This window comes from Muscardinus avellanarius (genome assembly GCF_963383645.1).
Source record: "Muscardinus avellanarius genome assembly, chromosome: 4".
NCBI lineage: Eukaryota > Metazoa > Chordata > Mammalia > Rodentia > Gliridae > Muscardinus > Muscardinus avellanarius.
The window spans coordinates 121441521-121585699 of NC_137789.1; the positions used below are offsets into that span (position 1 = coordinate 121441521).

Consider the following 144179-nt stretch of genomic DNA (forward strand, 5'->3'; position numbering starts at 1 on the left):
TTTATTATTATTATTATTATTATTATTATTATTATTATTAATTTTTTTTTGGTGGTACTGGGGTTCCTGGAAGCCCTTCTACCTCCAGGCTACACTCCCAGACCTATTTTATATTTTTTTTATTTGGAAACAGGGTCTCTTAAGCCAGCGAGGCTGGCTCCAAACCAGCGCGGTCCTCCTGTCTCCGCCTCCCAAGCGCGGGGATTACAAGCGTGCGTCATCATACCCGGCGAATGTTAAGGTTTAGATGTAATAATTTCACAACTCTTGATACAAGTACCTGCATGTTCAATTTATTGGCACTTTTATTTTCAGTTTTGCTCAAACTTGGCTGACATTTTTTCTTTCTTATTCATGTATGTGTTTGTTGATTGTGGTACTGAGGTTTGAAACCGGGGTTGTCACTGAGCTATACCCCCAGTGCTTGTTTTATTTTGAAACAGGTTCCCACTAAGTTATTGCCTGCTATTCTCAAACCTTCAACATTCCTGTCTCAGCCTCTTAAGTACTTGAATTACATGCTGGCGTTTTAGTATGGACAAAAATTTCACGTACTGACATGAACAGAGGAGTGGTTAGCGAGCATGGGTGGAAAGCGCTTAATAAGTGACTTGAGAGGAACACCAGAGCCTCGTCTCGCTGAGTCTCTCTTTGCATTTAATAATTCATTAAATCCTTCAGGAGAGGACAGTTCTTAGAAGGGCTCACACTCTCCTTAGGCTCAGCCTGTCCTCAGTCCTCGCAAGGACTATGGGGTGAGGCGGTTGTTTATGCTGCAGATTTGAAATGATGCCATTCTTTTCAACTCTTTAAAAGTATGGGATTGCCGGGCGCGGTGGCGCACGCTTGTAATCCCCACGCTTGGGAGGCTGAGACAGGAGGATTGCACAGGTTTGAAGTCAGCTTCAGCTACTTAGTGAGGCTCTCAGCAACTTAAGTGAGACCCTGTTTCCAAATAAAGTATAAAATAGGTTTGGGAGTATAGTCCGGAGGTAAGAAAGACCCTGGGTTCCACCCCCAGTACCACACACACACACACACACACACACACACACAAAGTATGGGATTAATTGCAGTTCAGAATATGTGAGTGTGGTGAATTTCTTCTAGAAAGAAAAAAAAAATGCTTTCCTATATTCTCTTTCCAAACGTTGAAAACCTGGCTGTCTCTCTGAAAGGAGCAAGCAAATAAAACTGCAAGGGATGCAAGTGTATGAGGCCTGAGATGACCACCTGCCCAGGAGGCGAAGAGGAGGCACTGGCTGCGCCCGCCGCTTACTGGACTGGAAGCAGTCCTTGATCTGAAGAAGTCCAGGACCTACGCAATCTGACGCAGTCTGATGGGATGCTCACAGGATGCCCTGAGGGGAGTCCAAGGGGCCAGGGTCCCTCCCTGAAACTGAAGTACATTACCATATTAGGCCACTCAGAACTGAGAGCACAGACCTGATTGAATCCCAGCGCAGCCCCTTTAAACACAGGGCAAGGCCAGCCTGGGAAGCTAAGCACTCAGCTATTTGCTTCCATTGTATAAAGTGGAGAGGGTGCCATTCTACTTCATTTGCAGTAGTGCATATCATTTACTCCTAGCTGACACACAGAAAGTGGTCTCCAGCCAGGAACACTGACCGTCTCACAGTGACTCTAGGTCAGGATTCCAGGCATGCCTGCTGGGCTGCTGCCTCAAGGTCTCTCACAGGCTACAGTCGGGGTGTCGGCCAGGCTCAGGGAGCAGATGTCCTGGTGACTTGGTCATGAGTCATTTCTCATCTTGAGCTCTGACGGAGGGAGGACCTGCTTCCAGGCTCGCTCATGTGGCTGTCAACAGGCCTCAGGTCAGCCTGGCTATTGGCCGGAGACATCAGTTCCTTCCCTGGTGGACCTCTTCCTTGGGCAACCCAGAACATGACAGTGACGGCCCACTGTCCTCAGAGGGAGCCAGAGACGGCTGGGGAGAGTGAGGATGATGGACGCTAGCCTGGGCAACTTAGTGAGACGTGAATCAAAAAACCAAAAACCACTGGGGATGTAGATCAGTGGGAAAGCTCCGCAGGAATCGGGTTCAATCTCTAGTACTAGCGGAAAAATAAAAAAGCAGCAGCAAGTCATTAGCCTTGCTTGCACTCAAGGAAGCACAGCAGGAGGTGGGGACAACATGCACCCCCTCAGGGGCTGCCTACCACATATATAAGTATGTGTCTTTTCTGACCTCTGGCACTGATCCCAGAAAGGAGTTCTCAAGATTAAATGGTTTCTGGAAGCAATCACCTCTGCCCAAAAATTAAGAGACAGCCGAATTTGGCATGACCTTGAATTCTTCCTGTATTCACTAAACTAAGTCAGATCAATGACTCCTTGCTAGATAGAGTTTTGCTCTGTCAGGATAGGTGTTGTGGGATAGTGCAGATTAACTTAAAGATGGATCGTATTTGCAAATGTTGCTTTGTGAATGGCACAAGAAGCGGAAGAACTCTTCTTCCATTCTCCAGAAGCTACTGCTCAGCAAAGAAGTGGCTGACGTCATTGACAAGTGAAGTTCCAGCCAAGCGAAAGACGGCTCACCTTAATGAATATGGTTTGCACGAGAGTGAGAAATAGTTGAGCAGTAGATCACATATCAGATTTGGGGACAATGAATTGATTGGGGAAAGAGTGAGTGGATTAGGGTGCTACTCCATCTGTCAAACCATGCTTGAATTATACCCCCCGGTTGGCTATGAATTTGAGAATTCAGCAAGAAACCAAAGAGAACATTCTGTGAGAATCAGCTGGCTGTATGAGATTTAGAGATGAATACAGAGAGGATGAGTATTGGACACTATTTGAACTGTGACCTCCTGACTGGAGGTATCAGTGTGTCCCCAGCCCTTCCCGCGTCTGTGTGTGTCAAAAGCTAGAGGCAACCATAATTGGTGGAAACTCCTGAGTTTCCATGGTGAGGACAGTACTGACATTTTGGTGGTCTGAGAGATGTGGGCAGGGAGCGTCCAGATGCAAGAAAGGAAGAATTATCTTTCCTCTCCCTTCTTAGGGTTAGTTGCTGGAGCCTGTGAGGTAAACTAACAAGAGACAGATTTATTCAAGAAAAGGTTTATTTCACATGCACATGGGGACAGAGGGACTTCACAGAAAAGAAGTGAAAATCCCACAAGGCAGTTAGGCTGACAGCTTCTAGGTCATTTTTAACAACGGGCGATACATTGTGGAGAGGCAAAACCGCAAAGGGAAAAAGGTTATAGCTTCCAGGGGTGGTAGATTGTGGGAAGGTAAATATGTGGGGAAAGTAATGGAAGAAATGGTTACTGTAGGGAGGCTTGTTTGTGCAGACTCCACGGGGTACCGACTTCGCAGTTTCCATGCCTTGGTCGCCTGCCTCCCCTGCTGTGGGAGAGAGAGGGGCCACCTCCATAGACAGAGCCTTGTTACCTTTACAGAAGGAAATGTGAGCCCCATTTTAGGAAGAAAAGGAGGGCAGAGAGTACCTCTGAAGCTAGCAAGAAAGTACTTGCATAATAACCTAAAAATTTACCAAATTTATGTACTTTGAAAGGTTTTCAGATTTGGGGAAGAATCCAAGTCATTTCTATTTTATGGTGGCACACACCTGTAATCGCAGTATTTGGGAGACTGAAGCAGAAGGATCGTGGGTTCAAGGCCAGCTTCAGCAACTTAGCGAGACCCTCCTGTTTCAAAGTAAAAAAAAAAAAAGGGCTTGGGGGATAGCTCAGAGATAGAATGCCTCTGGGTTGTATATCTAGTACCAGAAGCCAAAACCAACAAGACCAAAATAATTAATTAGTGAAATGTGAAACAAGCCTAGAGTCTCCCAATCAACCTCGAAACCCTGAATTATCTATCACACATGTCAAGGCAATTCCGATTATCACTGTATTCAACTCAGTCATGTAGATTTATTGAGTATTGTTCAGCACCATGCTGAGAGCTTTGTACCTATTCCTTCATGCAATTACACAGTGGTCCAAAAACGTAATGATTCTGTGTCATCCCTAAGGTTGACCACCCAACTCAAATGACCCCGGTTAAAATAAGAGTTATGTTTCCCAGATGGCTATTGGATGCCTGACGGGATCCTAGGACTCAATAAAGTCTCCAGCCTCAGTCTCATCCTCCTGAGTGGCTGAGATTACAGGTGTGGGTCACCACGGCTGGCCAGGGATCAGGAATTTGACTCCAAATCTTCCTCCAAGGCTTTGTCTTTCTCTAAGACTTGGCCACATGGGACTGAGCCCTGGCATCTCTGGATATTTCTTGACTGAGAAGGGAAAGGGCTCCTTTCACAGCTCTGATAGAGAATTTCTGGAAAAGGACAGAACCTGGGCTGTGCTTAGCCCGAGTCCTGCCCACCCTAAGGAACAGAGGCAGGGACAAAAAGATATGAATGTAGGTCTTCTGCCTCCCCAGAGGTTTTCTGGGTATGTCCTTATACAACTCTAACGGCACTGGCCCACTCTCGTCATCACTCAGAGCTGGCGGAAGACCATTCGTAGGTGAGAGCCCTGTCCAGGCTGACCACTCTTGGGGCCACCCACTCCTTCCAAGATACCCGCCTCTGATTCCATTCTTTAGCTCAAATTGTGGTGTAAATTCTGTTTGTAGGGAATATAGTTATATTATTTTGCTAACTAATAAAGGTTGTTTGTTTGTTTTGGTACTGGTGATTGAACTAGGGGCATTCTACTTCTGAAATACATCCCCAGTCCTTTAAAAATATCTATTTTTTGAAACAGGGTCTCACTAAGTTGTTGAGGCTCTTATTCTATCTCAGCCTCCCAAGTACTGGGATTACAGGTGTGCACCACCATGCCCAGCTTCCCAACTAATACATTTTAACAAGTAATGGAATATAAGATAAATATCTCAAAATCCATAGCATTCCTTTGAAACTAGAATGATGTGAATAGCAGAGGAAGTCCATTTATAATTCCTAGGAATTACTTTAATATAAGCATGAGATCTAAGAAACTTGAACGGACAGAACCATATGGCAGAGGGGAAACTTGATCTTTGTATCAATCATTCCCAAATTAGCATATAATTTATTTGTTAATGCTTTCAACCAGAAACCCTATACAATTTCAGGGGAGCAAAAAGGGAGGGTTAACAAAATAAGGGCAAATGGGCAAAAGAGGTTGGTTTTAAAACTGAGCTGCTTCTCACATGGGCTTCATGGTGAAGAGCGACAAGGATTTGGTTATAACTCAGCAATTGCTGGAGGTGGCCCCAGCCAGCTAACAGTATGCATCTAACATCTATGCATCTATGCTAACTAACATCTATGCATCATAGAGGAAACCTCGCCGACTAATAAAAGAATGAACTGATATTCAATAAATAATGTTAGAAGAAAACTGGCATGGTACAGCAATATTTTGTAAATGTTAATTTTTATACCTAACATTCTGATATCCCATCTTTTCCATCATTTCAAGCAAGACTATTGTGACCCAGAGTAGAAAATAGAAACTGTAACTAGCACCTCCTGGTTAGGTTGGTCCTAAAACTGAAAGCCCTTAGAGGAAAGAACTCAGACTAAACAAAACATTTGGAGAAAATAATAATAATAAAAAAACACCCCAGCCTAATTTTGAAAATCCTTTTACTAAAATCGGGGCTAATTGACCTTGCAGAGGAATTCCAGTATGTGATTCAGGAATACGTGCTTTTACAAGCACTCTGGGCAATTTCCCTGCACGCTGAAGTTGGAGAGCAGGCGGCTAGCCTGGTGCTTTGCCACCTGGCTGCAGAGCGGCCTCACCAGAGGGTGTAACAGACTCCGCTGTGGCCCCCACGCTGCCATCTCCAGGGGGAGGGCAGAGTGAAGCCCGGCAGCAGGTTCCTATTTTAAAACGTCCCTGGCAGTTGCAATGAGGAGTCAAAGCCTCGACTAGCGCTCCTGTGAGTTCATTCGCTTTCCTATCACTCTGTTAGATGTTTTATCACTGTACAATGTGATCGGCGAATTTTCAGAATATATCCCAGGCTGTTTCCCTAACACACACACACACACACACACACACACACACACACACACACACACACACCTTCTTCTTTCTACTTTACTTTTTTTCTAAATTTACTGCAAAAGTTAGAAATTGTGGGTGAGTTGGAGGACCTGTATCTAGGACAGTGGTCTGCAGAGAGTTGTCCCTGGCCCAGTAGAATGGGTTTCACTCAGGTGTTTGTTAGACATGGGGATCGCACAGCCCACACTCCACCTGTTAAACGAGGAGCTCAGATGGCCAGCGACCAGCAGCTTTGTCCAGCAAGCTCTCTAGGTCAGTGGATCCACCCAAACCTCTGAGAACCAGTGATTCTCTGAGAGAGAAATTTTAAATGGCTGATGCCTGGGACCATCCTCTCTGTACTTTGACTTAGTTGGGTACCTGATTCCTCAGATGAGTATAACATACAACAAAATCTGAGAACCTCTGGGTTCAAACAGAGGGAAGAACTCCCTCCTGTTCAGAGTAAGACTGCCTTTTCAAACTTGAAGTGAATAAAGGGGGGGGGGAGGCAATGTGCTTTTTAAATGAAAACTAAATGGGTTTTTAAGAATAGGAGGAATTCACGGGGTGAGATGACACAGGCCTGGAACTCAGTACTTGGGAAGCTGAGACAGGAGGATTATAGCCAATCACAGTTATCAACGCCCTGTTTCAAAATTATAATAAAAAAAAATAGGGCTGATGGTGTAAGTAGGGCTCAGAGATAGAATGTTTCTAGGTTCAATTCCCAGTAACACACATGCATGCAAGAATAGGGGAAGTTCAAGGTTCAAACATAAGTTAGTTTTAATAGTACTTATAGCAAATTTAGCCAATATTCATGTTTCTATTATAATAGGCAAAAGAACATAATATCCCTATGATTATAGTTGTATTTTTAGCATTTGATGACTAAAAATATTATATGAAGACCAATAAATAAATCTGGTAATATTCTAAGTGAATATAAAATTTATTTTTCACTGTACCACCTACATACACTCAAAAAGTTATATATGTAACATTATTATTTCAGAAAATGTATAGAATTCATATAAACTCTCTTATGATACTTTCAGGAGGCCAAAGACCCATTGGCTTTGGACCACCAAGGGTTTTAATATTTTTACTTGAGAGAAAGAGAGAGAGAGAGAGAGAGAGGGAGAGAATATATTATATAATCAGAGATATTATATTATCACTGCATATTGATCATGTGACTATCCAAATTTATAAAGTAAAATGTTTGGAACCCACTGATAAATTGTGTTCAATATAGTATATTCTAATGTTTTGCAACATAACCATCCACTTATAATTTTTAAAACAGTCCATACTGATAATTAGATTTATATTTCTCAGTTTTGCAAGAAAATAAAGTACTTACTATATACTCCATTTAATTAATTGTTAACATATTTATTTATATTTTGTAGTGTTAGGGATGGAACCCAGAAGCATTCTACCTCTGAGCCACATCCCGAGCTCACTAGGGCCTCACTAAGTTGCTGAGGCTGGCTGTGAACCTGTGATCCTACTATCTCAGCCTCCCTAGTACTGGGCTTACAAAGGAGCACCATCTCACCTGGCTCCATTTATCTTTAAATGGAATATTTGCATCTCCCCATAATTAAAGATTCATTTTTAAAACTATAAATCTAATTCCTCTGAATGTCTTGTTTTGTAATATTTGTTCAGTTTTAGGCCAAATAGTCCAATTGCTGCTTCTCTTTTCCCTTTCCCCCCATCTTTTCTTCCTTCTGTCCTTCATTCCTTTCTTTAAAATAAAAATTTTAAACTCTAGTTAAGCTTAGACTTAAAACTTAAGTTGGATATTTTTCTATTAAGTAAATAAAAGAAACCAATAGTTAAATAATTTAAGTTTAGTTGGATTTTTTTTTTTTTTTTTTTTGGTGGTACTGGGGTTCCTGGAAGCCCTTCTACCTCCGGTCTACACTTCCAGATCTATTTTTTATATATTTTTTTGAAACAGGGTCTCTTACACCAGCGCGGCTGGCTTCGAACCTGCGCAATCCTCCTGTCTCCGCCTCCCAAGTGCGGGGATTACAAGCGTGCGCCACCACGCCCGGCTGGTTGGATATTTTTCTAATGACTTAAACTCCTAAATGACATGGATTGAGTACTTTTAAAAGAATATGTTTAAGGTTGAAACATTCAATTACTTAACTGGAGTAATTGGTGTATCTGACATTAAACAAATGTAACTTGTTTTCGATGAAGTAATTTCTTGAAATTAAGAGTGAATTTCCATAAACTGCCTAATTATTTCTACTTTGTATAATGTGTGAGTATACCAATAAATATACTTTTTTTAACCTAATACAAAGACTCGTTATTAATTTTGGTTGGCATTCCACCCAAGAAATGGCATAAGCATGTTACTTTTGCCTGGGAGTGTTGACCTGTCCCTCTGGGCAGCCTGCGTGGCGGGTCAGTGCAGCTGGATTAATGTCTGTCTGTCACTAGGGTTCTCTGTAGACTGTACTCAAGTCTTCAGTGACAGGCTAGGGTACTTCAGAAAGCAGACACGGGGTACACTCTAGTACAAAGAGAATGTTTCATGCAGCCAGAGAGACCCACCCAGGCAGCCTTAGCCATCAATAAACAGGGTGCCAGCATACCCTTCTATCTAACCTATTTTATCTTGAAAACTCAGGCTAAATATCACCATCTATAGGAAAATCTTCATAGTCTAGCAGTTGCTGTCCTTTTTTGTTCTTGCTGTGGTTGTTTGTACTTTCTTTAATACTCTGAATACCTATTTATTTCAACAATTAAGACATTTCCTTGGGTTGTGTATGTGTCTCTCTCCCTCACTGGATGATGAACACCCCAGGATGGCGACTTCTCATCCTTGGACCTGAGATATGTCCTGCAATTACAATGAAGACCAGCCCCGTGGCCAACACACTCCAATGGGTATGAGGATAACACACAGAATTGTGTTGCTGCTTGACTGCCTGTGGCCTTTCCTCTATTCTTCTGTTGTCTCTTAAAATCAGCAATGCAGATACTTATATTTTTTGGGCATACCATATCATTCCATGCATCTCTTTGCCTTTAAATTTAAATTTGCAAACCATCCACTTTGGAGAGAGGAAGGCTGGCAAAAATAAATAAATAAAATAAAAGTCTGACCAGTTTCAAAGTTTCAGTTCATGTATCACCTTCCCGAAGAAAATCTTGACATCTTTCTCCACTCCCCCCTCCATCCAAAGTGTAACTGAGGTCCTTCCCTTGGCTCCCACAATATCCTTTCTTGTAACCGACTGACCAGTTTAATCCATCATCTCCATTTCTTCTAGGAAAAAAAAAATAATTGATGCCCACAGCAGACTGAACCTTCTCCCAATAGCCGAGCGGTGCACAGGAAGTCCACACACTCGTGCACCTAAGCTGGTGCTTGTTGAGATCCACTGTGTTCATTCTCCAGCTTATTTATGCCAGTTACTCATTAATGTAATAAGTAATTTAATTAGATGTGACTTGAGTGAATAACACATGAGCATAAAAAGAACTGTGTCTTCTATGAAAACAGACGGATGCCTTGGAAAGATAAGGTGCTCAGAACTGTCCTGTCAGATGAGCTGTAAGCAAGACAATAGACAAAGATGGGGTAAGAGTATGTAGCGCTCTTGAAGGAATCGGGATTGTTGTTTCTCAGACTTTTTCAAGTGTTCTTAATTTTCAACTCTACTTTATAAATTGTTTCAGCTATCTAATGAAAGTAGGTTGTGAAATCACAAATATAAGCCATATCAAAAGGTCAGTGAAGCCAGGCATGATTGCACACACTTGTAATCCCAGCACTTAGGAGACTGAGATAGAAGGATAAGCTACTTAGTGAGGCCTTTTGCAACTCAGTGAGACCCTGTTTCAAAATAAAGAACAACAACAAAAAAAGGCCAGTGAAGTGTGTTTTAAGTTAAAGTAAACTGTCATAAGCATGCATTTATAATTTTTACCTGTCCCAATTATGTATCATATTAAAAAGATGGGGGAAAAGAGAATCTATTTCCTTCCAGAAATTGTAACTCTCCTTCAGGGACCATGTCTTGGTAGAGCCTGTGCCTGGAAAGACTAGATTCTAGAGGGCTTTGTTTTCTTACCCAATGGATTGCTACAAATTTTTCTACAGGGAGTTTCAACAATAAAGTATCTTTTAGCATTTATGCACTGCATACACTAAGGGGCATGTAGCTGCATTCCTTTGTAATGACTATCCAGGTGTGGTACCTCTTTGCTAGATCCACTAAACCACATGAGCTTCCCTAGAATGGGTCCAGGAGCCGAGGATGTAAACATCTCACTAAACACTGGCATTCTTTATATATGTTTACCCTGTTTACTTGAATGAATTGACTGATTACAACTCCTCTAAACAATCAAAGGATCAACTAGTAAGCACCACCTTATTAAGTTATTCAAGCCCAACCAGTTTCTGGAAGAAAAAAATAGGGGGGAAAACCAACCCTTATGTGAATGTTGTGAGTAATGTTAAGGATTATAAATCGGTACACTGTAGTACGTGCTGTTTTACAGGGGAGTCTTGGAGGAAACGTCAGTGAAGACATTGTGTAGAATGTGTCCATTTGAATGGACATGCCTCAACCCTTCCCCGAATGAGTCGTCTCCAGTTCCCATGTGCCAGTGTCATGGGCTCCATCAGTTAGTCTTCTAATTGCTCATATCTCTCAGTAGGAATGCTCTCTCCTAGGAGAAAGAGGATAATGAGATGGAAAAGAATTTGAAACAACATCTTTAAGAAGAAAAACCCAAGATCAGCCATAGTGACACATGCCTGGAATCCTAGTACTTGGATTGGGAGGCTGAGACAGGAAGATGGCAGTCTCAGCAAGTAGTGAGACTCATCAACCTAGCAAGAGCCTGTTTCCAAATAAAAATAAAATAAGGCTGGGGAGGCTGGGGGTGTAGCCTGGATGTAGAATGAATGCCCTTGGGTTTAATTCCCAGGCTCGCTCGCGCTTGCGCTCCCTCTCCCTCTCCCTCTCTCTCTCTCTCTCTCTCTCTCTCTCTCTCTCTCTCTCTCTCTCTCTCTCTCTCTCTCACACACACACACACACACACACACACACGTGATGAAGAAAAGAAAATGAAGATGAAGATGAAGATGAAGAAGAAGAAGAAGAAGAAGAAGAAGAAGAAGAAGAAGAAGAAGAAGACAAGTACATTGGCACACACCTGTAATCCCAGTACTTGGGAGGCTGAGACTGGAGGACCACAGGTTCAAGGTTAACCTCAGCAACTTAGCAAGAGACTCAGAAACTCAGTGAGATCCTGATTCAAAATAAAAACTAAACAGTTCTGGGGGCAAAGCTCATAGGTCAAGCACTCTTGAATCCTATTTCTAGTACAAGAAAGAAAGAAAGAAAGAAAGAGAGAAAGAAAGAAAGAAAGAAAGAAAGAAAGACCGACCAGGGGGAAGTAGAAAAAATATTTTTAAACTTTTACTAAATTTCCATGCTGAATTATGACTGATGATGTATGACATGAAAGGGTCATAAACAACCCAACTTAGAGATGTAAAATTTCATAAGGATTTGGAATAGTAACACACACACACACCCCAAAGTGCTATTTGAAAATTAATGAAATCTAAACCAAGATAAGCCCTTTAGTTTCTAGTTATCCTGGGGTGAGCACTTGGGGAGTCATGGGCCTGGGTTTGAGTCTAACTCTGCTCTTAAGTAGTGATCATGGTCAGATCCCCTCTCTTCCCTTAGCACCAGTTTAATGTTGCTAATCGGTAAGATAGAGGGATAAGAAAATTGGGCAAATGATGTTGAGGGAGGATAGAAGAAATAGATAGGAAATATAACTTTAATGTAAAATCCTGGTGCTAAAGTCCCTTATGTGTTTACTCCTCCAACCCAGTCTCTCTCCCAAGCCGATCTCTCCCACATTCCTGGGAAATCTGTAAATCTTTAAGTTAATCGAAAAGCCATAATTACCCTGTGAACTGTTAACAAGACAAACGCACTATTTTGAGATATCTATAATTTAAGGTATGTTTCAGCTCACCTACTGATCAGACGATGGAGATCCTGATCAGCCTGAGGGTCTTGAGAAGGATCAGACCGCCAAAAACCGTCTTGTGGTCACTAGACGGATGTCATGCTCACATATCTCCCCAGACCCACGCTTCACCCAGTGTTCTCTAAAGCAGAACTATGGGTCCCCAAAGTGCATCTGTCACTCTGGAGATGGCCCACATTCTCACTTGAGTATGTATGTCTTGCTTTCCTAAATATGTCTCTGCCTTTCCCGTGCTAAAATTCTCTTCCATCACGTAAGCCAAGGACACCACTGGTCCTGAGTTATGTTCCCTTCTCTCCCCAGTGGAGAGTGCCTCAGACCCTTCACAGAACCGACCCTTCTCCCTTGACATTTCTTGGTCTGAGACATCAACTTTGATAAGTCTACTAGAATTTTCCCCCCATTTTTGAAATTTAAAAAAATGTGTGTGCATGTGTTTAACTCTTTTTCTTGATTTTCACAGACCGAAAGAGCATAATCTTGGTCTTCTCTATTTTCCATGGCTCTCCATTCCTGGGCGGCAGGGGGACCTCCCCAAGCCATGTGGATTCCAAGCCCTGGAGGACTGGCCAGGGTCTTTGAACTCTAAAGTTGCTCGGGAGCTCAGTGGTCTCTTTCCCCTCTTCTCCCGCACTCTGCAGCTATAGGACTTCACATGGGCTTCTCGGCTGTCTGTGGGTATTTTATTGTCTAAATGATGCATGACAGGTAAGAGTGAGTTACCTTCCAGATCCTTTTGCGTCTAAGGGTAAAAACAAAAGCGTCCTTTAAAATCCAAGACACTAGCTAAGGGACCTGAAGGGGGCTTTTCCTTCTGCTTTCTCTTTTTCTTGGCCAAAGCCTGCTCCCCCTTAAAAGATGAGTGCTTGTTATAATGATTCCAAAAATAAGACTTAAAAGGTAGGTGTTTCTTTATGATAGCACCATAAATGGAGTACACCCTTTTGGCCAACATACCCCATTCCTGGGTCACAGGGGACACCAGCTGCTCATCTGAAAGATGCATGTGAGGAACTGGTCTCCATGCATCTGGAGCAGCCGCTCATTTCATCAAATGTGGGGGCCTTCCGAGTTACCTTGTTAGAGAGAACCGGCCCCGATGTAAAAGGTCAGGGAAGCCACTGTTACTAAGCACCACATATGCAGACCCGATGTACCTAACCAGCCAATCTTTCAACTTTCTGTTGTTATAAATATAAGTTGTGGCCAGGTGTGGTGGTACACATTTGTAATCCCAGTACTTGGGAGCCTGAGGCAGGAGGAGCTCACAGGTTCAAAGCTGGCCTCAGCTACTTAGTGAGGCTCTCAGCAACTTAGTGAGACCCAATTTCCAAATAAAAATAAACAATAGGTCTGGGGGTATATCCCCGAAGTAGAAGCCCCTGGGTTCCATCCCCAGTACCACACAAAAATATATATACATAAAAGTTCTGAACTATCTGTGTGTAATCTCAGTTTTTATGCTCTAGAAAAAAGTCTATCCTGTACAGGTACTGTTGGTTAGGAGAATTCTCAGACATTTGCCTTAACTCAAATTTGTTTTTTCCCCTATTATTTGTACTCGACATTTGTAGAAATAAGTGAGTCCAATCTTGTCTCTTTAAATAGGCATTTCTAGGAAGAAAAATGCCCTCCTATTTGTCTCACCTTTTATCTTAATCAAGTTAAATATCTATCCTTTTAATACTGCCTATCTGAAATAAAAAGGCCCTGCCTTTGGAGAACAGCAATTGCTGTACTTAAGATGTGTTTTGTTATCTGCTTCATTTTTTTCTATTCAGGAATGCCCTCAGATCCTCCGAAAACTCTCTACAAGGTCTCTGTCATCATTATCATAGTATTTTCAGTTAAACACACCTAAATTACTTGAGACCTTAGGAATATTCTTTTTTCATAAGGAATTTTTTCTCCCTCTGAGGACCATGAGAAGATTCAAAGGATCTAGTAAGGGGCTAATAGAGCACCCTAAGAACTGTATATTAAGGCCAAGGGTGCTTTGATTTCCAGTAGTTTTCAGACAGAATGAGCCAGTGATGTTCATTTAGAGTGTACTGTGGCTCTGTAGAAGGAACACCTGGCCACAGGTGCACTGGTAGCAAGAACAGACAAGAATTCCTATCTCTGTAGAGACGCCAAAATGCTATCCTTTTTCTCTTTTCTGTTTCATATAAAATAAGAAACTACTTAAAGTGTACAAGTTACAAGATCATAAGTAATTCTATATCCATCCCTAAGAGCTTATCCTTGGGTGCTTATTGAATTTCTCTTTTTTTTTTTTTTTGGTGGTGGTGGTGGGGGGGTTGGGTATTAAAGCCAGGAGCATTCTACCTCTGAGCTCTTTTCATTATTACTTATTTATTCATTTATTTCTGTGGTACTAGGGATTGAACCCAGGAGCATTCTACCTCCAAGCTACATCCCTAGCCCTATTTTAAAATTCTTTATTTTGAAACAGGGTCTCACTAAGAAGTAGCTGAGGCTGGCCGCAAACCTGCGAACCTCCTGTCTCAGCCTCCCAAGTCCTGGGATTATAAGCATGCACCACCATGTCTGTCTATTTTTATTTATTTTTTTAAATTTGGAGACCGGGTCTCACTAGGTTACTGAGGGCCTCACTAAGTTGCTGAGGCTGACCTCGAACCTTCAAACTTCCTATCTCAACTTCCCAAGTACTGAATTACAGGCAAAGAAAAAGGAAATTGATTTTTGCTACATGGTTTGGCCTCATTACAAATTGGAGAATGGAGGCTTGGTCTGCAAAATGGACAGGAAAATGAGCAGAGATCTGACTATTTGGTTCTCCCCCTTCTAAAGGTTAAACAGTGGTGATGCTGGATGCAGACTGCTTCATGGTGACAAGTGGCCGCCTGAATCAACTGATTGATTGTCAGCCATGATTGGAAGACCCTGAGCCAGCCATCACCTGCTGTACAGGCTTTCATGTTTGTGTTCTCTACTCTCTAATCAATTGTTCACGGTGTCACAGAACAGACATCTGTGACAGGTTGTGTTTTGGTTTCTGGAACTGTACATCTGGCACTATGTTTAGTAAACATCTATAACTCTTGTTCAGCGGCAGTATAACACCTGGCAAAGAAAAACTATAAAATATTTGTTTCCTGTCAATTTTTATGTATGCTTGTATATATAAGTATATTGTCTATGTGTTTATTGTCTGCATGATACCAAAATTGGTTTATAGATAAATAAATGCCCATAAATTATAATTGATCTGAATATCTTTTAGTTCATGTAACTAAAAGAAAAACTTTAACAACTAAGTTAATTTAAATTCATTGGTAAAATAAAAACAAAAGATATCGTTACAATTATTAACATATTTTCCTTCAGGTTATTAGCCAGTCAGGATTGTATCTATTTATGAATATTCAATGCTGAAAATACAATGTCCATCATTTATAGGTTTTTCCTTTGATAAAAATAACTTAAAATGCTAACTATGCTTGTTTAATATCTTGGTTTAATGGGTAATCTAAAATAGCTATTAAAAATAGGTAAGTTAGGCAAATACAAATCGGATAAACATTTTTAAATGCATGTTTTAAAATCTGAGTTGCTTATAAGTAAAGTATTAAAACATTGATTGCTAAATATAAGTTCAAGTATTCTTGGCTTCTTAAATTAGTAAAAAGACAATATATTTGGATCTATCAAATGTGGTTTTATAGATGTAAGAAACAGCTTAAGATTTCTTTCTGTTTTGGATCTTAGCTAAGCATACAATTACTCAGAGTTAAATTTTCATTCTAATTAACATATATTATTCTATATACAAAAGGAAAAATTTAAGCTGTATTTTGATGAGAAAACATAAAGAAAATAAAGTATTTTCTATTACTGTAAAGGAGTAACTTGTCTCAATTGAAATTTTTTAAGAAGAGTGCTTCAAGGCCAGGTATGGTGGTGCATGCTTGTAATCCCCGCATTGGGGAGATGGAGACCGGAGAATCGTGGTTTGTGGACAGCCTCAGCCACCTAACAAGGCCCTTTGTAACTCAGTGAGACCCTGTTTCAAAATAAAGAATAAAAAATAGGGCTAGGGGTGGAGCATGGAGGTAGAATGCCCCTGGGTTCCACCCATAGTACTGGGGGAAAAAAGTAAATTTAAAAATGTTAAAGCAAAATAAAACCAAAAAGTAAGAGATTTTCTTTAAGCTATAGGTATGGGAAGGTATTTTGGTAAAGAAGCTAAAAATGAAGGAGGAGGAGATGCTTTTAGAAGAGAAATAACTTTGTACGATAAGATTCTTGTTCTAAAATAAAATGACTAAATTGTTCCAAGATGGGAAAAGAGAGATAAGACAGAAACTAAGGATGTTAAGTAAGTTGTAGACTGTTTAAGTAAGTCACAGAGGTTTTGTGCATGTGTGATTGAGTTGGCAATAACCTAAAAGATTAAAGGGTTTCCAACATCAAAATTTAATGCAGTGATGTAAAACAAGAATCCAATCCTCTATATTTAAGACAATAATGTTTTCTACTCTAGGTAACATTTATAAAGAACTGGCTCGAAGGACAAAGATTTTGTGTTTTATCAAGATAAATCTCTTCAGATTACTATCTTTGTTAGGCCTTTGACTACCTAGAACACTGATTCTTAGCAGAGTCATTTATTTAAATGTGTGTCTGTTCTACAGCTTTTAAAATGACTACTCTATAAGCCGGGCATGGTGGTGCATGCTTGTAATCCCCGCGCTTGGGAGGCGGAGACAGGAGGATCGCGCAGGTTCGAAACCAGCCGCGCTGGCTTAAGAGACCCTGTTTCCAAATAAAAAATATAAAAAATAGGTCTGGGAGTGTAGCCCAGAGTAGAAGGATTTCCAGGAACCTCAGTACTCCCCCCCCCAAAAAAGACTACTTTATAACTAATGCTAAATGAACAGCTGTTATTTTGTGTTAGGATAATCTGACATCCCATACATCTGTGACTAGAAATGTGTATCCATCCAAAGGCCAAATACATTGTATTGTCTGAGCTTTGCCCAAATATTATGCAAAAACTTATAAAGTTCTATAGGTTTAATTCATGCAAAGTAAACAATAAGTGTTCCCATTTAATGCTATGCATTGTACCTAAACCTTAACCATATAAAATGATTAATAAAAGTTTTGGAATTTATTCCATGTATATTTAGCACCATTCAGATAAAAAAAAATCCTTGCCACTTGAAACCTGGTTTACATCTGTTTGCTTTGAATAAATAATTGTTTTATTATTGTATTAGTGAGATATAATTGTATATCAGATGATAAGTCTATAAATACTGTTACCTAAACTCATAAAAGGTCTAAAGCTATTCTTTGATTTGGCCAATGCTGCTAACCTATACAGACCTGTAGTTATAGTTATCTCACTTAGTCATGAATTCTAAATTTTACACCCAAAGTAAAAGTTAACATATATTAATTAGTTACTACTAACATGTGTAATATATAATGACTAATATATATCAACTTCTATGTAACTGTGATGGTAATTATTACTGGCTTGTTTGTTAAATATATTTGTTTTCCAAGTATCTTCTAAGATGCAACGCTTAAGATAACGCATTACCAAGCTGACATCCTCTAAACAAAAAATGTTAATAGGGATAACCTTTTTAAGGCTAATATTTGTATGCTCCAAGTTGTATTATGATTATCTCCTTTAAGAAAAGATAATTAAATATGTCCAATTACTTAGCAGTTCAAAACATGCCACTCTGATGACTAAAAGATTGAGCATTAAAAGTACACACACACACACACACACACACACACACACACACACACTCTATTGGACATTAATAACCTAAAAATTGTGTAAGCAAGTCAAAATTAAATGGAGATTTATTTATATCATCTAATACTTTCAGAACCATTATACAAACTGAATTGGTGTTGTTCCTAATCATTTTGTATTTTCCTTAAAAAACTTCGTAAATCTTGTCTGTTAACATTTTATGGATGTACAAGTTCTAACAGACAATGCAAACAGTGTTTTGAGATAATAGCCATCATTTGTGAGATAAACAGGCTGTAATAATGACTCCTGTTCATTAAAAAGGATTGGTGGAACTGATCTTCTGAGTGTTCAACAACCGAGATTGAAGAGCAATCAGGAAATCAAGGGCTAAGAAAAACAACAACAACAACAACAACAAGCCAATATTTTGGGCTTTGCCTTCCGAGGTCAGTTAGGACTCAGGAAATGATGGGATTCTTCTAAGGGTCCTACAACTCTGGGAAGTCACCGGATCTCCTGATCAGGGAGATTGCAGAGACCACAAAAGACTAGAAGACACCAATGCATATTCTGCAAAAAGAAGGGCCATTGGAGAGTGAAATATCCTCAATGTTTCAAGGAAAGTCACATGGTCAGCAAAACCATGACTCGTCCTGGCAGGTGGGTCAACTGCCAGGATTTGGCACAACTGGTAGAAGAAAAGACTAGAAAAACCAAGAGATTCCCTATGAAGTCCCTAAGAGTGACCCCTGAGAAGCCTTGACAGATCTTGACAGTAAACAAATTTTAAAAAATTGTTTGCCCATCATAAGACTATCTTCATGGTCTTGAATGCCCAACAGAGAAGTATAACTAGAATCAAGTGTGCTATTATAGAGGTGAAAAGAAAGTCATATTCATTGAGCCATTCAAAAGGCCCCCCACATCCATTAACTAGATATCTACTGACCTTGGCTCCTTCTTATAGTCTATAATTTATAATAGTTTTTTTTTATTTTTAGGCTCACAAAACAAATAGAATATGGTACTGATGCCCCGACTTAAACCAAGTCCTTAGAAGATGCTCTGAAATTAAACCTATACCTCTTGAGGTTTTACAAGTCTGGTCTGGGACCACCTGACACCACAAAAAGAAAAAAAAAATCCTATTCTTGCAAGCTACTAGAGAATCCTTTTCTCCTGTTCTCTTGCCTTTTTAATCTTGTGATAAAATTTATGTCTTCCAGATTTATTTCTTTCATGCATGTTGAGAGGATGACAAGGCAAAGATTCCAATGCATTGTTAACAATGGAGGCCGGTTTTTCTGTTGCCTTTATATCAGTCAGGACAAGACTTTTCAGTCCCTGGCTAGGCAGAGTCAATACCCCTTGGCATTTGAAGCTATAGAAGATGGGTCTTTGCCCCTCACCAGCCCTAAAGATTAAGGGATAGAAGTCTATGGCGCTGAGACTGGAGGATCGGAGGATTGCGGGTTCACAGATGGCCTCAGCAACTTATCAAGGTACTCGGCAACTTAAAGAGACCCTGTTTCCAAACAGAAGATGAATTTTAAAAATAGGATTGGGGTATAGATCAGAGGTAGAATATCTTTGGGTTCAATCCCCAGTCTTAAAAAAAAAGAAGTCTTGGGGGTGGGGGTGAGATGGAATAAAAGCAATAGATAGAAAATATAGCTTTAATAAAAAAGCTTGGTGCTACAGTTCCTCATATGTTTACTTCCAGGTCTCTCTCCTAGGTCTGTCTCCATCTTATCTATTGATCATATGATGGAGACCCTATCAGCTGAGGGTCCTGAGAAGGAACAGACCATCATAAACTGTCTTGTGATCACAAGAATGTGAGGTATCATCCTCACATTCTTTCCCATAATCAACCTTTATCAAGTGTCCTTTAAAAGAACCCCCAAAGTGCATCTCCCGCTCTGAAGATGGCCCGCATTCTCACGTGAATGTGTATTTCTTGCTTTCCTAAATAAGCCTCTGTCTCTGTGTGGGACTTGCCTGTACTAAAGTTCCCTTCCATCACATAAGCCAAGGACCCCACTGGTCCTGAGTTATGTTCCTCTCTCTCCCCAACTGGGAACTACTCCAGACCCTTCATGGATTCAAACCTTCTCCCACAAAAAAAAACTCAGAACTCTCCCAGCTCTAAATAACCATATATTTTTCTCCAAGAAGTAGCCCTTAGGGATTTGCCCTTAATGTCTTTCTCTTTCAAGAACAAAGTTGGTTTTTTTTTTTTTGAAAGATGCACTATGAAAAAACACATCCGTCATTTTTTGCATAATTTCTCAATCCACACTTAATTTACTTTCTTTTGGGGCAGAATTTGGTGAGGTTTCAGATATGATTGGAACTAATATAAAAGAAATTTCCAGTGAAATAAGAATGGGATGTTGCTGTTTAAACCTCCCATAAATTCAAGACATTCTAATTTGTGTGCAGAACAGAAACTCACACCCAGTATTTGCCCTGTAGCTGCTTGCATTTGAAGAGGGTGGCTGTAATTTACTCAAAACAAGTAAGAAAATAAGTAGCCTGTCAGCTCCAGGCAGGCTGCCTTTCAAGGTGGTGACTTCCCATTTATTTTTCTTTCCCACCTTCCCATGGAGAAGGGAAGTCAGTGAAGACTCAGATGTTCACATGTCTGTCTGGAAAACTGGCAGTGTTCCAGAAATATAATTAGATATGAAAGAAAAGTTCTAGCTCTTTCACAGAAGGAAGATCTGAGTCGGAATAAACGTGGCCGTTCAGTTTCTTCTCGGCTCTTTTGAAGTTATTGACCTATTTGTGGCATCTCGTAGTTAAGGTGCATGGCTGCGGCACCTAGCGTCTGCCCAGCGGTTCTCCCCACAGCTTCTCTTCTCCTCACCTCTGCTGCCCCCTGACTTTGGACGTCTCTTTCGAGTGTGGCTTCATATTGACCTCTGATAAAACCGTGGAGCCCTGAGCTTCCTCTCCTGGGCCTTTTCGTTCTGGATCTCCGCAGGGGCCTATTCATAGGGAAACCTTTTGAGCTGCATTGAAGCCTGGCCAGGCGCTGGCCTTGCTACTGGACTGCGAGGAGCCACAGATCCTCCTGGGGCCATCCGTGCTGCGGGATAAGTGAGTTCAGGAGGAGTGCGTACCTACCTGTAGAGCCCTTAGCTGGAAACCTGGTTAATAAGGATCCATCAGGTACCAGTGCTTTAAGTACCGCGGATGACAAGCTGCACCTGGGTGCCTCTGAAGACCCCCCCCCCCCCCGGCGGCTTCCAGCATCCTTATCCTTAACCAAATACGTTCTGGGGTCCCAGCAGGCTTCTCCCAGGAGCTGCGAGGAGGCGGTGGGGTGGGGGGAGGGTGCGCTGGGACCCCGGAGCTGCGCCCCGAGCCAGGCGAACTTGACCCGGGCTGCGACCCCGCCCGGGCGGCCGCCGGGTCCGGGGCTGCGCGCTGCGGGCGGAGGCGGCGGGGCGGGAGGCGGCGGCGGGAGGAGGAGTGGAAGGGGGCTGGTCAAGGGAAGTGCGACGTGTCTGCGGAGCCTTTTTATACCTCCTTCCCGCGAGCCGGGCAGCAGCGCCGCCGCCGCCTCCCGCGCGCCCTCGGTCTCTGGCCCCCGGACCCCGCTCCAGCCCAGCCGCCAGCATGTCGGGGGTCAAGAAGCAGAAGACGGTAGGTGCCCGGCGCCGGAGGCCCACCCTGCGGCGCGGCGGCGGGGTGCTGGGGGGGGGCGAGGGTCGGCTGGCCCCGCTGCGCCCCGAGAGCCTGCGCGCCCGCCGCCCGAGCTGGCCCAGCGGGCCGGGACCGAGGCATCTCCGGACCGGAGCCCTCGCTCCCCCAGCGCCGCCCTTTCCCGTGGGGTCTCCGCGCAGGAGAGTGGGTGGTGGGCAGAGCTCACCCGGGCCCTGCCGGGCCTGATCGCGGGGCTTTGGCTCTGGCACCTTCTTGGGGTGGGCGCCAGTGGCACACTTTCCTGGAAGAATCGGCGACTGTCTGGGCGAACCGGGGGTAAACGGCATTTTTGCAATGGCAGGACTTCACCCTCCAGCGTGAAGTGATTCCCTGTGGGCGTTGGGGGGCGCCTCGACTTCAGTATTGCGGGGAGGGGTTTCCGTGGTTTGGTGGAGTCTGATGAAGGGACTGTTTTCAGGGGCCGCCTTTTGCTCCAGAAGTGATCTGAGCTTTTTTTTAATTTTTTTAAATGAGCAAATATGGAGGCGTGTCGAAGAGAAAAGTTTCTTTTTTGTGTAGCAACCCTGGCTCTTAGAAATTTTGCATCTTTACAAATGCCAGCAGTTGTCTTTGTCAATTATATTCCAATAAAGGAGAAGCAGCGATGATAGACCCTAAGGAGTTGGGAGAACAGCATTGGGTCTCCCCAGATGCGGTCTACAGGACTGGGTTAAAATCCCACCCAGCAGGCCTCTAAACAGCACACTGCAAGCCGCAGGTGACCGGCAGGCTACTAAGTGGGCAGGCAGTCTTTTCTCAAGTAGTTAGATGTGTGCCTGGCACAGAGGAGATGGTCAATAAATGTTTATTACCCTTTTGGTACACCGAATGTTACTGAAAGGTACTTTGAGGTAGCCAGTGTTTGTGGTAAGTTGGGGAAGATGTAAAAACAAACAAACAAACAAACAAGAAGGAAGCGGGGTGTGGTGGCGCACCCTTGTAATCCCAGTACTTAGGAGGCTGAGACAAGAGGATTCTGGTTGGCGGCCAGCCTCGGCTACTTAGTGAGGCCCTCTACAGCTTAGTGAAATTCTGTTTCAAAATAAAGAATAAAAAATTGGGCTGGGGGTGTAGCTTGGAGGTAGAATGCCCCTGGGTTCAGACCCCCACCCCCGCACCACAAAACAAAAAAAAAAAAAAGAAGGGTGGAATGGGGGTGGACTGGCCACACAGCAGCGAGGCTCATGCTGGACCAGCAGGAGGGTCCAGGAAGAAGGTAGCATCTGTTTGGGGCTGGGACAACAATTGGGGTGTGGCTGTCTCTTATGGGGGTGATATTTATTTGTGTGTTACTGCGAATTGAACCCAGGTGCTTTCTGACTCTGGCCTCCATCCGCAGCCCTATTTTTCATTTTGAAACAAGGCTTCACTGAATTGCAGAGGAACTCACTAATTTGAGAAGGCTGGCTACAAACCTGGTATCCTCCTTTCTCAGCCTCCAAAGTGCTAGGATTACAGGTGTGCGCCACCATGCCTGGCTTCTATGGGTGATTTTAAGGGGGAAACTCTCAACATTGTAATGTACTTTAAAAATATTAAGTAAAGATCACCCATATTCCTATTTTATTTGGTTAATTTTCTGTAAGGCCCTCAATGGTGCCTTCTAAATGACAGGCAGCTGTAGCCGTCACTTTTTGTGTCATGAGGTTTTACTCTCTCTGGCCCTGTTCACATCAAGTCTTCCTTCCAGTTCTGGTGGGACTTGGTCAAGCACTCATCCAAAGGGATCAGGGCTCTCTCCTCCTTCTGCTTCCAGTTAGCAAAAGCGTGTGGAACAGGGCTTTCCAGATCGGTCCTGGAGACGTTGCATGGTCACCAATGAGAAATTTGAGAGCCGAGTTTGGTTTTTATATTTACACATTTTAAACCTTCTACTCATTGTGTGTGTGTGTGTGTGTGTGTGTGTGTGTGTGTGTGTGTGTGTGACTGAGGATTGAAACCAGGGTCATTCTACCTCCAAGCTACACCCTCAGCCCTATTTCATTTTTATTAGGAAACAGGGTCTCATTAAGTTGCTGAGACTGGGCTTGTACTGGCCATCTTCCTGTCTCAGCCTCTCAAGTACTGGGATTACAAGAGCATATCACCACACCGGCTTGGACTTTTTTTTTTTTTTATTGTGGTACTGGGGATGGAACCCAGGGGCATTGTACCTTCGAGCTACACCCCCAGCCCTATTTTTAGTCTTTTTATTTTTGAAACAGGGTCTCATTGATTTGCAAAGGGCTGCTAAGTAGCTGAGGCTGTTCGTGAACCTCCATCCTCCAGTCTCAGCCTCCCGAACGCTGGGATTATAAGCATGCACCACCATGCCCAGCCCTGGACTTTTTTATTTTTGTTGGTATTAAACTAATACCTGAAACTGATAACTGAAACAGGACTTCTGAATTTTTACTTAGCCTAATACATTTATAAATCAGCCGCCAAGCCAAGCTCCCACAAAGGGCCAGAGAGGTACGGTTGGTATTGTTTACAGCAAGACAGCTATAACGTGCATGTGAAGCTTGTCAAGCTCTAAGCGTTCATTGAAAATGTGTTTTGAAACCTTTGAGGCCCAAACTCATCCACACGTGTGGCCTCTGATCTAACCAATTATTTGTGAAGCCAGTCTTGCCTAGGAGTGAGGCTGGGCTGACCTTTTAAGGGACTTGCAGTGATTATTATAGTTATTATCTGCGCTGTCAGTAGAGGACAGTCAATTTACCCTTGGCCACTGCGCTAAGTTCAAATGTTGAGCTGCTGCGGTGTGCCAGATGGTGGTCATTTGAATCCTTACTCTGAAAACCTGAGATAACACAAGTTGACAATTAGCACAGAACACCAAAGTAACCCAAAACTCTACTAGCAAGCTTTCGCCACCAACAAAACATCTTTCCCATCTTTTTTTTCTTTCTTCTTTTGTCTCTTTTGCCTATTCTCTGGATGAATATAGCCTTTCAGGTTAGATTACTCTGGGAAGAGTAACTGTTTGGGGTTAAATAAGAGTGTAGGATGGTTTTTTCATAAGCTTGTGAAAAATGATGGTTTTATTAAGGAAGGTGGCACATTCCTTCTGTGCTAGCGATCCTTACCATGGAAACCAAAGAAACAGCTACCAGTCACGTCCCTCCCTTCTATCCTTGACTTACCTCCAGTCTGGGCCTCCCTCCAAGCCTCCCTCCTGCACACACACAGGTACCCAGGAGCAGGAGTGAGGCAGGCTGCCTCCAGAGGACTGGGAAGAAGGGAAAGTGGAGACCTGATCCTTTCTTCTTGCATTATTTTCTGCATTTGGATTTTTAAGACCCACGATAAGGTTCTAGAAACACTCAAACCAAAACAAAAAAAAAAAAAGTTGATTGGGATATTATATTATTTGCTAAAGGATAAAACAAGTCCAGATTGGGAAGGAATGAAGAGGTATTAAAAGTCATGAGGCCCGGGACATGGTGACACGTTCTTGTAATCTCAGTATGTGGGAGGATGAGACAGGAGGATCAAAGGTTCAAGCTCAGCCTCAGCAATTTAGTGAGACCCTGTTTCAAAATAAAAGATAATGTTAAGGGTATATGTTGGAATTAGAAGACCCCTGGGCTCAGTCCTGTGTATCCAAAATAAGTAAATAAAGCTGTGAGGGTGCCAGGTGTGGTGGTGCAGGCCTGTAACGCTGGCTACTCAGGAGGCTGAAGCAGGAGGATTGTGAGTTCAAGGCCAGCCTGGGCAACCTTAGTAAAGCCTTATCAAATTAAGAAAGGTTAGGGGTGTAACTTAGAGATAGAATGCTTCTGGGTTCAACGAGTCGTGGTGCTACACACCTGTAATCCCAGTACTTGGGAGATTGAGATAGGAGTATTGCAGGTTCCAGGACAACCTCAGCAAGTACTGAGATTCTCATCAACCTAGAGAGACCCTATTTCCAAATAAAAATAAAACATAGCTGAGGGTTGTAGCTCAAAGGTAGAATGCCACTGAGTTCAATCCCTAGTGCCATACACATAAATAAAGAATGCTTCTGAGTCCAATCATCAGTAGCCCCCCTAAAACTCCAAAAACTAAAAGTCAAAATAAGAAAGACTTGGAGATATAGCTCAGTGGCAAAACGTTTCAGAGTTCAATCTCCAGTACCGTATGAGGCAAACAAAAGTCATAAAGCTCTCTCTAGTTGGAAGGGATTGTCTCAATTTTTATTATTTTAAAAATCTTACAATGCCATTTCATTTTCCGGGAAGGAGCTACTTTTTTTTTTTTTTTGTACTGGAACCCAGAGGCTTTCTACCTCTGGGTTATACTCCCAGACCTATTTTATACTTTAATTTGGAAATAGGGTCTCACTAAGTTGCTAAGAGCCTCACTAAGTAGCTTGGGCTGGCTTCGAGCCTATGCAATCCTCCTGTCTCAGCCTCCCAAGCGCGGGGATTACAAGCGTGTGCCACCACGCCCGGCTTTAGGAGCTACTTTTAAAACAATTTGATGGCACTACCTAAGGTAAAACACGAATTTCTAGATGAGGAACCACTGAAAGGAGCGAGAAACAAGCATGGAAGGCTTGGGAGCTAGAGCCATGCATGTAAATACTGAATATCACCTCGGCCCCTACTGCAGCCCTCCTCTCAGAAAATGGAGCCTCATCTCTAGGGGAGGAGAAATACCAGCGGCAAGGCTGGATTGAGATTCAGGTCTATCCAACATTAAAATGCACGCTCCTGCTCCTTCTACACCTCTGTTACAGGCTGTCCCCTCTCTGGTCTGCGGTTTCCTCACCTGTAAAATGGGACAATAATTACTTCTACTGTTATTATCACACTCCACCGTTGTGGTTTGGCACGCTTCAAAAGAAAGCTCAGGTCACCGTGTTCTGATGGCTCAGTAAATGACAACCGCCAGGATATTTAACAAGGGCAAACAGATGCAGAGGTATGAAGATGACACTTTGAATCCTTGTTGTAAAAGGCTGGGTAGAACACACCTAAGTAACCCAAACACTGAATTAGCAAATTTTGCCAACAGCTTCGATCAAGAAAGGCAGGCCTGCTGTGTGTGTAAGTAGCTATTGTTTTAATTTCTCCACCCTTCCTGTCAGCTGTTTCCAGTTGTACTTTAAAATCAGTCTTTCCCCAATCCTACTGTCATCTTCAGTAATAGATCATCTGTTTGGACTTCAGTACAGTTAAAGATAAATGTAGTCAGTGTTGAACTGTATGTCTCTTTGAGCTGTCTTTCATCACTCTTCTGTTTTTTTTTTAATTTATTTTTTATTGGTGCAAATCACTCTTCTGTTAATGCACGTGGCTCTGTGGTGTGCTTAGCACATAATTAGGCTTAGCTCAGCCTTGGAACCTTTAGGGAATGAGAATCCAAGAAAGGAATTAACGATGCCAATCTCAGTCCTGAGAGATTTTTGTTTATTTCAAAATCTATCCCTAAATGCAATGGGCACTCATTAGTCTTAGTGTTTGGAAGTTTTAGGGAAACTCAAAAAGTAAAGGTAAATAAACTTTAAATTTAATGTTAAGCCGGGCATGGCGGCACATGCTAGTAATCCCAGTATTTGGGAGGCTGAGACAGGAGGATCGCACAGGTTCACAGACAGCCTCAGCTACTTAGTGATGCCTTCTGCAACTTAGACCTTGTTTCAAAATAAAGAATAAAAAATAGGGCTGGGGGTGTAGCTCAGAGGTAGAAAGCCCCTGGGTTTCAGCCTCAGTACCGAAAAAAAAAAAAAAAAAAAAAAGGTAACTGACCTTTAAGTCTCTGAGTGATCTGTTTGAATGACAGCTAAAACATCGTATATGACTAGCACCTGCTGTCCAACCTGGCACAACAGGTACTCAAGAAACCTTTGTTGATAATGAGTGAATAAAGGACTATAGAATTTGTTAGAGCATGAATTTGTTTTTAGGTCCTATATATTTATTTGATGTGTCATTCCCCCTTATCTCTGTTCTGGTATGCATGGTTATTTTTTATTAGGTATTTGTCATCACTGCTGGCAAATTACTTGCAGGGATTCTCTGCAGCTGAGGATGAGTGGCTTTTATTTTTTTTCAGAGGATTTGATTTTGTTTCTGTTAGTGCCTGGCACCACTCCTAGTCTGGGACCACTTAAACTAAAAGTCACCACTTTTTAGACCACCCACGTGATGTGAATTTTGTTCAGAATTTTGCACAAGACCTAGCTTGTGGATATGGCTTCTCAGGGAGCCCCATCCACCTTTAGTTATGCTTTATGTGCCAAAGTAACTGTCCTTTTGGGGGGTCTTCAAGTGGGAAGTGAGTTTGTTCTGGGCCACTCTTCTAAGGTGTAGCCTTAGGAGTCCAGATTAATGTGAGACACTCTTTATTTTTGCCACTGTGTGGGTCCTGGGCTTTCATTTCCTTTCTGCCTTCACCAGGGAGGCTGTTGAAATCAGCTCAAACAATCTCTTATCAGCAAATAGGCCCCACAAGGATAACAGCATCTCCCTTCATCTCTTTGGGTTCCTGCTCGCCCCCAAGTTTTGGTTTGGCGCTTTCTTTCTATTTTTTCAGATTGTCTATTTTTATATTGTAATTAGCATTTTTAGTTATTTTCAGTAGAAGGAAGAGTCTGAATAACCCACGCTATCATTACTAGAAACATAAACCTGTGCCTCTTCTGAATTCGTTTGAAAAACATTAATTTATTAATGTTTCATATCGTATCTTTACCGTACGTATGTTGTTCACTGTGTGTGTGTGTGTGTGTGTGTGTGTGTGTGTGTGTGTGTGTGTGTGTAGATTGAACCCAGGGCAATCTACCTCTGATCTATACTCCCAGCCCTACTTTATTTTTTATTTGGAAACAGTCTTGCTAAATTGCTAAGTGTTTCACTAAGTTGTTGAGGCTGTCCTTGAATTTGTGAGAGTCCTGTCTCAGTCTCTTAAGTGCTGGGATCACAGGCATGCACTACCAAGCCCGGTGCCTGTGTAATTCTTTAGAAAAGGAGTGCTTCATAAACAAATGAACTTGGATTAGATAGCTAATCAGCAATATATGACTCAGTTCCTTTCCCCTACAGAGTGCTCCAGCATGTGTATGTTGCGGGGGAGAGTTGGGGTTGTGCTCACTTCATCTTGGTGGCCACTGCCTATTTCAGTATCCTTAAAGACAGATGTACACTGCCCTGTCTGATGCTCAGTACTGGTCTAGTTCAAGTGCATTCCTGTCTGAAAGGCCCTGTCAGTTTCAACAGGCTGCTCACTTTTTTCCTGCTCTCCTGGGTACCTGAGATCATCATGTTGCTCTAGCAAGACTCTGGAGTTCCAGGGAAACTCAGGGAGGCTGGTTAACGTCCTTGATGTTTCCATGCTATCCCCAGCAGTGTGGGAACCATCTGCTGCTTAAGACTTTGAGAAACCCTGGAGACTGCCAGTGTCCCCTTCTCTCTGAGATCAGAAATACACTGGATTCCCTCTGTTTTCAGAGTCCCCTATGCTACCTGGGCTTTTTCCCTTGCCAAGTCAGCGCAGAGCTGAGAGCTCACGCTCTTTCTGAGACTCGTGCTTCTCTTCCAAAAAAGATTAAACAAAGATTTCCTGGAAGACCAAATGGTTTATCGTAAGCTTTGGGTTTGTTATAAATCTGGTCTTCTTTCTTTCTTCTGCTTTGATCATCAGAAAATTGTATTCAGTTTAGAATAAGTTGGTGCGTAATCATTCTTTCTCTCTCTCCCTGCAAAAGTGCAACTGAATTAGAACTTGAGACATAATTAGTTTCTGATTTTACCTGTTGTATAATATAGCTTCCATTAGCTGGCTGGCATGGCTTCACTTAAAATCTTATCGGCAACTTTCTGCATTTTGAATTTACTCTAGGAGTTGATTTGGCTATCATTGGTATTGTAGGAGCATGACTACAGTACATGGCAAACTCAGTCTGTCTAGCACCAAATATTAACTTTTGGCAATAAAATTATATAGCCTGTGACCTGTTATAAGCTTTCCTAAAACAGTAACATAAATATATCAAATATTGCATTGTTAATGATTAAATATTAATCTACAGTAGATTGATATTTTTAAATATCTAACATCTGTTTTTACATGCTTCATTATAAAAGTACTGGTTTTTTCTTAATTTGCTAAGTACTTATATCCAGCCAAATAATATATAATGATGTTTTCTTTAATTTATGCCTTGTAGGTCCTTTGAAAATCATTTGCGGACTTTACTTTTCAGTTCAAACCACCTACATTAAAATCCGAGATCTATTCTCGAATGTCTTTTTCATCTACAAATGTTCCCAGTTGTTAATGATTTATGGGTGGTTTGTGCCTTTCCAATTTCCAACAAAACTGGCAACACAAGACATTGGTGATTGTTTTACTTTTCATATTTTATATCATGTTAGAGGTCCTCTGCTGGTGGTTCCATGATTAATATTTACTATTATGGGGGCAATATATAACATGTCTTTTGCTTCTCCCTCCACCCCCAAACATCTCCAAGATCCTTTTACTTTTTAATTCCTATCAAAATCCTCATTTGAGCCTCAGTACCACCAAAAAAAAAAATCCTCATTTGTGTATTTATTAACTCAGCACATGTGTACTGAATGACCAAGAACTCAACTTGTCATAATAGACTTTAGCTACTGAAGCTTTATATTATTTACCTAAAAATTTCAGTCAACTTAAGCTGCCCAAGCCCATTGAAAACACATTTACTTTTTGAAATAAAGCACCATCCACAACCTTTATAATCTATGAATCTTCTGTCCAGTCCTTGAGCCCAAAGCAATAAAATTCCCAAGTGACTTTTATTATATATTTAGGTCCTTTTGCTACTAAGTCAATATTTTAAAAATTATCTACATTTTACTCTCAGGCTGTCCCTACTCTAAAAATGTGCATATTTTAAAAGAATCCTAGCATTTCACTTTTGGAAGAGAAATTAAGAACCTCCCTCTCCAAGCCCTTGGTATTACAGTTGACATATAGACCTTACAATCTCTATGGGGGCCTGGAGGTATAGTTCAGTGGTAGAGCTTCTACCTCGTGTGCAAGGCCCTAGATTTAACTGCAGATAACGGGAAAAAGTATTTTAGGTTCTGTAGTCACCTTCCTAGCTGACTGGTTGCTGACACTGCCTCTAACCTGGAACTTTTATCACCTGAGCATATTTTATCACTTTTCTCTTTATTACGTGCCCTTTGAAAATAGCCCTACCCATTTTCCACAACTCTGTTTCTTCTTTCTATTTACTAAGAAATATTTTCTGGAAGTATGATGAACACTCCTCAGTCCGTTTATCAGTACGTGAGTCACCCTATACCTGGCCTTAGACTTTGTCCGGACATTCTGGAAACAGAAATGCAGGCCAAAGAGCAGTATTTGAAAGACGTAACTATAACTCTAAAGTATTTTTAATTAGCTGGCCTGTTTCTCTTTAGGAAATTTAACCCACTTTGCTCGTACTCACTCTTCCTTAAAACTCCTGGAAACTGTTTAATCATTTTGTAAAAAAAAAAGAGCTGGCACTGCTGGGCGTGGTGGCGCACGCTTGTAATCCCAACGCTCGGGAGGCGGAGATAGGAGGATCGTGTACATTCGCAGCCTGCCTTGCTGGCTTAAGAGACCCTGTTTCCAAATAAAAATATAAAAATGGGTCTGGGAGTGTAGCCCAGAGGTAGAAAGGTTTCCAGGAACCCCAGTACCAACAAAAAAAAAAAAAAAAAAGGAAAGATGGCAGGTGATTACATCGTGGGCCATGCAGATAAAAGTCATTTTGCACAAAAGCTGGACTAAGTTCTGCTACATGCTAAAGCTTTGGTTCAGTTTTATCTCTAAAGCCATTCATTTCTGTTGTTTCCTAAGTGCACGAATCATCAACAAGTCAATTGCAATAGTTGTGTGGTCCCACCAGGTAAATCTGCCTAATTTTCTGAATCCTAGAGGATCTTTTCCTCAATTATATGAATAATTATATCTCTTGGGCCATTGTGTCATTATTATGGCAAATGGGTAGTTACTAAAAAGTGAGAGGAGAAAATTTTCACTCATCCCTCAGTTTTAAATTAGCCCTTTGGAACTGGGTGCAGTAATCCCAGTACTTGGAGGCTGAGACAAGAGGATTGCAGACTCCAGGCCAGCCTCAGCAACCTAGAAAGGTCCTCAGAGATCTTCAGCCACTTGTGAGACTGTTTCAAGACAAAACAAAGCAAAAAATAAATAAAAATAGAGCTGGGAGTGTAGCTCAGAAGTAGAATGCCTTGGGTTCAATCCTCAGTACCAAAAACAAAACAAAACAACAACAACAAAAAAAACACCCTATGGCTAAGAAAGGTTAAATAAAACCTTTATATTAAAGTTCCACCTGCAGAATTTGCATATTTACCTAGAGTTTTGCTTCTTAGAGCATGTTTTGTTAGAAATGGCCCGCTTGGCTGTGATCTGCTTATTGTCAGCACTTACTGAGTACTTACACAGCTGGTACCAGTCCAGGGGTGTCCTGTGGATTAAGTCATTTAGTCCTCACTATCTCATGAAACAAGTTTACAACAGTCAGAAGGGAACTCAATTAACTGAAATGAGCCTTTAGAGAAAGGAGCTAAAATCCTACCCGCTTCTCTGCAATTAAGAAGCTGTTTATTTCACAGAGGGAATGAGAGATAATGCCAAGTAGCAAATACAAATGGATCAGGTAATTCATAATGTATGGCTACTTCATTTGCGCCATATTTTGGCAGCTATCCACCACTAACATCTCAAGACAATAATAATGAAATCAATTCGGAGACATTCCTAAGCACTGTTTAAAAAAGAGTATATGGCATAAATTAGCAAATACTTGTTACCCCGGACATAAGGTGAGTAACTGGAAAATAAATTTTATTGGTTCTCAGGCTCAGCAAATATGAGTAATCAGTTTATTGCTTAGCCTTACTGCTATGCCAATGTTTAGTAGATGTCAAATGCTACGAGCACTTGAGCCATGATTACTATGATTTGTAAAGGATAAAAGGAAACTAGGCCACCAATGAATTTTTCACACAATAGAAAATTGACTCAACTGTAATTTAAGACTAAAAGATGTTGGCGACCAGGTACTCCAGAATTTTATTGGAAATCAACCGGGAGTGCCTAGAAATTGTAAGATTGTAAAGAAGATCTGGGGGAATTGTTTCATTCTATTATGAGTCAAGGAAGTCCAAGATTTTCAGCAATGCTGGACCAGCCTCTCGGAGATAGGTAGGAAGAAGGTCTGGATTTTCATTCCTAGGAGACGGATGTTCATGTTGAAGAAGGCAGTCGTGGCTGGGTATAAAACTCGAGAGGAGCTACATTATTTAAATGAAAAGAGTAGTGTTTATTGCATACAAATTGGTTCACATGATCTGTGTCTTTAGAGTATGATATGAAATGCTGTTAAAAGCATGTATTGAACTGGGCATGGTGGCCCACACTTGTAATCCCAGCATTCGGGAGGCTGAGACTGCAGGATTGCAGTTCGTGGACAGCCTCAGCTACTTAGTGAGGCCCTCTGCAACTTAGTGAGACGCTGTTTCAAAAAATATTAGGGCTAGGGGTATAGTTCAGAGGTCGAATGCCCCTGGGTTCCATCCCCAGACCCACAAAACCAAACCAAACCTAAACAAAAAAGCGTGTGTTGTCTTGTCACAGCTGCATTTTGTGAATGGAAAAATTCGGGCCACCATAAATACCTGGTTTTATCTATTTTCTTCTCAGTGTTGAGGGTATGATTTAAAAAGCATCACAAACATCCTTCTTTATTATTAATTCTTAACTCCCTCAGGATTCAGGAAGGTACCTTGTATATCCAAATGGGTTCTCCCAATAGGGGAAGAGAACAAGTTTTCATCCAGAGATTTTCCATACAGTGCCCCATTCGTTCTCACAATAATCTGCAGTGGAGCTGGTATATGTAGCCCTATTTATTCACTGCAGGGTGCAGAAACGTAAGCGGCCCTGCTGAAACACAAATGCTGTGTTTTCAGTCACCGCCCCCTCCAGTTAATATAACAGCTAGGATGGACCCCATGCCTGTGAGAAAGTAGAAAAATCTTTTGATTATTTTTAATTTTGCCTTTGTGGATGTAGATTAATGCAGTGAAGAAACTGAAAATGCGTTGGGAGTTGCTTTAGCAGTGATTTTCCTGGGGACCTTTTTTGAAATGTCGTGTGACTTTAGAAGATGTGGATTTTAGCAAATGCCGTAAAGAGGCAATAAATGTTAGTTTGGCTGAGGCTCTGCAGCCAGTTTTAGGAACAGTAGTTCCTTGGAATCAAACCCAACACTTCACCTTCATAGTACAAGGCTTCAGTGTTCTAGTGGGTGAATGCCGCACTCAAGAATAAGTGTTCTTAGAAATAATCCTAGCAACTTACATGTAACTCTAGACCTGGCCTTGTCCTTTATGTGAGCACCGCACAGGCAAGCATTCATGAAGTCCAAGTTCCCAAAGCCCCACAAGCGATGGGCCTGTTCTCTGCATGTACAGAGGTCTCACTGGCATTTCTGTAGCTCAGCATAGAATTTTAATCTTTCATGGCTCAAGAAGCCTGTGTCATATACACGGCCTCATTACCAGAACCAATTGCAAACAGCATTAAAGCCCCCAGGGGGGCCGCAAAGCCCAGCGGGGCGAGCATGAGAGGGACAGCCCTGACCTGAGCTGAACACTGAAAGTGTGTGGCTGTGAGCATCTTCTGAACGCAGTTACACACTTCCGCAGACAGTTTGATGTGCATGGCTTTTCCATGAGGGCAACTGCTACCTCCCTGGACTGCCGCGGGGTTCCTCTGGGTATGTGTAACCCTCTACTTCATTAAGAGCCCCAAGGCATACTCACACAATTTACTAGTTATCCCAGCAGCTCTCGATCATGAGGAATTGTAAGTATCACAAATCATAGATAAGAACACTAAAATAGATGAAGTGAATTCCCTGCAGGCTTCTTGTCCGATAGCAGGGACAACCCAAGTTTGCCGAGTTCAGTGGCTTCGTCCTACCTTTGATTTCAGAACAAAGAGAAGCTGGGCCGTAGCGGGGTGACCCTGGAATGAAGGATGTCTTGTTGTGATTGAGCCAAGTTAGGTGTCTGTCAGCTTGAGACGGTCTCATTTTCCCAGGGAGACCTTGTGCTACACATAAAGCGATTCAGCTAGTCATACATATTTTATATGTGTTTCTAAAAGGCTAACCAGTCCTTCAAACTGAGAAAGTTGCATGTTCAGGTTTTTCTACCTTTTTTATATGTACATGTTTCTTCTAATGAGGACACTGGGAGATGTTTCTCTACCGCTTATTCATCCTGGGTTACATTCTTATTTTATGGAACATAGAAACTCTGAAGCCACGTCTGTCCCTAACATATCGTTGCACTTGAATTTGTATATAGTTGAGAAAAAAATGTTGAAATGGTTACTACCTAAAAGAACTGAATATAGACTGAGGCTTGAGGGAAGAGGAGGATACTGGAGTCCAGGAGAAATCTGGAAGAAACTTGATCCTGTAGAACAGGAGTTAGAAAATTAAGTAAGTCCTGGGAGTCATATCCAGTCCCCGGCTTGTTTTGGTAAACCTGTAAGCAGAAGAATGGTTGTTTTGTATTTTTAGAAGGTTGGGTGGCATGGCAGAGGAGTGGGAATCAAAGAAAGAATTATACTGCATGACCTGTTAAAAGCAAAAAAAAAAAAAAGTTCAGTTTTTAGTGTCTATAAATAAAGCGGAGTAGAACCTGTGATGTCCATTTTATTTATTATTTATTTTTTTTAGTACTGTGAATTGAACCCAGGGGCATTCTACCTCTGAGCTACACCAACAGCCCTTTCTATTTTTTTTTTTAATTTTGAAACAGAGTCTCACTAAGTTGCTGAAGGTCTCACTGTATTGATGAGGCTGGCTTTAAACCTGTGATCCTCTTGTCTCAGCCTTCCAAGTGCTAAGGTTACAGGTGTGCGCCACCAGACTCTTCTGCAGTGCCCATTTTACATATTATCTGTGGCTGCTCCCACCACAGGGATCTTTATTTGCAATAGGGACTGTGAAGCCTGCAAAGTTGAAAATATATCTTACCCTTTAAGAAAACTCTGTCACCTCCTGTTGTAGAGAGCATCATTTGTGATGTCAGCTGACTGAGGCCCTCTCAGTCAGCCACTGGACACATTTGAATTCATGGAGCTGAGGAGCTTGCTTGACTTGGTGAGCTCCATGGAATTGTTTGCTGTTTTACCATGGTTTCGTTTTTTATTTTTTATTTTTTTGGTGGTACTGGGGGTGGAACCCAGAGGCTTTCTACCTCCGGGCTATACTCCCAGACCTTTTTTTTATATTTTATTTGGAAACAGGGTCTCGCTAAGTTGCTGAGGCTGGCTTTGAACCTGCACGATCCTCCTGTTTCAGCCTCCCAAGCGCTGGGATTACAAGCGTGCACCACCATGACCGGCTTGGTTTCATTTTTTTTAAAAGCATAATTTTAAAAAATGTTCTATGGAGCTCATTATTTTGTCTTCATTAATGAGAATATTATGATTGTTGTTCATTAATTACATTTTTTTTTACAGAGATCCTTGGGATTCTGTTTATAAAAATCCATGAGAGAAATTTCTGTCTAGTCTTAGCGCAATAAGGCTTATATTTTTTCTGGGATTTTTTTTTCATCCAGTCCCTTGAAAACGGTGAAATCTGTGATGGTCCAGGATTTCCCCTTCAAGATGCCCGCCATACTACTTGGAACTGAATATGTGGCTTGCTTTTATTGTGTTGTTTTTGTTTTTAGCTATATGCTTAGTGCCATTTTAGAGGCATTTGAATTTTAGTTCTAAAACTTCACTGAGCCCTCCATGACTGTACTTCTTCAGAGCTGGTGCTGCAGGCCTGCCCAGGGCCCAGCCCCAGCCGTAGAGTAAGTACATACACTTTGTACATACAATGGTTTCAGGGGGCTCATAGACTCCCCCAAAGCCCATGTCTGGGATCTTCAGTTAAAGAACTTAGGCCCTATTGCTGAAATTCAAGATGGCAGCCACATGAGAAAAGGGTTTTAAGCCCGGCGTGGCGGCACACACTTGTAATCCCCGCGCTTGGGAGGCAGAGACAGGAGGATCGCGCAGGTTCGAGGCCAGCCTCTCTAGCTTAAGAGACCCTGTTTCCAAATATAAAATAGGTCTGGGAGTGTAGCCCGAAGGTAGATGGCTTCCATCCCCAGTACTGCCAAAAAAAAAAAAAAAAAAAGAAAAGAAAAAAGAAAGAAAAAGAAAAGAGTTTTATTTTTGTATTGATTGTTTTAAAAAAATCCTCATTTAAATTAATTACTTATAGAAACTGACTTTTACTGTCCTCTCAGTCATAACTTTGTTGTGGACTATCATCATTTAGGATTGTCTCGCTCTTCCCTAAAACAAGGAGTGTATGTGTCCCCATAAAATAATTATCTTGGCTTGTATCTTATTATACTCTTAACATTTTACAGTAAGATAAATTACTACTTTATACTCTGAATTATATATAATTCATATTAGAAAGATTAGAGAATTATTTTTTGTGATACTAGGGATTGATCCCAGGGGCCTTCTACCTCTGTGCTACACCTCTAGCCATATTTTATTTTTTATTTTGAAACAGGTCTCACTAGTTGTTGAGGCTGGCCTTGAACCTGCAGTCTTCCTGTCTCAGCCTCCCAAGTACTAGTATTACAGATATGAGCCAGCACACCCAGTTGAGAGTTAAAAATTTTAAACGATACAGAGACAGACAGATAGATGTGTGTATAGTTTTGTAATATATATGTAATATACAATATATATAGTTTAAAAGTTATGAATTCCATAAGTTTGGATACAAAGTACAAATGCTACCATAGATTAATAACAATAAATTTTGTGTTATTTTGTGCCCTGAATGGTTTTGATGGTGTTTTTAATGTCAAGCATACTTATATTCATCTATAGGGAAGTCAAGGATCAATTGGGAATATAATTTTCCACTAATATTTGTAGAATTTGCTTATACCTGTATGGGTTTTATGCTTTCTGGGCTTCACTCATTATGCTAATATCATAAGGTTTCTCTTGATTTTTTTTTTTTTTTTGCGGGTTTTGAGATGGAACCCAGAGGCATTTGACCTCCGAGCTACACCCCCTGCCCAATTTTTTATTCTTTGTTTTGAAACCAGGTCTCAATGAGTTGCAGAGGTCTCACTAAGTAGCTGAGGCTGTCCGCGAACCGCGATCCTCCGGTCTCAGCCTCCCGAATGCTGGGATTACAAGCGTGCACCACCACGCCCGGCTATAGGTTTCTCTTGATTTCTAAGATCTAGGTGGGACCTTAGAGACCATGTAGTCCAGTGTTTTGCAACCCTACTAAGCTTCAAATATTGATACCCAGACCCCACTCCCGGAGCATCTGATGGAATTGCTCTGTGTGTTGGGACATTATCATGCTTTTTTTTTTTCCCCAGTACTTTGGAGATGGAACTCAGGAGCATTCTACCTCCAAACTCTACCCCCAGCCCTCTTTTTTATTCTTTATTTTGAAACAGGGTCTCACTAAGTTACAGAGGGCCTCACTAAGTAATTGCTGAGGCTGTCTGCAAACCACAATCCTCGTCTCAGCCTCCCAATAAGATACTTTTTTTTTTTGTAGTACTAAGGATGGAACCAGGAGCATTCTACCTCTGAGCTACATCCCCAGCCCTATTTTTTATTCTTTATTTTGAAATAGGATCTCACTAAATTGCAAAGGGCCTCACTAAGTAGCTGAGGCTGGCTTCAAACCTGCACGATCCTCCTGTCTCAGCCTCCCAAATGCTAAGATTATAAGTGTGACCAACCACAGCTGGCTAATCAAAGACTTTTAAAAGCTGACAGGGAGGGTCCTCAGTTTAGCCAGGCTAGAGAACCACAGCCTAGTTAATTCCTTCATAAGGACAAGAAACCCCCGGCATGCCTAAGCCTTCCCAGCAGGAAGTCTCTTTTGCATCATCTGCCTCTTCCTTGGCAATATAATTTCAAAATATGCATAGTAAAATCCATATATTAAGTTACAATTAGAAAGCGACACATTATTCCTTTGTAGGGTAACAATATTCATTGTATAAGATTAATATCATCTGTGTGCATATGGAGTGTACTTTGAACGACACTGTATCTAAGGCCATAAGTCAGTATCTGCCTGAGGATGGGGATTTTAAAATATGTGATTATGGAGCTGAAAATAAAATAATCTTGCTTTAGAGATACACTTAACCTTGTGAGTAAAGATAAGCTTCGTAATATGTATCTTAAGAATTGATTTTTCAACCAGGCGTGGTGGCACAGGCTTGTAATCCCAGCATTCGGGAGGCTGAGACAGCAGGATCGCATTTTACGGACAGCCTCAGCTACTTAGTTAGGCCCTTTGCAACTCGGTGAGACCCTGTTCCAAAATAAAGAATAAAATATAGGGCTGGGGGTGTAGCTTGGAGGTAGAATGGCCCTGGGTTCCATCCCCAGTACCGTTAAAAAAAAAATGATCTTCAAATGAAGAGGTTTGATGAAGCAAAGATTTAAGCACTTAACCCCCAAAAAACCAAAGAACAGCAACAACAAAAAAAAAAAACCACATAGAACTGCTGGAAGAAAGCATGAATCTTTTATAATCATAGAATGGCAGAGACCTTTCTAAATATGACATAAGCTCCAAATGCCATAAAATCTTTAAATACAAAAATATTTCTAAATATCAGACTGAAAATTTTTAAAAATCAAAGTCAAAAGACAAACAGCCACTTGGCAAATAGTTTGTAACTCTCATAGAAATAGGGCTGGTTTCCAAGATGTATAAAGTTTATATACATCAAGATATTTTTAAAATCTACAATCCAGTAGATAAAATATAGAGAAGAGATAATAGAGGTTTATAGAAATGTAAAAATGTCTTTTAAATGCAGGAAAAAATAATCTCATTCATTATAAGAAAGGAAAATTAGAAATGTAATATTTAATTTTCACCTGTGAATTGGCGATGGTAAAAACTTAAGCCAACATGTCATATTGGCAATGGAGTGAAGGTAAACAGACATTCTTACATGTTACTAGCAGAGATGTACATTAGTACAGCTTCCACAGAGGAGATCTGGAAATACCTGTCAACATTAAAGCATATTCTCTAAGCCAGCAACTCAAATTTTGGCACCCGTCACAAAGACCTTGTAAAGGAGCGAGAGGATGAACAAGCAAGGACATTCTTTGTATCATTTGATTAACAAGAGGTTGAAGCCAGACACGGTGGCACATGCCCCAGCCTTAGGGCACGTGTGAGCAGTTTGTTAATGCTACTTTGAAAAGATTGGGGTAGGATAATATACCCTCAATGGTATGTGTGTGTGTGTGTGTGTGTGTGTGTGTGTGTGTGTGTGTGTATATATATATATACCCTCAAGCATTTCCTTAAGTTAAAGAAGCATGGACCAAAACAGTATTTATAGTCAGGTAACATTATGGAGAAAATTATGATACCTATAAATGCGTGTAATCTCTCTGGAAGGACACATAGTAAATCAATAGTACTACTACTGCTCAGAGAGAACTGAGCAGGCAGATTTTGTTTTCTTCCCTTTTTAAAAAGAGGAAAGGTTGCCGGGGCGTGGTGGCACAGGTTTGTAATACCCCCGTACTTGGGAGGCGGAGACAGGAGGATCTCGCGGGTTTGAAACCCCTAGCTGGCTTAAGAGACCCTGTTTCCAAATAAAATTATAAAATAGGTCTGGGAGTGTAGCCCAGAGGTAAAAGGGTTCCATCGCCAGAACCACCAAAAAAAAAAAAAGGTTTATTTTGACTCAAGATTTCAGGCTATGGATGTTTGGCTCCCCTGCTTTGGGGCTGAGGTGAAGAACATCACAGGGAGGGTGTGGTGGCAGCTTCAGCAGCCAGAAAGCAAGAGGGGAGGCTTTCCTTTTGTAATGTGTAGTCCTGGGGATTGAGCCCAGGAGCATTCTCCCTCTGAGCTACATCCCCAGCCCCATTTTACTTTTTTTTTTTTTTTTTTTATCTTGAAACAGGGTCTTACTAAGTTGCAGAGGGCCTCACTAACTTGCTGAGGCTGACTGCAAACCTGCAATCCTCCTTTCTAAACCTCTCAAGTACTCAGATTAAAAACAAAGCCATGCAGGGCATGGTGGGACATGCCTGTACTCTCAGTACGTGGGAGGCTGAGACAGGAGGATTGCAGTTTGAGGCAATTTAGCCAGGCCCTCAGCAACTTAGTGAAACCTTGTTTTTTTTTTTAAAAAAAAAAAATAGAAACTAGGGCTGGGGTGTAGGTGAGGTAGAACACCCCTGAGTCCAATCCCTAGTACCCACCCCATAAAACTCAGGAAATGAAAAATATAGAGAGATAATATATAAAGTGTGAATAGCTTGAGATTTTTAACTCACTCGTAAAACTTATCATTGTTTCATGGTTGCTGGCAGGAAACAGGAGCGTTCTGGGTCAGAGACGATAGTACTTGCAGCACAGCAAAGAGGGTGATTATCAGCACACGTGTCAGTTTCTCTAGCCTCAACTCCCAAAGGAGTGCCATGGGTGCATCCAAATAGATGCTATCTAGATAAAGTGAGTTGCAACCCAGGAGAATAGCCTTGATCTGAGGGGACCTAAATCTGACCTTGAAAGGGTAGTAAGCAGACTGGTCTTTGCTCCATCTTCCAAGGTCGTTTACTATACAAACATCCTTGAAAAGATAGAATGGAATAAACCGCAGTTAGCCCCACTCACAAGATATTCAGAGACACAAGATACTGATGGGAATTTGTCTGCCTCTTATGCATGCAAATATGTGCATGAGGATACATATTGTTTGTTATTTATTTAAAATGCATACGTATAAATCAGGCGGTAATCCCAGTACTTCAGAGGCTGAGACAAGAGGATTGCAGGTTTGCAGCCAGCCTCAGCAAGTTTGGGAGGTCCTCTGAAATTTAGTGAGACCCTGTTTCCTAATAATAATAATAATAATAATAATAATAATAATAATATTATTATTTATTATTATATGAAATAGGACTGGAGGTGTAGCTCAAAAACAGAATGCCCCTGAATTAAATCCCCAGCGACACACACACACACACACACACACACACACACAGCTGGGTGTGGTGGTGTACGCTTGTAATCCCTGCGCTTGGGAAGTTGAGACAGGAGGATTGTGTAGATTTGAAGCCAGCCTCTGCTACTTAGTGAGGCTGTCAGCAACTTGGTGAGACCCTGTTTCCAAATAAAATATAAAACAGGTCTGGGAGTATAGCCCGGAAGTAGAAAAGCCCCTGGGTTCACCCCCAGTACCACAAAAAGAAAGAAATATAGACAGACAGACACACACACACACACACACACACACGTGAAACTTAAAGGCTAGAAGTAACTCCTGATGCTTTGAGGCTCACAGCAAGGTTGTATGGAGGATGCACGCCTTGCTTACTAGTTAGACTACTAGGGCTGGGTCTGGTGTCACCTAACTAAGGCTAGATCAGAGGTCACTATGGTCATAAACTCTTGTCTTATATCTAGCCCACTATCTGAAAGGACAAGTTATTGGTCAAGTGAAAGGATCCAACTGAGAGCGTGAACATGAATGAATCAGCACAACTCACTCACCGCTAATAAAACAAACCACTGCCATTATCAACAATGTCACCTTGGCCCTTGAACTACTGAATGGGGTCTTATTAGACTCTTTGGTTTAGAAACAAGCACCATTATTTAATGCTGGAGTGGGCCTTTCTTTGTCTGGTCTCACTCGGTTTCACACTGAAATCAATCTTAAGTCTGTGCTTTGCAAGTATGAATTGAATGTGGGGGTGGGCGAGGGTGGGGTCTTTCTTGGCTTTGGCACCTGCATCAGGAAGTGCCGCAGAAACAGGCTTCCGTTCATCAGGGGACACACTGGATTTCTGTCTCACAGCTCAGGGTGGGCCAGAAGGAACCATGGTGGGTCTGTAAAGGAATGAGTTGGCATCCTGTTAGAAAGGTGTTGAGTCACCATGAATGCCTTGTTTTTTCAGCAGCGATGACCCATATTTTAAATTTCCAACAAAGTGTAATACGCACATAGAAAAACATATAAATCATAAGTGTGCTACTCATGAACTTTCATGAAGTGAACACACTTGTGTAACCAGCACCCCGATCAGGAAACAGGTATCTCCTGAATCCCAGAAGGCACTGCCAGTCACCACCTCCCTTTCCTATGTAACCATCCGGATGAGTTTGCCTGATTTTGAACTCTTGTAAATGGAATTCTGCATTATACAGTCTTCTGTGTATGGCGTCTTTTGCTCCAAGTTATATTTGTGTTATCCATATTGTTGGTGGGTGGCTGGAATGTGTTCAGTTTCATTGCTATGTAAGTGATTTTCAGCTGGGATGATTTTGCCCCTTGGTGGGGGGCATTTAGCATTACTCAGATACATTTTTCTAGTTGTTACAATTAAAGGTTGGAAGAGGGAAATTGCTGCTAACCATCCAACAACCCACAGGACAGCACCCCACCACCAAAAATTAGCTGGCCCTAAAATCCCGTAGTATGGAGGTTGAGCAGCCTTGCTATGTAGCATTCTATTGCTGAATATGCCACAACTTACTTACTTCAAGATGAGCCTTAATGAGCATTACACAGGGCTTTGGAATTCTTACTACAGTCTCATCAGAATAAAGGGACTACCCAATAAAAGGGCAGCCATTATGCTTAGAGTAAGCGTTAGAGTGAAAATGACGTGTCTGTGTTTGTGGTCCTAGACAAGCTTCTATGATTTGGAGCTGCCCTAAGGATTTGAAGAGAATCTAAGGAAGAAAATGAAATGGGCCAGCTCAGGTTATTATCAACACACGAAAGGACTTTTCTTAAAAACAGATTTATTACAACTCATATACCATAAATTCCACCCATCTTTTCTATACAACTCAAAGATTCCTAGTAGATGGACAGAGTTGTGTGGCCGCCACCATGATCTGACTTTAGTGTGTTTCCATCACAAGCTGAGTGTGGAGGTGCATGCTTGTAATCCTAGTACTTGGGAGGCTGAGACAGGAGGCCTGAAGTTTTGAAGACAGACTCTCATCAACCTTGTGAGGTTCTGTTTCCAAAAAGAAAGAAAATCAGTCTGGAGGTATAGCTCAGAGGTAGAATACCTCTGTATTCAATTCCCAGTAACACACACACACACACACACACACACACACACACTGTTTCCGTCACATCAAAAAGATTTCTGTTGTCCATTTTCAACATTCCCATTTGTGCCCCAAGTCCCAGAAAGCTACCAATCTGTTTTCTGTCTTCAGATACTTTCCTTTTCTGGATATTCCCTATAAGTGTATAACACAACACATGATCTTCTGGGCCTGGCTTCCTTTACTTAGCATGTGTTCAAGGTTCAACCATATTGTGGCGGGTCTCTGCACTTAATTCCTTTTTATGGCTGAGTAAGATTCCACTGTGTGGACATACCACAGTTTTTGTCCATGCCCAAGTTAACTTAGGGGCAGAGGTTGATAAATGGCTAACACAAGCAGGCTTTGTAGGGGTCCCAGGATGATGTTCCGTCTCATTTTCTGTGTTTCTAAGCTTACCAGGCAGCGCCCTTCTTCTGCCATCCTTACCATGGAAAACATAGTCATATCTCAAGAAACAATCTGAAGAACAGTTTGTGAAGTGTTGGCACAGCCCAACTTCATCCACTACGTACAGTTAAGTCCTTATTTACATTATAGATTGGACGCTCATGAACCAAATGGGTTGTTTTAGATGGAAACTTCATTCCCACAGAATAAACTAGTATTTTTACAGAGCCTTTCAGGAGGGGGCTTGGCCCCACAATACTGACCACAAATAAATAATATAACATCTCTCACGAACCAGCAGTCAACTGCATTGCTGTACCTGAATGAATTGTCATGAAATTTTATCTTTGATATTTTAGATTACTCAATTTTATTGAATGAATATATAATGTTCTCATGTGTGTGTGTGTGTGGACGTGTGCGCGTGCACGCGCGCGCATTCAGTCAGGCACTCTGGATACAGAAAAAACTCAAATCTATGTAAATAACAAGAAAAATAAACTTTAATGTAAATGCCACTCTTGCCTTTTAAAGCTGTTTTTTCATGTTTTCTTTTGTTTTCTGTCTTTTTTTAAAAAAAAAAACTGGGGATTAGAACCAGATCATTACACTTGCAAGGCAATTGCTTTGCCACGAGCTATATCCCAGCCTTATTCGTGCCTTTTAAATAATATTTTATCTTGCTCATTCAATAAAATTCAGGTTTAGTTATATCCAAAAAAAAAAATCTCTAAGATTTTCTAGGTTAGCGTGATCATTTGGTTTACAGAAAAGCAGAGAAGTACCTCCATCCGCAGTCTTTTGGGTCTAAATCAATAAAGAGATAGCTTGTGAGGTCGATGTAGGATCCAGGAACACAGCCTGGAGGCCAACTTATGGTTAATCCAAGAAGACCCTTGTTTTTTGGCAGATTTAATAACTAACATCCACACAAGACAACTTTAAGAATGTACACGCTGAAATATCGGTACAGTTTCGTATTTGTCAATCAGCTCAATAGAGCTAGGGATAAAAATAAGAAATACTTTCAAGTAAAAAAAAAAATACAAGTATATTCTGAAAGAATTTCCCAGGGCTATAAAACCATCTCAACTCCATGGAAGTTGTTGCTTACCCTCAGCTTGGAGATTTAAGATTGAGTCTTTGAAATGGGAAGTGCGTGTATGATAATCGAATAGATTGTATGTATTAGATAAAAGTTTTAAAACATGTTTGAACTGGGTGTGGTGGCACACACCTGTAATCCCAGCCACTTGAGAGATGGAGGCAGGAAGATGGCTTGTCTGAGGCCAGCCTGGGCCATGGAATAAGATCCTGTCACAAAATAAAATTTAAATAGGGCCCTGAGGGCCAGGAGGGAGTACGGCTCAGTGGTAGAGCACTTGCCTAGCATGCTAGGTTCTATTCCTTGTCTGTTGGTCTGTCTGTCTGTCTGTCTCTCTCTCTCTCTCTCTCTCTCTCTCTCTCTCTCTCTCTCTCACACACACACACACACACACACACTCTCACACGAGATGTTCTTGGAAAATGAAAGAAAATATTTACTTGAAACAAGCATGAAATGGTAAAAAAAAAAAATTCCCGCCCTCAGTGTCAAGCAGTCTGCGTCAAATGAAGATAGTGTTGGCAGTGTTGGTATTAGAAGACACAGAATGCGTAAAGTAGGGGTGTCTGCGGTATTTCTCTCTCTCTCTCTCTTTTTTTTTTTTTTTTTTTTTGCGGGTCTAGAGATGGAACCCAGGGGCATTCTACCTCTGAGCTACACCCTCTGCGCTATTTTTTTATTCTTTATTTTGAAACCGGGTCTCGCTGAGTTGCAGAGGGCCTCACTAAGTAGCTAAGGCTGTCCGCGAACCATGATCCTCAGGCCTCAGCCTCCCAAATGCTGGGATTACAAGCGTGCGCCACCACGCCCGGCTTAACGGTATTTCTCTTTGCTCCTCCTCTAGGTAGATAAGTGAGAGAGACTGAGTATCGAAAGGAGGAACATACAGACACACCGGAAACCAGAGACAATTTGAGACCTCCCGAGACAGGGCTGAGCACAGACAGGAGAGGCACCTGGGGCCCTCGCCTCTCCGTCTGGGATGGAGGATGAAGAGGGTTTCAAGTGCGTGGATGACATCTGTGCTTTCCCCGTAGATTGGGAGCGCAGCTCGGAGCATTCCAATTTACATAGCTGCTCACAGGCAGACGAGGGCCAAACCCACACGAGGTCACACTGTTTCCTGAGCATCACTTGAATGAGGTGGCCCGGTGTACGCCTGAGGGACTATGCCATATGCTTACTGAGCTTCTGTCACCTGACAAAAACCAAACAGAGCTTGATGGTGTAAATTTGCGTTAGTATGGAAGGTTTCTGGGTGATGATCCAGTATAATTGTGGTTGGAAACATTTTGTCTAACGTGTGAGTGCATGACAGTTTAAACACAGAGAGGGACTGGCTTACTAATAGTGATTATTCTGTTTACTCGGATGAAATACCTTCCGTCTATTACATACTAGAGAAAAGAATTGATATGTAGTCTTTACAGACATTAAAAAAAATCTGTGTACAATTACTCTGTATCCATACATGGCGTCAGAGAAATGCCACAAGATAAAAAGAGTTGCGCGGTGATTTTAATGCGTGATCAAAGGGGATTGAAGCTAGCCCACCAAGTTAATCCTGTTTGTTTGTTTCTAAGCTAGTTTTCCCCCTCAGGAGCTAGATTTTGGCTGGTCTGGTGGGATGATTGTTGCGGGAATCTCTTACTGTCTTGCACGTGTGAAAGCGGTGATTAAGCCATGTGATTAGGGATGTGATTAAAGCGTGTTGGGCGGCATGACTAGGCCACGCCGTCATTCCAGTGGTTGTTGCAGAGGTGAGCCATGTTCCTCGGGCCCTTTGCCCAGCCTTAGGAGGCTTACCTTTGCAGTGATATCTGGACTGATGCTGTTCCTAAGTCTCCAGGGAGCAGCACACTGGTGTCCACGACAGATGATCCTGCTTACCCTGTGACTCGCCTACAGCCCAGTCAGCTATTTTGGATATCTGATGTGCCTTGGGACTCTATAGGTTATTTGTTTAGCCTGATTTTCTTTTGAGCTTTAGATAAGACAAATCATGCAGTAGGTGCCCTTCTGTGGCTGTCCTCATTCAACACTGTGTCTGTAAAGACCCAGCTGTGTGTGTGTGTCCTCTGTCCTCACTGCTGTAAAGGATTCCATAGTGTAGACGCCACCATTTACCCCTTACGTTCCCAGCCTGCTGTTGATTGGTAGTTGGGTGTGTTTGAATTTTTATCACAACTCTTTAATTTAGGTGTTGTCTCGTTCATTCTGCAAATGGGGAGTTGGAGGCTATAAACAGCTTTAAAATCCATAATCTCAAGTCACAGCAGCCAGCCCCGGGTGGCTGAGCCAGGCCTCTAGCCCAGTGACCGTCCACCCTGGTCCTTTATGCCTCAGTGCCGGCCTGGGCTCTTGAGCCAGGCTGTTCTGTGATCTGGTTCTGTCTCTTTTCTTGCCAGAGGATTTAAGTGTGAGGCTGTGGGAGCTGGATCAGGAGGCAAATCCAGGTCAGCAGGCTACTAGTGAAGTCACTCCTTTCCTTGGGACTAAAGCTTTGTTGCTGGGTCAGGTTTCCTGTGCTTAAGGGAAGGGCTGTCTCTCCCGGAGGTCCACATTCGTTTACCTGACATGTCTACAGCCCAAGGAAAATCCCCTGAAAGTTCAGGCTGGACTCCCCATTGGAAAAAAAAATTACACACACACACACACACACCAAATGAAAGCTGAGTGTAGTGACACACACCTGTAATCTCAATATCTGGGAGGCTAAAACAGGAGGATTACAGTTTCAAGGACAGCCTCAGTAATATAGTGAGACCCTCAGCAATCTAGTGAGACTCTGTTTCAAAATAAAAAGGGGTTGGGGTGTACTCGTAGGCAAAATACCCCTGGTTCAATCCTCAGTACCACAATAATAAATGTTACATAAAATATAAAAAGGGCTGGAGGTGTAGCTCAGAAATGCCTCTAGGCTCAATCCCTAGTCTGTCTGTCTGTCTGTCTGTCTGTCTGTCTCTCTCTCTCTCTCTCTCACACACACACACACACACACACACACACACACACACACACACACACACTGACTCCTGAGAAGAGAGTTTTGCACATCTGTTTGTTAATATATCTTTGGTTTTCATTTTTTCATTGTTTAGGCTTTATTTGCCCTGTGGAGTCCGTCTGAGGAAACCTGAGTACTGTGGTGTTTTTTTTTGTTGTTGTTGTTTTTGTTTGTTTTGTTGTTGTTGTTCATTTACTCTTTCTTATTTACTTTATTTATTTACTGGTACTGAGGATGGAACCCAGGGGCATTCTACCTCCAAGCTACATCCCCAGCCCTATGTTGTTTTTTTTTTTTTTTTAACTATTCTTTATTTTGAAACAGGGTCTCACTGAGTTGCAAAGGGCCTCACTAAGTAGAGGCTGAGGCTGTCCACAAACTGTGATCCTCCTGTCTCAGCCTCCCAAATGCTGGGATTATAAGCATGCACCACCATGCCTTTTTCTTCTCTTTTTTCTTTTTTTCAGTACTGGGGATGAATCTCTGAGTTATACCCTCTGCCCTAGTAACTAAGTAACCAAGGCTCCACAAACCAGGATGCTCCTGTCTCAGCCTCCCTAGTACTGTCATTACAAGCATGTGCCACCACGCATGGCTGTTTATTTTTCTTTTATAAAATTTTTTATTGTTGCATTGTAGTCATACATCCTAATGGGGTACAAGATGGTGAAGACATACATGCACACATCACCCAATTAGCCCTTACCTAATTCCCGCCCCATTCCCTCTCCCTTCCTCCTTCTCATGCTTGGCTTAGTGATTGACTTTGATATGTTTGTTAAAGTACATCATGTACATTAGACAATTTCCCTCTTCCCCCTTCCCTTTCCCTCAGGTCACCTTATTTGCTCATCTATAAAATCTCTTTCTTCATCTAGAGTTCTTCCTCTGACTTATTTCTCCCTAGCTTTTGCATATTAGGGAGAGCATTTGATTTCTTATTTTTTTGTGACTGACTAATCTCACTTAGCATAATGTCTTCCAGTTCCATCAATTTCTTTGTAAATGATGTAATTGAGTTTTTTTTGATGGCTGAGTAAAATTCCATTGTGTACATATCCCATAGTTTTGTAATCCATTCGTCTGTTGATGAACATCTTGGCTGGTTCCATAGTTTGTCAATGGTGAATTGTGCAGCTATGAACATAGATATACATGCATTAGTTTGATAGCTTGGTTTCCTTTCTTTTGGGTAGATACCCAGGAGTGGTATTGTTGGATCAAATGGTAAGTTCATCCTATTCTTCTGAGGATCCTCCATACAGTTTTCCACAGTAGTTGCACTAATTTGTAATCCCATCAACAATGTTTTAGAGTTCCCACTTCTCTACATCCTCACCAGCATTTGTTGTTGTTTGTGGTTTGAATGATTGCCATTCTAGTTGGAGTTAGGTGAAATCTCAGGGTAGTTTTGATTTGATGTTGAGCATTTTTTCAAGCATTTATTGGACATTTGGATTTCTTCCTTCGTGAAGTGTCTATTTAATTCACTTGCCCATTGTTTGATTGGGTTATTTGTTTTCTTAATGCTGAGTTTCTTGAGTTCTCCGTATATTCTAGATATTAGTCCTCTATCAGAGGAGTAGTTGGCCAATTACTGTTGGCTCTCAATTGAGGTTCTGATAGTTTCCTTTGCTGTACAGAAGCTTTTCAGTTTCATGCAATCTTACGCATTGATTCACCTTTTAATTTGTTGTGCCTTTGGGGTCTTGTTGAGAAAGTGTTTATCTGTGCCTATGTGTTGCAGTGTTGGACCTATGCCTTCTTCAAGGAGTCTCAAGATCTCTGGTCTAATTTCCAAGTTTTTGATCCATCTTGAATTGACTCTTGTACAGGGTGAGAAAGTGGGATTTATTTCTATTTTTCTGCATATGGTTAACCAGTTTTGCCAACACCATTTGTTGAAGAAGCTATTTTTTTTTCCAGTGTATGTTTTGGGCCCTTTTGTCAAAAATCAATTGGCTGAAAGTATGTGGATTTTTTTTCTGTGTATGGAGGCTTCTCTTTAATATTTGTAGAAAAAAAAATCAACCTATATCTTGCTCCTTATAATACATTCACAAATATGTGTTTCTTTTCTGCTGTTGCTTCCTGTGAAATATCTAGGTAAAGGCTACAGATTTACATTAAAAAGACAGGTCAGCCCAGGTGTGGTGTCACAGGCCTACAAGCCAAACACTTGGGAGGTTGAGACAGGAGGATTGCAGGTATGAGGTCAGTCTCAGCAATTTAGTGAGACTGTACTTCAAAATAAAAAATAAATAAGTAAACAGGACTGGGGGTATAGCTCAGAGATAAAAGGCCCCTAAATTCAATCCCCAGTACCACCACCAAAAAAAAAAAAAAAAAAAAAAAAAAAGTCAGTGTACTAGCCTTGTGCTGGGAACTTGATACCATAAAGTTTATGGGTGGCTGGTTCTTGACCTCCTTGGATAGAAATGGAGATGTAGGAATAGGGTCACTTAATCCCAAATTCCACTAGCAGTGGGATGTGAAGTGTGCTGCTCTCGTAGCTTTCCCCGACAGTCTTAGGACACTGATGTGCTACTGGCTTTGGGAGTGATGATAAAAGAAAGAGGGACAGTGGTCTACGCCTGCCTCTGTCAGAGACCAGAGATTCTCTAGTCCAGGAGGGCAAATCATACCCTTTATTTCCTGCTCGGGAAAATAAGAGGTAATTTTGGTAGCCTTCAAGTCTAGATGGAAGACTTCACAATACACACACACACACACACACACACACACACACACACACACATTCTTAATGATGAAGGTGGTGGTGGATATATGTATAGACAGGGTAACAATTTTGTATTTCTAGGGACATTTGATGAGCGTGAAGCGTGTAGGCTGTCTCCTGAAAAACTTTGTCCTTTCCTGCCACATAGTCTTTCCCCTGAGAAATCTGTGAGCCGGCCAGGAAGAGAATGGCAGATTTCCAAAAAAAGAAAAAAGCCCTTTTACTCATTGGTTGCTAGAGGGGGAGGGTGAAGCTGTTTTAGAACATCTGAATTCAGTGGTTCTGGGCCTGATTTGCCTTCTCCCCACCTCCACAAAGGACTTATTACCGTCCCCCTCATCCCTTATCCCCTCCAACAACTTCTCCTGGATCTTGTATCCCCTTTCACTGTCTCCCAGCCAGTGAGGCAGCTCATAACTGATTTCAAGATAAAGGCTGAAAGCTAAATGTTCTTGATATAGGGCATTAGATCTTGATGGAAAAATGATTTAAACTCTGAAAAATTTTTATTTTTGCAATTTTTTTCCTTCCTTCCTTCCTTTACCTCCAAATCTTTATATTTTTTATTTTGAAACATAGTCCCACTAAGTTACCATGCACTGGCCTACAGCCGGCAATCCTCCTATCTCAGCCTCCCAAGAACTGGGATTACAAGCATGGGCCACCAAGCCTCACTTATACTGGAAATTGAACCCAGGGGCATTCTACCTCCATGCTCCACCTTCAGCCATTTTTCTTTTTTACTTTGAATCAGGGTCTCCCTAAGTCGCTGAGGGTCTCACTAAACTGCCGAGGCTGGTCTGGAACCTGCAATCCTCCTGTCTCCACCTCCTAAGTACTAGGATTACAGGTGTGCACCACCACCTCCAGCAGAACCACGACCTTTAAATTGTACCCTTTGATTATCACTAGAGATGTAGTATTTCTTTGAAAAGATTTCCTAAAAAGATATTTTATTAGTGAAGTATAAAAAGGAAGAAAGCCAAGGGGGGGTGAGGGAGGGAGGGAGGAAAGAGAGAGAGAGACAGACAGACAGACAGACACAGCATTTAGATGGTTTATGCATGTAATAAATGCAGAGTTAGGGCCTATTTGCTAAGAAGTAAATACTTACTAGGGTGCCAGATAAAAATATGGGATGTTCAGTTAAATTTGAATTTCATAAGCAATGAACATGCTTTTCATAAGAGCATCCCAAATATTGCATGAGATATACTGTGTTTTTATTTGTTAAATCCCGCATCTATGTTTTGAAGATTTTTTGAACACAGTTTCATTATTTATTTATTTATTTATTTGTGTATGTGATACTGGGGGTGGAACCCAGGGACTTTTCTACATCTGGGCTATATTCCCAGACCTATTTTATACTTTATTTGGAAACAGGGTCTCACTAAGTTGCTGAGAGCCTCACTAAGTAGCTGAGGCTGGCTTTGAAGCTGTGTGATCCTCCTGTCTAAGTCTCCCAAGCACTGGGATTACAAGCGTGCGCCACCACACCGGCTTTTTTTTTTAACACAATTTTTTCCTTCCTCCCTTCCTTCCTTCCTTCCTTCCTTCCTTCCTTCCTTCCGGGTCTGGGGATGGAACCCAGGGGCATTTGACCTCCCAGCTACACCTCCTGCCCTATTTTTTATTCTTTATTTTGAAACAGGGTCTCACTAAGTTGCAGAGGGCCTCACTAAGTAGCTGAGGCTGTCCATGAACCGCAATCCTCCAGTCCCAGCCTCCCAAATGCTGGGATTACGAGTGTGCGCCACCACACCCAGATTTTTTTTTAACACAATTTCAACAATTAATATTTGCCGAGTACTTCTGGCATGACTGTTAGATTTGGAGGTGATTTCAGGGGCCGCAGGCCTGGTGTGGGTCTCTTAAACCATTGTATCCGCAGCCCCTGGTACAGTCTTTGGCTTGCAGTTAGTGCTCAGTAAATATATATTTTTGAAGTCAACCAGGCAGGCATGGTGGTATACACTTGTAATCTTAGTACTTGGGAGGCTGAGACAGGAGGTTTGCATGTTCAAAGCCAGCCTCAGCAACTTGGGAGGCCCTCTGCAACTTAGTGAGAACTTGTTTCAAAATACAGAATCAAAAATAGGACTGAGAGTGTAACTTGGAGGTAGAATGCCCCTGAGTTCAATCCCCAGTACCACAAAAAAATAAATTAATTAAATAAATTAAAAATTGTTGGCTTGCCGGGCGTGGTGGCGCACACTTGTAATCCCCACACTTGGAAGGTGGAGGCAGGAGAATCACGCAGGTTTGAAGCCAGCCGCGAGCTCTGGCTTAAGAGACCCTGTTTCCAAATAAAAAGATAAAAAAAATAGGTGTCTGGGAGTGTAGCCCGGAGGTAGAAGGGTTTCCAGGAACCCCAATACCAATCACCAAAAAAAAAAAAAAAAAAAAAAAAAAAAAAATTGTTGGCTTGATCTAGATTCTTCTTCTAGGGAATTTAGAGCTCATTATATTTTCTTTTTTTTTTTTTAATAAGGAATAAAAAAAATAGGTCTGGGGTGTAGTTCAGAGGTATAATGCTCTTGGGTTCCATCCCCAGTACCACACACACACAAAAAAAAATAAAAGTAAATAAATAAAAATAAAAAATAAAGAGCTTCTATAAATCATAAGAAAAATAGGGAGGAAACGCAAACATTCTTAAGCTTAATAAAAAGCATGCAGGATCACAATGCAAACTCAGACTAAAATCCTCACTGAAAGTCCATGTTCATACATTAGATTGACAGAAATCGAAAAGTCTTGATAATCTACTCTGGTATACCCAGGGGCATTCTATCTCTAACCTACACCCACGGCCCTATTTTATTTTTTATTCATAAACAGGGTCTCACTAAGTTACTGAGAGCTTCCATAATTTTCTAAGGCTGACTTCAGACCTGTGATCCTCCTATCTCAGCCTCTCAACTGGAACACCCAGTGTATTGCTGGTAGGAATATAAACTCGTCTACTCTTCAATGGAGAACAATTCGGTTAGTTCTCTCAATATCACAAAGCTCATGCTGAGTGGCCTAACAATTCCACTTTTAGAAACTAATCCTGCATACATATTTTCATGTGTAAGAAATTAGGGTTGTTAATTGCTGCACTGCCCCTCATAGTAAAATTGGAAACTGAGACCAGTGTGGTGGTGCACGCTTGTAATCCCAGTACCCTGGAGGCTGAGAGGTACTTGGGAGGAGGGTCACAGGTTCGAAGCCAGCCTCGACAATTTAGGGAGGCCCTCTGCAACTTAGTGAGACCCTGTTTCCAAACAAGAAATAAAATTGGGTGGTAGGTTTAGTTCAGAGGTAGAATGTCCTTGGTTCAATACCCAGTAACAAACAGAAAATTAAGCCAGGCATAATGGCACACACCTGTCATCCCAGTACTTGAGAGGCTGAGATAGGAGGATTACAGGTCTGAAGTCAGCCTTAGAAAATTATGGAAACTCTCAGTAACTTAAACCCTGTTTACAAACAAACAAACAAAAAAATAGGGCTGTGGGTGTAGGTTAGAGATAGAATGTCCCTGGGTTCCATCCCCAACACCACAAAAACTAAACAACCCCCAAAAAACAACAATGATAGCAGCAAAAACCCCTCTAGTGTTTGGGGCCCTGCCTCAGTACCTCAGACCAACTGAATTAGAATTTCTTGGGGAGGGCCCTGGGAATCTTGTATTTTTAAGAAGTGCACAAGAGTCTTACAGTGAGGTAAGTTGGAGGAAATCAAGCATCAGTCCAAACAGGATCCTGTAAGGTGAGAAGAGGAAGTTGTTACATGTGTCTGTGTCTGATAATATTAACCAAAGCCTTCCAGCAGTGTGCAAACCACACCTTCATAACAGGGTAAGCAGACAAGTGAAAAGAAAGGACATTCCATGCATGGAGGGTGCAGGCCAGGGCCCACAAGCAGGCAAATGAAATGCCTTGTTCTAGGCAGGAACATCAGGTTTGTAGGTCTTTCAAGAAAAGCAGTAGGTAGAGCTGAAAAAATTGTCCATGGCCCCAACCTGAAGTCTGTGGACACGACCCTAAAAACCACAGACACCCTCCTCCCCCTGTTCGATTTTATACCTGGAAAAAAATTTTTTGTGTGTGGTACTGGGGTTCCTGGAAACCCCTCTACCTCTGGGCTATACTCCCAGACACCTATTTTTTATATTTTTATTTGGAAACAGGGTCTCTTAAGCCAGCAAGGCTGGCTTCAAACTTGCACCATCCTCCTGTCTCCGCCTCCCAAGCACGGGGATTATAAGCATGCACCACCACGCCCAGCTTAAACCTGGAAATATTACTCCACTGACGGAGCTGAGTGGTCTGACGGGCAAGAGACAGTTTGAAGGATGTCAGGTAGGCCCTGGAAATAGCCAACTGACAGCAGTGGGCTGGCTTGACAGGATTTGGTGACAGGGTGATTTTGTGTCCATTAAGGGAGAGGACAGTAGAATGGCTCCTCACTTAGATAATGGAGAGAAATGTGAATCATGGCCCAGTGGTGAGGAATATGGGAAGAAGAGCAAGGGACGGTGACAGGAGATGAAGCCATCTTGATTGAGCTGGGTTTCAGTGGCTCTGAGGACCATTAATACTAGGCAGTTGGATCTCTGAAGGTAGAGATTTGGGATTCACAGTGTGGGGAGCAGGTGAGGCTCACTAAGGGTGTACCAAGGAAGTTCTGCTGAAGACAGAGTCTTGATAAGGAGCTTTCCAGCCTTCAGAACTGTGAGAACCATTTTTTTCCTCTTTACAAATCACCCAGTCACTGGTATTTTGTTATAGTAGCACAAAACAGACTATCACAGTACCTGAGCAGAGAACGAGGGACATCTGCATGGATCGGCTTTTTGATGTAGATTTTTCAGAATGGTTATTTCAGGTCATTTCAAGCTGGAGGACTCTTTCAGTTCATAATAATATATATTGTATTTGGCTACCTTTGGACCATTTGTTAATTCTGTGGGAGGAAAAACAGTGGAATAATCTACTTGAGGAAGTGGCCAGAGAGTATGTTGCTCATATGACATATTCAAACAGTATAGGTTGAATAAGTGTCCAATTCATTTGTTTGCTCGGACTTAGGTGCTAACTTTTATTTCAGTACCAATAAGTGCTGAATTGATCCTTATAAAATATGAAGCACTTGCCAGAGCCCTAATCACAAATCATAAATACTTCTTTAAAGTTTATGAACACACTTGTAAATGGGAGTTCTGTTCTCTTTAATATTTGAACTGCATCATCTATGTTTCGTGAAGGTGGAGATTTTTGCAAGTTTTTTTCCTGGAGACCCAGCAGAGAACTCTCTTACCAACTTAAGTGGGCCACTTCCTGCTGAGGGTCCGTGTTAGACAAGGTGCTGAGGAAGTCTATGTGCCTCCTCTGCACCCAGAGGGAAGTAGGCATTTGTCCCCCTACAAGAAGAATTTTTTTTTTTCCTGAAGGCACCCTTTCTTCCCAAAGCTTATAACACCATATCCTTTTGAGAGGAGTATAAAGCTTCCAGTGAGGAAAAGAAAAGTTTTTGGCTGCCCCATCCCTCTGCAGTTCAAATATCATCCAAACCACCTGCTTCAACTCCATCAGCTTTTTGTAAAATGTCAAGGGTGGCTTTGAAACAAATAAGAAGCCAACTATTTTACTGAACCAAAAAAAATAAAAAAAAACCCAGTACCTGGCCATCTGAAAATATTTTCTTTGTGTAAACATTGCTGAAATGATAGAAATTTGTATAAACCCCCATGGTTAAGATACAACTATGATAACATATTTGAGTAGTTCATTCTGGTGAATTATGAACTATTTTTAAAAGCAAAGAGCTTTGTTGGGATGGCACTGCACAAAATCATAACAGAGTTCTCAGAGAAGATTAGCAGAGCTTGAATTTATTCTGGATCTTGACCTATCTGGAGAAAACACAGCCAAGAGACAGAAAAAGAAAACCATCTCTGTAGAGAAGTTACACTTCGATGGGGGTTCATATTGCACAGGTAGACAGTAGCACCATAGTCCCTCTTACTGTGGTTGGGGTCAGAGTCCTTTTCCATAAATGCTGCCCTGTTGAACAAAGTAATTCCACCTTCCATCTGAAATCCTACTGTAGGTTTTCTTGTTTGCTGACTTTTGTTATGATGGCTGTTTGTGTGCGTGTGGCAAAATTTACCTATAATGAAATAGCGCACCTTAAGTGTGCCTGCAGTGAGTTGGAGCAAATATAAATGCCTGTTATGCCTTAACAAGACATAAAACGCTGCCGCCACCCCCCAGATGCACCCGCAGTTCTGATTTGGCAAATTAGTTGTCCCTCAGCGGGAGACTTCAGAGCAGTGGAGCTGCATGTCTTCAGTTTTTCTGTAAGGTTTCCTAGGCTCGGGATCACGTTTTCCATCCACTGGCATCGTCGTATGCATCAATAGTCCCTTCCTTTCGCTTGTCAGATCATTTTCTATCAGTCTTCTACAGTTTGGTGTTGGGTTTTCATTTGGGGGTTATTTTTGGTATCTATTTTTGGAAAGTTGGCTATGTCCAGTTTGGGGGCCAAATAAAGTTACTAACAACATTCGAGGACAAGTTTTTTTTTTTCTGGAAACATATTTTCATTTCTCTTGAATGATGGTTAAACAGTATCACAGTTTTGTGGCCAGCTTTAGTCACTTATTGGGGCCTTCTGCAACTTAGGCCCTGTTACAAAAGTAAAGAGTAAAAAATAGGGCTGGGGAAGTAGTTACTCCTGTCTCAGCCTCCTAAGGCTGGGATTACAAGCGTGTGTCACCACACTCAGCTAGCCCACAGTTTTCCAAGATCCCCTAGATGTTATATAAAAATACTAGTGCTTTCTTAGCTCTGGCAGATGTACATGTGCATGTGTGTTTGTTATTGTTTTCTGTACTGGAAATGGAACCTAGGAGCATTCTATCTCTGAGCTACACCCCTATCTTTTTATTTTTTATTTTGAAACAGGGTCTCCCTAAGTTGCGGAGGGCCTCACTAAGTAGCTGAGGCTGGCCGTGAACCTGCTATCCTCCTGTCTCAGCCTCTCAAGTACTGAGATTACAAGTGTGCGCCACCATGCTCGGCACGTGTAAGTTTTGTAAGAGGTTCATAGATTTTCACAGTTCAGAAACTGATTTACCTCTGTTAGAAATTCAGTCATGGCCGGGCGTGGTGGCACACGCTTGTAATCCCCGCACTTGGGAGGCGGAGACAGGAGGATCGCGCAGGTTCGAAGCCAGCCGCGCTGGCGTAAGAGACCCTGTTTCAAAAATATAAAATAGGTCTGGGAGTGTAGCCCGGAGGTAGAAGGGCTTCCAGGAACCCCAGTGCCACCAAAAAAAAAAAAAAAAAGAAAGAAAGAAAGAAAGAAAGAAAGAAAGAAAAGAAATTCAGTCACAACATCATAGACATATATGGGTCATTACCAAACTGTTTAACCATCGTTTTTTTATTTTTTTAAAGTCCACCAAAAACTGTATTTATTGACTCTGTTTACCTTTTTAAAATGTTATTCATCAGACATATACCTTCTAGCCTGAGTTTAAAATCAATCAGGGTCAGGTAGTTTGTTACCTTACTAGGCTGATTTTAGTACCACCAAAATACATTTGATATTTGAAGTAACCCCCAGGCCTCATCACTGGTACCTTTTCCATTCTGCTGGGTTTTTTGAGAGTTAAAAAAGTTCATATGTTGACCATGAGGAACATGAAAGTAAACTTTAGCTCTTGTGAGAAGTAGCTGTGTGTGCTCTGGGGGCTGAATTCTCACCTGTTCACCGCTATCTGGGACACCATGATCTGGGCCTCTCCCTAGCTCCATGGGGACCAGCTCAGCAGGCACACCCTAGCACTCCTTCAGCTGCAGAGTAGTAGGGTTGTTCTACGTTGCAGCCGACTGGACTTAGGTAGAATATGAGTTTATAGAAACAAAGACATTTCTCTAACTGCTACCTAAGGTACATGCTTTAAAAAGTCAGGGAATCAGAACTGTTTATAGCATCAAAATAGTGTGATCTGAATAATAGTCCCAAAGGATTATGATGGGTATTCTAAAGGCAATTTGTTTCTAAATGGGTAGACTTAAAAACTCTTATCCTGCTTGCCAGTTATAGAAGATACAGAGGGGAAAGACTGAATATAACCTGTGATGACATTATAACTTTATTAGTTACTTATCAGATTGTATTGCATGAACCCATGAAATATGAGGTGATAGTTTAAAAGTTATTTTGTGGAAACAAAAACTCTTATGAATTACATTAAGAAAAAGAACAATGGAGGAAGTAGGTGCATATATGTACTCAGCTATGAAAAATATATACGTGTGGCTAATATCTCAGGGTAATCTACAGAAATGAAAAAAAATTTATATGAGGAGGGACAGGGAAGGATGAGTCTTTTTCAAAATATGTTTTAGAAGTTGTTACATCTATTAACTCAATTAAAAAGTTAAAATGAATTTATATTGTCCTGATAAAGAATCTCTCTCTCTCTCTCTCTCTATATATATATATATATAGAGAGAGAGAGAGAGAGAAAGATTAATCAAATGTTGTGCTTGGTCTTGTTTTGTAGGAGAACCAGCAGAAATCCACCAATGTAGTCTATCAGGCCCACCACGTGAGCAGGAATAAGAGAGGTCAGGTGGTTGGAACAAGGGGCGGATTCCGAGGATGCACCGTGTGGCTAACAGGTATCTATTTATCTATCTATCTCATATCAAAACATCAATATATATTTTAATTGAAAACTGATGAATCACACACAATTCTTTTTTTGGTAGTAAGGATTGCACTCAGGCATTTTATCTCTGAGTTACACCCCTAGTAACCTTCAATTTTAGTTTTTTTTTTTCTTTCAGGGCTGGGAATAGAACCCAGGGGCATTTGACCTCTGAGCTGCACCCCTGCCCTGTTGTGGAGGGCCTCACTAAGTAGCTGAGGCTGTCCACAAACCGCTATTCTCTGGTCTCAGCCTCCCAAATGCTGGGATTACAAGCATGCACCACCATACCTGGATCAATATTAGTTTTGATTTTGAAATGGGGTCTCTCTAAGTTGCTGAGGTTGTTCTCAAACCTGTGATCTTCCTGTCTCAGTCTCCCAAGTACTGGTTTATAGGCATGTGCCACCATGCCTGGCTGACTCACACAATTTTAAGGGAATTAGTGTAGCATTACATGCAGTACATGTTTATTTTTAGCCTTAGGAGGAGGTGGATGTCACCAGGCATGATGCTTATAATTCTAGCATTTGGGAGGTGGAGACAGGAGGATTGCAGTCCAAGGCCAGGCTCAGCTACTTAGTGAGGCCCTTTGCAACTCAGTGAGATCCTATTTCAAAATAAAGAATAAAAAATAGGTCTAGGGGTGTAGCTCAGAAGTAGAATGCCCCTGGGTTCCATCCTCAGTGACACACACACACACACACACACACACACACACACACACACACCCCAAAAAGAAAGCCTGGATGTTAATGCTAATTTACTCATCATTGAGAAATAGAGTCAAGGTCTAACTCTAGAAATAAAGTCTGATGGAGTCATGGAAGGTTTCTAGTTGTCAAATTTTCTCCTCTTTGGCAGGATAGGAAGGGGCAAATTGATGCTTACAGCTCTAATCCAAAAATTCTCATTCCTGACCATCCCTAAACCAGATTACTGGAGGTTAGAAATGGGGCTTTGATTTCTTTTGTTCCTTTTCCTCTTTCATAAAAATTTGTCTTTATTCTTTCAAATTTTCATTACAGAAACATTCTCAGGCTTAGCGATTCCCTTCATCTCTCTTCCACTACCGCTTCCTTTCTGCTTTGTTCCTACTTTGTCTTCCCATCCAGGTTTAAATTTTGCTTATTTCCTAGGTTTCCAATAGAAGTCAGAACTACTAAAATTAACTAAAGTTAAATTATAAAGGATTATAAAGTTAAATTTTAACTAAAGTTAAAATTTCTCGATGGCACATTTAATTTTTTTTCCTTCAATAAACAAAGTAATATGGTGTCATCCAGTAGAAAGCAAAATTTTAATACCTAAGGGAAAATGTTTGAGAGAAAGCATCTCTGTATTATTATGGTATAAACAGAGATAGTGATGTATCAAATGCTTTAAGCAGGGGGAACAGCAATACAACACTTCAGTTCTTTTGTAACTGTACCTGCATCACACTTGATTTTTTTTTTCCCCCTGTGCTGGGAATGGAACCCAAGGGCATTCTACCTCTGAGCTACACCCCTGATCCTATTTTTTATTCCTTATTTTTTTATTCTTCTTCTTTTTTTTTTTTTTTTTTTGGTGGTACTGGGGTTCCTGGAAGCCCTTCTACCTCTGGGCTACACTCCCGGACCTATTTTTACATTTTTATTTGGAAACAGGGTCTCCTAAACCAGCGGGCGCGGCTGGCTTCGAACCTGGGCAATCCTCCTGTCTCTGCCTCCCAAGCGCGGGGATTACAAGCGTGCGCCACCACGCCTGGCTTATTCCTTATTTTGAAACAGGGTCTCACTGAGTTGCGAAAGGCCTCATGAAGTAGCTTAGGCTGTCCGCAAACTGTGATCCTCCTGTCTCAGCCTCCCAAATGCTGGGATTACAAGCATGTGCCACCATGCCCGGTGTCACACTTGATTTTCTATATAAACATTATAAGAAAATGAAGTCATGGTTTTGAGGACAAAACACTTGTTGAAGACACGAAAACATGACTTATTGAGAAAAAAGAATACGCAATTCAGAGATGTTATCACTTAGAATGGGGCTTTTAAATTTTGACACCACGCGTTTGGTGGTCCACAAGGTTTGGAAAGTGCAGAGGGCAAGCAGGACCGTGGAGTGCCTTCGGCCTATAGAAATAACTTCCCACTGAGGTGACGTGGTGATCTCTTTTCCTAGTGTTTTTATAGCTGCAGAATGCCACAGCTAAGGCTTACTGACAGAACTGGACTGAGGGCCTAAGACTCACACACTCCAGTCCTGAACTGCCTGCTACCCTATGCTCTGAGTACAAGGTGGAAAATTCTTACCTAGAAATGAGTTACCTGAAAATGAGTTTAGCATCACCTGGACTCAAAAGGAAAAAAGAAATCAAGTTCATTTCATAGACATGACTTTTCAAATAGAGATAACCCCAGATGCAAAAATACGTTTATCCAGGTTATGAAATCAAGGTAGGTATTACGGTATGCTCAAAGGTGAATGTGTCCTGCCCTGAGGATCATCCTAAGTCATACGGCAGGCAGGGACCTGCTTTCCATCCTTTTTTTTTTTTTAACTAATCCATCATCTTTTCCCTCTCCTATTCGAATCAGCCCTGCTCTTCTTATCTTTTTCGAATTCTTCTTAGTGTCTTTGGTTTCTTGTATGTTTATACCTGGGCTATGCATCGAAATAACTTTCTCCGGAATAGATGGCAGGAAAGGAGATACCTAGTACGCACCTGTCTGTATTCCTGAAATGTTTAATGTGTAATATTTACCCTAATTCCCTCCAAGAAATGTGACATGTAGCAGTAGGCACAGCTCTGAAAACAACTTTTGTGTTGGGACATGCACACAAAGTGCATTTCTGTAAAGCTGTGTTTCCTTCAGAAACACCAAAGAACTGGCAGGAGAGGAAGAATATGTAAATGCTATGCCTCCTTTGTTTTATCTTACTCTTTAAAAAAAATCTTTTCTTAATTTATATTTCCCATGGAGTGTGTGTGTGTGTGTGTGTGTGTGTGTGTGTGTCTGTGTGTGTGTGTGTGTACACACACTAGGGGTTTAACCTGGGACATTTTACCCCCAAGCTAAATCCCAGCCCTTTTTATTTTGAAATAGGCTTACACTAAATTTCTGAGGCTGTCCTCAATCCTGTGATCCTCCTGTCTCAGCCTACCAAGTACTAAAACGATAGGCGTGCACCACCATGCCCAGTTCTCCTAATTTATTTTTCTTATGTTTCAGAGGGAGGACATTAACTAGACCAGAAGAAACCAAATACTTCAAATCCAGTGGTTCAGACTTGAGCCCAGCTCAACCTACATGAGCTGTGTGACTTTGGCCAAGCCTATTAACCTCTCCAAACCTTAAATTCCTTATTTATCAAATGAAAACAAAAATCAGTATTTGTCTTTTGGAGGCTTAGAGAGAACTAAATAAAACAAAACATCAATATGATTAGCATACTTCCTGGACCATAGTAAAGTTCTCAGTAAATGTAATTATTAATGTTACCCCCAGAGTGGGTGTGGTAGTTCAGGCTTGTAATCCCAGAACCTGGGAGGCTGTGAGAGGAGGAGGATCGTAGGTTCACAGCCAGCCTCGGCTACTTAATGAGGCCTCTCAGCCAGGCGTGGTGGCGCAAGCTTGTAATCCCCACGCTTGGGAGGCTGAGACAGGAGGATCACACGGGTTCGAAGCCAGCCTCAACTACTTAGTGAGGCTTTCAGCAACTTAGTGAGACCCTGTTTCCAAATAAAATATAAAAAAAAGTCTGGGAATATAGCCCAGAGGTAGAAAACCCCTGGGTTCCACCCCCAGTACCACCAAAAAAAAAAAAAAAAAAAAAAGCCTCTGCAACTTCGTGAGACCCTATCTCAAAATAAAGAATAAAAATGGGGCTGGGATGTAACTCAGAGGTAGAATGCCCCTGGGTTCAATCCCCAGTACTAACAACAACAAAAAAATGTTAGCCCTAATATATTAAAATAAACAATCCAGTATATACAGTTACTCTGATTTAGCTCTTTTATACCAGAGAACTGAAACAAATGGAAGGAAATCTATTATTCCTGTCATTTTTTTTTATTTAAAAGAACATTCTAAAGAGTCAAGATTCCCATTTTCTTTGTCCCACAACTCAACATAAATTCTAGGAAAAATTTCTTGCCTAAGTCTTTATTCAAACGAATCTGAATAACCTAATTATAGATAACACCTTCAACAGTGATTTAACAAAGATTGCCAATGTGTTCTTCACGTGTCTGTTTCTTCTAATGGTCCTCAGGCATGACTTTAAAGTATAACTAAAAGCCAGGCATGCTGGCACATGCCTGTAATCCTAGTACTTGAGAGGCCGAGACAGAAAGATTGCAGCTTCGAAGTCAACCTCAACAACTTAGTGAGACCCTGTTTCTAAATAAAAAATAAAAATGACTGGGGGTGTAGCTTGGAGATAGAATGGGTTCAATCCCTAGTACAATAAATAGATAAATAAATAATAAAAAATATGAAGACTATTGAGTTACCTTTTGTATATCATCTTTCCCCCCAAAGTTCCCTTTCCTCTTCAATCTTCATCCCTACATCCCCTTACTTCCCCCACCTCTTCCTCTTCCTGCTGTGTTTTCTGTGTTAATCTCTTGGCCTTTTTTATTCCCTTCCAGCTTGTCCATGTCCATGCCAGGCGCTGTCTGCCAATGGCTTGGCACCATGGACTGGTCTTCAGATTCACAGATTCTTAGGACTAATGAATATCGACAGTGCTAGTTTTCAAAGTTAGTTCAGATTCTGAGTTTGTAAGTAATGTTGGCTGGTTGCATTTTTTCCCCCTTTTCTGTATGTTTTCCCTATCTAGAAATGACATGTGTGCTCCCAGTCATTGTGCCGGGACAGCCTGGTGGAAGGCACACGATGACTTAGTTCTCATAAAAAGATCTGAAAAAAAGTACTTAGACCTAAGAATGTAAATACTCCCCAAAGCTCTAAATACTTCTATAGCCTACTACAGCCTAGTTCGGGGTGACTCTCCATCTTAGTGTTTTGAGAGTTATTTTGTTTAAATCCTGAAGCCCAAAGGACAGTATGTGGGCTCTGATGTGAGACAGTCGTCCCGCGGCATCCGCAAGGGAGATGAGCCTGGCCATCTCAAGGGGCTCGGTGCCCTCCACTCTGGATCACGCTGCTGTATGAGGGTCATGAGCCCACTGGCATCGCAGCTCTGATTTGTCAAAAGAAGCCAGGACCTATATTTTGTGATTTCCTAGACAGAGACAATGTCCATCACAACTTTCGAATCTTTAAAAACCTCTATAGGCTGGGGGTGGCGGCACATGCCTGGAATCCTAGTACTTGAGAGGCTGTGACAGGAGGATCATAGGTTTGAGTGAGTAGTGAGACTCTTATTAACCTAGCAAGACCCAAGACCCTGTTCCAAAATAACCCTAATAAAAAGTGGGGCTGGGGGTGTAAGTCAGAGTAGAATGCCTCTGGATTCAACCCCCAGTACCATACACACACAAAAACCCCCCACTCTTCAGGCAAGACACACCAAAAATCATGCCAAACTCCCAGGTTCCTATTTATGAACCCCATTTCATTTGGAAGGGTATAATCCTAAAAGGCAGCTATTTCAAAATTTGAAATAAATGTAAGTAATAAACTTGAAACAAGCTATCCTTTTTAAAAGATTTTAATAGTCTTTATTTAAGACCAAAGAATTGTTATGAGGGCTTAGTTATATATAAAAGTGGTAGATTATGTCACAATATATCATCATAAACAATCTGGGATAATTCCAGTTCGCTTGCCCGTTCTGGACAGGTCTCTCGGGTGCTGGGAAAACAACCATAAGTTTTGCGCTGGAGGAGTACCTGGTCTCCCACGCCATCCCTTGCTACTCTCTGGATGGTGACAACGTCCGTCACGGCCTTAACAAAAACCTCGGTTTCTCTCCCGGGGATCGAGAAGAAAATATTCGCCGGATTGCAGAAGTGGCTAAGCTGTTTGCCGATGCTGGTCTGGTCTGCATCACCAGCTTCATCTCTCCCTTCACAAAGGTAAAGGGATGCGGCACTGAACACAAGTTCCAGGCATGGCGCAAGCACTCTGCCACTGCTAGGACGGGAGTCTGGTGGAAAGCAGGCAGCAGAGGAGTGCTAGGCTTTCGGTTTCCTCCTCTCTGACCTGTTCCCTCACTTCGTTTATTTACTTCACTTATATAAAGAGAGTTCCTTCATTTCCAGCTGCCAGGGCTCCAGTCGGCATAAACTCCCTTATGTTTGTAATTTTAAGGGACATTCGGTCAGAGTTGAAAGGAAGGAAGGGTTAAACAAGAGGAACTCCAAGGCTCTGTAATTTCAGTTCTCTGAAAGAGAAAATTGAGCTCGCTAATGAACGGTTCAAAGCAAAGCTTCGGGTTCTATGCATTTAATGTGGAACATCAGTGGAGTGGAGTGTTGCTCTTCTTGTTTTAAAACTAAAAATTTCTAGTAGTTACAGATAATGTGCTCTATGCTTGGAACACAACCTTTGAATCAGCTCTGCTCCTGCTTCTAGCCCTGTCCTGCTCAGAGCGCTGTTTTCTCTGGAAATTCTCAAGAGAGCTGTGTTTGCCAGAGTAGCTTTTTTTTTTTTTTTTTTTGGACTCTCTCTAAAGTGCTCGCAGGGTGCAGTCTCTGCAGTGATCCCAAGGCTACCAAACGTCGGAGCACTGTGTTCTGCGATGAGGAACTCCATTATGAAATTTTGTCTTAATCCATTTTCTGTTGCTATAGCAAAGTACCACACTCGGAGTAACTTATAAGAGGTAGAGGCTTATTTGGTTCATGATTTTGGAGGCTGAAAAGGCCAAGGGCCGGGCACTAATGTCTGCTGGGCCTTCTGATTGCGTCCCCACGCGGTGGAGGGCAGCGCAGGCAAGGCGGAGCATGCACACCAGCCCTGGTCTCTTCCTCTTTTTATAAAGCCACCAGTGCCATGCTGAGACCCCCGCCTTAATGATCTGATCTTGTCTTAATTACTTCCCCAAAGCTCTACCTCCAAATACCTTTGACATATACATTCAGAGATTAAATTTCCAACATAAGATTTGGGGCAGATATGCCTATTGCGAAATATTGAAAAATTTTTTTTCCTTCTTCTTCACATTCTTAAACATTACTGTTTTTCAGGATCGGGAGAATGCTCGCAAAATCCACGAGTCAGCGGGACTGCCATTCTTTGAGATATTTGTAGATGCACCTCTAAATATCTGTGAAAGCCGAGACGTAAAAGGCCTCTACAAACGGGCCCGAGCTGGGGAGATTAAAGGTAAGGGAATCAGCCAGGAAGACCACAGCCGGTTCCTCAGCCTGCTGATTCCTCTGACCCTGCCCTAAGAATTCTGTCTCAAGTTGCAAATTCTGTTCCCCAAAATTGCAAGTAACATATACAACTTTTATCAAATCATAATAAACCCAACATGCCATGGGCTTAATAAATGTGGAGTTTTATCTTTCAAGAACTCTTAGCCATAAGCAATAAAATTTAAAGATAGAATGACTATATGTCGATAGATAAAATATCAACGAGAGGGCATTCTACCCCTGAGCTATACCTCCAGCTGTATTTTGTTTTGAAACAGGGTCTCATTAAGTTGCTGAAGCTTGCTTCTAACCATCAGCCTTCCAGTCTCAGCCTCCCAAGTACTAGGATTACAGGTGTGCACCACCACACCTGGTTTACCCCTATATTTTCTTACATAGATAATCTATGGCAAGAGGTCAAGGATGGCTATTTGACATTTTCTATTATAATCTGACCCCTCTGTTTAACACATTATTCCAACATGTGTTGTAACTTATTGATTACATAAATTCTGTGGGTACAGATGTGACTCCCCCACCCATGCCTTGTAGGGTTTACAGGTATTGACTCTGACTATGAGAAACCAGAAACTCCCGCATGTGTGTTGAAAACCAACTTGTCTTCAGTGAGCGACTGTGTCCAGCAGGTGGTGGAGCTTCTGCAAGAGCAGGTAGGGACTCTGGTTGCCTCTCTCTCTTTTTAAATTTAGTAAAGTCCTAAAAGATCATCTATGTTCCTCTGCTAAGTCATTCTCTCTACACTTTCCATTCAAAATCAATATTTCTTGCTAAGAAGCTCTCCACGGTGTTCACTCAAAATCATTGCTGATTCTGTTTCATTTCAGAACATCGTTCCCCACACGATCATCAAAGGCATTCATGAACTCTTTGTGCCAGAAAACAAGCTCAATCAAGTCCGAGCTGAGGCTGAGACCCTTCCTTCATTGCCAATTACCAAGGTAAGAGGGTGCAGACTGGCCAGGCAAAGGAGAATCGGGCTTAATACCCATCTTTATGATCCACTTAATTACTCTCAATAATAGGAAGATTTGAGTAAGGGACATTCGGTGTATATGAAGAAAGACACTGCATTTTTGGCTCACCACCACCACCACCACCACCGCTTCTCTGAGCAAATCTCACCAAGAGTTGCCATCGACGGCTGACCTATGTATCGATGGGGGCAGAGAGAGAAAGGGACGCTTCCCATAGTTGTCATTATGCCTTCAGTTCTGCTGAAGTGCAGACTTCCCAATAATTACTTGTTGGCGATCGCTAAGAAAACAGTTGGCTGCAATGCAAGTACAGTTGAGAAGGAGTCTGAAGAAAACAAAAAGCGACCCTGATCCAGAGCAATTTGGATGCCTGGATCTTGTCTACTCTGCAGACTGCACTCTTCCTTCATCAGGGAGTGTCTGGTCTGAAGAAAGAAAGGGAGACGGCTTTGATTGCCTTTGTTTTACTGCCTGGAAGATGTAAGGTGCAGTCCTCGAACATTGCCCTCCACGTGGCCTTTTTATAGGCCAGTGTCAGTTGGCCCACACATGTTGATCAAGTCTTTATAGGCACCTCTTTATTATCCATTAAAACTTTGGAGATTTTATAAGAATCAAGGTAAATAGGGAGCTTGCTTCAGCTCATGAAGATTCCAAACTCTTAAAAAGTCACGGACAATTTATAAACAGAACCTCCTGACTCTGTAAAAGAAATCCTGACAACCCCGAGCTCCGGGGAGGTGAGAAAACACATGACAATTAGAACATGGTATGAAAGTTTCACAAGCAGAATGACCTATGAAATAGGACACTTCCAAAATCCAGTGACTGGGTTTTAAAGGATGAGTAGGAGTTTGCAGATGGGGTGGGTGGGGGGAGGATGGGTAACACACAGTTCTGAAACTACATTGTGTTTAGACTACACATGGTCTAATGTCGGCTAATAGTCCCCAGCTGGAGCCGAAGGAAGTGGGAGTCCCTTCCTGAGGCCCAGGGGCCAGAGCTTGAAAGGCTGTCATTATCATGCTAATAATTGTAGACTTTATCTTAGAGCTGGTGACTTGCTGAAATCAGTCAAATGACCAAAAAGTACATCTATGAAAACAGAGAGAGAGAGAGAGAGAGAGAGAGAGAGAGAGAGAGAGAGAGACAGAGAACAGAGACAGAGACAGACAGGAAAAGAGAGAGTAGAAAAGAAAGAATAAATGAATGAATGAACAGTGCATTTTCAGAACTCAGTTCAATATTATGGGGCTAGATTAAAATATTCAAGTAAATCATCTCAATTTGGAATTTATTTTACTACTCTTCAGCAGAGAAGTTCTAGACTTGAACCTATTTTTCCCTGAGATCACAGGGCAGCCATAGCATGTAGGAACACCAAAAACAGAAAATGTTCTGCCCGGATCCTCCTCCTGTGTCAACTAAATAAGAAAGAACTGCCCTGGGGCCGGCTGCTTGAATTTATGGAAACACTGACCCTGTCATTTGTGTCTTGCAGCTGGATCTCCAGTGGGTGCAGGTTTTGAGCGAAGGCTGGGCCACGCCGCTCAAAGGTTTTATGCGGGAGAAGGAGTACTTGCAAACGTTACACTTTGACACCCTGCTAGATGGTATGTTTTTTGTTGTTATTTCTTACTCTTTATTATTACTGGAAAGAAAACCCAAATCTATTGTGTGTAAATCTGTAGGATTTGGTGGTGGTGGTGGGGGGGTTGTCCTCAAAGGATATTATTTAAAACTGAGGAACTGAAAAAAAAATGAAGGTTTTTCTTGCCCAAGAGAAAGTTAGTTGGGCTTTGCCTCCACCTAATCTTTGCTGGTTCTGGTGATATTCAGAAGCATTATCGTAGTCAGAAGCACCAGGGTAAGTGGCCAGGGAGCACCCTGGAGCAGCCAGGATGAGCTGGGGCAGGTGCCTGCCTCTCACAGCGCTGCCCATCCTCCAGGGCGCTCCTGCAGAGTCGGGCCACGAGAGGCAGCTCTTTCCTCGGTGGGTGCTAGAGCATCACTGTGCACATCCACGCAGGAAATACAGAAGGACTGCTTCATCCACCGGGGGAAACTCGAGGTTACTTCCTAGCCACAGGCTAAGGGCTTTTAGAGAATCGATCTGGTCAAAGTTGGAAGCTTGTGCCAATCAGAAAAATTCTGGACTCTCCTATGATTACTTCCTTCCTTGAGCTGCCTGAGTTTATCAGATATGATTTGTCTATTTCAAGACTTTGGGAAATAGGTAAGAAGGGGTAGCGGTAAAGTTCTGCTGAATGTATAGTAGTGTACAAGGGTCCAAGACCTTTTTGGAAGAAAGATCTAATCAGATGGTTTTTCTTTGGGAAGATGGCTGTGTGCTGAGTCAGCACAGCAACTCTTCTTTTCTCAGCCATTCATGCCCCACAACCTGAGACCTTCATTTCTCAGATTAAATTACATTCCTCTCAAAAAAAAACCTATTTACTTTTAGCTCCCCTTAACAACAATAATAATTTATATCCGAACAACATTTCTCTATTTTCTTTATTTTTGCGTGTGTATGGTACTGGGGATTGAACCCAGGAACATTCTACCCCAAGCTACACGTTCAGCCTTTTTATCTTTTGTTTTGAAACAAGGTCTCCTTAAGTTGCTGAGAGTCTTGTTACTTGCTAAGGCTGTCCTCGAACCCATGATCCTTCGGTCTCAGCCTTCCAAGTACTGGAATTACAGGTGTGCATCACCACACCCAGCTTGTTTTTCTATTTTCAAGTGTTTTCTTGGGCATTATTTTATTTGAGCCTTACAAAACCCCTCAAAACCAGGCAGTTTGTGTTATCCACTTGCAGACGAGGAACCTGACCTCAGGTTTAAGGGACTTACTCAAGTTCATACCACTCATGAGGACCCAGGACCAGAGAGCAGAGTCTCCTGACTGCTGGCCCCAGGTCCTTGCATGCCAGGCTGCTCTCCGGATGTCCTTGCCAATAGAATGTTGAAGACTAGGAGGTCTCTACAAGGAGGGCTGACTTTTGTCTGGCTGTCTTGATTTTGACTCAGCAGCCAGCCATGAACAGGGACTGGGTATCCCAACTGGAGCTGTGGCCAAAAGACAAGGGAACTGCCTTGAAGAAGGGGCCCCCATATAGACAGCGCCTCTGACCTCTGATAAGCATTTGTTCCATAAAAAAAAAAAATACCACACTGTTGGGTGCAATGGCACAAGCCTGTAATCCCAGTACTTGGGAGGCTAAGACAGTAGTCTCGCAGGTTCAAGGACAGCCTCAGTAACTTAGTAAGACTCTCAGCAACTTAGACCCTGTTTCAAAATAAGAAATAAAAATGCAGTTGGGGTATAGTTCAGAGGTAGAACACCCCTGGGTTCAATCCCTAGGAGCAGGGAAGGAAAGAAGGGAGGGAGGAAAGCAATGGTTGCAGAGGTCAGTGTTAATAGAAGTAAGGGGTCTTTAGCCTGAAATCTAAGACTTCAGGGTAAGGGAAAAAACAAACACCCTAGAATAAGCAAAGATGATGTGTGTTTTGAGAAGGGAAAGAAGGCATTTCCTGAGTTAAGGGTTTATCACCTCAGATGGGTTCTTTTTTTCTTTTCTTTCTATTTTTATAACATTTTATGTAACTCATAAAACAGTGCTTGTATAAAAAATTCACACAAAGTTGCTAGAGAGCATACAATTTCAAAAATGTCCTGGGTTTTTGTTACATTCAGTTTTCTAAGGATGCACTCAAATCAATGGTAGAATGTAGACATTATGCGGTATTTCATTATCAGATGGGTTCTTAAGAGCGTCTGATAACCAAAAAGAGGAAGCACAGCTAGTGCAGATAAATAATTTAGGCAGAAATCTCTTCCCCCCACTTTCAAATTATTTCCATTTCATTTCCTGGGCAGACGATGTTGATTTTCTTTTCTTTTTATACTGAAGATTGGATCCAGAGGCATTCTATTCCCAAGCCACACCCCCAGCCCTATTTTATTATATATTTATTTGTTGGTACTGGGGGTTGAGCCCAGGGTCAATCTATCTCCAGGCTACACCCCAGTCCTGTTCTCATTTTTATTTTGAAACTGGGTCTCACTAAGTTGCCAAGGGTCTAGCTAAGTTGCTGAAGTTGCCCTTGAACCTGCTTATATTTTATTGTGAAACAAGGCCTCACTAAATTGCTGAGGCCTTGAACCTGCAATCCTTTGGTCTCAGCCTCCCAAGTCCTGGGATTATAGGTATGTGCCACCACACTCCACTACCACGTTGATTTATCTTTACTACTATGAGGTAGATTAAGCACTTATTATTTCTCCCACTTTCATGTAATCCAGATCTGTGTCCCCTAAGCCACCAGCCTAGGGATGCAAGTCGGCTCATATTTCTCATTACTATTTGAGTCTCCCTAGTTTCAATCCCATACCTGCTCCTATGAAATCCCAGCTCTTCCCAAAGCCTGGGCCTAAGTGTCCATTGAGGTCCCCAGGAGGGTGTTTTCTATGCTCCTGGTCAGGCCCACTGCCATGTGCTACTGGCTCCGTATGGCTCTCTGCGCCCACAGCTGTGCAGATCCTGCCCCATCCATCACTCAGCCACCAAAGTTCCTGGTACTGACGTGGCTGTGGCCATTTGCGGACTGTTTCTCAAGTGTGGAGGTGGAGGGGACATTGCCTTCTCCTGTGTTCGCCTCAGTTAAGGACTCTCTAGGATGTTGCTTGAGTCCCATAGAATCACTCTTATAATCCACGTTGGTCCATTAAGGACTTTAAGATCAGATGTCATACTGTTTCCATAACCTCTAACTCCTTGTAACCTACAGGCCCTGTTTCTAGGACTTTCCTATAGGACTCCTTTTTTCTGAATGTAAATACTCTGCTGGCTGTATCATCTGACTCTGCAAGCAGAGTCCACTAGACATACTAATGCAGACCCTGGACTCGGCACATCCCAGAAGCTCCCTCGATTCTTAGGTGAATCAATTAATAAACATAGTTACTACAGCTGGGCATGGTAGCACACACCTATAATCCATCCAGTATTTGGGAGGCTGAGACAAACGTATCTCAGATTTTAGACCAAACTCAGCAATTTAGTGAGGCCATACACAACTCAAGTGAAACCCTGTTTCAAGTTGAAAATAAAATAGGGCCGGCCATGGTGATGCACCTTACAATACTAGTACTTGGGAGGCTGAGACAAGAGGATTGCAGATTCGCAGCCAGCCCTAGCAACTTAGCAAGGCCTGCTGCCACTTAGTAAGACCCTGTTTCAAAATAAAAAATAGGGCCTGGGGTGTGGTTCCGAGATAGAACACCCTTGGGTTCAACCACTAGTACCATAAACGAACGAACAAATAAGGCTGGGTTCTACCCCCTGTTCCCACCCCACCACCCAAAAAGAAAGCCAGGTTTAGTAGTGAATGTTCCAGCCATGGTAGTAATTATATATGGACAAATCCCAATACATAACGGTTAAAAGAGCCCCAGGTCTTAGAGACACTAAGTGGCTTATCCATAGTCACATCAGTTTGAATCTGGACTGACGAGAAGGTCATGAGCCAGCAACTAATCCTGGCCCCTTAGGCCAGAGTTCACCTAGCTGCTGGGGATAGAGTGGTGTGAAGACAGGTGTGCACTTGCTAAAAAGCGACTTGTCTCTATATCAGAAGGTGGGGCAAGATATTTGATATTTGAGTCACCATTAAAAATTTTAAACGTTTTGCATAGCCACAGATATATGGCCACTTTTGTTTGTTATCAAACAGCTGCTAAACAAAACAAAAAAACATCATTTGTTAAGGGTTATGGGAATTATATGGTAGGAGGAAGACTTATAGTCATATCAATGGATTCAAGACTCATGGATTCAACGTCTTCAAGATTCCAAGTTCTTTTAACTACGTGCCATGGGGACTCATTCATGATAATAGCAACCTCTTACAGGAAATATAGTATCAGGGGTGTCGCAGACCCTCCTATCATTAATATCACACCTGAACTTAAAACTGGAACATCAAGTTTATGTTGACTGGTGGCTTCCAAGTGGTACCAAGACACAGTAGCCTTGTGAGACCCCATCATTTAATGGGGAGTCTTCTGCAGCTGGATTCCCAAGGCAGGACATGCGGGTACTCCACACCCCCCCCACCCACACTTATTAAGCACCGATGACTCTGGAGTTCAATGTAGGTTCTTATATTTAATCTGGATAATACCACTGTGAAGACCTTTTGTCCACACACATGTAGAAGACTGTGTTGAAAAGGTTAAATAATTCTAGGATTAAATGCAGGTTATCCTGGCTCTAAGGCTCATGTTTATTTTACTGGACGTACTTACATGTCCTCTAAACAGCTGGGATTCTAGGATGTTCTAGGGCCATTTGATTCTCTACCTTCTCCAAAAGTCTGGTTCAAAAATCATTTGACATGGGTGGTAATATTGCATATTCATAAGAGATGACTTCTTGCTGAAATTAGAGGAGCTACAAACATATGTTAGGATTATAAAGTGCCTATGTAAAAAAAAAAAAAAAAACAAAAAAAAAAACAAACCAGATAACCATTCCAACAGTGCCTTGGGAGTGTATTGAACAGTATTCCATACGAATTCTGATTTTACCAGCTTTCTGATGTCATATAGTATCTATTTTTAAAAATAGCATAACAAACAGCTTGATATGTTTGTATGCTGTGTAGGTGACGTATTATAATAGAAATATGTTCTCTGACATTGTTGTTTTAAGATTATTTGGGGGAAGAGCTGAAAACATGTTTCTTAATTATGTTTGTATTTCTCTAGGCATGGTCCTTCCTGGTATGTACTTTAACTTTCAAAGTAGTTAAATTACTGTAATTAGAGATGTCACATTAATTTAAGATAGTTAAAGACATAATTTTAAAAATTGAATTAGCCAGGTGGAATCGTTATCAGTTCATGATCCAACCAGTTACAGTAGAATAATCTTACATGTTTCTGGTGATTTGAGGCCAAGTAATAGGAAATTGCTGGATCGGATACAGTTTGGATGACAACAGTAATCTTATTTCTAAATTACCTGTTGCATATTTTGTTTTGAGTTCTTTTAAATTTGCGATCCTCTTCCAATGACCATGGGTTCCCTTTTAGTCCCACCAATCTGGAAAATTATTTTCTATCACATGTTAAAAAGCATTTTTAATTGTGGAAAGATGCACCTAAACTAGGTGTTAGTAAGACACACTTGTAATCCCAGTACTTGGGAGACTGAAACAGGAGGAGCAAGTTCGAGGTTAGCTTCAGTAACATTGTGAGAGTCAATAATCTAATGAGACTCTGTTTCAAAACAAAACAAAACCAAATCAAGGGCTGGGGGTATAGCTCAAAGGAAGAATGCCCCTAGTACCACAAAAATAAAATTAAATTAAAAAGTGGATGCACCTGGTTGGATTGTGTATGACTGTACTTCAAATGAAGTTCAAATGTTTTCAATGTGTGATTATGCATGAATTTAATTCCAAGCTATCATAATTGATAGTTACAGAAATGGAAATAAATATATACTTACTATTGACTGCAAAATTCTGCACTGTACCAGACTGAAGAGGTAAAATTCTGAAGATATCATTTATCTCTGATATTCTGATATTGTTTTCATTTGTGTTCTTTTTCTTTAAAAAAAAAAAAGCCTAGCTGGGCAATAATAATTAATTTGGTTTTTGCATAAGCAACTGTCTATGTAACTAGTGAGCAGATCTACAAGGCTGAAACAAAAGGTTTGACAATGACTTAAAAAGAAAATTATTCAACAGAACAGGAAGTTATCTGTTGGACTCACCATGGCTAAAAAAAAAAAAACACCCACAATAGTCTTCCAGATGAGATGTACTGCAATAAAATAATCAAGGCAGTTCCCACCAGAGCGGAAACACACGAAGGAAAAGGCTGAGAGCTTGAACTGATGCTCAAAGCCACGGACAATGCTCAGCACAGCTAAATTGTTGGATATGTCCCTCTAGTAGAAAAGTAGAGAAAATGGTAGGGACCCAGCAGTAACTCTGTTTATACCCAGGTGGAGTCGCGGCTGCAGGCACCTGAGGTCAGCTGGCTTTGTCGCTCCATAGGACCGCTTTCCACACATCCCACAGCCGAGCTCTTTATCCTGATGCCCACCGTCGGGAGCGCTGCTTAGCCGCTGTGGATGCCCAGTCCAAAGGCATTCTGCTGCCCCAGCCCCTCTTCTTCTGGCAAGATGAGCCTTTTTCTTTTCAGGCCTTCCTCTGATGGGAGGAGTCCTACCCACATCTTAGGGTGTTATTTGCTCCATTCAGAGTCTACTGATTCGTTTCTTTCCATCTAAAAAATACCTCCATGGAATATTATAGAGAATAATATTCAGCCAAGCATCTGGGTATCATGGCCTAAGCAAGTTGACACAGAAAACTAACCATCACAGTTTTCATGTCTGTTTTTTTTTTTTTTCTTTTTTATGGTGCTTGGGATGGATCCCAGGGGCTTTCTACCTCCAAGCTACACCTCCAGCCCTATTTTTTTTTTATTCTTTATTTTTAAACAAGATCTCTAAGTTGCCGATGGCCTTGCTAAGTAGCTGAGGCTGGCTGTGAACCTGCGATTCTCCTTTCTCAGCCTCCCAAGTACTGGGATTACAAGTGTGTGCCACCAGGCCAGCTGTCCATGTCTGTTTTATTTATTTTTCCTGTGCTTGAGATAGAACCCAGGGGCATTCTACCTCTGAGCTATACCCCTAGCCCTATTATTCTTTATTTTTGAAACAATGTCTCACTAAGTTGCAGAAGGCCTCACTAAGTAACTGAGGCTGTCCTTGAACCTGTGATCTTCCTGTCTCAGCCTCCCAAGTACTGGGATTATAAATGTGTGCCACCACACCCAGCTCCCCATGTCTGGTTTTTGTTTGTTTGGTTGGTTGGTTTTTTGCTGTACCGAGGGGCATTCTACCTCCAAGCTACACCTCCAGCCCTATTTTGTAGTCTTTTTTTGTGTGTGTTTTATTAGGAATGGAACCCAGGGCCCTTTTACCTCCAGGCTACACTATTTTATATTTTATTTGGAAACAGGGTCTCACTAAGCTGCTGAGAACCTCACTAAGTAGCCGAGGCTGGCTTCGAACCTGCGAGATCCTCCTGTCTCAACCTCCCAAATACTGAGATTACAAGCGTGCGTCACCATGCCTGGCTTTAATCCTTTTATTTTTGAAATAGGGTCTCACTGAGTTGCGAAGGGCCTCACTAAGTAGCTGGGGCTGTCCCCAAACCAAGATCCTCCAGTCTCCACCTCCTGAATGCTGGGATTATAAGTGTGCGCCACCACACCCGGCTCAAACTGTTTTCTTGTCTCTTCCTGTTGACTTGTTACACAGCTGCCAACGTTTCTGAGTGGCACATTGCATACCCTGAGATCTGTTGTGCTGTATACTGAGAGATCAGATTGCCCAATTTATTTACATCCTATTTAAAGTAAGAGACTCAGCTTAAAGGCAAGAGGGTCTCATTCTCCAAAGAAAGTACACGAGCTTCAGAGGATGGCTTTATGTCATCTTACACTCCTCTGTGTTTGGACGGATGGTTCTAAATTATAATTGAGCCAACAAGACTTACGACTCCCAGAGAAGTGAGATTAGTAGTCTCTTAAAAAAAAAAAAAAAAGGTTCCAGGAGTGGTGGCACATGCCTGTAATACCAGTGCCTTAGGAGTCTGAGACAGGAAGATTGTAGGTTCAAGGCCAGCCTCAGCAACTTAGTGAGGCCCCGTCTCAAAATAAAAAATAAAAGGGGGCTGGGGATGTAGTTTAGTGGTAGTGTTCCTAGGTTCAGTCACCAGTACAGAAAAGAAAGAAAGAAAGAATAAAAGAAAGCAAAGAAAAGGAAAGGAAAGGGGTGATGCTGGGCCTCCACTATAGTAAACATTAGTGGATGGCTCATTTAGGGTCCTGTTGATTGTGAATTACCTCGTTTCCCCCCCCCCTTTTTTTTTCAATTCAATGTGTTAGTAGTGCCCAATATTACTAAAATGTTCATTTCCAGCTGGGCACGGTGGCACACACTTGTAATCTCAGTACTTGGGAGGCTGAGACAGGAGGATCACAGGTTCATAGCTGCCAGCCTTAGCTACTTAGTGAGGCCCTCTGCAATTTAATGAGACCCTGTTTCAAAATAAAGAATAAAAAAATAGGGCTAAGGGTGTATCTTGGAGGTAGAATGTTCCTGGGTTCAATCTCCAGTACTGTAAAAAATAAAATGTTCATTTCCAATAAAAGTTAGTTTTTGTCTTATCAAGTTTTATTTTAGTTGGATTTTTAAAGGACTTTAAACTCCCCGGTACATTGGGTTCATTCAGAACCAAGCTTTAAAGGGGAAACCATGGAAGGATTGCTGATGATTCAAGGCCAGCCTCAGCAATCAAGTGAGGACTTCTGCAACTTAGCGAGGCCCTGTTTTGAAATATAAAATAAAGTTGTGCTGAGGATGTAGGTCAGAGGTAGAATGCCCGGATAAAAAAGTAAAATAGTGCTGAGGGTGTAGTTCAGAGGTAGAATGCCCCTGGGTTCCCATCCCCAATAAACACACACATATACGTGCGAGGACACACACACACACACACACACACACACACACACACACACACACACAAACTACTACTACCACCACCACCACACCACACCATACCACACCACACCACTCCCACCCCCTTGCGGGGAGATGCTGCCCTCTCATCCCCAAACTTAGATCCCTCTCTGAGGCCACCTGTGCGATTTGAAACCAGCCTCCTTCTTACATCCTACCCACCTCCTGCCGCGGGAAGCCCAGCGGGACTTCTCAACGCAGGCCCTAGAAAAACCCGGGCAGCGGACAACTACGTAGGGTTCGGGTCTTGAAGGCCTTTTGAGGGTCCTCTCCGGAGTGGCTCCGTGCACAGCGGAGTCATCCTTTAGGGACAGCACCCCTTTTTTTCCGGCATTCATGGGTCGCACGGGTCTCTCCACAGATGGCGTGATCAACATGAGCATACCCGTGGTGCTGCCGCTGTCCACCGAGGACAAGACGCGGCTGGAGGGCTGCAGCGAGCTGGCGCTGACGCACGGCGGACGGAGGGTGGCTGTCTTACGTGACCCTGAGTTCTACGAGCACAGGAAAGAGGAGCGATGCTCCCGAGTGTGGGGGACCACATGTGCTAAGCACCCCCACATCAAAGTAAGTGCTGGAGACTTTGGGTGGGCTTTCTTGATCTATTTCACTGAGGACAAAAATGATTATTTTAATTCCTTCATAAAGGACTTTATTGTTAATTTTATTTTTATTTTTTGGTGGTACTGAGGGTGGAACCCAGAGGCTTTTCTACCTCCGGGCTATACTCCCAGACTTATTTTATACTTTATTTGGAAACAGGGTCTCACTAAGTCGCTGAAAGCCTCACTAAGTAGCTGAGGCTGGCTTCGAGCCTGTGCAATCCTCCTGTCTCAGCCTCCCAAGCGCTGGGATTACAAGTGTGCGCCACCACACCCGACTCATAGAGGACTTTAAAAACTAAGATTACATGGAAGAATGCATTTCTTTTTTATTTTTATATTTTAGAAACTAGGTATTCAACCCAGGGGCATTCTATCTCTGAGCTATACCCCGGCCCTTTTCATTATTATTTTTGTTTTTGAAACAGGGTCTTGTTAGATTGCTGAAAGCCTCACTAGATTGCTGAGGCTGGCCTCAAAACTGTGATCTTCCTGTCTTAGCCTCTCAACTACTGGGATTATAGGTGTGCACCACCATGCCTGGCTTGTATTTCTTTTCTTTTTTTTTTTTTTTTATTAGCCAGGCACAGTGATGTATGCCTGTAATCCCAGTACTTGGGAGGCTGAGACAGGAAGATTGCAGGTTTGAAGGCAGCCTCAGCAACTTAGTTAGACCTTATTTCAAAATAAAAAATAAAATATGGATTGGGGTGTAACTTAGAGGCAGGCCATCCCAGGGTTCTACTCCCAGTAAAACACACAAACACATACACACACATACATCTTTTTCAGTGCCTTGTACCAGAGAGTGAGATTCATAGTGACATATTCATATTATTATTTGGTCTGTTTTCTTCCCTGAATCTTTACTTCCCCTCACTGTATGTGATAGTGAGGTTCAAATGATACATTCACATACATAAGACAGAAAAAGAATAGAGGAATGCATTTCTAAGCTAGGCTTTGCAAGCTTTGCTTTGGGAAATCTTTTGAAGGGGGGAAGAAATGTCATTCTGATTGACAGCTGGTCTCAAGGATATCTTGAGGCCTCGGGTTCTGTGATGGCCACACCCTCAGCTAGATGGGACCAGGTAGATGGATAATGTTTATTTGGTATCATGAAGGAAGGACCAAGATCACAGCTGTAGCTGTCCACAAAACGCAGCTAGAGCTCGCAGCCCTGCACGTCTTGGAAAATGTCTTCCCAGAGAATGGGCCCAGCCGACCACTGGAAAGAGAACGCAGAGTTCATGCTCTGTGACCAGTGAGGGTCAATGGTATCTTTTCAATAAACACAAATGAGCAGAGAATGTGGCTGAGTTCCCAGAGGAAACATACTATGGTTTTGTCCCTGGATAGTTTCAAGATTGGAAAATGTGCTCATCTGACTGTGATCATTTAGGGTCTGCCCTCCCTGATGGCAACGGAGGTAGATAGGTACTCACCTTCAGAGTCCTTCTCAAATTCTTATTCCTGTTGGTGTTTGGGTGAAAGTGAGGGGCATCCTGGAACCATTGGGTATGATTCATTTCCCATAAAAAAAAATATGTGAAATCCAACACAGAAGCCATCCCTCGGTCAAGATAAAAGCCTTGGGGTAGAAGTAAAGAGAGAGATGTTCTGATGATTTTGCTTCTCAGATTCCCCAGATGGAGGAACTCTCAGCAAAATCACAGGTATCATCAAGTCAGGCCTAGTGATGCACGCCTGTAATCCTAGTACTTGGGAGGCTGAGACAGGAGGATTGCAGGTTTGAGGTCAGCCTCTGCAACTTAGACTCTGTTTCAGAATAACATAAGGGTTGGGGGGGTATATCTCAGAGATAGAATACCCCTAGGTTTAATCCCCAGTACAAAAAAAAAAAGAAAAAGAAAAAAGAGGAAAAAAAATTGAGGCCTCTTTAAAAAGCCATGTAATGGAAAAGGGACATCATCTTTCTGAACCTGTTTCTTCACTGACAAAAGAAGGAGCCAGACTCAAAATGACTCTTAAGATCTCCTTCATCCCCTAGACCCCAAAGAAAATTATGTGAGATTCTGTTTGTTTTTAGTTGAAAAATGTTCCAGGATAGGAAAGAGCTTCTCAAGGTTCCTGTTGGGAACCTTCCTGTCTGAACACAGGCAGTCAGTGGGCAAGCAAAGCAGCTTGCTTCCTTTTTAGACATAGCAATTGGCCCTCAAGATAAACATCTTCCGCTAGGTACCACAGCACACACCTGTAATCCCAGCTGCTTGGGAGGCTGAGGCAGGATTGTAAATTCAAGACCAGCCCCAGCAATTTAGCATGACCCTGTCTCAAAATTAAAAATGAAAGGGCTGAAGGTGTAGCTCAGTGGTAAAGTTGCCCTGAGTTCAATCTCCAGTCCTGGATAAACATCTTTAATCTTAATGCACAGCAGGATCAAAGTCATCTGCACAATTTTTCTCAAAGAGGCTGACAGCTGGTCTTTGAAATTGCTAGATACTGACAGAGTGGTTTGAAGGATATTATGTTCTGGGCTTTACTTATATCTCTGATCATATCTTTTCTGATCATAATCATACAGGTTTAGGATCTTATCTTCACCCGTTGACCCAAAGAATAACGGCCTATCATTATGGCAGCTCACATGCTTCTAGTCTTTGGGTCTAACAGCTGTGTACACATGACTTGCACTTAAAAACTCTAAGGGAGCTCTTGAGTGATCCTAAGTGATTATTTCTTTTCATCCTGCCCTGCCAATGCATGTCAGCAGTTGGAGTCAGAATGTCTTAAGAGCCGAGAAGAGTGGTAGTGTAACTTGTGACTTTGACAATACTGTCAGTGACTCTGTACCAAACACTCTCATTGAGGTAGCAGTGAGTGACAGACCATGAATAACCAGAGAGAGAGAGAGAGCTGCTTACCCCGTCCACTTGGGTTGTTGCGGGGGCATTTACCAGACACACGGTTTTATTGGGAAACATGAATGTGAATTTTATTGGGAAAAGAACTCTTGATGGTGTGTTTACTAAGCGCTCTAAGGCTGGGCATGGTGTACTATAATCTCAGTACTTGGGAGGCTGAGACAGGAGGATTACAGATTCAAGGACAGCCTTAACAGGGTAGTGAGACTCTGATCAACCTAGCGAGAGCCTGTTTCAAAAACAAAAAAATAAAAAGGGCTGGGGGTGTAGCTCAGAGGTAGAATACTCCTGGGTTCAGTTCCCGGTACCACATCAAAGCATTCTAAAACTCAGTCATACCTTAATATAGTTTTTAGAACACCAAGTCTTCAAAAAGTTGAGTTGTTACTCCCTAAAGTAACTGCGGGTCTTGTATTTCCATGCGGTGCTGGGAATATTTGCAGACAATGGTCAAAGTCACCAAGAAGCAGCCTGCCTATTCCTAGCGCCTCACTGACAATGCTCCCGACCTTTGGTTCAAGAATCCTCTTACAGGTCACTTTAAAACAAGGAACCACGTGACATGATCTCAGATGAAATCACGAGGAGGAAAGTTGTAGAAAGAAGGCTTTTGCAGGAGTTGCGTGGCCTTGCACCCGAGGCTCTTGAAGCTTTTCCAAGATACTGCTCTTGTGAAGTAGGTAGAAATCATGATTTCCATTTAATGGATGTAGAAAACAGGAGAACAAAGCATGATTTCCTAGGGAGGGGTGGTAATATGAGGCCTCGCATCCTTTAGTTCTACAATGAAGAACAGTTAGGTCAGTAGCTTCACTTGGGAGCTTTAAAAACTATCTGTGACCAGGTCCTCCATCATAGATTCCGATTTTGTTGGAGCCAGACCTGGTCCTTGGGGGGAATTAAAGCTCCCCACGATTTGACTGTGTTGGGAAGGTGGAGAACCGCTTCATTAGGTAACTATTTGGAGCTGTTGCCTATATATCCCGAGTGCCTCCGGCCACATGCTCAGCCCTCTCCCCAAATCTGTTGCCGCCACGTGTCTCCTATCTCACCTACAGCTCCGTCATCCATATGGTGGCCCATAGGCGAGTGTGTGGTGATGTACACTTGTAGTCCCAGTACTTAGGAAGCTGAGACAGGAGGATTGTGGGTTCACGGCCAGCCTCAGCTACTAAGTGAGACACCCCCGCCCCCCCCCAGCAAAACTTAGTGAGACCCTGTTTCAAAATAAAAGAACAAAATAGGACTGCGGGTATAGCTTGGAGGTAGAATGCCCCTGGGTTCCATCCTCAGGACCAAAACAAACAAACAAAAAAATGGTGGCCTGTAACCAAAACCCAGGCACCATTCTTGCTTCTTTCTCCTCCTCTCATTTATTTGATCACAAAGTTCAGACAATTCTGCCCTCTCAAGTGTTACTTGAATTTATTTGCTCCTATTCCAATGTGGGCCAGGACATTTCATGTCTTCCCTGGACCTCTACTCCCTTGTCTGTTCCTCAGCCAGAGCAAGTCATGCAGCCTTTATTTTGGAACCCCCTGGAGAAGACAGGATTTGCCTGTTAGCCTTTCGCCACCACCACCCAGTCACTCAGGACTCCTCTAGTCAGTCGTTCTGAAGTCACTGAATTGTGCCCTCGGCTCAGAATGTCGTTCCCCTTCCGCCTCCTCACTGTATTTCCCCCTCTGAGAAGTCAGCCCCAAACTTGGGAGGCAGAGACAGGAGGATCACAGGTTCCAAGCCAGCCTCCAGAACTTAGCAAGACCCTATTTCCAAATTAAACATAAGGCAGGGCTGGGGTTGCAGCTCGGAGATACAGTGCCACTGGAGTCAGTTCCCAGGAACAGCGGATAGATAGATAGATAGATAGATAGATAGATAGAGCGAGCCTATGGGTGTAACTTGTGCTGGAGCCAGCCGGCAAAATACGGGTTCCGAAGGGAGGAGTGAGGATGAAAGAATTCAATTCTAAGAATTTAATTCAAGCATGGAAGATCGCCAGTCTACTCCTGGGTCGATATCTCTACTGGCTGATCCCAGGTTTATTTCTTTTGAAGCATGGAAGGGTCATCAATCTCTATTGGGCCGACCCCGGGTTTATTTCTCTTGTAGTATTTATATAGTTTCTTACACTAGAATACAATGACAAATCCAAAGTACCTTACACCAGAATACAATAATGACATATCCAAAGTATCTTACATCATGGGCAGATCAATCAACACCCTTGTGCCATCACAAACAACATGAAACTAATCTTCTTTCAGACCTTAATTACTTTGAACCTTCCATGACCCAAAACCTTGTTGACTCTTTGCGAAGGACAGTCAGAAGTATTCTTTTAGTAAAGATAAGGGGGAAACCTTAATGGCTCCCCACAAACTTGGAGGTAGAATGCCTCTGGGTTAAGTCCCTTGCAACACACACACACACACACACACACACACACACACACACAGTCAGTCCCAACACCAATGACCCATAGGCATGATTAAATGCCCTTCTATGCCCTCCCAGAGTGATTTGTACTTGTCCTGACCACACCCATGACAGGTAATTCTGAAGGTGAGGCTGCAATACCAGCATGGGCCCTCTGCACCTCCCGTCCCCAGCTGGTCCTCTCCTCTCTGTCTGTGCAACCCGCATCTCCAGATCGTTTGCCTCTTGCAGCCTGTTCTATCCACCTCTGTCTTAGGCTCCCTTCTAGCGTTTGGACTAATTTGTCCTCCTTTTTTCCATCTTGTGCTTTGCATTCTTGTGATTCTGAGCCCAGTTCCTCTTTTTCTACTTCCCTAGACGTATGCCTGCTCCTCCCTCTCCGAGCTTGTAGCTTTACAGACCCCCAGCAGGGGCCCTTCTTCTACTGTTGGCAGCCCACTGGAGGGACAGTGGGGGCTTCACCAAGCACTAGGCCTCCCTTTCTGACAGCTGGACACAGTTCCAGGGATAGTTAGAACCAGAATGAGCTGCCCTTGGAGTTGTGCCTCCCCACCCCTGAATTGACACCATTTGTAGGTCTGGTGGTGAACAGGCACCAATAAATAGAGCAACACAGCACAGGGCTGACCCCTAGCGCCCAGATGAATCACTGCACCCACCCAGAGACAGAGTTTGTGTTCTTTTTGGATCTTTGGTCTGAGTAATGAAATATAATCCCGGTACCTGGGAGGCTGATACTGGAGGATCACAGGTTCAAGACCAGCCTTGGAAACTTAGAGAAACCCTCTTTCATTTTTTTAAAAAAGGATGGGGGTGGGGCTGTAGTGCAGTGGTAGAACAGGCCTAGGTTCAATCCCTAGAACCATATCCAGTGACGAGGGTAAGGTTATGTATAGGTACAAGTGTTTAAAATTATTTTTACTCCATGATTTGCTGAGCACAAGCTTATAAAGGGGTCCTTGAGAACAGAATCAAACCCCTTGCACAATGACCCTCTCTACCCCAGGGTTTCTGAACTCCAGTGAAGTTGACGTTGGATGGAGGACTGTCCTGTGCAGTGTAGGACATGCAAGGGGCATCGGTAACCTCTACGCACTGGGTGCCAACAGCATACCCTCTCCAGCTGCAGCAGGGGAGGTCACAATTGCCTGCAGATATTGTCACATGTCAGCAGAGAGGCAAAATCGCTCCACTTTATCCCAGTCCCCATTCCCTTAATCCCTTTGGGTCCCTGGTCATTGTGAACTCCAGCACCCAGCCATAGCAGGGAACATGATCCAGGGCTACTCCTTTGTTGCTTTTTTTTTTTTTTTTTTTTTTTTGTACTGGGGATGGAACCCAGGCGCACTCTGCCTTTGAGCGACACCCCCAGCCCTATTTTTTTATTCTTTATTTTTTGAAAAAGGGTTTCACTGAGTTGTAAAGGGCCTCACTAAGTAGCTGAGGCTGGCTGTGAACCTTGATCCTCCTGTCCCAGCCTCTCAAATGCTAGGATTACAAGTGTGTGCCACCACACCCGGCTGGTGTTTGCATATTCCTACTGAGTGTTTTAGATCAGTCAACTTTTGCTCACTTGCCTGCTTTATAGGTAAATGTCTATATGCACAGACACACACACATACGTGTGTGTGTGTGTGTACTGCTGTGGACTGAACTTGAGCATTCTACTTCTGAGCTACACCATCACCCATATATATATTATATATTATATATATATATATATATATATATTAAAAACACAATCTCACTAAGTTACTGCGAGCCTCACTAATTTGCTGAGGCTGGCTTCAAACCTGGGGTCCTCTGTCTCAGTCCTGGGATCACGGATGTGCACCACTGTGCCCGGCTTCCTTCTTCTGCATTAACTTTTCAGGGGGCCACGTTGTCCTCATATACGTGAACTCACTTGGGATTTGTCTTTTTGTGACTGGCTTCTTTCGCTGACCATAATGCCCTCAAGGTTCACTTATGTTGTCGCATATAACAAGATTTCCTTTCTTGTAAAGGCTGGATGATATCCCGTTGTATGTAGCTATCACGTGTTATTTATCCATTCTTCAACTGGCTGGACATTTGGGTGGCTTGAACCTCTTGTCTTTTGTGAACAGCTGCTGAGAACATGGGTGTGCAAGTATTTCCTAAAGATTCTTTCATTTCTTCTGGATATATACCCCAAAGTACTATTGCTGGATCATATGGTACTTCTTTTTTAAATTTTTTTCAGGAACCTTCATATGGCTTTCCATACTCCTTGTAGCTTTTATAATCCCAGTTGCACAATCATTCCAATTTCTCCACATCCTTACTATATTTGTATCTTCCTGTTTTTTAATAATATCCATTCTGAGCTGGGTGGCACACGCTTTTAATCCCAGCATTTGGGAGGCCGAGACAGGAGGATCCGGGTTCATAGCCATCCTTAGCTACTTAGTGAGGCCCTCTGCAACTTCATGAGAACCTGTTTCCAAATAAAGAATAAAAAATCAGGCTTGGGGGATAGCTTGGGGGTAGAATGCCCCTGGGTTCAATTCCCGGTACCGCCACCAACAAAATAATAATAATAATATCCATTCTAATGGGCATGAAATGTATCTTATTGTGGTTTGGGCTGCCTTTCTCTTACGATTAGTGGTGTTATTCTTTTCACATGCTTTTTGGCTGTGTATAGATCATCTTTGCCCATTTCTTTGGTTGCTGTTGTTTATTTGCTTGGCGATGGGATTTGAACCTAAGCCCATTCTATACCCCCAGCCCTATTTTATTTCTTATTTGGAAACAGTCTCACAAACTTGTTGAGGTCCTCATTAAGTTACTGAGGCTGGCTTTGAACCTGTAATCCTCTTGTCTTAGCCTCCCAAGTACTGGGATTACAGGTGTGCACCACCAGGCTTGGCTCCTTTGCCCATTTCTTAAGTCAGGTTATTTGATCTGTTTTCATTGAGTTGTAGGAGTTCTTTATGGATTCAAGATATAAACAGGGTGACAAGGCTACCTATAGAATGGGAGAAAATACTTGAGAATCATGTTACCTGAGAAGGGGTTAATACCCTGAGTTAGTTTTTCTGTATAAGATAAGAATCCAACTTCTTTTTTCTTCTTAATATGAATATGTAGTTTCCCCAGTACATTTGTTGAAGGGTGAAGGGACTGTCTTTGGAATCTTTGTCAAAGGTCATTTGAGACAATGGGATGTTAGCTAATTGCCTAGACTAAAATGTGGATTATGTTATATTTTGCTGCCCTATGGAGATTTTCTTTATTTTTAAAGTGGAGGAGGCTGCATCCTTTGGAAATTTCCATAGAAATTGTGCTAAACAATAGTTAAATGGAGAAAACAAGGGGCCTGACTTTTCCCAGGGGACTTCTCGTTTGAGTCCTTAGTAGAAATTGTCTAAGATACTTCAAATTGAACTAGGAGTGTGCTAGCACTGGTTCTCATTATATGGTTCACAAAACCCTGGAGGTGTCTGTGACCCATCCAGAGAATCCCGAGCATAAAATTACACTCATGGTGAGAAGACATTCTCTTCTGTCACTGTGTTGGCATTTGCTCGGCTGGTACAAAAGCGATGGAGGACAGGAGTGAGATGGCTGGCACCTTAGACTCCAGATAGCGACAACTGGCCACATGCATGGCTGCTGTGCTCTTCATCTCCATGAACTTGCAATAGGAAAAACTCCAGCCTCGCTTAAGAAGATTTTTGATAGAGTCAGGTGCGGTGGTGCATGCGTTTAATCCCAGTACTTGGGAGGGTAGGACAGGAAGATTGCAGGTTTGAAGCTAGCCTCAGAAAGTAAGCAAAACTCACACCAAAAGAGCAAGACCTTGCATCAAAATAAGAAATAAAAGGAGCTGTGGGGTGTAGCTCAGAGGTAGAATGCCCCTGGGTTCAATCCCCAGTACCATAAAGAGAGAGAAAGAGACAGACACACACACACATACACAGACTTGCAAACATGTAAAACAATACCGTACTTCCTATTATGGGGAAAAGGGGGAGAAATACTATTTTTTGCTAAAAAATGTTATTTATGTTACTGTGTAACAGATTTATTAAAACTATTTTTAAAGTTCCTCAGTCTTAATTTCTAACCTAGAAAATAATGATAAATACAATCCACATAAACCAAAGCTCTTGGGCAGTCCTCAATAATTTCTTAAGAGCAAAAAGAAGTCAAGAGGCCAAAAATTTTGAGAAATACCATGCAAGAAATGAGAACTAAAGGCAGTTTTCCAACAGTAACTCAAGTCTGGTCCAAAAGAAGGAGAAAAATCTTTAGATAAGATAGAAACCAATGATAATCAGGAGCAATTTGAACAATGCTCTTTCTAGATGGTGATGGAAAGTGGGGATTGGCTGGTTGGTGGAGACCTTCAGGTGCTGGAGAGAATAAAGTGGGATGATGGGCTGGACCAGTACCGCCTGACACCGCTGGAGCTCAAACAGAAATATAAAGAAATGAACGCTGGTAAGTTGTTAGTACACCTCGCCTCTCCCTGATCATAGAATTAAGGATATCAGATTAGTATTTTTTTTGTGTGTGTGTGTGGTACTGGGAATGGAACCCAAGGGCATTCTACCTCTGAGCCACACCCCTGCCCTATGTTTTATTCTTTATTTTGAAACAGGGTCTCACTGAGTTGCAGAGGGCCTAAGTAGCTGAGGCTGTCTGCAAACCACGATCCTCTGGTCTCAGCCTCCCGAATGCTGGGATTACAAGCATGCACCACCACACCCAGCTTATCTATCCATCCATCCATCCATCCATCCATCCATCCTCCCTCCCTCCCTCCCTCCCTCCCTCCCTCCCTCCTCCTTGTGGTACTGGGGTTCCTGGAAACCCTTCTACCTCCGGGCTACACTCCCAGACTTATTTTATTTTTTATTTGGAAACAGGGTCTCTTAAGCCTGCAAGGCTGGCTTCGAACCTGTGTGATCCTCCTGTCTCTGCCTTCCAAGTGCGGGGATTACAAGCGTGCACTACCATGCCTGGCTTTTTTTTTTTTTTTTTTTTTTTTTGGTGGTGGTGGTACTGGGATTCCTGGAAACCCATCTACCTCCAGGCTACACTCCCAGACCTATTTTTTAATTTTTGGAAACGGTCTCTTAAGCCAGCGTGGCTGACTTCGAACCTGTGCGATCCACCTGTCTCTGCCTCCCAAGCGTGGGGATTACAAGCGCGCGCCACCATGCCCAGCATCTTATTCTTTATTTTTAAACAGGGTCTCTCTGCGTTGCAAAGGGCCTCACTATGTAGCTGAGGCTGTCCGCAAACCACGATCCTCCTGTCTCAGCCTCTCAAATGCTAGGATTACAAGCGTGCGCCACCACACCCCGCTAGATTAGTATTTTTAAATGAAAACATCTGTTGGTATGTCTGTGCTACCTAAACAGTTTAAAGTTTTATTCATGTACTGGAACACTATGCAGCAGTTCAAAATATGCACAGACACAGAAAGATACCTAAAATGTATTAAGTAGAAAAGCAAATCACAGAACAACACAATCATAATTTGGAAAACAAAAAGTTCTAATACCCATAACCTATGTCTGTATATAGAAGCGGAAGAGTCTCCACAGGTGACAGCGGCCCCCTCTTGGGAATGAAGCTGGACCAAGAAGAGAGAACGCTTTCCATTCTTCGCACATCTTGAAAAAAGAGGGAGAAAAGGAAATGAGGGGACTTTCTGTAGTTTTCATGTTCTACTTTGAATTATTATGTATTTCCTAACTATACCACCATGGACATCTGTTAATTACATTTCATAACCAGGGAAGAATTAAGATTCTCAGGAGCCTACCACTATATGGAGTAGCTTTGGTGATTTGTTTAAAGTGAAGGTGAACTGATTTTTCTACCCGTAGGTGGTTGTCTCATGCATGGGCTCCAGAAACAGTTTTCATGATTATTCATCCCCCTGGGGAAGGGAGACTGAGCAGGGTGCAAGGGGGCTGCTCCAAGTGCCCTGCCTGAGCCTCAGCTTGAGGGAAGGTCCTGAGTCGACTTCTCGCCTCTGCACCGTATCCTCGTCCAAGCAACCTAGCATTGCTTGGTGGTCCTGGATTAATATCTCTAAATGCCTGGGTGTATTCTGCAGTGAGTTATCAAAAGCAAGTGGATTTAATGAGTACACTGAGCTATAAGCATAGCTTCAGCTGTGCGTCCTTTGACCTGGGCTTTTCTGCCTCTCTCTCCCAGATGCGGTGTTTGCATTCCAGTTGCGCAATCCCGTGCACAATGGCCACGCTTTGCTGATGCAGGACACCCGCCGCCGGCTCCTGGAGAGGGGCTACAAGAACCCCGTTCTCCTGCTCCACCCTCTGGGGGGCTGGACCAAGGATGACGATGTGCCCCTGGACTGGAGGATAAAGCAGCACGCAGCTGTGCTGGAGGAAGGGATACTGGACCCCAAGTCTACCATTGTTGCCATCTTCCCATCGCCCATGTTGTATGCTGGCCCCACGGAGGTGAGCATTTCCCAGATCTTGGGCTATTAGACTCAGAATGCAGGCTTGAACTTTAGAAGAGCAAATGAGCCTCTGGGATACTTCTTTTTCCTTTCTCACGAGCAGATTCTGGGATCTTCTGTTCTCTTCTTTATCCAAAAATGTGGCCATTTTGTACTTATAAAATGCTAGAAATCCTCATAAGTCAAACCCATTACATATTACCTCTGAGAATATGGAGGTGGGCGTGTGAATGAGGCCGACAAGTAAGATTATCTGGGTTATGTCTAACCCAATATTCAATCATTCTTGTGTGTTTCCTGTGTTCTGAGCTGCTTAGAAGAGAGGATGTCTTTTTTTTTTTTTTTTTTTTTTTTTTTTTTGCAGGTCTAGGGATGGAACCCAGGGACATTCAACCTCCAAGCTACATCCCCTGCCCTATTTTCTATTCTTTATTTTGAAACTGGGTCTCACTGAGTTGCAGAGGGCCTCACTAAGTAGCTGAGGCTGTCCACGGACTGCGATCCTCCTGTCTCAGCCTCCCGAATGCTGGGATTACAAGCGTGCGCCACCACGCCCGGCTGAGAGAGGATGTCTTTAAAAGACAAAGGTCTCCCTTTCATTACAACAGTGACCCTATCTGAGGTTTTCTTATTTCCACTGCTCCCCAGTGCAGTGGATCTCAAAGTGTTTAGGAAGTATGACCAACTGACAGGGTTTCACCCTGTGCAAGGCCCCAAGCTGAGTTTAATGAATTTTCTTAAATCATATAAAAGTTCTAGGATCTATTCTTTGTATTACTGCCTGAGCTTTTTATATTTTTTAATTATTTTTTGTTCTGGGGATTGAACCTGGGTGCAGTCTATCTCCAAACTACAATTCCAGCTCTTTTTATTTTGATATTGGATCTTGCTAAGTTGTTGAAAGTCTTGCCTAATTTCCGAGGCTGGCCTTGAACCTGCGATCCTCCTGTCTCAGCTTCCCAAGTACTGAGATTACCAGGCATGCACCACCGCACCTGGCATTTACTTGAGCTTTCAAAAGGGCAAGTATTAGTTGGGCGTGTTGGCACATACCTGGCACATACTTGGGAGAGTGAGACAAGAGGATCGCGGTTTGAGGACAAGCAGTGAGACTCACCAATCTAGAAAGACCCTGTTTCAAATGAACAATAATACAGGGCTGAGAGTATAGCTTGGAGGTAGAATGCCTTGTGTTCAATCCCCAGTACCACACATACACACAAAGAGAGGGCAAACACTGTAAGTAGTGTGTTGAACTTGAATATCTACAAATGAGAGGTAATTAGCTCATCAATGGCAATCGAATAATGGAATTTGTCATTTCCTTTTAACTATCCTTTATCTAAGGGACTGGACAGTGAGATTTATAGTTTTGTAAATCACTGGATCCGAGTGTTCCTGATCTGTCAGTCTTTTCAGAGAAGAGATGAGGAAATACAACTTTCCTATCTTTAAAGTTTGTGTCGAGCCGGCATGGTGGTGCACACCTGTAATCCCAGCACTTGGGAGGCTGAGACAGGAGAATCATAGTTCGAGGACAGCCTCAGCAAGTAGTGAGACTCTCATCAACCTAGTGAGACTCTGTTTCCAAATAAATAAAATTGAGCTGGGGCGTAGCTTGAAGGTAGAATGCCTCTGGGTTCAATCTCCAGCACCAAACACACCCCCACAAAAAATAATCATAAATATAAAACTTGTGTCCTACCTGATCTAACCAGGCCTGGAGATGATTACCCAAAGTCTTAGTAGCACTCGTCACTTTCCTGCCAGTTCTAGTTGACCTGCATCACGAAACCACCTTTAAAGCAGAACTAAGGCATCTCTGTAAACAGGAGCTCACAGACCTGGCCCATGACAGTCTGCATGTCCCTTGTCCAATGCCTTCTAGGTCCAGTGGCACTGCAGATGCCGGATGATGGCGGGAGCCAATTTCTACATTGTGGGCAGGGATCCCGCAGGAATGCCTCACCCAGAGACCAAGAAGGACCTGTATGAGCCCACTCATGGGGGGAAGGTCTTGAGCATGGCCCCTGGGCTCACCTCTGTGGAAATCATCCCGTTCCGTGTGGCCGCCTACAACAAAGCTAAAAAAGCTATGGACTTCTATGATCCAGCAAGGTAGGTTTTCAGAGAAGGAGTACTCATCTTTATAACTGGAACGACGAGGAGCTGACTAGAAAGCTCTCTAGTGTATTTCCATGTCCTCCCAACGGAATGAGAGCCAAGACCTGGTCTTAAGACATTTTGTGTCCCTTGAAGTTAGAGCCTAGTCCCTTGCATAGATGGTCCATAAATATTTATTTAGGGGCTGGGGATATAGCCTGGCGGTAGGAAGCTTGCCTAGCATGTGTGAGGCCCTGGGTTCAATCCCCAGCACTGCAAAAAAAAACCTTTTTTTTTTTCTTTCAACATGCATGCTTTGAGCATGCATGAAGTGCCTAGCACATTACATGAAAGAAAGCAGGACAGAAAAAGAGTTCAATGCATGTTTATGGTGTCTCAGTTCCCATGCGGAGAGCTCACAGGAAGGAGTAGACAGAGAAATAGGAGACAGTCTCTGCTCAAGACCCTTCCCATGAACACAGCAGGTGCACAAATATTTTCTTCTGCAAGTCCCTGAAGCTTAATGACTACCCATTTTCTTTTTCTTTTTTTATAGTGGTACTGGGGTTCCTGGAAGCCCTTCTACCTCCGGGCTACACTCCCAGACCTATTTTTACATTTTTTTATTTGGAAACAGGGTCTCCTAAGCCAGCACAAGTGCGCGTGGCTGGCTTCGAACCTGCGCGATCCTCCTGTCTCCGCCTCCCAAGCGCGGGGATTACAAGCGTGCGCCACCACGCCCGGCCTATGACTACCCATTTTCTAAGATACAATATTTTACAGAAATTCCTTGAGGGCAGATGTGACTGACCTACACTGAATTCTCTGTTGCTCTGCTGTGACAGGCACAACGAGTTCGATTTCATCTCAGGAACCCGTATGCGGAAGCTCGCCCGTGAAGGAGAAAACCCCCCAGATGGCTTCATGGCCCCCAAAGCATGGAAAGTCCTGACAGACTATTACAGGTCCCTGGAGAAGATCAACTAAAATGTCCATTGGCTCCGGAGTCTCTCCTCAAGCGCTCTTTGATTACCTTTTCTATTTTTGTGATTACATGCTTAGTAGCCAATTGCTTCTCAGTGATTGATTTTAAGGTTAATATTTTATAGTGAGGTAAAAATTGTGCTCATAATTTAAAGCCAACATATATATATATTAAAGTCAAACTGAAGCCTAAGTCTTAGCAGATGAAAGCAATACTGTTCTTCATTTCAGAATGAAATTAGCTGTGTTCTCTCCTGCATCTGAGCAGGCAGGTCCAGATTTCACAAAGCTTTGACCCTGTGTCAGTTTACTTGCCAAAGGTGAAGCTTAATTTCCAGCTCGGTCACTTGGTCTAACCTGCCATCTCAACATCACAGACCAGTCGTCACCCTGAATGAGACGGGCCTCACGTCACGATTCTTGCCCGTTTTACCTCATGACTGTCTACACCCTTACTGCCCAATATCCTAAGTGCTGAAGACCTGACTGGAGAAACCAAGTGTGTGATAATGTGAATTTAGAGATCTATGCAACCTGCTTCTGCCATAAACGTTGTTTTGTCCACTAAGAGGCCTTAACGGCCTTCTGTAACTCCAGTTCATTGGTGACTCAGTAGGGTAATGTGTTTTGATGGAAGGATTGTACCAAGGGATCAAACAACCTGGCCATGTTGTAGAAAGATAATTTTTCCCCTTTGCTGTGGTCACTGTGTCCTACAGAGAGGCTGGGCCTACTGGACTGGAGCAGCAGCAACTGTAACCAAAAACAATTATCACTATCAGACTAGCGAGGTGCTAGAACTGGAAGAGACGCAGAACGCAGGGAATCCAAGCCTTCCATAGCAGCTGCGACCAGCGCGGAGCAGGCAGGTGCTTCCTGAGCTGCTGAGCACTGCACTGAGACCAGGCTGCCAGCAGGAGGCGCTGGTGGAGCCAGTGAGGGAGCAGACCCCTTCACTCCTGCCTAGCGCTGTTTACACCAGACAGCACAGGATCTGGCTCCAACTCCCCTCAGCTGCTCAATAGAGGTTCTTGATCAGAAGGCACCTCAAATTAAAGTGACCTTCTTGGATACAGAAAGATCTGGAGTTTTCTAAACGCTGCTGATTTTTACTAAAGTTGAAAAAAAAAATTTCCCAAAGATTTCAAGTTGTTCAAGATGTCCTTTAAGTTCCCAAGAGGTAATCTTTTGTACTTTATGCATAATACATTGTTACCAAGGAACATATGAAGAAACAGCACCTTTTATACATAGGTTATACATAGGTCTCTCTGGAAGAGACCTAAACTGGAAGGAGAAAACTTTCGCTTTTTTATATTGTCCAGTTTTTTAAATTAGCTAATTAGTAAAAGTTCTTTTGAGGATAAATTGCATACGCTGGCCACAGCAAAGTTTGTCTTTGACACAATAGTGCCTGAACTCATTTAGCAGGTCCTCCCTGCTGCCTTTTTAAAAGCACAGCATATTTATTGAAAACACAAGACGGGATGTAGTGCCTTAACCAAATGTATTTTGTTATTTTTTAAGAATATATTTAAAATGGCTCTTTTGCTCTAGTTCCTATATGACTGATGCTTGTTCTTATTTCAATAAATTTCTCAAAATGAGTTGAGACTGTCCTCGTTCATGTCATTTTCTAACCTGTCCTTTAGACTTATGTTGGTTTTTCCAGAGGTGGCGGGGTTGCCCTGGGGCTCCGCCCACAATTCCGCTGCAGGAGGATCTGGCCTTATTCTTCCCTTTGAGATGAATCTCCTTCCCCTCCCTTTTCCTCAGGAGCTCTTACTCTCAAAGTGTCTCCCAGGCGTTTGTTTCACCAGCACACCTGCAAGGAGTTGGGTTTTTCCCAGCAATCCTCACCTCCTGGCTGCTACTTTTGAATGCACCTTTCACCCACCCTCAGCGGCCTTCAGCCAGGCAGCTCTGTTTCTTGAGTCCCCGGTTCACTTCTTTTTCTCTTTTTTCTTTTGGTGGTGATGGTACTGAGGATTGAACCCAAAGGCATTGTTCATCGGAACTACACCCTCGGCCTTATTTTTTATGTTCAAACAGGGTCTTGCTAAATTGCCGAGGCTGAACCTGCAATCCTTTCCTCCGCCTCCCAAGCACTAGGATTACAGGCATGCACCATTACGCCCTGCTCCTGATTCATTCCTGTCCTTCATGAAGGCTTCATGCAGTATTTTGCTACTGATCCTCTCCCCAAATAAAAGTGGTATCATAGCCAACTGAAGATGCCACTCACAGGCCTTCCCTTTTTGTCCTTGGACTTACCTGGTAGTCCCTAGTGCCAATTAGCAGGACAAAGTGGGGCAGAAAATGTTTGGGTAATATGTAATTTGGTTAAATGATGGTAGATCTTTTTTTGTGTGTGTGGTACTGGGGTTCCTTGGAAGCCCTTCTACTTCTGGGCTGCACTCCCACGGGCTACACTTTCAGACCTATTTTATACTTTTTTATGTGGAAACAGGGTCTCTTAAGCCAGTGCGGCTGACTTCGAACCTGCGTGATCCTCCTGTCTCCGCCTCCCAAGCGCGGGGATTACAAGCGTGCGCCACCACGCCTGGCAAATGATGGTAGATCTTCTAAATATGTTAACATTTTTATCCTTTTCCTGGTATTGGGGACTGAACCCAAGGGTCCTTTCCCACTGAGCCCCATGTGTCCTCTTTGAGTCCTTTGTAGTTTGCATATAGAACGTGCCCTGGAAAAGCTCACAAAATGGCAGTGTACCAACGTTCAGAGGTGAAATAATGAATCACAGCTGTAACTGCATCAGTGAATTCACCCCTGATGAATTAGTAATCTGTTTTTTGGGGGGGACTAGAAATTGAGCCCAGTTTCCACTATTCTTGAAAAAGTTGTTTTTCAAAAATTTTCACCACGCTAGGGGTGGTGGTGCACGATGTAATCCCAGTGCTTGGAAGGCTGAGACAGAAGGATTGCACAGATTCAAAGCCAGCCTCAGTTACTTAGGCTCTCAAAACTTAGATCCTGTTTCCAAATAAAGTATAAAATAGCCTGGAGATAGCCCCTGGGTTCCACCTCACACACAAAATTACCAATTAAAAGTTACCCATCAACCAGGCATGGTGGCACATGCTTATAATCTCAGTACTTGGGAAGCTGAATAAGGAGGATCACAGGTTTGAGGAGATAGAATGCCCCTGGGTCCAGTCCCCAGTACCACAAAGAAAAAAAAAAAAAAGTTGCCCATCAAGGGAGAGCTGGGCATACTAAGTAGCAGTTACCAAGTGGAAGTTGGCAATCCAGCTGAGCAGCCCTGCAAGCCTGTTCCCACAACTGTGCTGCAGGCCCCCTGTGGAGTGCTCCCTTCACTCAGCAAATGCCCAAGGTTCCACGTGATCAGCTGGCCATTTGTCACCTTACCAGCACCCTTCCTGATACCCAACTTCCTTAAAATGAGGTATGTCTCGATGGGTCAGTAAACCCGGATGCTTACTCTCAAACCAATTTATCCAAAGAGTTCCTAGAGACACCTTCTTTCTTGAATGGGGTCAGTGCATTTAATCCAGTGGAGGAATAAACCTACTGAGCAATTTCTGTAAACCCTTCTGGAGCTTCCCAGTTTCTACCCTGTCACACTTCGCTTTAATCTTATGAGCTCCTCTTATCCTTCAAATAAGTTTTTTATTCCCTGGGTTAGCTAGAGGTGACCGTTCCCAACAGAATCCTAATTGGCATTCTCAGTTTATGATTATGGCCCAACATGCCATCTTCCTTAGACCTACCTGCAAAGGACTTTGCTTGAGTGGGAGATACAGCCATCCCTACTTGGGTATCTCAGTCAATCTTACACTTTCTTGAGTCTGCATCTTCAGAACAATGTGGTTCTGAGTTGCAGGTCTGTGTGTCGGCAATTACTTCAATGTCTTTGCTTTTGATTTCAAACTGACCTGTCATGGCTCACAACCTGTGATACATTTCACACCTAAAACTAACATTTGCTGGAATTCATTTCAAAGCACAAAAGCTACTGTCCAGAAGCATAAAAAATAGCAAATATTATCACACACACACACACACCTCCCACTTCAGTGTTTCAGTAACAAGACTGTTATGAACCATTAACGTGGACAGTATTTACATTAGTTAGTAGAATGTTTTGTTTGTACAAATCATATTGCTAAATGATACCATGTGTGAAGCCACTTGCCTATGATGTCTGCTTTATGCTAGTTGTATTTCAGTAATTCAGTTAAGAGAACCATATTTCATGAGGTTCAAGTTCTACTGAATAAGATTTCAGGAACATGATGATTTGCAGGTTTTTTTTTTTCCTGTTCACATAAAGAGCTTTAACTTTTGAAAAGTTATGATGACAAAATCTACAACAATTTAATAATGAAAGCCTATAGAGATTTCTCAGTTCTAGATGGAAAGATTCTATGGCTTTATTTGAGGCATCCGCTGGTGCTGAAGTTTTTCTAGTGCAGGTTATATCCTCAAGTGTGTCTGAATTCTATTCAATATTCTGATTTTAAGAGAAGCTAAAAAATATATAAAACATATATTACCCAATTTATTTTTCTTATCCAGAAGAAAGCTGTTAACATCTGTCTACAAACAACACAACTACAGTAAGAAAATCTTACCAAGATGCTAATGTCATTTATACAAACACAGTCAAGGATCAAGGCATTTTCATCTAGCATCAAACCTCTAAGTTACAGATACTAAGTAATGTTAGATTATTATGGTCCATATAGAATATTTAGGTTACCCCAGCTCTGCTCTTAATAACAGGAGTTCTGGGTCTAGACATCAGCAGGTGGGGGACTGGATGAGACAGAAAGGAGAAAAACTTAGTGAAGACAAGACTGGGTTGATTAAAACATTTCAGTTTCTAACCTCTATTTAAAAAGGCATGGGAAAGCCGGGTCTGGTGGCACACGCTTGTAATCCCCGCGCTTGGGAGGCGGAGACAGGAGGATCGTGCAAGTTCGAAGCCAGCCTCCGCTGGCTTAAGAGACACTGTTTCCAAATAAAAAATATAAAATAGGTCTGGGAGTGTAGTCCGGAGGTAGAAGGGCTTCCAGGAACCCCAGTACCACCAAAAAAAAAAAAAAAAAAGCATGGGAAAATTACGAGACATACTCGACTTATCAGAAGTCTGCAATGATGAGGCTTTCCAAGAAACATCACATAGTTTAGACATCCTTTTAATCTCAACCCCTAGATTCACATATATGTATCGTATATACATATCATACTATCACATAGCATGTATATCAGTGTAAAAGCAGTAACATCAACATGACAGCTAATGTTTGAGCAGTAACTTTGTGCCAGGCCCTGGGCTGAGTGCCTTATATGAATCATCTCATCACCTTAACCCCCTGTGTGGGTGCCACTGTCGCCCCATTTTACAGAGAGAAACTGAGGCTCAACTAAGCTAACCATCCAGGTACTGTGGTGCACGCATACAGTCCCAGCTACTCAGGATCACATGAGCCCAGGGGCTTGATCGAGGCCAGCCTGGGCAACAAAGAGATCTCCCCTCAAAACAGAAAGTCTGATGCGAGCGCCGGTACTCTTAGGTGTATGTGGGACCCAGGACTTTTTTGTATAAGTCTAATTCTAGATCAGTGCTCTTAAGTGTAAGTGGGACATTTTAGAACCTAGGACCTAACTAGGTATGTGAAATGCAGTCTAAAACAGAAAGTTATTACATAACACTAAAAGTTAAAGTCACAGTAAAATAGTTTCCTCATTTATTTTATGGCCTTAATACACCGACAGAAGTCATGGTTGCTGGGATTAGTATATTTATCTGGTTTCATTTGATGATTAAAACCATGAAAAATTCAGTAACTACCAAACTTGAATATTCTCAATTTAAGAGAATATAAAAGGATATGAAAAAATACATAACTACTTGTTTCCAATCAATGTATTAGCAAATTAAAATTAAACAGCTGTAAGTCATGTAAAAACAAATACTAAAATGAATGCTATAAAAGAAATTTTCATTGCAAGATAAAAATTACCTGAATACTAATTTTATAAACCAATCCCCCCACACAAAATTTAAGATAACTGAAAAAGACAAAGGATTAAGTGGAGAAAATCCAATAAAAGAGGGACCCCTTTATTACACATTTATAAAACAATAGTATCATTTATATTAAAAATGGGACAAAATTTTTTATTTTTGGTATTTTGTATTTTGCATTCATTTTTTCCATCATCTTTACAATTTTTCATAAGTTGCTTTTTGTTCTCCAATGAACTCCTTGCAACCTCAACCCCACCAAAGTGTACAAATGAATGAAAAAACTAGCCAATAGGTTCCTGTGAGACACCTTATCAGAGAAATTAAACTAATCCACTAACTCATGAATAAAGATTGAGCTTTCAAAAAGAAATAGCAAACCAAAAGCATCTGAAACATAATTTAATCTTTCTGATTCAAAAGGCACCTTAAGATCATGCCAGTCTCCTCGTGTGTTTAGGCGCCTGTAACAGAATTCTGCTTAGTGGAAATTTGGGGGAAAAAACAAAGTCTTATGTATAGCTCACAGAGTATGAAATAACTACAGATATAATACATGAATTTTGATGTGTACATCTCTACTCGATGAGACCACAATTGATACTATACTGAGAAAATTTCAAAAATTAAAGTTACAAAATGAATGTTTTTAACACATTAAGCAATGGCTACTTATTTTAAACTATTACTTCAGTTTTGGTCACCAAATTGTATTTGACCATAATTAAAGAACATGTAACTTAAATAACATTTAAAAACATGGTTACAACAGAACTGTTACACTGAAAGTCATGTACAGGTATTAAAAGACACTGAGATTTTCTTCAAACCTACTTTTTGCAAAGGCTTTCAATCTACCTTAATATAAATCCATTTAAAACTTAAAGAAGTCTACATGCCTGCAGAGAGAGGTGGAATGGCATTGACACACATCTGCTAACACAAGCGCTCATACTGTGCCAGTATTGTTTGATTATCCAAACAACCATTACCACAGAGCCACATGGATATATTCAGATTCATCAACTGCAGACACAGAAATGCTCAACTTAAGAAGGTTAAACAAATGACAACTAGAAATGGCTGAATCACTGTACCTGTTAGATACAACCCTAAGTTTGAATTTTGCTATATACTATTTGGTACTTTTGGATTCAGTATTTGGGGTAAAAAATGTTTCTGTATTCAAACATATCTATAGAATGTCAATAAAAAATGTGTGGATATATACACTTAATATACACACATACTTACTCACACACACACATACACACACACTCACGTGTCTAGGAACCAGCACCTAACCACTTTTCCCGTTTCTCACTAATGGCCCAATGAATCAAATATTACTTTAAGACCAGCTTAGATTCTATAAGGCTATGACAACATATGGCTAGAGAGGTCAAACACAAGCACCCACACTTGGGCTGGATTGAATTGTTCTTCCTCATGATTTCTGACAAGTAGTAATACCATTCACAGAACGACGATACCTCAATAACTTAGGATTCAGAGTATAAAACCACGAACATGGAAACTCGCTCACTGTTTAAACAATACTCCTTCCACTCTCTTCTCATAACTGATAAAAGGGCACACCAAGCTAGACCACTCAACTGTACAAATGATCTTTACTCTTAATCTAAACAAACATGAGTCAAAACATTCTGAAACGCTGCGTCCTTTGATTTCTTCATCTTTTCAATTGCACGATGTAGGTCCTGCTGTTGCACAGGCCGAATTTCATCTTCATCATGACTAAATTGCAAGCAAAACCATTAGTCGAATAACTTCATAATACACCTCTCTAAAATATTTTACCAAGATCTATTCTTTCAAGAATTACCTATGCATACATAAGTCATGACTGCTGAGAGGTAGGAAATTAAAATGTTGGCAACAATAAATACTACACACCAAAAGCAAAAATACAGAATATTACCATAGGGTGAAAATGTTACCCAGTGTAAAAGTATGTCAGTTTAAATGGGAATATAATCTCAATCAAGAAATCTAAAGCTACTCTTATGAAAACAGAATTAAATGAATTAGCTGCATACTCATTTCATGTTTAGCTTTTTATGAGCTGGAAGTGTGTTGCTATTAATAAACAAATCCAATTCTGCCTCATTTTAATTATGAGAAAAACAAAATTAAGTATACTATGCCTTCTCTGTAATTCAAAGATATGTATAGAAAAACATTCAGGGAAAGTTAATGATAACCCAAGTCTATTAGAATTTTCATAATCAGATATAATATTTTCAAGGCTTTGAGGCAAGAGAAAAATCTTTCATTACCGACAATTTACTTAAGCAAAATTTATATACAGATTAATATTTCTCCATCATTCACACAACAAAAAAGATCTCTGGGGTGTTTGTTTTATAGTACTGGGGCCTGAACCCAGGGCCTCTAGCTCTCCCACTGACCTACATCCTCTGCCCAAAAAAAGGCCTTTGAAAGATAGATTCTTGGCTGCAGAGGTCAAACGCATTCCCAACTCAGTGAAGAACTGTGCTATGGTAACACACTCTAAAGTACACAAATACTCCAGGTAAGTCAGAATCGCTTGGAGTAAGAACCTCAAGTTCAGGGAGACTGAGAAACAAAGGGGCAAGAGTGTGAGAACTCACTCCCCACACCCTCCACAGTGCACTGGTTCACTAAGAGCCACAGCAAGCCTGTTAGAGGGCTGCTATTTGAAAACAAATACAGTGTCATACTGGCTCGACAAGTGGCCTTTTGGGAAGCGTCCTTAAAGGACAGGGCTCATACGGGCTGATTTATACCAGTCTAGTAATGTTTTTGCTCAAAGAAGGATGGTACAAAGTTGATTTTCAAGCCCACCATACTGTGGAACTGGCTTCAAGTAAAATTTGCTTTAGTGACAAATGCTTTGTCTAGTAAATGTATTATATTAACAAGTTGAAGAAAACTAGACCTTAGGTCATTTTTATTTACAGGAAGAATTTATGGAGTGACGAGACACTTGTTTCCATTTATAATGGAATCTGAGATGCAGAAGTAATCAGGGGATGCCAGAGAACCCTGTTTTCCTAAGAGATGTGGAGAAACCTGAGTTTCTGTCAGCCTTCTATGACCCATTCCAAGGATTACTAGTAGAAATTGAGCTTCTTTCCCCTTTTGTTCTAGAACTTCCTCACAGCCTCTCCCTTTCTTCATTATCAGAATTCCCCTTTAGAAAGATGGCAATAAAGGGGAGGTTTGCTAATTTGAATTCACAAGCAGGGACGCTAATATAAAGGGTAAAATTTATTAAAAAAAAAAAAACCTAAGATCTGTAAAAGATTTGGCAAATACTAGAGAGCAAGCCAAAATGTACATACCTTTCTTCTGATGTAGAATTAACATATTCCCTGACACAGAGCAGGGCAGCATCTCTACACATCTCTTTTAGGTCACTTCCTGAAAACCCATCAGTTTCCTGGGCAACTTCTAGCAGGTCTACATGCCTATCCACCTTAAATAAACATGAAACATACTTAAAAAAAATATATAAGGCAAAGAATACTTCCAATCATCTTAGAGTTAAATGTTTCAATTTCTAAAAGTTTTTTAATCATAAAAGCTCAGAAATTTGAAAACTAGTTTTCACTGTCATGACTGGAATGGAAGCAGGTCTCATTGGATACACTGTGGAGCAGTGGGGAACAGACATTCAAACACTGTTCACTTTGGTACCTCTCAGGAAGATCCTGAGGTGACATTCCTAAGGGTGTGGTTGAGCCAAATAAGTCTGGAGAGAATATAACTGTCATACTGAATTTATGTCGATGAGATTAAAGAGAAAATGAACCAAAAAAGAACTTATTACTAACAGCTCTTAAATGATTCATATGTTTCGCTCACTATGCTAAGCACTTTGTATATATTATTCTCATTTAATCCTGCTCAGTAAGTACTACCCATTTTCTGATAAGAATCATTGGACTTGGGCCGGGCGTGGTGGCGCACGATTGTAATCCCCGGGCTTGGGAGGCAGAGACAGGAGGATCGCGCAGGTTCGAAGCCAGCCGCGCGCGCTGGCTTAGGAGACCCTGTTTCCAAATATAAAATGTAAAAAGAGGTCTGGGAGTGTAGCCCGGAGGTAGAAGGGCTTCCAGGAACCCCAGTACCACCAAAAAAAAAAAAAAAAAGAATCATTGGACTTGGAGAAATTAACAAGGTCACAGAGCCAGCATCTGAACAGTGTGGTAGACAGCTAACATTATTTGACTCCTACAATAGCTAACCACTTATCATAGTAACTACTTCCCCCATTGATTTGAAAAGCTGCTCTTCATTAGTTACTAAGTTTCCCTTTGTGGAAGACTAGTGTTTAAGAAAGAACAGCAATCTACACAAGGACAGGAAACCTTTAAGGAGGAGGAGGGGGTCTACTGCCAGCTCTGCAACTGTGACCTCCAAGGACAATGATAATTCCTAAAGTGAGAGTTAATGAGAAATCACATTATTCCTTGATAAGCAGACCTACCTACAAGATATGAGATGTACAAGCAGCAATGATAAGCAAAGAAAATGGTAAACATATATAGATAAGTCTAAATCGCTTTAAGTAATAATAATCATTTAATTTGGGGTACAGAAGCAGTGGAACCAAAATGCCAGGTCACAGAACCTGTAAGACATAAGGGACATCTATACTAAGGCATTCTTTTTTTTTTCATTTTTTTGTGGTGCTGGGGGTGGAACCCAGAGACTTTTCTACCTCCAGGCTATACTCCCAGACCTATTATTTTATATTTCATTTGGAAACAGGGTCTCACTAAGTTGCTGAGAGCCTCACTAAGTAGCTGAAGCTGGCTGCCATCCTCCTGTCTCAGCCTCCCAAGCGCTGGAATTACAAGCATGTGCCACCACACCCAGCCATTTTTTTCTTTTCTTTTTTTTAATTAAAGATGAGGTTCACTATGTTGCCCCAGATGGCTTGAACCCCTTATCCTCTTTACCTTAGCATCCAAAGTAGCTAGGCCTCCAGGTGTGTGCCACCATACCCAGCCATTAAGGCATTCTAAGATCTTGCGATTATAGCAATGGAAAGACATTACTAAGACTTTATGCATACCCATAAAATTGGGGAAAATTCCCAATAAAATAAAAAATTGGGAAAAATATTTTCTTTCTTTTTTTTGCAGGCCTGGGGATGGAACCCAGGGGCATTCGGCCTCTGAGCTATACTCCCTACCCTATTTTTTATTCTTTATTTTGAAACAGGGTCTCACTAAGTTGTGGAGGGTCTCACTAAGTAGATGAGGCTGTCCGCGAACTTCGATCCTCCAGTCTCAGCCAGTCTCAGCCTCCCGAATGCTGGGATTACAAGCATGCGCCACCACACCCGGCTTGGGAAAAATATTTTCAAATCATATGGCCAAAGGGCAAATCTCCCTAGAATACATCTAGTTCCTAAAAATTTCTATGAAAAAGGACAGTGCAACAGAAAAATAAGCCAAGCAAAATTTCACAGAAAAAATGTTTAAGTGACTCTTAAAAATATATGTAATACTCATTTGATCTCTAAAGATGATGTTGAACATCTTTTCATGTATCTATTGGCCATTTGTATCTCTTCTTTTGTGAAGTGTCTATTCAGTTCAGTTGCCCATTTCTTGACTGGGTTATTTGTTTTGCTAGTGTTGAGTCTTTTGAGCTCTTTGTATTTTCTGGATATTAGCCCTCTATCAGAGTGGTGGCTGGTAAAGATCTCCCATTCTGTAGGCTTTCTCTTTAGGTTCTTGATGGTTTCCCTTGATGAGAAGAAACTGTGGAGGGCCTCACTAAGTAGCTAAGGCTATCTGTAAAATGTGATCCTCAGGTCTCAGCCTCCTGAATGCTGGGATTACAAGCGTGTGCCACCACGCCTGGCTTTGGGTATACATCTTAATGGGGAACAAGATGGTGGAGGCAAACATGCACACAATTAGACCTTGCCTAATTCCTGCCCCATTCCCTCCCCCTCCCTCCTCATGTGACTTTGATATGTTTGTGAATATACATCATGTGCATTAGAGAATTTTCCTCTTCCTCTCTCAGTTAGGTTGCCTTATTTGCTCATCTATATCTAGAATACACAGAGAACTCAAGAAACTCAGCACTAAGAAAACAAATACACCAATCAAAAATGGGCAAGTGAGTCGGGTGTGGTGGCGCTTGCTTGTAATCCCAGCATTTGGGAGGCTGAGACAGGAGGATCATGATTCAAGGACAGCCTCAGCTACTTAGTGAGGCCCTCCATAACTTAGCGAGACCCTGTTTCAAAAAATAAGAAAATAGGGCAGGGGCTGTAGCTCAGAGGTCAAATGCCCCTGGGTTCCATCCCTAGACACCCCCCCAAAAAGGCCAATAAATGCATGAAAGAATGCTCAACATCATTAGCAATCAGAGAGATACAAATCAAAACTACCCTGAGATTTCACCTAACTCCAATTAGAATGGCAGTCATTAGAAGTGGGAACTCAAACATTGTTGGTGGGATTGTAAATTAGTGCAAGCACTTTAGAAAACTGTGTGGAGGATCCTCAGAAAAATGGGAATGAATTTACCATATGATCCATCAATACCACTTTTGGGTATCTACCCAAAAGAATGGAAACCAAACTACCAAACTAATGCATGTGTATCTTTGTTCATAGCTGCACAATTCACAACTGCCAAACTAGGGAACCAGCCAAGATGTCCATCAACAGATGAATGGATTACAAAATTCTGGGATATGTACACAATGGAATTTTACTCAGCCATAAAGAAAAACACAATTATGTCATTTACAGGGAAATTGATGGAACTGGAGAACATTATACTAAGTGAGATTAGTCAGTCACAAAAAATAAGAAATCGGACGTTCTTCCTATTTTTAAAATGACTTTATAAATATATTATGAGGAAAAATACTAATTTTCTACTTACATTTTCATTTTTCAAGATGAGCTTCAAGATTGCTTCTCTTTGTTTTAGAGCCTAAAACCAGAAAGATTTTCAGTTAGCATTTTCTTTAAAAAAGGTAAGAACCAACTAGTTTTTCTGCTATTTCTTCCATTATAAACTACATGATGATACCTATACCAAATGACAAAACGTCTGACAGAGGTCAAAGCAAGGCCTTGATTTGAGTCCGCAGTAATTGTCCGTGGTTGCCCCGCTGAATTCCACTGCGGCTTCTGCATCCCCAAGGCCTAGCATCACATCTACAAATGTGCCCTCAACTAAGTTCACTGAAGGACTGAGCAAATACCTAAGACTACAATGTCATTCCTACATAGCTTTGCAACCTTCGTTTTTGTACTTCTTGTACTAAATTTATGAAAATCACCAATGCTGTGTGAAGATGTTTTTACCATAAATACCCCCTTTGTTCTTGCATTTTAAATAAAATTTCCACATTCCCTAATACTTAGTGAATTTTTATGCAGTATCAATGATTTCCTACCAGTGATGCCTCAAATTACACCACATAATAGAAGCTACAGTTGACTCCTTTTATAAAATATGGTACACATAGAGTAAATAGAGATTTTTCTAAAGAATTATGGCCAAACTCATCCTTATTCCTCCAACCCTCAGTAAAACAAGTAGAAAGTTACCTGAAATAAATTATCTGAAAAGCAAAATCAAACCACTGCTTCTATAACTCAAATGTGTTAAGCAGAAAGACTAATTTGTTATATTATACAACCACCAATAACTACTTTTTGTTAATAAGCATTTTACTTGTAGAGGAGTTTTAATTAACCTTTATTATTAGGGTTAATAATATACTTTCACACTGTAGTTACATACAAAAATTACCCTCCAATGTATGTGTATATTCACAGAATGAAAAGGTGACAATTCCAGTTATGTCAACCATATACAAATTCATAACAAATCTGATGAAACCTTTCACAACTCATTTGGTAACACAAAATATATTAAATTTACAACTTTAATACAGGCTACTTTCCATGTTGTACCCTATGTTTTATACCATCAAAACTCTTTTTTTCTACTGGATTACATGAATTTTTTTTTTTTTTTTTTTTTTTTTTTTGTGGGTCTGGGGATGGAATCCAGGGGCATTCAACCTCCAAGCTACACCCTCTGCCCTATTTTTTTATTCTTTATTTTGAAACCGGATCTGAGTTGCAGAGGGCCTAAGTAGCTGAGGCTATCCACGAATCACGATCCTCCAGTCTTAGCCTCCCGAAAGCTGGGATTACAAGTGTGCGCCACCACGCCCGGCTGGATTACATGAATTTTTAGAAAGGCACTGGGCATTGAAGCCAAGGGCATTCTACCTATGAGCTATACTACCAGCTCTTAATTTATTCTTTTAAACAAGGTCTAGCTAGGTTGCTAGTTCTTGCCAAGCTTCTGAGGATAGTCTTGAGCATGCAATCCCCCTGTTTCAGCCTCCCAATTACTGAGCTTACAGACATGCAGCACTATGCCCAGCTACAGAGTATTTTTCTAGTTATCTGATATGTACTATTCATCAAAATCTTTGTTGCCTGTTGGTCTACAACTGAATTACTGATAAAGACCACTAATTTGGGCGTTCTGAATAACGGAAGAAAACTAATTTTCTTTAAAATGTTCTAAAGTCATGCTTACAAAAACATATAAAGTTGCTGTGCAAAGCATACAAAATTCTTCTACACTTGGCAGCAGTATATCTTACTGCTATTTTCCTTGGTGCTCTAATTAAACTACCCCTAAGACTCACCCACTGAACTATATCTTCATATCTTCTTGCCTGTGTTCATTCTGGCAGAAAAGCCTTGTCTCATTTGCCTGCCAATTTCCTACCATCCTTAGAAGCCCAACTGCATTCTGTAAACCCCACTGAGTCCACAGAAACAATTACTGGTTTTCATCATCATCTCAGTTCTCACAGGTCTTTAAACAAAGCATATTTTACATTAATTATGTGTCTGCTTCCCCTACAACACAAAATTCTTAAAGAACAAGAGCCAGGTTCCCTTCTCTGAAGCCAGTGAGTGTCTGGCACGTATTAATGCCCAATGAGTATTAGTCATGCTAATGCAATTTATAGTCTCCTATATTAAGTTAAAAAATCTCTTCACTGGTTTATAAGCTAATTTTCAAACACAGTGACTAAGTATGTACATGTCCTCAGAGGAATCAGACTCTCCCTGCAGCATATAGTTTATCAGAATGATCTTATGCTGAAGTTACAGCACTGATCTCCAGGTGACGTTTACTGCCACAAGCTGAAATGAAAAATTGGGGGATATAAGTGGGAAAAAGAGTTTTTAGCCAAAAATTATAAATGAAATTATATTTTTATTCTCAAACATGAAAGGAACGACAAACTAAAAATTTCTTTTAATGGCTATAAATGTAAGATGTTAAGTGTATGCAACATATTCTCTACCATGGAGACCTTTTCTTGTTTTCTTCAATCTGAAGGCAGACAAAATTCAAGATATTTAAGAAGTAATCATCTATCTGATGGTACTTCTTGGCAAGTGCTCTACTACTGAGCTACATTCCCAGCCCCCGAGGGTACTTCTTAACTAATAAAAAGAATGCTGGAGTCTGGCGTGGTACACATGCTTTTATTCCCAATACTTGGGAGGCTGAAACAGGAGAATCTTAGGTTTATGGCCATTTAATGAGGCTCCCTGCAACTTAGTGAGACCCTGTTTCAAAATATAAAATAGGACTGGGGTATAACTCAAAGGCAGAATGCTTCTGGATGCAATCTCTAGTACCATAAGAAAAAAGAAAAAGAAAAAAAGAGGTAGAGAGAGGGAGAGAATACTAGAAAGAAGACAGCAATGTTTCAACACCACCCACACATTTGCATTCTTAAGTTAAAGTCTAGTATCCTAGCTTCAGGAATCAGTATCTGGTCAGAGGAAAGCACTGATTACATCTACTAATAATCAAATCTCAGTTGTTCTTCATTGCTAGGCCTTTAGAATAAAACAATCCTTTAACCTCAATTTCCCCAATTTTGGGGGGGGGGTACTGGGGATGGAACCCTTCTACCACTGGGCTACACTCACAGACCTAATTTTTTAATATTTTATTTGGAAACAGGGTCTATCTAGCTTCGAACCTGCAGGATCCTCCTGTCTCCACCTCCCAAGCATGGGGATTACAAGTGTGCGCAACCACACCCGGCCCCAATTTTTTCTATGTTAAAATTCAAAACTATTTTAAAATGTATCCTCCTAAAATAAATCACTAAAACATCTAGGAAAATTTAAGGTAATTACATTCATGGAAGAGGAGCAAAAACACTGATATTAGGATAAAAATAAGAAAACGCAAAGCAGAGAGTGGAAAGGACAAAGAAGCAGTTATGGGTTTCCTGCTCCACTCCTCCCCATCTGCCACAGATGACTCTGACACAGAATCAGCCCTTCTTAAAAACCACGGCCCGATAAAAAGGCAAATACTTAGCTATTCATGATACAATCAAGACCACTTACAGGCTGGTTGATATGAAATCTTGTAGGCATTCTTCTCATTATAGCAGAGTCAAGGTCCTGAGGTCGATTAGTAGCTCCCATCACTATGACCTAAATATATAAAGACAACACAAAGTCTTAAAACCATCAGTAATGCTCCTTGAGATCATTATTACTAGGACTTAAAAGATAACAAAAATTAAGTGGCTTTAAACTAAATCCTGTATAAGAGATCAAACTTTAATCTAGTATTATGCAAATATTTATGGACAAAATTAAAATTAATCTTAAATAGAGTAATATCAAATCTGGAAAGACTAGATTTTTTTTTTTTTTTGGTGGTGCTGGGGATAGAAGCCAAGAGGCTTTCTACCTTTGGACTGCACTCCCAGACCTATTTTCTATTTTATTTGGAAACAGGGTCTCACGAAGTTCCTGAGAGCCTCACTAAGTAGCTGAGGCTAGCCTCGAACCTGCACAATCCTCCTGTCTCAGCCTCCCAAGCACAGGGATACAAGCATGTGCCACACCTGGCTAATGATTTCAAGTAACTAAAATATATACTGTTCAGTTGCAAGTACCATTATTGAAGTATTATAAAGAGTTTTAGAAGCTGAGCTTGGTGGCGCACACTTATCATCCCAGCATTCGGGAGGCTGAGACCCGGAGGATTGCGGTTCGTGGACAGCCTCTGCTACTTAGTGAGGCCCTCTGCAACTCAGTGAGACCCTGTTTCAAAATAAAGAATAAAAAATAGGCAGTGGGTGTAGCTTGGAGGTCAAATGCCCCTGGATTCCATCACCAGACCCGCAAAAAAAGTTTTAGATAGTCATTATATTTTGTATATATATTTAAATATGGTTATTTTAAATATAATTTGGGAGTATATGTGGGAGGGATCCTTCAAATCCTCTAATGTTATGAAAATCATTGCTCCTGAAGCCTGAGCATTCTGGCAATAGTAGTATATATCAAGTGGGTTTTTCCTCTAAACTTCACAGGATTATCTCATCGCACTATCAGCACTGCAAGTGATAGCTTTTCAAACCTAAATAACTTTTTTTGTGTGTGTGGTACTGGGGTTCCTGGAAACCCTTTTACCTCCAAGCTACACTCCCAGACCTATTTTATATTTTATTTGGAAACAGGGTCTCTTAAGCCAGCCTCGCTGTCTCCACCTCCAAGCACGGGGATCACAAGCATGTGCCACTACACCCGGCAAACCTAAATAGCTTTAAACAAAGGTAAAACAATAAAACTAAACATCAAAATGCTAGGTAGGGGCTGGGTGGAGCACTTGCCTAGCACATGTGAGATCCTGGGTTCCATCCCCAGGACAGGGGATGAGGGAAGTTTTAAAAACAAAGGGAAAAAATGCCAATGGCCCTGCCAACTTCTAGATTTACATTACTTTTTTATTTTTATTTTTCTTGGAACTGATCATTGAACCCAGGTATATTCTACCTCCAAGCTATACCCTCAGCCCTTTTCATTTTTTTTTTTTTTTAATTTTGAAACAGGGTCTCACTAGATTGCTGAGGCTGACCTTGAACCTGTGATCCTCCTGTCTTAGCCTCCCAAGTACTGGGGTTACAGGTATGTGCCACCATGCCTGGCCTATGTTACTTATTTATAAAGGATATAGAAAGGAAATAACAGTCAAATTTAAAAATCAACACAAATGAAAACAAAAATATTCAAAAGAAGTACACCTTGAAGGACACCAATAGCACAGTATAACCCAATAATATCAATAATAATACATTTACTATCCAAAATGAAACTTACTGATATTATATGGAAACATATTTCTCTTACATTATTTCTGCCTAAGAGGTTTCAAATTTCTGAAATATAACTCGAGAGCAAGTTAAATTATCCACCAAATCTTATATTCTATTTCCACTTTTTTTTTTTTGTGGTACTGGAAATTGAACCCATGGGTGCTGTTATCTCCAAGCTACACCTCCAGCCCTATTTTATTATCTTTATTTTGAAACAGTGTCTTGATAAGTTGCTGAAAGCTTCACTAAGTTGTCGAGGCTAGCCTCAAATCTGTGATCTTTCAGTTTCAGCCTCCGAAGTACTGGGATTACAGGTGTGCACCACCACATCCAGCTTACTTCTCTTCTTTACATTTAATGATATTCAAGAGCCTCAGAACCAAATTGTGTGTGGGGGGGGGGGGGAGGAAGGGAGGGAGGGAGGGAGGGAGAGACACACACACACGAAGGGTGAAATCCAGGGGCATTCTATCTCTGAACTATATCCCAGGCCAATTTTATTCTTTTATTTTGAAACAGGGTCTAGGTTGAGAAAGTCTCACTAAATTGCTGGCTGGCCAAAAACCTGTAATCCTCCTGTCTCAGTCTCCTCTCCCATGTATTGAGATTCCAAGCATGCGCCACCATGCCCAGCTACCAAATTACTTTTAATTAACTGAGAGTCCACTACCTAGACAAAGAAAATATATGTACAAATAAAAATTTGAGAAATGTTAGTCACTGTGTAATGCAATAAAGAATTTTGATTAGGAGTCAAAGAAAAGAGAAAGAATAAAAAGAATTATAGCCAGGCATGGTGGCGCACACTTGTAATCCCAGCATTCAGGAGGCTGAGACCCAGAGGATTGCAGTTTGGGGACAGGCTCAGCTACTTAGTGAGGCCCTCTGTAACTAAGTGAGACCCGGTTTCAAAATAAAGAATAAAACATAAGGCAAGGGGTGTAGCTCAGAGGTCGAATGCCCCTGGGTTCCATCCCCAGACCCGCAAAAAAAAAAAAAAAAAAAAAAAAAAAAAAGAATTACATACAGAATACCCACAGACACTAGTCCCAGCCTCTTCCTTGGCAAAATGATTCTGATAATCCCCAGGAGAGGCTTTACCCTGGCTCTTCACTTCTCCATTGTATCTGTTAACATTTTGTTAAACATGAAGCCCTCAAAATGAATGATTTATACAAACTACCTTCTTTCAGATCCTTATCACTTAACAATAAGTATTAAAAATTATGGAAAAAACTTTTATACAAAAGTATTAATAAGTAGCCCACCAAATTTTCATGAGTAACAAAGCCATACATGTAAGGGCAACAGTTCTGCTCAAATACCTGGCAGCTATGATCAGTGTCCAGTCCGTCCCAGAGGCTCATAAACTGAGCTTTCATCATGGCCGTAGCTTCATGGTCAGAGCTTGAACGGTTCCTTAGAAAGGAGTCTAAAAGAAAAAAGCCCTTAACAAATTAATAATGAATTGTTTACTGTTTATGTCATTTAAATCATGTAATTAAAAGCTGAAAGCTTTATGAAAAATTAAGAGGAAGAGGGTTTATTCATGTATTTTCAGACATTATTCTACATAATAATTCTGGCATATAATTAAACAAATTAAAACAATTCATAATTTTCATTTTTTCCTACATATATATTCAGAATATATAGAAGAGAAATAAATGATTTGGAACTGAGAGGCTAAAAAGGGTCAAGTAGAGTCTTAGAGGAAAGACTCTCTGCTTTTCCCTAACCTTTTAGGTGACTAGAATTCCACATATTCTGACTTATAGGATCATATTCTTTTCCCTCACACACTCTCCTGGTAATAAAAATGACAAGGAAAAATGCCTAAAATACTATTAAGTGGAGAAACATAGAAAATATGTTAAGACACACATGCTAGCAAACATGTATATGTATATTGTACATGGTAAAAAAGTCTTTCCATAAGGAAACACCACCAAAATGCTAGGAACGTTGGTTACCGCTACCGTATGTGAGGTCCTGGGAAACTTTTTCTACCTAATTAAAAAAAAAAAAAAAATAGGGCCACGAAGGGATGGGGAGTGTCGCTCTAGGTTTGAGGTCTACAATTTTCTCATTTAGTCTAGGAGCAATCAAAGCTAAAAAATTACCATAAAGATTGGTCCTTTGTGAGTGAATTCCTGAAACTCAAAACAGATCTTCTTAGATGACACCGAATTCTTATGTAAAACAAAGCTAAATCTATCCAGTGCTATAAATGACCCAGGGAACAAACCACTATGAAAGGGAGTTAACCTAAAGGAGAATTAGAATTTCAGAAAAGAGCAATCCAAAGGCATAAATTGAAAAAAATTTTTTATTCCCATACTGGGGATGAAACCCAGGGGCATTCTACCTCCAAGCTACACCCCCAGCCCTATTTTTTATTTTTATTTTGAAACAGGGTCTCACTGAATTGTGAGGGGCTTAGCTAAGTAGCTGAGGCTGTCCACGAACTGCAATCCTCCTTTCTCAGACTCCCAAATGCTGGGATTACAAGCATGTGCCACGAAGCCCGGCTGAAAAACTAAGAATATAAAGGGGACTAGAATTTAACAAAAGAGCAAGCTACAATGTAAAAAGGATAAATTTTTAAAAGTACAAGTAGAGCTTATGAAGTCCAAATAATCAAGAGAATATAAACCCAGTGGTTGGAAGATTAAAATTACTCTTTATAACTTACCAAAGTTGGAGTAATTTTTGAGTTGTACTATTATTTTACATACTTGCAAGAAATTTAATAAAATGCTGCCCATTAAACAATGATATTTAAAGAACAATGACAAATTGTAGCAAGAGATTCAAATTCCAGGAACATCAAAATGTAAGAGACAAAACAGGAGGTCTGAGAAGTGGTGAGATGTGATAGAACTAGAAGTGAAAGAAGTATGGAAATGACTCAAAATTAAGTCGAGAGATGAAGATTTTTTTGTTTTGCTTTGTTTTTAGTAGAATCAATGGTAATATTCAAAAATAGTGGCTAAGAAATTTTTCAGAACAAATGAAAGCCAAAAATCAGATTAACAACAGTAAGTCTTTATGGAATAAATACAAATGCAGACCTAGAAAAACCAAATAGCAAAATCCAATAGCAACTTGACAGAAAAGACACATTGATTGTTTAGAAATATAGTGATAAGCAGAATCCTCAAAAGCAACAAGAAAGATCAGAAGTCAATGGAACTGTGACTTTAAAATGCTGAAGTAAAGGAATTCTGTATCATTTAATAGATAAAGGAGGATAAAATACTTTCCTACCAGGACAAAGGATTCACTCTTTACAACCTTGACTAAAAGAACTTAAAAAGACTTCAGTAAGAAGGAAATTAGATCCAGAGAAGGCACGATCCAAGAAGCAATAGAGAACAACAACAATGGCACAAATGGGACTGTGAAGGAGCGATGCCAGAGTAAGAAGCAATAGCTAGCGGGTGTGGGGGCAGCCTGTGACCCCTGGACTCAGGTGCTGGGACGGGAGGATGGCAGGTTCGAGGACAACCTCAGCAAGTAGCAAGACTCTCTGCAACCTAGTGAGACCCTATTTCAAAACAAAAGCATCAGCACTTGGGAGGCGGAGACTGGAGGATCGGGGTTCGTGGACACCCTTAGCAACTTAGTGAGACCCTGTTTCAAAAATAAAGAATAATAAATTAGGGCAGGGGTTGTCTCTCACAGGTAGAATGCCCCTGGATTCCATCCCCAGTACCGAAGGGAAGAAAAAAAAAACATAAAAAGAGCTGGGAGTGTAGCTCAAAGGTAGAATGCCCCCCTGGGTTCAGTCTTCAACCCCCCTCCCCCACATACAAACCAATAACTAATATGCAAGATATAAAATAAGAAAATTAAAATGTTGCTCAACACATAAGAGATGAGGGAAATTGTTAATATGTAAGAGTTTAAGGTCCTTGCACTATTTGGGAGGAGAAATGATGATTAGTTTAGACTTTTAAGACAAGTAGGCAACTAAATGTCTCACTAGAAGAAAAGTAATACATAACTTCTAAACCTATATGAGGGAATAGGGAATTTAAAGAAAAAGCCCACTATGTTGCTAAATAAAAAGCGCACAAAATTATATGCTGAAAATAAATCTGAATATATCAGCTATCATAATAACAGCAAATTAACTATGCAACCCAGTTAAAGAAAATTTAAAATTATTTAAAAATCCAGCTATAAGCCGGGCGTGGTGAAGCACGCTTGTAATCTCAGAGCTTGGGAGGCTGAGACACTGAGACAGGAGGATCAAGCAGGTTCGAAGCCAGCCTCAGCTGGCTTAAGAGACCCTGTTTCCAAATGAAATATAAAATAGGTCTGGGAGTGTAGCCCAGAGGTAGAAGGCCCCTGAGTTCCATCCCCAACACCACAAAAAGAAAAGAAAAGAAAAGAAAAGCCCCAGCTATATACTTGTTATTCAATATGTACATCAAATACATAAGAGTTAACTGGTAGAATATACAAGGCAAATAAGAACCCAAACAAACTTATACACCTATCTGTGTGTGTGTACCTATATCGTTATATTCTCCCCCCACCCCACCCCCAGCACAAGGGACTGAATTCAGGACCTTGCACTGGCTAGGCAAGTGCTCTATCACTGAGTTACATTCCAAGCTCTATTTTTTTTGTACTGTGGATTGAACTCAAGGACATTCTACCTCTAAATTATACTACCCTTGGAACCCCCTTTTTAAATGTTTTTTACAAGGACTTTTATTGCTGCATTACAGTCTCATATCATAACACAGTTCACACTGACGGTCATGTATATGCACAGAGTCCTTGGTGGGCTTTCCCCAGCTCAATCTCCATTCCCCCCTTCTCAGTACAAGATATCGAGATGGCATTGGTATTCTCACCTATATATCTGTGGAAGGGTTTATTTATTTTCCCTTTCCCTCTTTCCCCCTCCCCTAAGTTTGAGGGTATAGTTAACTTGCTGGGACTAGCCTCAAACCTGCTGTCCTTCTGCCTCAGTCTCTGAAGTACTGGGATTATGAGCATATATCAGCATGCCTGGCTCTTTAATTTTTTCAAACTGGGCCTTGTTAAGTGTCCCAGGGTGACCTCAAACTTGCAGTCCAGTCTCAGCCTCATGAGTAGCTGGGATTATAGGTATGTACCACCATGCCCAGCTTTCTTTTATATAGCCCAGTATACTACATAAAATTCAAATCTATAGTAATTAAGCTACACAAACACACCCACACACACAGTTAAATATATATATACATATATGTTTATGTAAATATAAATATTGTACCAGGAAAAGAATATTTATTTATTTATTTACTTATTTATTTTGCAGTATTGGGGATGGAACCCAGGGACATTCTACCTCCAAGCTACAATTGCAGCCCTTTTTTTTTTTTTTTTTTTTTTTTTTTTGTGGGTCTGGGGTTGGAACCCAGGGGCATTCAACCACCGAGCTACACCCCGTGCCCTATTTATTTATTCTTTATTTTGAAACAGGGTATCAATGAGTTGCAAAGGACCTCACTAAGTAGCCGAGGCGGTCCGAAAACCGAGATCCTCCTGTTTCAACCTCCCAAATGCTGGGATTACAAGCATGCGCCACCACACCCAGCCAAGAACAAAAATTTTGATGAGCCACAAAATATAAACTCCACTAATGTAAGTCAAGACATATAAGGAAGGATGGTCTTTTTTACAAATTAGCTGTCAAAATGAGAAAGAATGAAATTAGATTTCTACCTCAAGCCATATATTAAAAAAATTTCAAAGGAGAATATTTATGGTGATAATAAAGGCATTTGTAAACCAGATAGAAAAAGCAAAAATCATAGAGGAAAAATACCCATAAAGGTGACTATTGGTATTTAAATCACTATAAAGCAGGACGTGGTAGCAAACACCTGTAATCCAGGGAGGCTGAGACAGGAGGATCACAGGTTCAAGGGCAGTCTCAGCAAGTAGTGAGATTCTCATCAACCTAGTGAGACCCTATTTCAAAGAATAAAATAGGACTGAGGGTATAACTTGGCAGTATAATGCCCCTGGGTTTAATCCCCAGTACCATAAACAAAACAATAAACATTGTAAGAGAAACTATTATAAACAAAATGAGAAGATTAAGTCTAGAAAATATCTGTAATTAGAATAAACATCAACAAAGAATTATAAAGAAAAATAAATACCCCCTAGAAAATATCTGTAATTAGAATAAACATCAACAAAGAATTATAAAGAAAAATAAATACCCCCCAAATGACAATTTATAAACAAGAAAATCTAAGTAGGTAATGAACATGTTAAGGGACCCAAATTTAAGCAAGGAAATACAAATTAAAGTGATTGTGAGATTGGAAAAATTAATGATAATGTTTGAAATATAAACCTCAGAGAATATATAGGGAAACAGAAATCATATACTAGTGGGAATACACAGGTATAACCACTTTGAAATAGTAATCCTAACGAGGCTGAAGGCGGCTCAACTTCTGGGGGGTGATCTGCGATAAATTCATTTACATCCACTGCATACAGTCTGTTAGAGATTAAAAGATATAAAAACCTATCTACCAAGTAAGGAAATGAATACACTATGGTTCATTCTACAACACAGAAATTATGCATAGCATATTAGGATGTTGATTGTGTCTTCTGCTTTATCAGTAGGGCCGAAAAAATGTTAAAAATTAAATCTGGTTATCTAAATATCACTTTTAAAACACTCACATAGAAAACATGACATACCTATTTCATCTATAAAGATGATGGAAGGCTGTAGCTTTATGGCAAGGGAAAAAACGGCAGCAGCCAATTTCTGAGATTCACCATACCACTTATCAGTCAGTGTTGAAGGCTGAAGGTTAATAAACCGACAGCCTGCTTCTTTGGCTGTAGCCTTGGCAATCAATGTTTTACCACAGCCTGGAGGCCCATAGAGAAGAACACCTGAAAAAATCAATGGCATTTTATTGTTACCTTTAAGAAAATGAAATTTTTGCTGTAGTATATGTAATAAACAATACAGTATTAAGTTAGTCCACTCTAAAAATTTCTCAATTGTTTGATACTTTTATTAATCTAACAATAGAAAAAGTAGTTGAAAGAAAGGCATCATGTTTTACTTTCCCCATCACTACAGTACAGAAATGTATGTGGAGATCACAGCATTTCTGTGTCCTCTCACTCCATAAAAGGTTTAGTTCAGGATACTAAAGTCTATCATCTTGACATCCAAATTCATATCACTCTATCAGTGACTAAATAAAATCAGCAGGTGCCTTCTACCTTCTTAAAACAATAGAGCACTATGGCACCTTGAAAATGGCCTAAAGGTAAGAGCTTCAGAAGATAAAGGTAACAGCTTACAACTGTTTCTAAACAGAAAACCTTTCCAAGAGAAAGAGCTAATTGGGTGATGTGTGCATGTAAGTCTCCACCATCTTGTATCCCATTAAGATGTATGACTACAATGCACCAACAAAAAAATTAAAAAAGAAATATAAGAAAATTAAAATATAAAACATAAAAAATTAAAAAGAAATAAAAGAAATAATCAGTCATTCTAAACACAACTTAAGGTCACACTTTAATACATAAGATTTCTACAATGTCTATGGTCCTGAACATTTTGGGAATCATTACTGTTTCTCAGATAAAATGAGGTAGCATTTTCTAAATATAATACTATGGTTATGGCCTTTTATAGACTCCACACAGTCATAATGAAAATTGTAACACACATTTTACAATTGTTAAAATATTAATATGTTGTGGTGCTAGGGATTGAACCAGGGACACTCTACCACTGAGCTATACTCCAAACCTTTTTATTTATTTTTATACTGAGACAGGGTCTTCAGTTTCCAAGACTGGTCTGGAACTTGTACTCCTCCTGTCTCAATTTCCCATGGACTGATATTACAGGTGTGTGTGCCACTACACTAAAATATTAATATTACAAATAATATTTTAAACTTTTGTCATACAATAGTACTTAAGAATGATTATATCTACAGATGGCATGCTGGAGTAAACTGGAATTTGAAAGTATCCAAATTTTCTTAATATTAATTTTAAATGAGAGAAAGTAAATATTTTATATAAAATTTCCAAAAACAGTGGCGGCAGAAGGTCTTTAATGCTAGTACCTTGGAAACTGAGACCACGCAATTGTGGGTTTGAGGCTAGCATATAGTAACTCAGTGAGACCCTATTTCTAAATAAAAACTAAAAAGGGTTACAGCTCAGAAGTAGAACTCCCTGGATTCAATACCTAAACTACAAAAAAACAAAGTAACTTTTTTTTTGGAGAAGGGGTACTATGCTATGGATTGAACCCAGGGCCTCTGGCATGCTAGGCTGAGCTATATTCCCAGCCTACTTAAATGTTTTTTAAAAATTAAAAAATTGAGCTTGTTTAAATAAACTTGAGGGCTTTTTTTTACTTCAAAATAATGTTCAAACTCTTCCTCACATACACAGTATATGTTAATATTTTCAAGCAGTCTTTGCAATTTTTTTTGGGGGGGGGCAGGTCTGGGATGGAACCCACGGGCATCTGACCTCCAAGCTACATCCCCTGCCCTTTTTATTTATTTATTTATTTATTTATTTTTTGTGGTACTGGGGTTCCTGGAAGCCCTTCTACGTCCGGGCTACACTCCCAGACCTATTTTTTAATTTTTATTTGGAAACAGGGTCTCTTAAGCCAGCGAGGCTGGCTCCAAACAAGCGTGATCCTCCTGTCTCCGCCTCCCAAGCGCGGGGATTACAAGCGTGTGCCGCCACACTGGGCATTATTCTTTATTTTGAAACAGAGTCTCACTAAGTTGCAGAGGGTCTCACTAAGTAGTTGAGGCTGTCCGCAAACCCCGATCCTCTGGTCTCAGCCTCCCAAATGCTGGTATTACAAGCGTGCACCACCACGCCTGGTTTAGTCTTTGCAATTTTTATTTAAGTTCATTTAGGTGTTTAAAATTTACTTTAGTCAGATATAATCTGAACCTTCAAAATGAATAAAAAATAGTAATCTAATGCCATTTCAATTAAAGCTGAAAACACACGGGTGACTGCAGGTGTTTAAAATAATTACATTTTATCACACAATTTAATTTGCAATGCAGATTTATAACAAATCTGTATGTATATATTAATCAAATTTCAGCTTTTAGAACAAAGTGTTGATACAAAAGCCTCCATATTTTGTACACTCTGAAGATAAAAGCATCATTTCGTAAATGTATGCAGTACTTTTAGAATGTCACATTTCCTTCAAAGTATTCATTAAGCACTTTCAGTATTTTACTTCTAGTAATTTAGTTTTGATACTTAGCAGATTAAGATTTTTCCAACATTTCTTTTTAGATTGTAATTAGTGTTATTAACTCAGCAATTATTAAGGCCTGAAGATTAATTATGCAATGAAATCTTTAAAATTTCATAATTTCCTGGCAAATGTAGCTCTGAGAGATAAAGTACACATAAAGAGATAAGGTACGCATGTCACTGTTGCACTTCTTGACCTGGGTAGTGAAGCTTGAATGTTACCTTTACAATTATTCATTAAACTATTTTATCTTGCCAGGCGTGGTGGTGCACACTTGTAATCCCAGCATTTGGGAGGCTGAGACGAGGATCACAGTTTGAGACCAGCCTCAGCTACTTAGTGAGGCCTTTTGCAACTCAGTGAGACCCTGCTTCAAAATAATGAATAAAAAATAGAGCTGGGGGTATAGCTCGGAGATAGAATGCCCCTGGGTTCCATTCCTAGTACCACACACACAAAAAAATAATAATTATAAAATAAAATAAATATATATATATACTATTTTATCTTTATTGCTACATTTAAGTACTGAGATTCACACTGACTCTCAGACACATTATCAGCAAGTCTAACAATAATACTTAAAGTGGCATCTTTTCTAGATCCTTTGCTTAAACTGGTCTCCACAATGTTAGGATGTACAAAGGGTGATGAATGTGTAGTCCCACAAGTTAATCTGAAGCATTTTGCTTTAACTATTAGTTTTGTATTCTTTTTGTTTCTTAAGCTTAACCTGATACTTTTTTAAAACAGATTTTAGCAAATCAAAAAATGATTACTTGATTCTACTTAGAAGCTTAAAAAAGTCATACTCCTTTTAAAAATGGATTTAAAAAAAAATAAGGGTTTCACTTGTAAAGAACTATAAGTAAATAAAAGATTTAGGATAAGGAGCATGGTGGCATACCTATAATCCAAGTACTTTGGAAGTTGAGACAGGAGAATCACAAGTTCAAGTTCAGCCTCAGCAACTTAGACCCTGCTTCCAAATAAAAAAATAAAAAAGCTGGGGCTGTAGCCCAGAGGTAGAACATACCTGGGTTCAATTCTCATTACCACAAACAACCAACAAAAAGCAAAACCAAAATGCCTGGTCTGGGCTGTGGGAGCAGTTCAGTGGCAAAGTGCTCGCCTATCTTTGTGAGGCTCTGGGTTCGATCCCCAGCACCACCAAAAAAGGAGGGGAAAAGAGGAAGAAAAGAAATACTGAGATAAACATATTTAAATTTGATAATCATTAATGCAAATATACTACCTTATGAACGAGCAACTTTTCTTTCTGTAAATTATCATGCATGCTCTATTTGAACTGCCTTTAACAAGTCACACATGATTAATGTTTGCATGAACAATAAAAGGATTATTTAGAGATGCAGCTATAAATATGCTCAACTCTCAAATCTCAAGGTTTTCAAAGTGATAAAGAACTTTGAATAAAGAAGTACCCCTTAAAGAATGCTGTTTAATTTTCAGTTCACCTGCAATTCAGTATGTCTTATAAAGAATCATCACTGGATTCTAGAAATAGCTGATAGGGGATGGTGGTGGGGAGATCACTACATTTTGTAAAACAACAAAAAAATGTCTTAGCCTTAGCTTGAAACAAAAAAGCCCATACTGTGATTTGGGATTTTTTTTAATCTTAATCTCCAAACTTTATTTTGTGTGTGTGTGTGTGGGGGGGTATTTTTGGGGTTTTTTGTTTTGTTTACAGTACTGAGAATAAAACCAAGGGGTATTCTACCTCCGAGCTACATCCCCAGCGCTATTTTTTACTCTTAATTTTGAAACAAGATCTCACTACATTGCAGAAGGCCTCACTAGCAGAGGCTGGTTACAAACTGTGATCCTCCTGTCTCAGCCTCCCAAGTACTGGAATTAAAAGCATATATCACCTCCAAACTTTACTTTCAATAAAAAGGAGTGTTAAATAACCATGTAACTATAGGGAAAAACATTTAAATATTGGGAGCTGTGGTCGGGTGTGGTGGTGCATACTTGTAATGGCCAGTACTTGGGAGGCTGAGACAGGAGGATTGCATGGGTTCAAAGCCAGCCTCAGCTACCTAAGTGAGGCTCTCTGCACCTTAGTGAGACCCTGTTTCCAAATAGAGTATAAAGTATAAAATAGGTCTGGGAATGTAGCCTGGAGGTAGAAGGCCCTTGGGTTCCATCCCCAGTACCACAAAACAAAAGCAAAAACAAAAACAAAAAACGGAAACTGAAGAATGAGCAATTATTTTAAAACAATTACTTACAAAAGAAGTTCACTGGATCTCAGCATTCTTCTCAGAATCTGATTTCACAAAACTAGTTCTATCATGGCTAAAAGTTCAACGTTTTCTAGAATTTTAATGCTTTAGGCAAACATACTTTTTTTTTTTTTTTTTTTTTGGTGGTATTGGGGTTTCTACCTCAGGGCTACACTCCCAGACCTATTTTTTTTATATTTTTATTTGGAAACAAGGTCTCTTAAGCCAGCAAGGCTGGCTTCGAACCTGAGAGATCCTTCTGTCTCCGCCTCCCAAGTGCAGGGATTACAAGTGTGTGCCACCACGCCCGGCAATACTTTTTTTTTAACCATACCTTTTGGGGGTTGTAGAAGCCTAGAATTCTCAAACAAATGCTTCTTTTTGATAGGTAAGATGACTGTGTCCTTTAGATCCGTAATGACATCATCTAAACCTGCTATATCACTCCAAGTAACCTGGAAAAAGTTAAAGTCAACATGAATTTTACAACTACAGTATACTCACAGTAGGAATAAAAAGAAAAAACATGGCAAACCACTTACACATAAATAATAAAAGGTTACAGTTATGTATTAACATGAGTAAACACTTCACAATAGTAATGAATAAACTCTATGACACTAGAAAAGAGAATTTAGCAGTCAATTTCTTACTACTAAAAAGAAAAAGCAGAAAGGCCGTGAGTGTTGTTCATGGCAGAGCATCTGCCTTACATGTGTGAGGCCCTGGGTTCAGCACCTGGAGGGCAGGGGGACACACATGCCTAGATGAGGCTCTCAAAAATCTGTAAGAATCTAGTAAGCTGAATTCATGCCATTTATGAGTACAAAATACTCTTCCACAAGAAGACTGAAGTATAGTTCACCAAGATGTGCCCATTTCATACAGAATTTTGTCAAATACCACAGAAATTAATTTTAGAAATAAGATCTATACTCATCAAACCGGACTTGTAATTTTTATTAAGAAAAATAAAACCGTCAAACTTATGCCATCTTTATTTATTTTGTTGGTATTGGGGTTCCTGGAAACCCTTCTATCTCCAGGCTACACTCCCAGACCTATCTTTATATTTTTTTTCTTATTTGGAAACAAGGTCTCTCAAGCCAGCGTGGCTGGCTTCGAACCTGTGCAATTTTTCTGTCTCCACCTCCCAAGCACGGGGATTACAGGCGTGCGCCACCATGCCGGGCTGCCATCTTTATAAGTAGTAAACTGGGTATACATTATTTTAAAAATAGACAAGGGAAGTCTTGACAAAAATATTTTTAGAAACAAAAATAAAAGAAACTTAAAGCCTCAGCAACTTAGTGAGGCCCCTTGCAACTCAGTGAGACCCTGTTTCAAATATAAAAAAAATATAGAGAGAGCGAGAGGGCTGGGGAGTAGCTCAGAGGTAGAATGCCCCTGGGTTCCATCCACAGTGCCGCAAAAAGGAAAAAAAAAAAAAAAAAGAGCTGGGGGTGTACCTTAGTGGTAGAGTTATAGCATGTTCAAGTCCCTGGGAGAAGGAGGAAAAGGGAAAGAAGGAAAGAAGGGAGGAGAAAGAAGAAGAAAGCCAGGAGGAAGAAGGAAGGAAAGCAAGGAGGGAGGGAGGGGAAGGAAGAGGAAAATACCCTAACTCTAAGCTAGCAAAAGAAAGCAGCCAGTCAAAAGCAATACCTTGTAACAGATTTACTTTATAATTTTAGGGAAGGGGGAAGAAAAACCTAGTCAAATCTAAAGAAAAATTTTAAGATTCACTGTAGCTGCAACAAAGTACTATCAGTAAAGACATATTCAGACATGGATACAATTAGGACTTGGTAGGGCTATTGTCAATTCACAAATCTAAATGAAATGAAGGCTTAATTCCAGAGTGTGTGTACATCTATGTATATACAGATATTAATAGATACTGTATTTTTTACCATCTAGATTTGAAGATAAACCTATCATATTTCACTTTTTTGTATCGATATGACATTAATGTATTAGAAAAATATATTCTCAGCCGGGCATGGTGGTGCACGCTTGTAATCCCCGTGCTTGGGAGGCGGAGACAGGAGGATCTCGCAGGTTCGAAGCCAGCCACACTGGCGTTAGAGGCCCTATTTCAAAAATATAAAATAGGTCTGGGAGTGTAGCCCGGAGGTAGAAGGGCTACCAGGATCCCCAGTACCACCAAAAAAAAAAAAGAAAAAAAAAGAAAAATATATTCTTCTGGGCGTGGCAGCATACACTTATAATCCCAGTACTTGGGAGGCTGAGACAGGAGGATCGCAGGTTCACAGAAAGCCTCAGCTACTTAGTAAGGCCCTCTGCATCTTAGACCTTGTTTCAGAATAAAGATATATATGCTAAAATATTTATATCTCTTGCTATAAAATATTTATAAGCACTTTGGAATTATTATTATTGTTGGGTTTTACATGAGAGAAATGAGACTCAATAAGAAAATCATTTGCCAAAGCCACAAACAAAAAATTTTAGGATTCAGCCGGGCATGGTGGCGCACGCTTGTAATCCCAGAATTCAGGAGTTTGAGATAGAAAGATCGTCATTCGCGGCCAGCCTCAGCTACTTAGTGAGGCCCTCTGCAACTTAGTGAGACCCTGTTTCAAAATAAAGAATAATAAACAGGGCAGGGAGTGTAGCTCGGCGGTCAAATGCCCCTGGGTTCCATCCCTAGACCCAAAAAAAAAAAATTTAAGATTCAGAATTTGATGTTTTCTACCATAAGCATCCCATGAAAATCTAGATTTAAACTCCACAAATCAAACACCCACATGATTTATGGCAAATATAGAAAAGTACAGGATTTACTAAGCAAAAGTGTACAGAAAAGTGTCAATACAGCAAGCTGAGATTGTAATACTTGGGAAGGCCTGCTTTTAAGCTGGTCTTTGGCTAGCATTTGGGAACTTAGATTGTAGAGTTCCACCATGCCTTGACAACAGCAGCTCACTGAACCTAAACTGTCTGTCCCACTGAGGTTTATGTGAATGATTCTTTTCCTTCTGGGAGTCTAGAATTTCGGTATATGTAAGGAAGAGGAAGTCTACATGACCAGCTCCTAGTAAAAACTCTGGACTGAGTTTCTAGAAAGCGTCCTGGCAGATGATATGTACATGTGTTGTCCTAGTATGTCGATGCACGTCCTGAGTGAGTTCTTGTGGAGACAACTCTTGGATAATTGTATAATTGTCTGGCTTTCTCTAAACATCTCCCTTCCCTTTTCCCTTCGCTGACTGTGCCTTGCATCCAATCGGTGTAATAAGCCTTATCCGTGAGTACATTTATATGCTAAGTCCTAGGGCTCCTCCTAGAGAAAAACTGAATCTAGTCATGGTCTTCCAGACCTCTGACATAAAATACTGGACAAAATAAGAAGACTGAAGAAATCACGAGTAGGATTAAAGATACGTACGTGCATGTTCAGCGGGTCTACCAGATGAGCAGCGATGCTCATTTCATATTCTGAAAGCTTCACATTTTTCACACCAATTTGCTTCATTAGTTTTTCTGCCTAGAAAAAAAAAGAAGCAACCTTCTTTGGTTTGATATTTAGATATTGATATTTCAAAATCAATATATATGAAGTCTGAAGAGCAGTAAACAGGAAATTAAGAATTTTCCAGGAATATTGTAGGCCCTTTGATCTTATTCTTCCCCACTGTGAGGCCTTAAATAAAACATTTGAGGCACCATTCTAACAGAAACCAGGCAACTTGGGAAATGAGAAAATAAAATACACGATTGAAGAGATCATGTACCTCCTATTACAGTCTCCCATGGCTTCAAGGAGGCTTTAGGGTAGTTTGGTTTCTCTTCCCTAGTAGGATTATAATGACGAGAATAGGTGAAACCTCAAGATTAAAGTCCAAGGAGTTAAGGATTCCAAGAAATGTACAATTGAAGTTCTTTCCTTAAGTTAACAGAGTATCTGAAATGGACGTCCAAATGCCTTGAAGTTATCCAGGTATCTGTACATATCTAGTTTCACATTGTTTTGAGATGCTGTCCCTTTCAGTTAAAGTCAATTCCTGAGTCTAGACAACTGAAGATAATAAACATAACTCTATAAATAACTTTTTCTGGAAGGCAAAAGTAGCTTTAAACCTGAGTTACAGCAATTCAACAAAGCTTTTCAATCAAACAGAATAATTAACGTTTTCTGAGTGCACCAAATTACAGAGAACAGATGAATTCTGGGTCTTCAGAATGAACCTATGCAGGATGATTTACCTGTCATAAAGAAATTAAAGCTCAACATGATTAAGTAATGTGCCTTAGACGAAAAGTTAATGATGGAAGAGGCAAGATCTGAATCGAAGCAGTCCACCTCTAGAGCCCATACTCTAACCACCACGTATATTTGCCTTGGTTTTTCCATATAAGATGGGGGTTTATGATCACTAAAGTCTTTAAAAATCTATGCACATTTATATTTCAATTAAATGAGAATTTTAGAAATGAAGGTACTCTGGTAAAAAAAAAAGATGTTTAAAGTTGGGCATGGTGGCATGTGTCAATAATCTCAGTATTTTGGAGGCTGAGACAGGAATATCAAAAGTTCAAGACCAGCCTCGGCAACTCAGTCAGACCATATTTCAGAGCAAACAAAAAATGGGCTGGAAGTACAGCTCAGAGGTAGAATGTTTCTTGGTTAAATTTCAGTCATGCAAAAAATATATAATAATAGTGACAATTATTATGTTTTAAAATATCACTTTTTGTTGTTACATTTTAAGGGTTTTTTTGTGTGTGTATAGTACTGACAATTTAATCCAAGAACATTCTACCTCTGAGCCATACCCCCCAGCCCTATTTTACTTTGAAACAGGGTCTCATTAAGTTGATGAAGACCTCACTAAGTTGCTGAGGCTGGCCTCAAACCTGCAATCCTCCTGTCTCAACCTCCTAAGTACTGGGATTACAGGCATGTACCACCATGTCCAGCTCTTAAGATGCTTTTGATTATATAAGATTGTGCTGTTTGTCAGGGATATGACTTCTCTAAAAAGGAAATTCATATTCCAGAGCTTGTATTTATAGACTGGTCAGGACATTAGGAGAAATGTGTGCTGGTCATATCCTAGTGAAAGCTTTTTATAAAAAAGTGCTATGAACTACACCAGATAATCACATAAGATAAATCTATTCATCTACTCTCTGTGAAATCATCAATGGACAAAGAACTCTCTTCCAGGTTCTTTATCTCTTGAAAATACCTTCTTTCACTGCCTATAAGGCTTTTACTTGTCAGCTTTGCAACATATCCTACTTTAGCATTGGCAAAGACATTAATTTATTCTTTTTCATTATGCTGCTATAAATGTGAAGCCGTCCTACATGTGTTCTTTTTAGGCAATGCTCTAAAACAGTGGATTTCAATTAGGAACCATTTGGGCCCTGGAGCACATTTGGTAATGTCTGGAAATACTTCTGGTCGTCACATTTAGACGTGGGGGATATAGAAGGTCTCAGCAACCACTCAGTCAAGGTAGGATGCTGTTGTCATTCCATAAGGTGCAGAAAAGCCTGTCCGTGCACCCCCAAAAAACTTACCAGGCCTAAAATGTCAATAGGGCCTAAGCTGAGAAATAATGCTCACATAGTTGGCTGTCTTTAATATGTTGCTCTATGTTAAGACTGCCTCTTGCTTTGAATAACAGCCTTATTTATATCTGGTATTTCCTAAATACACATAATCAACTACATTGTTTAGTTTATAGAAACAGATATGCTGTATTTTTGTCAAGTTTACCTAGGATCTCTGTTCTGCAACAGCAGTCCCATTTTAACAGTGGCTTCAGCAGGCCTCCAACCTCCCGCACTTCAACTCACATTCAGCTACAACTCTCCCCTCCATCTCACTGAAAATAAAGCAATTAACCTTAAAATGGCCCTGCCACAACTGATTCCAATTCCTCTTGTTTCTTCTGTTAGCTGCCTTCATCCAGGACACATCCTCTTTAGCAACCTCCCTCCACCTCCTCCTCCAGTAGCCTTTTCTTTCCCCAAACTATGGAATAACCATGTTCTTTACCACAAATGATACTCGCTGGTCCCACTGAGTGAGCACTGCACTTTCTAAACTAATGATTTCACTATACTCACTGACTGCTTTCTTAGATCACATTATTCTTCATCTCCCTGACCATTCCGTAACATATTCACGATCAGTTCTCTTTTACAACAGTCTCCTGCTTGGCCATGATGACTTCATACAAAGTAGTCTCCAGATAGCAAGAGAGACTGCAAGGAGGGTTATAACCAAAAAATCCTCGGGGCTTTCTAAAATTATGTTCACCACACCACCCATTTCCTCAAATTCTGCTATTTCTTCTCAGAACTCAGTGTGTCAACTGAAAGTCCCTGCCGCATTAGAGTCTTCAGTGGTGTGTATACTTCACTGTGTCTAGTGTTAAAAGAGAATAACCAGCTTACTCATTACCTTGGTTTCCGTCCTACTCCCTGGCCGGTCTGCCTTCCTTCCTTGTGTTTATAAGCACTTTTATTACTAACTAGGTAGACAAAAGGATACCCTTAGGATATTTAGATGAGGCATAAAGACCACAATATAACCAATACCCATAAAAGTTTAAGCAAAACAACCTTTTCGCTATTTTTCAAGTCCCTCTAAGAGCCCCCCTCTTACACACAGAAGTTCTCATCTCTCAGAGATAATCACAATTCTAAATATAAATCATTCCTTGCTTTTCTTTATAATTTAACCATGCTTCATTTCTAAGGCTTAGTTCTGCATATTGCAGAACTTTAAATATACAAGTGCACGCTGTATACACCGTATTTCTAAGAGTCGTCCATTTGGTGTTGAGCAACTGTAATTTATTCACTTTTCTCTGCTCAGCATTATGCTCTAGCATGTGGAGGAGACTAGAATGACACCCAAAATATGTCACTTTGGAGAAAATTCAAAAGAAACAAATATGTAAGAAAAGCTCTCTGCCCTACCTGTGTTTACCTAAAAAGACATAAATTTACAGACCAAGAAGGACGAAAGTTAATGAAAAGAGACAAGTTGAGACACAGCCTGGAGACGTTCATCAGAGTAACAGTACTAGGTCTTACCTATCATTCGCTTTCCATATATCTGTCCTACAATTTGCTGCCTCTAGATACTCAAGATCCTCGCTTGTTCTAGTCTCTAAAAAAATGTACTGTTCCTTTGCTAAAATATAAACTCAAATTATAATCAACTGTCTTGAGCTACTCCACTCTGGATACTCCCATGTTACATACTTGATACACATGATAAGCTGATTTTCTCTTCTCTGTCCCTCTTTTGTTATAGGGGCCCAATTGAGAATTCAGAAGGTACAGAGAAAATTATTTTTCCTCCTCTATATGTGCATGTACCAATGTCTATCCAAATATCTGAAATGATACTTGTTTTTTCTATTACAAGCAGGGATGCTATGAGCATTTTTGTACATATCTCTTGATTAGTGGAAATATGCCCAGAAATAAAAATTTGTTGGTCATTTAGTATGCAAGTTTTCAACTTTACTAGATCATGAAAAACTATTTTCCAAAATGGTTATACTACTTTATATACTCTCCATCAATATGTATTGTTCCTATTGTTCCATAGTCTCTCTGATATACAGTATCAACAGACTAGCAATTTTGCCATTGGACAAGTGTGAAAAGGTATCTCACAGTGATTTTAACTTACATGTGGCCAATGAAATGCATGTCACACAAAAACAAGATAGCTGAGTAAAATAAAAAGAACTTTAAGGCAAAAATATTTTTAGAGAAAATGAGATTCAAAACATGTTGAAAAGCCGGGAGTGGTGGTGCACGCTTATAATCCCCGCACTTGGGAGGCTGAAACAGGAGGATCGCGCAGGTTCAAAGCCAGCCTCAGCTACTTAGTGAGGCTCTCAGCAACTTAGTGAGACCTTCTTTCCAAATAAAGAATAAAAAAATAAGGCTGGAAGTGTTGCTCGGAGGTAGAATGCCCCTGGGTTCCATCTCCAGTACCGCAAAAACAAAACAAAAAAAGATTCAATTCATCAGTAAATGTAACATTTCTGTAGTTCTTATTTCCAACCTTTCTGTATCTACATTTTGAATGCATCACTTCACTTGGCATGTCTTAATTAAACTTATCTCTTTAAGTCATTCTTATTTCTCTGCTTTTAGTTGACATGCTAAGACTGTTTGTTTTGTTGTTTGTTTGGCCTACATCATCCCAGTGAGACTCACTGCTCTAATAACTCCAAAGACTTATGGGCACTTTGTAAGAAAACATACCTCATAAACTAACCTTTTTGCTGAAATTCGGGCCTAGACCTTCAACTGCTGTAGGAGCACTCCCTGAATTCCTTCCACCAACACAAACTCAATACGCATATAACAAATGTCATTGTCCCATAAACTTTCCCTACCTACCAACTTCCAAACCTCTACAAAAGCTATTAGTGAATCTTTGTGGAATCCAGGCAAAAAAAATCCTTGACTCATTTGTGTGACAACCTCCTTCTTTTCTCACATCACAAAGTCCTTCCTGCATTTATTCTTTTGTGTCTATTTTACCCATTCCATTCCTTTTGTCATTCCTTATTATAGGTCTTTCCCACACTGTGTGATCTAGAACAGATTTGGCTTCCAGTCTTTCCTGACTCCATTTCCTCCTATGTACTATGATAAGTGTTGTTTTGCATGTTGCCCACCTAGTCAAATATCTTTAATAATTTACCACTGCCTCTAGAGAAGTCTTCCACTGGTTAACATTATTTCAATAGCTGGCCAGAGATGTAGGGAGGAAAAGAAGGGAATGTAGAGAAGCCTAGTTAAATACATAAACCTTCTCAACCTGACTAGGCCACTTATTCCTTCATTAGGTCTTGTTATTTCTACCCCCTCCCACTATGATTCTGTTCATGTTCTTTCTACTAAACATTGTGCTTAGTAACCTAGAGGTCAAGCTATTTCATGAAGCCATACTCAACAGCCTTCATCATTGGTGACTATCCCTTTCTAGCAAAGCCACAGTTTGCCTGCACTAATCACTAGGCAACAAGTACATGCTACTTACTACTCTAAGCTATGTATCATAGACAGTCTTTTCTCTCTACGATGGGCATAATGCAAACAGACATAATAGCTGATGTTTCATATACCTGATATTTAGAACAATACTATACATACAGTTTTCAATAAAGACAATGATAATCATCTATTTAAGTAGCATTTAATATCTATATTTGACTTTCTATGTATACCCTCTACATATAGTATTCCAGGACCTCTCAAAAGCCTGGGAGAAAAAACAAAGACACAAATCTTTGTTTATAAGTCATATACCTAAGCTGGGCATTATAGCAATAGGCCTGTAATTCCAGTACTTTGGAAAGCTGAGATGAAAGATCATAGGTTTGAAACAAGCCTCAGCAACTTAGACCTTATTTTAAAATTAAAAAAAAAAAAAATGATGGAAAATGTAGCTCAGAGGTTCAATCCCTAGTACAAATAAATAAGCAATCATATCCCTGATGTAGCTAAGTGGTAGAGCACTTGCCTAACATGTGTGAAGCCCTGGGTTCAATCCCCAGTACTGTAAAAAGAAAAAAGAGAAAGAAAAGTTACACTCCTACTTTTTAAAATGCTGAATATGACATAATTATCAATATTCGGACCTGAGACTGCTGACTTTCTTGATACTGGTCAGACTTCTCAGAGTGTTATAAATAGGCTTTTCAGATAAAGACTTACTACAATGATTACATAACTGTGGTTTCACTTTTTACTGATTTAAGAGCTGTGCATAATACTGTAAAGCTGCCTTCTTCTCATACTTGTCTGTTGCATGTTAAAATAACAAGTTAATTATCTTTTCCCTTAACATCAAGCACAAGTGCTGACTGAATGAAACAAGAGTCAAAACTCACAAAACAAATTGTAAAACCCACAAATAGGAACGCCTTGTCCTCAAAGAGCCAAAAAAAAGTTGGAGATTCCCTTAAAGCTTCCATTTTGTGAGAAGAAACAGAAAGCAAACAAACATATCCTCCTAGCAGAAATGATCATGAGAGAGAGCAGCTAAAAAAGAATAACTACAACATATGAATAATTAGTAGTCTTTAAAAGCAATTCCGTATATTTTAGTGTAATTTGGATCTAAAATTGACAATTTGTTAGCATTACCCAAATTTCAAATGTCACACAAAGCCAAAATATATATACCATTACTAAAGATAAATCTTTGTGTTGAAGATTTTTTCTTAGACTCCTGTATTTGTAAGCTGACAAATATTCTGAAGAGTTCAAAGCAATATGTATTTGATTTCAACATTTTTCTTCTTCTGATAAGCTGCTTATATATATATATATAGTTAAAAAAACAACTTGAAGAACTAATACTATTTAGGAATAATGATATTAAGTATGTGAACCAATTTACTTTCATATGAGTTTTACAGCACTCTCATTAATTTATAATCTTATTTTATTCTTAGTTTTGGGGGAAAATATTTGGTAGCCATAAAAAAATCATCTCCAAACATTTCAGCCATACCTGCTTCTGAGCTTCTACTTTCTGCTTTCTGGTTGGATCAATAGCATCTACCATCCATTTGATCGTAAAGTATGTTACTGCACCAAATATTGTCAAACGGAAAATTAAACCAACAACTTCATTCCGACTCAAGGGACGAGAAAAGGCTTCCGCATGTACCATCTTGATTGTTAACCTTAAAAACAAAGAAAAATGTAACCAGGTAAGAACTATGTTCACTAAACTTGGGAGGCTGATAAAATAGCTACAACGAAGCAAGAAAAGTTAACTTCTAGTCAAATTCAAATATTACCTACCTTTAAAAGTATTTCTGTTAGATAAACAACATTTAAAGGTTTTTTTACAGACTGAAGTAGGTTAGAAACAGGCTCATTTAATAGTGAAATAGCTTTGTTTGAAAAATAGAGTAAATATCTTAAGTTACTCTTTCAGCTTTTAAATAACTATTTCAGAGAATCTGAAAAAATAACTTTAACTCAACTGAAGAAAGGCAGCCTAACAATGAAATACTTACTTTACTAATATAATGGTAAGAATTTATTTTAATAAGTATAGTATATACCATATAATTTTTTAGACTTAAATTCAAGATGAGAATGGACTCATTTTTCCTCATACCTACTTTTTTTTTTTAGCATTGAGGATTGGACCCAGGAGCATTCTACCACCAAACTATACCTGCAGCCCTCTTTCTTTCTTTCTTTCTTTCTTTCTTTCTTTCTTCCTTCCTTCCTTCCTTTCTTTCTTTCTTTCTTTTGTGGGTCTGGGGATGGAACCTAGGGGCATTCAACCTCCGAGCTGCACCCCCTGTCCTATTTTTTATTCTTTATTTTGAAACCGGGTCTCACTGAGTTGCAAAGGGCCTCACTAAGTAGCTGAGGCTGTCTGTGAACCGCGATGCTCCAATCTCAGCCTCCCAAATGCTGGGATTACAAACGTGCACCATCGCGCCTGGCTTATTTTTCTATATTTTGAAACAGGGTCTAAGTTGCTATGAAGCTTACTAAGTTGCTGAGGCTGGCCTTGAACCTTCAAACCTGTCTCAGTCTCCCTAGTACTTGGGCTACAGGTATGTACCACCACATCTGGTTCCTTCGTACCTATTTTTTTAAAGATTTCCAAGAAATGCTTACACTTAGGACATGCCATTTTTCTAAGTTAATAAGTAACATTAATTTTTGAGCTATCCTATTTGCTCCCAACAATCCAACTTAAGCAACAGAACTTTCAAATACATGAACTAAGAAAACTACGGGAATACAAGATCCATCCAAGAATAGAAGAAAAATGGAAGCTTACTTTTACATTTAGTTTATCACAGAGCAGCTACAACAATCCCAGATGGACTTAGAGTAGGCATGGACTCCAATGTCAAATGCAGTAACTTATAAAAGTGAATAAGCTGTGTTAAGGATGATGTGACTATCGTATTTTGGGAAAGAGGATCTCAGCTTCCACTAAACTCTCAGTGCATGGCAGTGCTGAATGCTATGGGGTTTCTAAGAAAAACAGAACATGTATTCTGTACTCACGAAGAAAGGAATCATAATTTATAAACAGCTCAGTAGCAGGTAAAAACTTAGACTTCCATAGATAAATATCAATGGTATTTCCAGCTCTAAAACCATTGCTTCTAGCTGGACGTGGAGGCGCACGCTTGTAATCCCAGCGCTTGGGAGGCTGAGACAGGAGGATCACAGGAGGATCACACAGGTTTGAAGCAAGCCTCAGCTACTTAGTGAGGCTCTCAGCAACTTAGTGAGACCCTGTTTCCAAATAAATTATAAAACAGGTCTGGGAGTATAACCTAGAGGTAGAAGGTCCCTGGGTTCCACCCCCAGTACCCCCCCAAAAATAAAAAATATTAAAAAATAAAACCATTGCTTCTAAGTTCTACTAAGTTAAAGATCCTTTTCACCTCCCTCTCTCCAGAATAGCTCCAACAACTGTTTTTACATTTTAAAATTCCTTTTATATACCTTCTCTCTATACAAGAGTATATATTCCTCCCTATGAAAAGACCTAAAAGTTTTACCTTTATAGAGTTCCCAAGCACTCAAGATTATCCTAATCTAGTTCCAAAGGGTCACAAACACAAACAGCTCTCTTTGGATCTGGAATCACTGACATCTCAAAATGCTACACAGATGAATCCAGGGCCATTCTCCCACCAAGCTACATCTCTAGCCCAATTTTATTTTATTTTGAAACAGGGTCTCACTAGGCTGATGAGAATCTCACTACTTGTTGATCCTGTCCTCGAACCTGTGATCTTCCTATCTCAGCCTTGCAAGTACTAGGATTACAAGCATGCACCACCCCACCTGGCTTTCCCTTCAGTCTTGTATGTGCCCGGAGAAGCCACTTCCTCCTCATTCATTCAAAATTAGTCAAATTCTATCAAAACTTCAGAAACCAATCTTATGGACTCCATGAAGCCTTTCAGGTCACCTTAATCACTCTGAGCACTCATTTAGTTCTACTAAACTCTTAAAAAATGTCTTGTTTTTATTATCAAACTTATGTCTATTCAACACGACAATTCTTATATGCAGAATCTTATCCATAACTGTCACACACAAAAACTATTAAAAAATTAAATGTTTAACAGATGAACTGCAAATGAAAAAAAAAAAAATCTTCCACTCATTCATTCCAGGAAAGTCACTGCCAGACTTGTGAAGGCTTTGCAAAAGTCGAGGTTCCAAGCTTCTCTATTACTAGGAACAATGCATTTGCTTTACAATAATTACAGTATTTCAACAACTAAATAACTGAAAACCTTCATTTTGCATGAGAAAACTTTGGCCTAGGGATACAATTCATCCAATAAACATTCAATTGAACATCTCTATATAAAGTCTACTATATACTGGCTATACAATAATGGCTAGGATATAATTACTCAAGTAATACACTGAATATATTAATTATAAAGGAAACAAATGGAAGGAGCCACCTAACTGGAATCTCTCCTATGTACCAAATCAAAGTGTGTTTTCTTTCCATCAGCAGGGATTACTTAACATTCCATCACAGAAAGTGAAAATTTGACTTTAATGTTTATAAGAGTAAACCTGAAAATGCAGTTGAGATGTGAGGTATTATTTATGGTTGAAGATAACCCATAGGCAAGATATAGGCTTTATTAAGTTAACATTTGAAAAATAGTGACATTCCAATAAAACATTCTCATTTGTTTAAAGTTTAAGTTGGCAGTGATAAAACTGCCATCTACTGGATGTTCCCTGAACTACATGAATAAATTAGGGCTCTTAACAAAGCACATCAAAGTCACGATAGTAACTATTTTAATCCTATTTAAATGTCTAAGCAAAAAATGTATTTATTTTCCTATTCTGAAATTATAACATGATACAGGGCAGATTTAGTACTAACATCACTTCCCAAACAGTCTATCCCTTTAAATTACTTCAAAATCCAGAAATGAAACTGAAACTATTTGCTTTGTAGATTCTAACTATAAATACCTTATGCTTTACCTATAAATGAGATGCCACTCATTTATAATTCAAGCAGCACTGATACACCTGAAATGTACGATCTTTACAGTAAAAATACCATCGCCGAAAAATATACAATAAAAGCTTCAAGTGCACACACACATTCTGTTCAACAAAATTAATACAAAAATATGTACATATACATAATACTATGTACACCTAAGAAATATCGCAAAACACTGGTAATTCAGAGCTATCTGTTAAGAGAACATGGACACCAGATCATTTTCTTTTAAGGATTCTCCATTTCAGGGTAGAATACCCTGAAACCCTACCACCTCATCTATGAGCAGTGTACTGAAAGATTAAGAGCACAGGATATAGGGTTCAAAATGTAGTATTTCTTTCCCAAGTCACTGTAGCGTTTTACAAAGGGTCCCAGTTTCGCAGACATCGCAGCCTGTTAACAATGAAGGCCTACCAGCCTTCACAGAAAGGACAGACTGCTACTAACATCACCATCCTCTTAACTAACCCTCAAGAATCCCCTCCCTTTTTGCACAAAGTGCTAGTAGTAATGGTGCAACAACCACACTCGGCTCCTTCCGACCGCCTTGGTCGAGGAGCCAGGCTCTCCAGTCACCCCGGACAACCCCACGCCTCCACCGGGACCAGGCTGCCCACGAAGACTCCTTGGGGATGGCATAAGTCTGGGGTGAGGACCAATGGAGACCTCAGGCCCAGGCCGGGCGCCCAGGCGAGGCCCGGGACGCCCTTGGAGGTTAATCCGCGGGATACCAAGGGCTGCGGGGCGCTGGGGGGCGGCACTGAGGTCGAGCGTGGAGCAGAGCGAGGTGACCTTCCGGGCCGGGCGTCCCCGATCCAAGCCGTTCCCTAGGACAGCCCAGAGAGACACTGCATGCGTCTCACCAGGCGCCCCCGGAACCCGCTACTCACCCCGCGGTAGAGACAGCGGCCGCAGGAGCCCGCACTCGCACAGGAAGGAAATAGCGCCGCGGAGGGAGCACTTCCGGTGGGACGCCCCGCCCCGTCCCTGCCCGCGCATGCGCGCCTGGCTTTCCGCGAAGCCCGAGTGTCTCAGAGCTGCACTTGCCAAGGCGCTGAGATTAGCTGCTGAGGCTCCAGAGATTGAATTGGAGAAGACGCCTATCGCAGGAAGTCCCTGCCGGACTCGCAGGCTGGGGCCGATCGTGACAAATAGGGGAGTCTTTTTGAGAGTGCAAATCAGTTCTTCCTTGACGCCAGTTTCGTTCCGATGCTCCCGTCACCCCCATATAAAGTCTTGCGCAGCTACTCTGTCCAGCCGAAGCGCGGACGCGCTTGGTCATTTCTGACCATCTGCCTTTCAGGTTTTAGGGTGAGCTCACCCTCCTTCCCCCATCTCTGTACTAACGAACACTTTGAGGGTGGCGCCTGGAAATTCGTGAGCGAAAAGACTTAGCAGCCCACGCCTGCAGGCCTGGCAGTTGGGACGGAATAGAACATTTTGATGGCTTCTTTTCTCTCCCTCTCTCTCTTTTACCCCTTCCTCTTTCTAGAATGAGCGTCTAGACAGGAGAGGTCCCAAGGGAGCAAACATGGAAGACAGCACCTTCTGAATACACAAGACTTCTAGGGGCAAGGTGATACTAAGACACTGTCCCCAGATAAATGAAGCATCCTCTCTTCAGATAGAGGCAAGGACACTAATGACGTAATGAGAAAAGTCTCCTCCATATCTTCCCCTGGAAGGCAGTTTGTGTCTATTGGCTTTAGGATTTTTTTTTTTTTTTTTTTTTTTTTTTGTGGTGGTGGTGGTGGTACTGGGGTTCCTGGAAGCCCTTCTACCTCTGGGCTACACCCCCAGACCTATTTTATATTTTTTTTAAATTTGGAAACAGGGTCTCTTAAGCCAGTGAGGCTGGCTCCAAACCTGCGCGATCCTCCTGTCTCTGCCTCCCAAGCATGGGGATTACAAGCGTGCGCCGCCGCCACCACCGGCTAGGAATCATCTTTGAGGCTAAAGAATTCTATTGTCAGACTGTTGAATTTGCAAATGTTACCGTTGTTACAGTCTTGTAATGCTTAACTGGGATTGCCAGAGCCAGCCGGCAAAAGTATGGGTTCTGAAGAGAGGCGTGAGGATGAAGAATTCAACTCTTAAAGTTTGATTCCAAGAATGTTTTTTTTATTCTAAGGTTGGGGGACCCACCAGCCTACTGTCTCTACTGGCGGAGCCCGGCTTCTGGGTCAATTTCTCTACTGGTCGATCTACTGGCCGACCTACTGGCTGACGCCTACTTCTGGGTCAATATCATCATCATCTCTCTCTCTCTTTCGACCCCTACTCCTGGGGTATTTATACAGCCATAGGTCAATCAATATTCTCATGCTATCGCCACCAGAATACAATACAGACCAATCCAAAGCACATACATTACAGGTAGGTTAATCAATACCCTCCTGCTGTTTCCACCTGATCTTCTCTCAGACCTTTTACTTTGAATTTTCCATGATCCCCAACCTTATTGACTCTGGGCGAAGGGCAGTCAGCTGAATCAGAAATATTCTTTTAGGGGAAAACCTTAATGGCTTCCCACATGGGATAATACCTACGATTCAGTTAATGTCCATTAGAGGTCAGACAATATACTTCTGTATGTTTTACATATGTCTACATTCTTTTTTTTTTTTTTTTTTTGAGGGGAGTACTGGTGATTGAACCCAGAACATTCTACCTCTGAGCTACACCCCATCAACCGTATGTTATTTCTTATTTTGAAACAGGGTCTCCACTAAATTGCAGAGAGACTCACTACATTGTTGAGGCTGGCTGTGAACCTCTGATCCTTCTATCTCTGTCTCCCAACTACTGGGATTAAAGCATGCACCACCACACCCAGTTTAAAGCATTTTTAAAAGGAATTTAGAGCCTACGTGATACTCACACATAACCCCAGTATTTGGGGAGGCTGAGACAGGAAGATCGCAGGTTCACAGCCAGCCTCAACAATTTAGTGAGTCTCTCCACTACTTAGTGAGACCCTGTCAAAATGAAGAATTAAAAAAAAAAAATAGGATTAAGGGTGTAGCTCAGTAGAATGCCCTTCGGTTCAATCCTCAGTACTGCCACAAAAAAAAAAAGTTTAAAATTTTCTGGTTTTGTATGAGCAAATTTTCAAGCTTTAAGTTTGTTTATTTATTTATTTATTTTTGGTGGTACTGGGAGTGGAACCCAGGGGCTTTCTACCTCCGGGCTATATTCCCAGAACGGTTTTATATTTGATTTGGAAACAGGGTCTCACTAAGTTGCTGAGAGCCTCACTAATAGCTGAGGCTGGCTTCGAACCTGTGTGATCCTCCTGTCTCAGCCTCCCAAGCGCGGGGATTATAAGCATGCGCCACCACGCCCAGCTCAAGCTTAAAGTTTAAAGAGCTCTACTTTACTAAGTTCATCCACCTAATAAGTAGCAAAATTTCATCAGAACCTAAGTCAAATGCATATTCTACACTTAGCGTGTTCTCTTTAATATAATACTTTAATATGTTAAATTAAAAATCTAGTTGAATCCAGTAAAACTATGAACAAATCACAAGGCTTTGAAGGATAAGGTTGGGATGAAAGAGATGTGTGAATGTTTAGAAATTGTGATTAAGTTCATTCAGAAGGATACAATGAAATAGTATAAATGGTTACTATTTTACATCCACGCCTGTTTTGTCTTTAAGGCTTCATATATGTGTATTTGCATTCCTAATTTAATTTTAAAAAATTAATGTGAGGCTGAGCATGGTGGCACACGCTTGTAATCCCCGCGCTTGAGAGACGGAGACAGGAGGATCGTGCAGGCTCAAAGCCAGCCGCGCTAAGAGACCCTGTTTCCAAATAAAAATATAAAATAGGTCTGGGAGTGTAGCCCGGAGGTAGAAGGGTTTCCAGGAACCCCAGTACCACCAAAAAAAAAAAAAAAATTAATGTGAAGCTAGGTTTGGGAGGTTGGGGAGCTAATTATTTAGAGAAGTCTTTGAGAAGAACAGGAAGATTATAGGGTCAGGAAAATGTTCTCTCTCTCTCTCTCTCTCTCTCTCTCTCTCTCTCTCTCTCTCTCTTACACACACACACACACACACACACACACACACACACACACACACACACACACAATCAATGCTCATCAATTTTAGAAGAGACTTGTCCCCAAAATGTAAAGTGGGTCTCTGGGATGATCCTAAGCTTAGTTATTGCTTGGGAAGCTAAAGGGGTTTTGTTTGGAGAGTTAAAAGGGAGGTGATATAGAAGGAAAGAACTTTCTGTTCTATGGCCCACTAGAGTAAGCATACCCACTACTAAGGAGAATTATGGAGAAATGCAAGAAAGCAAAAGATTTCTCTCATTTACTGAGTGAAACCTCTTCAGCCAAGCACCTTACCCTCCTTATTCGGACCAGGATGACCCATTCTACAGTTTGCTGAGAGTGTAAGGGGATTTCTGGAATGAAGGACTTTCAATGCTAAAACAGAGAAAGTCTCAGGCATGTCATAAAAAAATTCATTACCCTACTAAGCACAACTAAACAAATCCTACAATGAGGTGGAGCTCCCAATATGATTACATACAATCTCCATTCATCTGCCTAATATCTGAATGTTTCCACAGGAAAGAAAACTGTTGGATAAAATATTCAAAGCTGACCATGAAGGGTGACCATGAAATAAAAACTCATTCCCTATCTGGTGGTTAGCCGGCACCTTTTGAACCTAACGTTTTCATTTAGCGGAGCCTCAGGAAACTTATACCTGGGCCTGAAGACATCACACCATTCCCTTCCTCCATAACATGGACAATCATTTCCAGTATTCACTAAATCCACAATGTCCTTTCAGAGTAGAGCAGAGTAAACACGTGCTTTTCATCCCAGGATAGCTTTATATAACCCCTGGCAACACAAAATACCACATTTGGCCCCACCGTAGGGGCTCAATAAATAATTCTTTATGTGTAACATTGATCAGGAAATTATAACAGTTTTGTATATTTCCTGGGCCTGCCTTCCTTGTTAGAATCAGTTTTACAAATAATTATTATAGTTACTATAGAAAGTTTTTGTATTTATGTGGTGGTTGTTTTATACAAATATCTCTTGAATAGTTGTAACAGCTTTCTCCCATGGTGCCAAATTTTCCATTTTTGTTACTGGATGAGTGGTTGGTTTGCTGAGCAGCCCAGGTTAGTGCACTGAACACCTGGTGGGAGGAGGGGATTCCTCAGGTTAGGCATTCTCAAATTTCATTGTGTGTAGGTGTTCTGGACAACTGGGAAAAATGCAGATTCATGGTTTCCAGCTTTAGAGGGTCCTATCCAGCTGCTCTAGGTGTTGGTCCAAGAATCTTCATTTTTAGTAACCATCTAAGATTTCTGTCATGTGAGGATACAAGAAAATGTTTGTCTGCAGGCCAGAAGAGTTTCCTTACCTTACACAGAATCTGCCAACATGCTGGTCTTATATTTCCCAGCCTTCAGAACTGTGAGAAATAAATTTGTTGTTTAGCCAGACATGGTGACGTGCGCTTAGCATTCAGGAGGCTGAGACAGGAGGATAGGGGTTCAAGGAAAGCCTCAGCTACTCAGTAAGGCCCTTTGCAACTCAGTGAGACCCTGTTTCAAAATAAAGAATAAAGAGCCAGGCGTGGTGGTACACACTTGTAATCCCAGCATTCGGGAGGCTGAGACCAGAGGATCGCGGTTCACGGACAGCCTCAGCTACTTAGTGAGGCCCTCTACAACTCAGTGAGACCCGGTTTCAAAATAAAGAATGAAAAATAAGTCAGGGGGTGTAGCTTGGAGGTCGAATGCCCCTGGGTTCCATCCTCAGACCCAGAAAAAAATTTAAAAAAGAATAAAAAATAGGGATGGGGATGTAACTTGGAAGTAGAATGCCCCCTGGGTTTCATCCCCAGTAAAATAAAAAAAAATAAATTTGTTGTTTAGGCCAATGAGTCAATAAACTAACAGACAAACATCTGAGATGATTCAGAGACAGGTAGCTTTGGAGCACATGTTGAGAAACGCTGCCTTGTGAAGACTTTGGATGTGTTTTTGCAAAAATCTCTACCACTCCAGCTCAAAAGGACTACCTGGTCACCTTAACTAGTAAGCCAGCTGAGATCACATTAAGGAATCAAATCAAGAAAGCCTCCCAGGGCCTGGTGGCACAAGCTTGTAATTCCAGCATCAGGAAGGCAGAGACCTGAGAATTGCTGTTTGGGGACAGCCTCAGCTACTTATCGAGGCCCTTTGCAACTCAG

General features: G+C 41.1%; 2 protein-coding genes across 4 annotated transcripts; one reads left to right on the forward strand and one right to left on the reverse strand.

Annotated features, from left to right (window-relative positions):
• Nucleotides 1–21456: 21456 nt before the first annotated feature.
• On the forward strand, nt 21457–94080 carry PAPSS2 (3'-phosphoadenosine 5'-phosphosulfate synthase 2; the record flags this gene model as incomplete). Of its 2 annotated transcripts, XM_080694490.1 has the most annotated exons (13): nt 21457–21483; nt 59523–59640; nt 65462–65697; nt 66811–66949; nt 67537–67655; nt 67830–67943; nt 69481–69592; nt 74755–74769; nt 78954–79159; nt 88853–88988; nt 90720–90988; nt 92879–93108; nt 93939–94080. In XM_080694490.1, 13 exons carry the CDS (start codon nt 21457–21459, stop codon nt 94078–94080), a joined length of 1863 nt encoding a protein of 620 aa, XP_080550616.1. The 2 variants fall into 2 exon arrangements, with proteins under 2 accessions (XP_080550616.1, XP_080550617.1); XM_080694491.1 differs by lacking the exon at nt 74755–74769.
• Nucleotides 94081–101730: 7650 nt separating this feature from the next.
• ATAD1 (ATPase family AAA domain containing 1) lies at nt 101731–134580 on the reverse strand (the record flags this gene model as incomplete). 2 transcript variants are annotated; one of them, XM_080693592.1, is made up of 9 exons in its annotated part: nt 101731–101851; nt 103444–103577; nt 107021–107071; nt 110554–110643; nt 113642–113748; nt 119046–119246; nt 124213–124333; nt 127288–127386; nt 134410–134580. In XM_080693592.1, the coding sequence occupies 9 exons, from the start codon at nt 134569–134571 to the stop codon at nt 101731–101733; spliced, it is 1086 nt and encodes a 361-aa protein (XP_080549718.1). The 2 variants fall into 2 exon arrangements, with proteins under 2 accessions (XP_080549718.1, XP_080549717.1); XM_080693591.1 differs by lacking the exon at nt 110554–110643 and having other exon boundaries at nt 134410–134571.
• Between the last annotated feature and the right edge of the window lie 9599 nt (nt 134581–144179).